At 42.0% G+C, this 130122-nt stretch overlaps 4 protein-coding genes and 1 long non-coding RNA gene across 7 annotated transcripts; 2 read left to right on the top strand and 3 right to left on the bottom strand.

Annotated features, from left to right (window-relative positions):
- Positions 1 to 5450: 5450 nt before the first annotated feature.
- On the bottom strand, positions 5451 to 6071 carry LOC116600588. Its single transcript, XR_004289720.1, has 3 exons — positions 5974 to 6071; positions 5681 to 5808; positions 5451 to 5534 (listed from the first exon to the last, which is right to left on the bottom strand). It is a non-coding gene; the product is annotated as an uncharacterized LOC116600588 (long non-coding RNA).
- Positions 6072 to 10449: 4378 nt separating this feature from the next.
- On the top strand, positions 10450 to 63299 carry CHIA (chitinase acidic). The gene is given in 15 exon segments (XM_032302463.1): positions 10450 to 10608; positions 10976 to 11080; positions 48238 to 48289; positions 51227 to 51262; positions 54728 to 54757; positions 55296 to 55497; positions 57264 to 57344; positions 57996 to 58161; positions 60481 to 60605; positions 60787 to 60910; positions 61199 to 61336; positions 61338 to 61385; positions 61863 to 61982; positions 62070 to 62211; positions 62980 to 63299. Coding segments are annotated over 15 exon segments (1776 nt in total). The 3' UTR covers positions 63228 to 63299.
- A 3513-nt stretch (positions 63300 to 66812) lies between these two features.
- PIFO (primary cilia formation) lies at positions 66813 to 80178 on the top strand. 3 transcript variants are annotated; one of them, XM_032303452.1, is made up of 6 exons: positions 66813 to 67027; positions 74551 to 74693; positions 75337 to 75435; positions 76593 to 76723; positions 78585 to 78702; positions 79946 to 80178. In XM_032303452.1, exons 1-6 carry the CDS (start codon positions 66853 to 66855, stop codon positions 80012 to 80014), a joined length of 735 nt encoding a protein of 244 aa, XP_032159343.1. In that variant the 5' UTR covers positions 66813 to 66852; the 3' UTR covers positions 80015 to 80178. The 3 variants fall into 3 exon arrangements, with proteins under 3 accessions (XP_032159343.1, XP_032159344.1, XP_032159345.1); XM_032303454.1 differs by lacking the exon at positions 66813 to 67027 and adding an exon at positions 74259 to 74323; XM_032303453.1 differs by lacking the exon at positions 75337 to 75435.
- A 5217-nt stretch (positions 80179 to 85395) lies between these two features.
- LOC116600625 (pepsin B) lies at positions 85396 to 93180 on the bottom strand. The gene is made up of 9 exons (XM_032360755.1): positions 93015 to 93180; positions 92434 to 92590; positions 91192 to 91309; positions 90575 to 90693; positions 89698 to 89897; positions 89130 to 89252; positions 86930 to 87077; positions 85922 to 86020; positions 85396 to 85693 (listed from the first exon to the last, which is right to left on the bottom strand). Exons 1-9 carry the CDS (start codon positions 93068 to 93070, stop codon positions 85541 to 85543), a joined length of 1173 nt encoding a protein of 390 aa, XP_032216646.1. The 5' UTR covers positions 93071 to 93180; the 3' UTR covers positions 85396 to 85540.
- Positions 93181 to 120770: 27590 nt separating this feature from the next.
- On the bottom strand, positions 120771 to 129009 carry LOC116600624 (pepsin B-like). The gene is made up of 9 exons (XM_032360754.1): positions 127816 to 129009; positions 127255 to 127411; positions 125984 to 126101; positions 125367 to 125485; positions 124495 to 124694; positions 123091 to 123213; positions 122247 to 122394; positions 121296 to 121394; positions 120771 to 121068 (listed from the first exon to the last, which is right to left on the bottom strand). Exons 1-9 carry the CDS (start codon positions 127869 to 127871, stop codon positions 120916 to 120918), a joined length of 1173 nt encoding a protein of 390 aa, XP_032216645.1. The 5' UTR covers positions 127872 to 129009; the 3' UTR covers positions 120771 to 120915.
- Positions 129010 to 130122: the final 1113 nt, after the last annotated feature.

The following is a 130122-nucleotide window of genomic DNA, read 5'->3' as shown; positions in this document are numbered from 1 at the left end:
GCTTTAAGTTGGGATAGGCAATGCAACAATCGAGCAGAAGACCTTACTCGGGACAGAGTCCATAACTTGAACCTCGAATGCAAACCGTTGTCATGATCTTGAAGGTAACACAATGCTGGCCAGGCTGGGAGGTGGGCAGAGAGCTGGGCAGAGCGGGACACGGCAGCCTGGGGGAGACCACCTTCACATATTTGGGCTGATCCAGTCTTAGTTCCTTCGCAACCATCTGCTTTGTTTTCTTATTGATTACTCTGGTTTGGGTGTTTCCCATAGACCTTTAAAATAATAACTGTAATAATTTTGACTACCATTTATTGAGTGCAGTCTGAATTAAGGGCTTTTTTTTTTTTACTTTTTAAATTTATTTTTTAATTATTTTTTATAAACATATAATATATTTTTATCCCCAGGGGTACAGGTCTGTGAATTGCCAGGTTTACACACTTCACAGCACTCACCATAGCACATGTTAAGGGCTTTTATTCACACGTATAGTAGGGTAAGCATGGAGTCTGCCACAATCCTTCATGACAAAAAGCATCACTTCTAATTTTCTAAATCAGAATAAATCTGATCCTATCCCCTTAACTTGCTGGACTGATGAGAAATACAACCTCAATTATTAGTAACACTCATTCCCCCCACCAACAACTGATCGGACTTTAGCCCACATATTCAGGAGTTCCCACCATCATTGTTGCTATGCTCCTGCCCAAGCCTACCGATTGTCCTCGAGGCAGGTGCTTTGGCTGACCCTGTCGTCCCTGAATCGTGGGTATCCCATGGCCTCTTGGGCAGATAGGAGCTGTTGATGACTCACCAGTCAGGCCAAGATGGTCAGAGTGGAGGAGCAAAGAGCTGGGGCTCCCTGCAGACAGATACCTGGAGAGGACTGGCCATGCTATCCTGGAGTAGGGCCCAGAGCAGTTTGGAATCTTCTAGACTAGGCTCCTGGGCAGCCACCTTCCAGGTTTGAGCATCTATGTTTTAGTTACCAGTTCAGGCCTCAGGTTACTAATAACTTGGGCTTTGAAATATTTGTTTGTTTGTTTCCAAGCTTAACTTACATCAGAGCTAGCGAGGTGACTTCACTGTGTGCTTCCTCTCCAGGAATTCTTGTGTGGGATTCCCGGAGGCTATATGAGGCCTTCCAAATCTCCCCCTCCGGGCCTTCCCTTAACTTCCTCTCAGACTTTGGACTTGGCTTTGTTCTCCAGCAGCTGCTGACTTGTTCCCTGAGGCATGTGAGCTCACACACAAATCATTTTGCTCCAGCAAGTGTGGCCTCATTTGTGCAATCTTGACTCTGTGGTGTAAAGCTGTCCCATTTCTACTATTTGTGGGACCCAGTGCAAGGGTACAAGTAGAGGTCTGCATTTTGTATGTTTAAATATTTCAAAGAGCTAACTGTTAAAATATGATTTATACTTCTGTGTTAACAACAGTATTTCACAACAACCGAGAAGATCAGGTTTGAATTTAGCATTTTCAGACTCCTGGGAATTCTGTTGGAGCCTGTGTTCGGCACTCAGCCCCCGGGCAGCCCCCTCTTCTCCCTTGCAGCTTCTCACCAAGCTGGGGCTTCTCTCTCTCTCTCTCTCTCTCTCTCTCTCTCTCTCACACACACACACACACACACACACACACACACACACACACACGACCCTTTGGGACAAGCATGGGCACACCAGGTCCACACTCAGGATGACGGGACCAAGGCAAAGTCCTGTTCAGTCCTGACAGTGGGCACCAGGCTGTTTGGACAGGAATCCTGAGATATGGTTTAGAAGAGGAGAGATGTGAGTTGCAGGTGGCTATGCCCTTAGCCCTGGAGTCTCATCTCACAACGACGGTGCAGCTGGAGGAGGACCAGAGCAGAACCACCAAAAGCAGGGGGCAGCCAACTATGGCCCATAGGTCAAATCCAGCCCATTGCCTATTTTTGTAATACAATTTTTTGGGGGAACACAGCTATGCCCAGTTTTTTGCCTATGGCTGCTTTCTCTCTACAGTTGCAGGGTTGGGAAGTAACAACAGATACAGTATGGCCTGGAAAGACTACACTATTCCTTGATAAAGATAAGTTTGCAATTCTTCCTCCAAAGCATGGTACCCTGAGCAGTCACTAAGGCTAGTAGGGTGTAAGGCTGTTCCTGGGTCCAGACACCTTCATTTCACCATCAATTCTCCTGATTCTCCCACTTCTCTTCCCTTCCTTTTCCTTCTAGAAAAAAATGATTTTTTTTTTTAACCTACACTTTGAACCCCACTTTCATGAGTCTATTTAATCCTCACAGGTTATGAAGGCGGTCACACAGGCCCGATTGGGAGTTGAGCTGAGTGGGGCTCAGGGAACATCAGGCCCAGAATTTCACAGAGGAGCCGCAGGGGGTGGCTATGCGATCCTAAGGGGAGTGAGAGCCAGGCGCTCAGGGATTTACTTCCGAGGGGCTTAGAATATTCCCTCACAACTGAGAAAACACCAGATGTATGCACCATAGAATAGGGTGGCCAGCGGTGGTGGAGCAGGGGAACTCAGTCCTCAGACCCCGCTAACACTGCCTCAGTGCTCACATTTTCTTATGATAAGGTAGGCATTCCCCAGCACACCTGTCTGATCATCTAACTGATTTAGTGGTTTCCTCGGGTCATTGTGTTCCCAAGAGGCAGAAAGGCAGAATAATCAAGAGCACAAGTGGGAGTCAGACTGCCTGGATTCACGTCATGTCTTTGTCGCTAGCTTTCTGGCTGTGCAGCCTTGGGCCAGTTGTTTACCTTCTCTGTGCCCCAGTTTTCTCACCAGTCAAATGGGGGTAATAAGAGGACTTACCTCCCAGAACAGCCGAGCTCTCGGCTCTCGGGACAGGCAGTTGCTGTCATTTTTCTGGATGACAGCCGTGTGCCAAGCATTACGTGGGATGCTTTTCATTTATTATTTATATAACCCTCACAACAAATAGCACGAAGCAGGAATATTAAAGTTTAAAAAAAAAAAAAAACATTTTTAAAGTTGGGGAAACAGGCGCCTGGTGGCTCAGTTGGTTGAGCATCTGCCTTTGGCTCAGGTCATGATCTCAAGATCCTGGGATCGAGCCCTGAGTCAGGCTCCCTGCGCAGTGGGGAGCCTGCTTCTTCCTCTCTTCCCTGCTCCTGCTCTATCTTGCTATCTCTCTCTGTCTTTCTTCAATAAATAAATCTTAAAAAAGAAAATAAAGTTGAGGAAACTGAACCACAGAGAGGCTAAAAGCTTTCCCTAGACCACAGATGGTGAGAGGCAGAATCCAGGAATGCCTGATCAGATAGGTTAATGACACTTTTGTCCAGGTGGGAATCCAGTGAGCAGGTTGTAAGGTCAAGCTCTCAGGACCTGGGTGTGTGCTGGACGACATCACGGACAACAGAAATTTGGTCCTCTTCCTGACTCTGCCACCTTACTAGTTAGGTCATCTTAGACAAATGGCTTAACTTCTTTGAATATCACTTCAAAGTCAAATGACATTGTGGTTTCCTGCCAGTGACCTCTTCACTGTGCCCTGGACTAGAAGCAAAGCAGTGGGGCTGGGGTGAAAATGGAACCATGAACTCTTATTTCCAGCAAGGATAGGTGTGGTGCGGAGAAAAGAAAGGGAGGGACAAGGGAAAGATGGCCTGAGCAGAGCAGGGCACATCTGAGTCAAGACTGTTCCTCTGGCACCTACCCCAGGTCTGCTCCTTCCTCCTTAAAGGAGCCACCAAGGTGTGGAACAACCGCTAAAGATACCCTATGTCTAGAAGTGGGACCGGTGGACTGTGTATGTCCACCTTAAGAGTGTCACCCTCAAGGCAAGGCCCTCCACAAGGCTCCTTTGGCTCAGCTGGGAGAGCTAGAACGCCCCCACCAGGGCATTTGGTGAATTACAATCCCAGAAACAACTGAGAGAGATAAGGCAAGGTGAGGCAAGACCCAAGGAGGCCCTAAGTTTCTTTCTTTTTTAAAAAAAAATATATATATTTTATTTATTTATTTGAGAGGGAGAGAGACACAATGAAAGAGAGAACATGAGAGGAGAGAGGTCAGCAGGAGAATCAAACTCCCTGCTGAGCAGGGAGCCCTGTGTGGGACTTGATCCTGGGACTCCAGGATCATGACCTGAGCTGAAGGCAGTCGCTTAACCAACTGAGCCACCCAGGTGCCCAGGCCCTAAGTTTCAAGGAGAACTGATGACCCAGCTGCAAAGTCTGGCAGTTGGAGGAGCCCCTCTGGGCTTCCTTCCTTCCCACAGCTCCTGCACCTTCCCGTCCCCTCAACTCCTGGACACTCCCTTTTGGTCTCCTCTCCTGCTCTGCTCTGGTCCTGATCCAGCTCAAGGACCAGTGCCGATCAGAGTTTCTTCCCCTTCCTTGCTCCTATCCTGCTTATGACAAATATATACAGGAGGCGAGAGATCTTTGAGGCCATTAGGCTTCTGCCCCTGGTCTTTGCATGCTCAGGTGTGGGTGGTAACTGCTGACCAACATGGGGTCTTTCTCCCCATACCTCCCCATCTGGAGCCCTATCTCTTTGCCCAGACACCTGCTGTGTGAAGGGCCCTAAGTCTCTTATGACACAATAACCCACCCAAGCTCCAACTTAGACAAGCCTTCTCAGAAGATGGTTGGTAGTAACAGAAGGCAGGGGGAAAGGGATGCTTGGAGTCCAGGACTCATTCTTTCTGACTTGGCAGTCCTAAAATCTTTCCTTGGAAACAAACATGCCCGTGATTCCCTCCAAGTCACTGTGAGAAAGCCACTCTCCCATTCCCTCTTCCCCATGATTAGATCATCCCCCTCCCACTATCCTCCTGGATTCATATTCATAATAATAATTCTAAGAAAGAGTGTTATTATCCCATCATTAAATGGAGGAACTGAGGCACAGAGAAGTTAGGGATTTGTTCATGGTCACACAGCTCAAGGCAGAGCTGGGCTGTGAACTTGGGTAGCAGATTCTGGCCCAGAACACTTAGTCTCTGGTTCTGGTAGGATGTTCCCTCATTGAGTGGAACCTCCAGTGACCTTATGGACATGACACTCATCCTGGGAAAGGAGTCCACCTCTGAACTCACAGGGGCCACTTCCTTTCTCTTCAGGTTGCCGAGCACCCATCTCTACCAGGTACCAGCTCAGCCCCATCACCACTGTGGCTCCTGGGGTTAGAGTGTGGGCGATGGAGGATTCTGTGCCAGGAGGTCCAAGAGTCTCTGTCCCAGCACCCCCATCACGTCTACGTGAATGGGCACACCTATGAGGTGGCTTGTCAGACAGGCCTGGTCTTTGAGCCAGCTGCTCCTGCTGTCATTTGTCTTAAGCCACTTACCTGTTGGGTCCACTGGGGACTATAGGATGGAAGGATAATTAGATGGCAGTTTTGCTTCAGAATGCCAGCTGTGTCTTTGGATTTATAAATCTGCCCATTTCTACCCTGCAGAAGCCCACCTACCTGCTCTCCAGAGGTTGGGGCTGGAAGGAAGGCAGAGCAGTGGCTGGGACCTCTCTGAGCGTCTCTGTGGCCCATCCTGAGGACAAGGGGAAAGGAAATGGGAGGCTCTGGGTGACAAGAGAGATCAAGTCCTGCTTCCTTCCCACAAATATGCCTCCTAAGGGTCTTACAGAAGGACCGAGAAGAGTAGCTGGACTCAGGACACTTAATTTACTGCCTCACCTCCTTCCAGAACTCTTCCTTTCCCAAGTTTTTATCTCCCAACTCCAGGGCTCAAACCCCATGCAGCCGTACTGGTAGACTGAGGACAGAACATGATGTCGGGGAATCCGAGCACTCCACTTCCACACCTGTAAGGTTAGGAGCAAAGATTCTCAGCACTGATTCCAAAATTACTTTTAAATCACCTCCTTATCATCTTTATTGCCACACCACACCCATATGTACCTTTCAGTTCCCTCAGGGAAGGCACCAAGAAAATAAGAAGAGCAGGGGTGGGGGGGTCTCCTTCCTACTGTGTTCAGGACAGCTTGGCTTCTGCCCATCCGCAGACCAGTGCCCAAGCTGAAGAAGCTGAGGAAGAATGCTGCTCACCAAGCAAGAAGGTGCTCCCACACTAACCAGTCCCCCAGGGGCAGAAGTGGAGGGTCCTGCTGCTTATGCTCGCTAGACAAAAGCAAACAGTAGGGGGAGTTTTTCTCTCCCCTCTCCTCAGCTGGGGTACAAGTAGGATGCCCAGCCATCTTGGTTTGCTGAGGGTGGTCCCGGCTGGTCACTGTGGTTCCAGCCCCCCATTCACTTAGCGATTTGGCTGGTTTTTCAATTGTATTATAAGAATGTTTTTGTTACTAGTTGGATCAAAATGATCTGGAATGGATTCAATAGACTTCCACTTACTACTTTCACTTTCTGCAGTGTTTCATACACAGAGCTCTTCCTTTAACATGGGGCTGCATCTAAATGTTCCCGAAGGATAACCAATTTTCCCTTTCCTGGCCCTTTTGGACAAACCTAAATTATAGTGTCTTTCAGTGACCGCTGGCAGGGGGCTTGCTGATCAACGGACATTTGCTCAAGTGGAGGTGACTGGGGACAGCTATCTGTCTTCTATCCAGGACTGGCTAGAGAGGTTCTGGTGACCAGTTCACCTGTGCCAAGGCCCCAACCATGCATAGGCTTCGAGGTGCACAGAGACCTCCTGCCATCAGTGATGGGATCCATGGGAAATGTGGGAAATTACAGGTTGGGGGGATGTGGATGACAAACAGGGACACAGGCCAAATTAATGTTTCCTTTTTTTCATTCTTGTTGTGTATGCGTTTGTACAGGTATAAAAGTGAAGCTCAATTTACAGAAAAGATTCACTAGGTTTTAAGTAATACCTCATTTATATCCAAATCGTCAGATGCTTCAAATAGAAAAGCAGATAAATCCATTGTAACAAGGGGTGAAATTTTTTCACCCAGTTCATGAAGTTAAAGGAAGGCTTTTGGTGGTTCATTTTGTCAGCCGTTATTATAAATGCTATTGTAAAGTCAGTGAAAAAAAAAAGTTGAAAATATTTTTGGTGATAATAATAAAGTCAAATATTTGGGGTGCCTGGGTGGCTCAGTGGGTCAAGCCTCTGCCTTTGGCTCAGGTCAAGGTCTCAGAGTCCTGGGATCAAGACTGGCATTGGGCTCTCTGCTCAGCAGGGAGCCTGCCTCCTCCTTCTCTCTCTGTTTGCTGCTCTGCCTACCTGGGATCTCTCTCTCTGTTAAATAAATAAATAAAATCTTAAAAAAAAGTCAAATATTAGTGGAGTATAACATGTGAAAACAATATTTTTTTCTAAATTAAAAAAACACACAAAGGAGAAATGCCCAGGGGATTGGGTGGAGGCCACAAATCACTCACTGATGTGTCCAAAACAAACTGTGATATTCTATTGTGCAAAATAAAAATTGTCAAATTTTCAAATACTTTTAGATACACTGAGTAACTGATTGATAGCTTTAAAGAGGTAATTGATAAAATGAGGTCATTAGGGTTGGCCCTAGTCCAGGATGACTGGTGTCCTTACAAGAAGAGGAGATTAGGACCAAGACACACACACACAGGGGACCATGTGAAGACACAGGGAGAAGATGGTCATCTACAAGCCAAGGAGAGAGGCCTCAGAAGATCACCTCAGAAGATCAATCCAGCAGACACCTTGATCTCGGACTTTTAGCCTCCACAACTGTGAGACAATAAAATTCTGTTGTTTAAGCTGCCCAGTCCATGGTATTTTGTTATGATGCCTGGTGAACGAACATAGAAGGTATCAGCATTTTCAAAATAATTAAGTATGAAGAGCGACTTTGAAGATTTCAAGAAATACTATGAAAAAAATTAAAAATAATAAAACCATATTGAAAAATCCTTCAGAAAATGCCAGTGATACTGAACTAGGAATATGGATAAGAAACTGATCAGTTTGTCATTATACAGCAAGAATAATTACTCAGATTTTTGTTGTTGTTGCTTTAATCATTTTATTTTATTTTCATCATAAGTGTACTTTTTAATTCCCCATCTCCTACGCTACCCATCTCCCTAGGGCCCCCCACACCACCCGCCACAACCTTCAGTTTGTTCTGTATAGTTAAGAGTCCATTTCTTGGTTTGTCTATGTCTCTCTTTTCCTTTGCTCATCTGTTACGTTTCTGAAATTCCATATATGAATGAAATCATACGGTATTTGTCTTTCTCTGATTGACTTATTTCACTTAGCATTATACACTCTAGCTCCATCCATGTTCTTGAAAATGGCAAGATTTCATTCTCTTTTACAGCTGAATAATATTCTGTTGGATATATACATCACATCTTCTTTATCCACTCATCAATTCATGGACACTTGAACTGCTTCCATATTTGGGCGATTGAAAATAATGTTATAAATACAGGGGTGATAAATAAATAAAATCTTAAAAAGGGGGGGCCTGAAAATTTAAATATAAATAAATAAATAAATACAGGGGTGCCTGTACCCCATTTGAATTAGTGTTTTTGTATTTTGGGGGGTACATGCCGAGTAGTGTGATTACTGTTTTGTAGGGTAGTTTGTATTAAAAATTTTTAAAGATTTTATTTATTTATGTGTGAGAGAGAGTGAGAGCATGAGAGGGGAGAAGGTCAGAGGCAGAAGCAGACTGCCCATGGAACTGGAAGCCCAATGTAGGACTTGGTCCTGGGACTCTAGGATCATAATCTGAGCCCAAGGTAGTCACTTATCCAACTGAGCCACCCACGTGCCCTATTTTTAAGGGTTTTTAAAAATTTATTTTTTATTTTTTTATTTTTAAGTTTTTGAGGAACTGCCATACTGTTTTCCACAGTGGCTGCAATATATAACAAGAATAATTACTCAGATTTTAAAATTTTGATTTATTATGCAGATATGTATTATTTTTTAGAAAAAACATTTTTTTGAAAATAGTTTTAATGGAAATATTTGATAAGTTTATTTGTATAACAACACAATCAAAATTAACTCTTTCAAAAATGACAAAATTCTAATGTCCCTTTCACTCTCTAATGTGTCTGGCTTTGGGTGATGGATTATGTGATGGGATTCAAAATGTTGGTCAGACATTCCATTAGACACTGAATGTTCTCTTACTTCCGCAGAATAGAAGACACCAGATTTGCGCCAAGTGCTGACCCAGCCATTTTGTAAGTGAATTACAAAAGGAAAACTTGAACATATCGTGAGGCCCAGGATCTTTGGCTCAGGGTTTCCCCAGATGCCCCCGTGATCGTGTGATCGCTGTGGTTTGCCCTTTAGCCATCTGTACAGGCGTCTGTATTGCTGTCTTCCTGCTGAGGGTCCACGCACCAGGATGGCTCCTTATCTCATTGCCCGGCTCTGCAGGCAGGAAGTCACCCTTGGTAATCCCCAGCCCTTGGCTCCAAGGCCCTTCCTGCTGCCTTATTTAACCAACACTTACAGAGCGCCCTATACGCAGGCCCTGTGCTCTGCACTCAAGAAACATTAACTTCTTGGGCACCTGGGTGGCTCAGTCGTTAAGCGTCTGCCTGACTCGGGTCATGATCCTGGGGTTCTAGGATCAAGCCCCACATCAGGGTCCCTGCTCAGTGGGAAGCCTGCTTTTCCTCTCCCACTCCCCCTGCTTGTGTTCCCTCTCTCGCTGTCTCTGTCTCTCTCTCTCTGTATCAAAAATATATAAAATCTTTTAAAAAGAAAGAAAGAAAAAGAAAAGAAAAGAAACATCAACTTCTTGAATCTTCACAAGGACCCCCTGAGTTAGTCATGGTGATTATTTCCACTTTACAGAGAGGAAACTTAGCCCAGGAAGGCCGAAAGCCTTGCCTAAAGTCATACAGCGGGAAAATGCCTGTCAAAGCCGGCAGTGTGGCTCGGGTGTGCATGACCTTGCCCCACACTGTGCTTTCCTTTGGCCCAAGTACACTCCGAAACCCACCCTCACTCCCAGCCCCGACTCCTGTCTCTGAATCTTACTCAGAACGAGGGAGAAAGCAGAGAGGAGCAGGTCAGGGGGCGCCATTCAGTATTTTAGGAGCCCACCTTGTCCTCTGACTTCAGTACACCCCACCCAGATCCTGGAGCCCCAGGGCTGACCGCCTGTCTGGTCGGCCTCCTCGTGAGGCATGGACCCTGCAGGCGGCGCGGGGACAATCGAGCATCGCTCGCGAGTGACGAGCCCCTCGCGGTGCCATCCCGCTGGGATCCAGCCCTATGCTCCCGCCCCGCCTGTGCTCGGTGACCCGCTCGGAGCTGGGCCGCTATGGCGATGGTCCCCAACCCCAACATCCTTTCTCCTCCCGGCCGGGGCCCAGCCAGAGCGACCCCTAGCGGCGTTCCGGGAGAGTGCAGTTGCTGGGATTCCGCGCGGCCTCCTCTCCCCTCCTTGCCGCATTCACCCTTCAACCCCGCAGGTGGCGGGGTCCCTCCACCCCACATCCCCTTGAGCTGAGCGGAAGGGATGGCCGCGGCGCCGAAATCTCTGCTTACAGAGATGGAAATGGCCGCAGGAAGCTGCCCTGCTGGCAAGGCGGGATGGCATAGAACGCGACAGGGTTGGGGTGTGCCCGACGAGGAGATCCCCACCGCTGTTCCCGAAGGGGGCGATTCAGGATTAACGGTAAAGTGACACTCAGCGCATTGAAGGTGTCGGTGATCAACGCCTCTTGCACCTCTTAGTTCTCGCAGCTACCTGCGCCCTTCACCCACACATTGGCTGGGTGATCTATTGCTGGGTGATCTATTGCCAAAGGTTGTCAGGAGTTTTTCAAATCCTCTGTAGGAGCATCCAGCATCCCTGAGGCGGCTTGAGCCTTCGAGCAAGACAGATGTTGGCCAGAATCCAAGGGAAATACTGCGCTTCCAGCCGGCTGGTTGGAGCATCAGGTCCTGCTCAGGAAACTCACCAGGGAAGTGCGGGCCCTCGTTTGCACCCACTGCCTGCCGTCTGCGGTTCTAAGGACTCTTCGTGGGCCACCACGGTGTAGCCAGGGGCCGTCACCACCATCCCCAGCAACATGGGGCAAGTGGGCGATGCCCTGTATTTTAAAAACCTCCTGGTGCAAAGTTCCACGTGCCCAGATCCGAGGCAGGTAAGTATGTGGGACTAGGTGCCCAGATTTTGTGCCACTTTTCCACCTCACTGATACTTGCTTCACTTTAGCTTCTCACTCCTTCACTCCTTTCTTCTTCTTCTTCTTCTTCTTCTTCTTCTTTAACCGAGTTATTTGGATCTGACATGTGGCTAGTCCGTCAGCTGAGGCATTTCACAAAACGGGTTCTAAATAATACTAGGGTTTTGCAAGCTGGTAATAGACTAAACACATTTGGGGAAATGCTATCCTGTTTTCTTGCTATGTGTGGGCCACAAATTTGATTCTGTATTTCTCGTAGCTAATAAAAGATAGGGAATGAGTTACACAATTTATAATGTCCAGAAAGAAAAACAAACAACAACAACAAAAACAAAAAACAAAAAACAACCAATAAGACAATTTAAAAAAAACAGCTATTTTAGATTCTAGGAGAACAAATATACCCCCCCCCACAGGGTTTGTAAAGAGAATGCTGTATAATGTTAGGATGAGCACTCTTAAAATAAACACGAGGCCTATTTTATATATGGATGGTCCCTATGGCTTCTCTCAGAAGAAAGAGAGGGCCTTAGTTGAAACTGTAACCAATTACAGCAAACCTATGGGAAGGCTGTAACAGAAAAGCCATGTCTCTGCTGGGCTCTCTAGAGCAGGGCTGTCCAATCCCATAGCCACTAGTCACGGATGGTTACTGAACACTTGAAATTTGTCTAGTCTAAACTGAAATGTGCATTTATATAAGTATGAAATACACTCCAAATTTTGAAGACTCACTAAGGGGAAAACAAAAGTAAAACATCTCAATGACTTACATATAAATTACATAAATGAGTAGAGCAGTCCCATGAAGAAATGATAATAATATAGATAAGTTAGATTGAATAGAACATATTAAATTAATTCCACTAGTTTCTTTTTGCTTTTCTAAAGATGGCTATTAAAAAATTTAGAGTTACATATATGGCTCCCAGTGTATTTCTATGAAACAGAGCTGCAACGTTTCTTAAACCACATATGCTAAGATATCAATAAATATGCATGACCAAAGGATGCCATAGTTTAACAATTTGGGAAACACTGTCTAAAGTTAGCCTTTTCTTGGTGTGTTCTGTATGATGATAATGTAACAAACTTGAAAAAAATTCCATAAATTAACACACTTGGGAAATGCCAAAATAAGCATAGAGGCCTTCTTGGGACTCTTTATAATGATAATAGGGATTTTCCAAGAACAGCTTCTCCTATGTAGCATTTCTTCAAGGTAATCAAAGACCCTTTTTCATCATGAACACAACACCCATTGATGGCATTCTGAAGGGCAGTTGAGGGAACGCTGGCCAGGAGGATAAAACTCAGGGGCCTTACCGTGGTCCCTCAGACTCCCTGTATGGCTTGTGGTTTGGCTCTGAAGTCCTTCCTTGCTTTTTACTCCAACTGACATCTAAACTGATATTTTCACCTGATTTCAAGTCCTTACCCCAGACTTAAGGAATCCTATTCTTTGAGACCATACTTTTTATCTTAACTTCGGCTGCATGATAAGCCACCCCAAAATACAGTGCATTGAAACAGCCACAATTTCACATGCTATGACATGGGTGAACTTTGAGGATCTTATGCTGACTGAAATAAGCCAGTTGCAATAATACAAGTACTGTATGATTCCACTTACATGAGATATCTAGAGTAGCCAAAAGCAGGGGCACAGAGAGTAGAATGATGGTTGCCAAGGGCTGTGGGGAGAGGGGCTGGGTAGTCATCAAATGGGTAACAGAGAGTTTCAGTTTGGCAAGATGAAAAACTTCTAGACCTCTGTGCCATGATAATGCTTGATTATAACAAATGCTACTGATCAGTGCACTTAAAAATGGTTAAGAGGGTGAATTTCGTATGTTTTTTTACCACAATTTAAAAAAACAAAATTTAAATTAAAAAAAAAAGCCAGCAGCAATTAATTTCATTCACAATTCCGTGGGTCAGCAGTTTGGGCTAGGTTGAGCTGGGTCCTTTTTCTACTGGTCTTGGCTGGGCTCCCTTACCCATCTATGGTCAGCTGCAGTCAAGGAGATTGTTTCTGGGAGTTTCTGGGAATTGCCGAGCTCGGGGCTGAGGCGGAGAGCATGACTGGCCACATGCTTCTCATCTTCCCTCAGGCTGGCCCCACTCACGTGACAGTCTTGGCATTCTGAGACCGTGAGAGCCAAAGCCTCATGGCCTGTTCATGATTGGGCTCAGAACTCGCCAGTGTCACACCAGCTGCATTCCATCAATTGAAGCAAATCACAAGGCCAGCTCAGATTCAAAGGGTGGGGTGAGCATCTCTATTGCCTGGTGAAAAGAGCTCAAAAGCTCTGTGGCCGTTTTTACAATGCTCCTTGCTTGTCCCATAACTCCATCTTCCAGAAAAATCCATCATTATCTGTCTCTTGTGTTTCCTACATACAGAAGCATCCCCCTTTGTACCTTTCCTTCACTATCTTAAACCCTTCTCCATCTTACCAGTACCATAGAATTACTCTATGCTTTTTGGTGGTGAATTTTCACATTGTCACTTTGCAAGGCTTCCTGTGCCCTCATCTCTCCACGTCTTTACTATATCTTTACGTATCCAAATATATATCCAATATATATCCATATATATATCTAAATGCTGGATATCCTAAAAAAATATTCTCCAAAAATGTTCTCTTGATTCTCCCCGCTTACCTGTGTCTTGCTTTTTTTTTTTAATGAATCTTTAAATCCAGATGCATTGTTGCCCACTCCTCAAGCCAGACTCCTTTTTTTTAATTTTTTATTTTTTATAAACATACATTTTTATCCCCAGGGGTACAGGTTTGTGAATCACCAGGTTTACACACTTCACAGCACTCACCAAAGCACATACTCTCTCCAATGTCCATAATCCCACCCCCTTCTCCCAAACCCCCTCCCCCCAGCGACCCTCAGTTTGTTTTGTGAGATTAAGAGTCACTTATGGTTTGTCTCCCTCCCAATCCCATCTTGTTTCATTTATTCTTCTCCTACCCACTTAAGCCCCCATGTTGCATCACCACTTCCTCATATCAGGGAGATCATATGATAGTTGTCTTTCTCTGCTTGACTTATTTCGCTAAGCATGATACGCTCTAGTTCCATCCATGTTGTCGCAAATGGCAAGATTTCATTTCTTTTGATGGCTACATAGTATTCCATTGTGTATATATACCACATCTTCTTGATCCATTCATCTGTTGATGGACATTTAGGTTCTTTCCATAGTTTGGCTATTGTGGACATTGCTGCTATAAACATTCGGGTGCTCGTGCCCCTTTGGATCACTACGTTTGTATCTTTAGCGTAAATACCCAGTAGTGCAATTGCTGGGTCATAGGGCAGTTCTATTTTCAATATTTTGAGGAACCTCCATGCTGTTTTCCAGAGTGGCTGCACCAGCTTGCATTCCCACCAACAGTGGAGGAGGGTTCCCCTTTCTCCGCATCCTCGCCAGCATCTGTCATTTCCTGACTTGTTGATTTTAGCCATTCTGACTGGTGTGAGGTGATATCTCATTGTGGTTTTGATTTGTATTTCCCTGATGCCGAGTGATATGGAGCACTTTTTCATGTGTCTGTTGGCCATCTGGATGTCTTCTTTGCAGAAATGTCTGTTCATGTCCTCTGCCCATTTCTTGATTGGATTATTTGTTCTTTGGGTGTTGAGTTTGCTAAGTTCTTTATAGATTCTGGACACTAGTCCTTTATCTGATATGTCGTTTGCAAATATCTTCTCCCATTCTTTCAGTTGTCTTTTGATTTTGTTAACTGTTTCCTTTGCTGTGCAAAAGCTTTTGATCTTGATGAAATCCCAATAGTTCATTTTTGCCCTTGCTTCCCTTGCCTTTGGCGTTGTTCCTAGGAAGATGTTGCTGCGGCTGAGGTCGAAGAGGTTGCTGCCTGTGTTCTCCTCAAGGATTTTGATGGATTCCTTTTGCACATTGAGGTCCTTCATCCATTTTGAGTCTATTTTTGTGTGTGGTGTAAGGAAATGGTCCAATTTCATTTTTCTGCATGTGGCTGTCCAATTTTCCCAGCACCATTTATTGAAGAGGCTGTCTTTTTTCCATTGGACATTCTTTCCTGCTTTGTCAAAGATCAGTTGACCATAGAGTTGAGGGTCTATTTCTGGGCTCTCTATTCTGTTCCATTGATCTATGTGTCTGTTTTTGTGCCAGTACCATGCTGTCTTGATGATGACAGCTTTGTAATAGAACTTGAAGTCCGGAATTGTGATGCCACCAACGTTGGCTTTCTTTTTCAATATCCCTTTGGCTATTCGAGGTCTTTTCTGGTTCCATATAAATTTTAGAATTCTTTGTTCCATTTCTTTGAAAAAGATGGATGGTACTTTGATAGGAATTGCATTAAATGTGTAGATTGCTTTAGGTAGCATAGACATTTTCACAATCTTTATTCTTCCAATCCAGGAGCATGGAACATTTTTCCATTTCTTTGTGTCTTCCTCAATTTCTTTCATGAGTACTTTATAGTTTTCTGAGTATAGATTCTGTGCCTCTTTGGTTAGGTTTATTCCTAGGTATCTTATGGTTTTGGGTGCAATTGTTACATGTATTATTTTTACAAAAACAAAAAGTTATATTAAAAAACAGATAAAATATGATAATTGAAAAAAGTAATGTGTGTCCTCATATTGAAAGTTAGCATTCAGGGAGGAGAAAGATGGTGGAGGAGTAGGAGACCTAAATTTCATCAGGTCTCAGGCATTCATCTAGATATTTATCAAGCCATTCTGAACACCTACAAACCCAACAGGAGATCCAAGAGAAGAAAAGCAACAATTCTAGGAACAGAAAAGCAACCACTTTCTGGAAGGTAGGATGTGTGGAGAAGTAAATCCAGGGCGGGAGGATAGACTGCAGTGGGGGTGGAGCTGGCTCCCAGCAAGCAGTGGAGCAGCAGAGCACAAAATCCGAACTTACGGAAGTCTGCTCCACTGAGGGAGGTCACTCCAGAGGCTAATTAAGGGATGGAGCCCTTGTGGGGACAGTGTAGTCTCAGGACCCACAGGGTCACAAAAAGACCAGGGGTGTCTGAGGGTGGTAGAGCTCCCAGGTACTGGAACAGGGAAGCAGGCTCCAGAGGTGGGGCCAAGGAGTTGGTTCTCAGCTCGAGCTCACCTTAAACTATGATCCCAGACACAGTCAGGCCACTGTTCTTCAAGCAGGGTCCCCACAAGTGGCGAATCCAGGGAGACCCCCTCCTTCCTCTTCCAGGAGGAGTGGCACAGAAGAGTGTGGCAGGAGTCTGCTGGATTTGGAGACTCCAGGCAGGGCTGTGTGCCCGAGATAGAGATGCTTGGTCACAGACTGGGTGAGCTCAGAGTGTAGCCAGAGACCAGGGAGATGGGAGGGATTGACTGCTTTTCTCTGAGGGCACACTGAAGAGTGGGGCCCCAAGCTCTTGGCTCCTATGGGGCCAGAGATTGGGAGGCCACCATTTTCATTCCTATCCTCTAAAGCTGTATGGAAAGAGTTCAGGGAACAAAAGCTCCCGACACCAAAAACCATGCAGATTACTTAGCCTGGCCCCCAGCAAAGGTGGTGCAATTCTGCCTCAGGCAAAGACATTTGAGAATCACGGCAAAATGTCCCTTCCCCAGAAGATCAGCAAAAACATCTGGCCAAGACCAAGTTCACCAATCAATGAGAACTGTGGAACTCCAGAACTAGGGGAATGCAACACATGGAATTCCAGGCTTTTTCTCCATGATTCCTTAGTTGTTCAAAGTTAAATTTTTTAAATGTTATTTTTTTCTTATTCTACTTTTAAAATTTTTCCTCTTTCTTATTTTAACCCTTTAAACAATTTTATCTTATCAATACCTTTAAAAAAATCTTTTAAAATTTTCATTGTTATAGTCATGTTGTATCCCTTCATTGTATTTAATTTTATTTTTTGTATACATATAGATTTTACTTTCTTTAAAATTTTGGGATACAGATTCCCCTAACAGATCAAAATATACCCTAAATCTAATGTGTGGCTTGTTCTAGTCTCCAGCCTGATCACATTCTTTACTCTTTTTTTTTTTCTTTTTTCAACCAACTTCTTTTTTTTTTTTAAGATTTTTATTTATTTATTTGACAGAGATCACAAGTAGGCAGAGAGGCAGGCAGAGAGAGAGGAGGAAGCAGGCTGCCTCCAAGCAGAGAGCCTGATGCAGGGCTTGATCCCAGGACCCTGGGACCATGAATTGAGCCGAAGGCAGAGGCTTTAACAAACTGAGCCACCCAGGTGCCCCTCAACCAACTTATTATCTTACAAATTCCTTTTTAAGAATCTTTTTTAAAATTTTTATCTTTATAGCCATGGTCCATCCCTTCATCATGTTTACTCTTATTTTTGTATATATACAATTTTTCTTTCTTTTAAAATTTTGATATATATACTATATATATAGTTATATATATATATATATATATATATATATATACTATATATAGTACTTTTTATATATATATAGTTCTCTCTCTCTCTCTCTATATATATATATATAGTTTTTTCCCTCTCCTTTCTTCTTTTCCCAGTTTCAGGGCTCTTCTGGTTTGGTTAGTGTTTATTTTTCTGGGATTGTTGCTACCATTTTGGTGTTTTGTTCTCTCATCTGGATAAAATGACATGCCAGAAAACTAACCCAAAAAAAAAAAAAAAAGAATAAGAGGCAGTACCAATGGCTAGGGACCTATTCAATATAGAAATTAGCAAGATGTCAGAACTAGAGTTCAGAATGATAATTATCAAGGTGGTAGCTGGGCTCACAAATAAGCATGGAAATTACTAGAGAATCCCTCTCTGGAGAAATAAAAGAACTAAACTAAAAAAATATATATATATATATATATTTATTTATTTATTTATTTTACTTCTTTTATATAAAAGAACTAAAATATAACCAAGCTGAAATCATAAAAGCTATTAATGAGGTGCAATAAAAAATAGAGGCTCTTATTGCTAGGATACATGAGGCAGAAGAGAGAATTATTGATATAGAAGACCAAATGATGGAGAATAAAGAAGCTGAGAAAAAGAGAGATAAACAACTGGACCACGAGGGGAGAATTCAAGAGATAAGTGATACCATAAGACAAAACAATATTAGAATAATTGTTATCCCAGAAGAAGAAGAAAGAGAGAGGGGGCAGAAGGTATATGGGAGCAAATTATAGCAGAGAATTTCCCTAATATGGCAAAGGAAACAAACATCAAAATCCAGGGGGCACAGAGAACCCCCCTCAAAATCAATAAAAAATAGGTTCACAACCCATCATCTAATAGTAAAACTTAAAAGTCTTAGTGACAAAGAGAAAATCCTGAAAGCAGCTCGGGACAAGTGTTCTATAACATACAATGGTAGAAATATTATATTGGCAGCACACCTCTCACAGAGACCTGGCAGGCCAGAAAGGACTGGCATGATATATTCAGAGCAATAAATGAGAAAAACATGCATCCAAGAGTACTATATCCTGCTAGGCTGTCATTGAAAATAGAGGGAGAGATAAAAACAAACAAACAAACAAAACAAAAAACTTCCAGGGCAAACAAAAACTAAAAAAATTTGAAAACATCAAACCAGCTCTCCAGGAAATATTGAAAGGGATCTTCTAAGCAAAGAGAGAGCCTAAAAGTAACAGACCAGAAAGGAATAGAGAGAATATACAGTAGAAGTCACCTTACAGGCAATCCAATGGCACTAAATTCATATACTTCAATGTTGACCTGAATATAAATGGGCTAAATGCCCCAATCAAAAGACACAGGGGATCAGAATGGATAAAAAAAAAAAAAAACAAACCAAGACCCATCAATATGTTGTATACAAGAAATTCATTTTAGACCCAAAGACACCTCCAGTTTAAAAGTGAGGGAGGGAACACAATTTACTATGCTAATGGACATCAAAAGAAAACTGGGGTGGCAATCCTTATGTCAAATTAGATTTTAAGTAAAAGACTATAATGAGAGATGAGGAAGGACACTCTATCATATGTAAGGGGTCTGTCCAACAAGAAGATCTAACAGTTTTAAATATCTATGGCCCTAACATGGGAGCAGCCTACTATATAAAAATTAATAACAAAATCAAAGAAACACATTAACAATAATATAATAATAGTAGGGGACTTTAACAACCCCTCACTGAAATGGACAGATCATCCAAGCAAAAGGTCAACAAGGAAATAAAGGCTTTAAATGACACACTGGACCATCACAGAACATTCCACCCCAAAGCGACAGAATACACATTCTTCTTGAGGGCACATAGAACATTCTCCAGAATAGATCACATCCTGGGTCACAAATCATGTCTCAACTGGTACCAAAAGACAGGGATCATTCCTTGCATATTTTCAGACCACAATACTCTGAAGATAGAACTCAATCACAAGAGGAAAGTTGGAAAGAACTCAAATACATGGAGGCTAAAGAGCATTTTACTAAAGAATGAACAGGCCAATTAGGAAATTAAAGAAGAATTTTTAAAATTCATGGAAACAAATGAAAATGAAAACACAACTGTTCAAAACCTTTGGGACATAGCAAAGGTGGTTCTGAGAGGAAAGTATATAGCAATACAAGCCTTTCTCAAGAAAGGTCTAAAGTACACAGCCTAGCCCTACACCTAAAGGAGCTGGAGAACAAACAGAAAAGAAATCCTAAACCCAGCAGGAGAAGAGAAATAATAAAGATTAGAGCAGAAATCAATGAAATAGAAACCAAAAGAACAGTAGAACAAATCAACAAAACTAGGAGCTGGTTCTTTGAAAGAATTAATAAGATTGATAAACCCCTAGCCAGACTTATCAAAAAGAAAAGAGAAAGGACCCAAATTAATGAAATCATGAATGAAAGAGAAGAGATCACAACCAACACCAAATACAAATGATTATAAAAACACATTATGAGCAACTATACACCAGCAAATTTGACAATCTGGAAGAAATGGATACATTCCTAGAGACATATAAACTACCACAACTGAACCCGGAAGAAATAGAAAACCTGAACAGCCCCATAACCAGTAAGGAGATTGAAGCAGTCATCAAAAATCTCCCAAGAAACAAGAGCTTAGGGCCAGATGGCTACCCATGAGAATTCTACCAAACATTTAAAGAAGAATTAATACCTATTCTCCTGAAACTGTTCCAAAAAATAGAAATGGAAGGAAAACTTCCAAACTCATTTTATGAGGCCAACATTACCTTGATCCCAAAACCAGACAAAGACCCCATCAAGGGGTGCCTGGGTGGCTCAGTGGGTTAAAGCCTCTGCTTTCAGCTCAGGTCATGATCCCAGAGTCCTGGGATCGAGCCCCACATCGGGCTCTCTGCTCAGCAGGGAGCCTGCTTCCCCCCCCCCCGCCTGCCTCTCTGCCTACTTGTGATCTCTCTCTGTCAAATAAATAAATAAAATTTTTTTAAAAAGACCCCATCAAAAAGGAGAATTACAGACCAATATCCTTGATGAACACAGATGCAAAAATTCTCACCTAAATACTAGCCAATAGGATCCAACAGTACATTAAAAGGATTATTCACCAGAAACAAGTGGGATTTATTCCTGGGCTGCAAGGTTGGTTCAACATCTGCAAATCAATCAGTGTGATACAAAGCATTAATAAAAGAAAGAATAAGAACCATATGGTAATCTCAGTAGAGAATTTGACAAAGTACAGCATCCTTTCTTAATTAAAACTCTTCACACTGTATGGATAGAGGGCACATATCTCAATATCATCAAAGCCATCCAAGAAAAACCCACAGTGAATATCATTCTCAATGGGGAAAAACTGAGAGCTTTTTTCCTAAGGTCAGAAACATAGCAGGGTGGTCCACTATCACCACTGCTATTCAACATAGTACTAGAACTCCTGGCCTCAGCAATCAGACAACAAAAAGAAATTAAAGGCATCCAAATTGGCAAAGAAAAAGTCAAACTCTCACTCTTTGTAGATGATATGATACTTTATGTGGAAAACCCAAAAGACTCTACTTCAAAACTGCTAGAACTCATACCGGAATTCAAGTGTCAGGATATAAAATCAATACATAGAAATCAGTTGCATTTCTATACAACAACAATGTGACAGAAGAAAAAGTAATTAAGGAGTTGATCCCATTTACAACTGCACCAAAAACCATAAAATACCTAGGAATAAACCTAACCAAAGAGGCAAAAAATCTGTACTCAGAAAACTCATGAAAAGTAAAGTACTTATGAAAGAAATTGAGGAAGACACAAAGAAATGGAAAAGCATTCCATGCCCATGGATTGGAAGAAAAAAAATTTTGTGAAAATGTCTATGCTACCTAAAGCAATATACACATTTAATGCAATCCCTATCAAAATACCATCAATTTTTTTCAAGGAAATGGAACAAATAATCCTAAAATTTATATGGAACCAGAAAGGACCCCGAATAGCCAGAGGAATGTTGAAAAAGAAAGCCAAAGTTTGTGGCATCACAATTCCAGACTTCAAACTTTATTACAAAGCTGTCATCATCAAGACAGTATGGTACACAAATAGATACATAGATCAGTGGAACAGAACACAGAGCCCAGAAATGGACCCTTAACTCTATGGTAAATTAATCTTTGACAAAGCAGGAAAGAATGTCTAATGGAAAAAAACAGTCTTTTCAACAAATGGTGTTGGGAAAATTTTACAGCCACATGCAGAAAAATGAAAATGGACCATTTCCTTACACCACGCAGAAAAATAGTCTCAAATAGACAAACAATAGAGACTCTTAATCTCATAAAACAAACTGATGTTTGCTGGGGGGTGGAGTGGTAGGGATAGGGTGGCTGGGTGATGGACATTGGGGAGGGTATGTGCTGTGGTGAGTGCTGTGAAATGTGTAAGCCTGATGATTCACAGATCTGCACCCCTGGGGCAAATAATACATTATATGTTAATAAAAGAAAAGAAAGAAAGGGAAAATGGTAATTATGATTAAATTGACTTAGACTTCAATGAATTCTCTTATCTTCAAAACCACTAATGTAAAGCTCTTTGGAGAAAGCAGAACATTCTTCATTATTAGAGATGTGGTTTGGGTGGTAAGCATGGGCAAAATTAGAAAAGCAGCCTTCCTCTATGATTCTGTCCTATTGATTTGTATTCCAGTCTGGGATGCTTATTTATGTAAAACTTTGTAAGTGCTGAGGGATGTCTGTCTAGCCAGGTCTGCATCTTCCCAGTTGCTCTCCCTAATGAGTTATACTATCAAGACAGAATTTTCTTGACTTCTGCTAGAATAAAAAAGTGTGATGTTTATCTGTAATATGCCTGCTAACTAACTTCAATCCTTTTATTTCTGGAGTTGGTATTTCTCATTTTTTGTCACCCAATATCTTTGTACACTATATCTACTATTTGATAATTTCTTCCTTACAAATCCCACTTTTCCAAGTGGAAGTCAGAAACTCCCATTTCCTGTCTCACTCAGTGCTAGTGAACAGGCCTGTGACCTAGAATCTACCAATCAGTGTGAGTCTTGGACTTCAACATGAGAGGTGGCCATATGTGAGAGAATCTACCTTCTAAGAAGTGCAGTGATGGATGTGACTTCTTCCTGGGGAGCAATGGTAACCTGCTGGCATAGTCTTGAGTGTTACTGGTTGTAGACAATTGGACACTGTGCTATCTCAACTAAAGCCATTTCCACAGGAGACAGGCACTGTCTCCATCTCTTTCAGTCTTCCAGAGATTCTGTGTACCAAAACATACTTTAATAAGTTCAATTATTGCTTAGATTAATCAGAGTACAATTTGTTACTAAAAACTAAGAACTCTGGCCACGTATAAAAAAATCTATGGCTAGGGAGCCTGCATGGCTCAGTTGGTTAAGCATCTACCTTGGTCTTAGGTCATGATCCCAGGGTTCTGGGATCAAGTCCTGCATCAGACTCCCTGTTCATTGGGTATTCTGTTTCTCCCTCTGCCCCTCACCTTGCTCATGCGCACTCTCTCTTGCACATGCTCTCTCTCTCTCAAATAAATTAATAAAATCTTAAAAAAAAAACAACAACCCTGTAGCTAACATCATACTCAATGGTGAAAAGCTGAAAGCTTTCCCTGTAAATCAGGAATAAGGCAAGGATTCTTCCTTTTGCCACTTCTATTCAGCATAGAACTGGAAGTCCTAGCTAGAGATTTTAGGCAAGACAAAAAGTGAAATTCTTCACAGAAGAAAAACAAAAGTCACTAGAATGAAAAGGCAGCCTATGGAATGAGAAAAAAAAAATTGCAAACCATAAATTTGGGTTAATATCCAATATATATAAAGAAGAATTCCTATAACTCAATAACAAAAAAATCCAAACAATCTTAACTAAAAATAGGCAAAACTGTTCAAAGATAACATCTAAAGGGCCAAAAGGAACATCAAAAGATGCTCAACATCACTAATCATCAGGGAAATGCAAATCAAAACTGTAATGAGAAATCACCTCAAACCTGTTAGAATGGCTATCATCAAGAAGATAAAAGATAGCAAGTGTTGGCAAGGATCAGAAGAAAAGGAAACCCTTGTGCACTGTTGGTGGGAATGTAAATTGGCTCAGCCACAATAGAAAACAATAAGGGGATTCCTCAAAGAATTAAAATTAGAACCACTAGCAATACCACTTCTGGGTCTGTATCCAAAGTAAATTAAAATGAGATATTGAAAAGATATCTGCACTCCCATGTTATTGCAGCATTATTCACAATAGCCAAGATAAGGGAAACAACCTAAGTGTCTATTAACAGATGAATGGATGAAGATTTTTATATGTATGTACACAAATACACACACACACATACACACACAAAGTGGAAAATTATTCAGCTACGAGAAAGAAGGAAATCCTGCCATTTGTGACAACATGGATGGAGCTTGAGGACATTATGCTAAGTGAAATAAGTCACAAAACAAATACTGCATGATTTCACTTAAACAAGGTACCTAAAGTAGTCAAACTCTTTGAAACAGAAATTAGAATGGTGCTTGCCAGGGGTTGGGGGTGAGGGAAAATGGGTAGTGGATGTTCAATGAGTATAGACTTCTAGTCATTCAAGATGAAAGTTCTAGAGATCTGTTGCACAATTATGTGATTATAGTGCTGAACTGAACTATATACTGAACTATACACTTAAAAATGGTTAAGATGGTAAATTTTATGTTATATGCTTTTTAAAAATTAAGAATGGATTCCCTGAGGAATTCTATCAAACTTTCAAAGAAGAAATAACACCTATTCTCCTAAAGCTGTTTCAAAAAATTGAAGCAGAAGGAAAACTTCCAGACTCTTTCTATGAAGCCAGCATTACCCTGATCCCCAAACCAGGCAAAGACCCTACCAAAAAGGAGAATTTCAGACCAATATCACTGATGAATATGGATGCTAAGATTCTCAACAAGATCCTAGCAAACAGGATCCAACAGCACATTAAAAAGATTATCCACCATGACCAGGTGGGATTCATCCCTGGGCTACAAGGATGGTTCAACATTCGCAAATCAAACAATGTGATAGAACAAATTAATAAGAGAAGAGGGAAGAACCACATGGTCCTCTCAATTGATGCAGAAATAGCATTTGACAAAATCCTGATTAAAACGCTTCAACGTATAGGGGTAGAGAGAACATTCCTGAACTTCATAAAATCTATCTATGAAAGACCCACAGCAAATATCATCCTCAATGGGAAAAAGCTTGCAGCCTTCCCGTTGAGATCAGGAACACGACAAGGATGCCCACTCTTACCACCCTTGTTCAACATAGTATTAAAAGTCCTAGCAACAGCAATCAGGCAACAAAGAGAAATAAAAGGTATCCAAATTAACAAGGAAGAAGTCAAACTTTCTCTCTTCTTTAGAAGTTATTTAAGTTCGTATTTCAACTTTATTTTGGATAGTAAACTTTATTTGTTTGGGTTCAGTTCAAGAAAGCCTTCTAAACAAGTCCTCTGAAAAGTAGGCAGACTAAAGATGAGTGTCTCTTGAACAAGTGACACATAGAGGAGATGGGGACAAGTCTTCATTCACCGGAACAGCTGGGAGATCTCATAGCCAGACTAGATGTTGGAGATGCCAACAATTACTATGACCAAAGCAATGAGCCTGGGCTTATTGATCTACTTGGCCTCCTGTTTGTAAGCTTCACATATTTCCTATACACAAGTAGAAGAAAGTCTATGAATATCAACTTGGAGTTGACTTCCATGACAACTCTTTGAATTAAATTAATCTTTCCCATTTTTCATTCTCCAGCATTCTCACTGGAATAGGGTCCTTCATCTCCAACTGAGGTCATAAGGAGCTAGGTTTTCTGCATACCTCAGTGATTTTTCACAGGAGACATGTTGTAGGCTTTCCAGTCAAAATGATATGGAACATGGCTCGGGTGCCCCAGGATCCTGGAGAAATGCTTATCCTGAGGAAGACTCCCACAAGGACAACTGTATTCCCAGTCAAAGTCCAGCCCGTTAAACTCAGACCAAAGCAGGAATTTGATGATTAAGGCAGTGAAGGTCTGGTGGCTCTCAGTAGTGGAAACCATGGCAGTGAAGCTGAGGGAGACCCAAGGAAGGCGGGGTGAGGGGAATCCTTGGTTTGCCGAAAACCTTGTCGTAAAATCAGTGAGGGAAGTCATCTCAAAAAAGAGTTCTAAAATTCTAGCCACCAAAAGCCAGAAGAGTTTGCAGCTGACTGTTTTGAGGGGGAAAAAAAAAGCAAAGATTTGTTAGTACAAATGGAAAGACCATTCATTTCAACTTTAGCTGTTATCGGGATTGAGAAGCCGGGAGAAGTCTGATGCAGCCTCTCATACTAGTTTTCTTCATTCTCAACCTTATTCCTAAATTGTGAGAGCGGTTGGAGTAGGTGGCCTGAGGTTGATATGTTTCAATGTCTCTACAGTTCTAATTACACCCCTTGGAGTGGAGCCCCTGACTGAGGACACTGAGTGCATCATCAGTGTCAGCTTTTGTTGGATTCCAAGTGGAAGATTGTTTTCATCTGAGTCCACAAGTACTTGGACTTTGCTAAATTTCCTTGGCAACTGAGCTGGACTTTAATCGACAACCACGTCTTGTGAGCCAGCCTTTCCTCTTAATGTTAGAGTCACCACTGCACTGGAAATAATAAGAAAGCTTGGAACGTAACTTGCGCTGCTTGCTGGCTTATTTAGGATGGCTGCCTAGAGCCTGCTCTGGAAGGTTTTGCTCAAACTGTGCTTGAAGGTTAAAAGATTTTGATCCTTGGTCTTTTTACTATTTACTCGTTTTCAGGTCATTGAAAGCTAGGTAGGGTCACACACTGCATTCACAGCTAGTGATCTCATCCTGCATCTCAGCAAAGGCTTAGATCAGGGGAGTACAGGAACAGGGGTTGATACCCTCAGGTGAAGGGGTATGCTTGAAGTGGGCCAACTTGAAGTGGCCCAGACCTGGCTGGTACTGGGCCCAGTTGGTAAAGTAGTGTCAGCTGTTAGGCAGAATCTATTATCTGAGGGGTGAGAAACTATCGCATAAAAGCTCCCCGGAGAGTCATAGGTATCTTCAGAAACTACAGATTCCCAGATAAGTTTCCTGTTAACTCTCAGATGGAAGCAGAAATTCTGCATGAGAACCTTGTGTATTGCGACAAACCCATAATTAGCAGGCAGTTCAAGAAGATATCTCTTAAAGGTAGTGCTGTCCCTCCAAGAGAGAATTAAAGAACCTTAGAAATCAGTGCCTTAAGCCTGGAATGAAATCTTACAGCTAGTAAGCTTTGAGTTAGATGTATTCCAGCCTCTTCTACATGTTAATAATAGCAATTATTAATGCTGACTTGGCACTTGTTATATACCAAGAATTGTTCTGAGTAATTTACTTAAATTCATTCATTAATCCTCACCAAAACCCTATGAGGTGGGTCCTATTATTACTTCCATCTTATTTATTTGGAAACTAAAACACAGAAAGAATAAAGGTAGAAGTCTATTTAGCACTTAAAGCTGTCTCCTGAGGGCGCCTGGGTGGCTCAGTTGGTTAAGGGATGGCCTTCAGCTCAGGTCATGATCCGGGAGTCCCAGGATTGAGTCCCACATCGGGCTCCCTTACTAGTCTTACTAGAAGCTCACTAGTCTGCTTCTCCCTCTGACCTTCTTCCCTTTCATGCTCTCTCTCTCTTTCAAATAAATAAAGGAAATCTTAAAAAAAAAAAAAAAAAAAAAGCTGTCTCTCTGAGTAATAATTTCACCCAGAGGGAAATGAACCATCTGCTAGTAGTAAAGAATCCTGGCTCCTGGTTTGGATTCTGCAATGAACTCTTTATATTTCTTAGGACAAGTCATACAACTCACCTCTGTCTTAGTTAACTGGTCTGTGAGATAGGGTATGAATGCTTTTCCTGTTACCCTCTCAGAGAAGAGCTGTTTCAAAGATCCAGTAAGATGAAGATTTGAAAATGCTTTAACAGAGCCAAGGACACCATGTGCATGATTTATCCATATTATTTTTTATTGTTAACATTAATTTTCAAGACCAGTGTCAGTTCATTTCAGCTTTGGGATTTTTAGGTCCATGATCCCAATCCTTCAAATTTGGTTAAAGAATTTCAAACTCCCTAAAATATTTTTTCTTCTGGGGGCACCTGGGTGGCTAGGTTGGTTGGGCAACTGCCTTTGGCTCAGGTCATGATTCCAGAGTGTCAGGATCCTGTCCGACATTGGGCTCCCAAGTTCCCATGACTTCTCCCTTTTCATGTTCTCTCACTCTCTCTCTCTTAAATAAATAAATAAAATATTTTTAAAAACTTAATGTTCGAAGTAGAAAGAAAAAGGGCCATGCTGAATTTCCAAATTATGAAGACAGAAACAAACAATATGGTAACCCATCCAAAGAATGCATACCTATGCCAGCAGTAAGCACAAGAAGCAGATCCTGAAACAACAGAGAGAATAATGAGCTAGAGGAAGAGCAGCATTTGTAAACTCGGGCTTCACTTGTAAGAAACTTTTCCTATTTTTTCTCTTTGAGTCTCTTTATTTTAATATTTTATTTTTATTAACATAAAATGTATTATTTGTTTTGGGGTAGAGGTCTGTGAATCATCAGTCTTACACCACAGCACTCACCATAGCACATACCTTTCCCAATATCCATGACCCAGCCACCCTATCCCTCCAACCCCCCTCCCCTCCTGCAACCCTCAGTTTGTTTCCTAAGATTAAGAGCTCTTTGACTATTTTTTAAAAGATTTATTTATTTATTTATTCATGAGAGATAGATAGAGAGAGAGAGAGAGAGAGACAGAGGGAGAAGCAGACTCCCCACTGAGCAAGGAGACTGATACGGGGCTTGATCTCAGGACTTGGGATCATGACCTGAGCTGAAGGCAGACGCTTAACCAACTGAGCCACCCAGGAGCCCCTCTTTGAGTCTTTTTAATATTCTCTGTAGACTCCCAACCTACTGAGGCTGATAAACTTCAGGGTTTCTCCTGAAAGTCCACTCCTCTCTGCTCCTACTCACAAGACCATTAAGATGCCATAGCCTGAGGCTTGTGAAGGGAGGGAGACTGCAGGGTTGACCCTATCACTGGGGATGGGACTATGTCCCTGTACTTTTGCCAAAGGTGACCATCTCAGGAAATTTGTTTGAAAGTTTTAAAGGGGCAAAAAAACAAGAGGGAGAGAGTGGCTCACAGGCACAGAGAGTTGTGGTAGTTCTTCCCAGTGAGGATGGTGAGGTTGGCCATCTTGCCTCAGTGGTATAGACTACCTCATCCAACTTGCCTTTTAGAGCCTTCTTCTCCTCTCTTATGACTTACGAGATTCTTCTTTATCGTGATTGCCTCTAAAGTAAATGTTGATCTTGATAGTGCTTACAAAACTCAAACCCATTTAAGAACCCGTTATTGTCCAGGAAACCATGCTATCAAGATTGAGCTTGAGCCCAGGAACCACACCTATAAGCTCCATTATGGAGTAGCTTACATAATTCAAAATGATTTGTGTAGTGGGCTATAATCTGTTTGGACAGTGAAGCAACTAATGGATGATTTCACGCTTTCTTTGACAGACAGAAGAATTGACTAAATTTGTATTCATTTATTATAAGAAAAGGGGCCCTCCTTAAGCAAAGGCATAGAGGGGTGTAGCCTACTCTGTCTTTTTGCCCCCAAATCCACTACCTACTTTCCTCCTATTTATTTGCCTGTTTCTATTCTTCCCACGTTGTCTAAGACTTCTATCACTGAAGCAGCCCTAGTTTGGCTCCTCTCTGCTCAGGCTCCATCCTACAGTCTTGGTTACCCCCAGCAGAGCATACCTGGCCACCAGACCCTGAGCCCAACAGGTAACGCTTCCCAGGTGGTTATCTTTTTGAGTCCATCACTCTTCCCATCAATCGATAAAGAGGTTAGCAAACTCAACACCCAAAGAACAAATAATCCAATTAAGAAATGGGCAAAGGACATGAACAGACATTTCTGCAAAGAAGACACCCAGATGAGCAACAGACACATGAAAAAGTGTTCCACATCACTCGGCATCAGGGAGATAATTTTAATTATATAATACTGTATATGTTCTTATCCCCCTCTTCTTAAGAACACTAATAAAACCATTGTTGATTCTCATGTCACACTGAAATTCTATTTCCTGTGCAAAATAGCGCCCCAAATAAACATTGGACAGCAAATGAATTAATTTTAATAGAAGTAACTATTGTGAATATTTTATATAGAAGAATAGGCTAGTACAAGGGCATTTTTTGGGGCAGGGATATTCTGATCTCTTTCAAGTCACAACTTGTAGAAAACTGTCTCGATATACTGTCTGCCTTAGTGGAAGCACTAGGAATTTCAAGATGAATTTGTCTTGAGTTTTGCAGTCTGAGAAGGAGTTGCCGTGAAACTTGAAGCCATAAAAGTGAGGCATGGAGGCAATGCATATATCAGGTACACCTGGAAGAAAAGCAAGTGTGTTTTCTCCCATATTGTACTCCAGCTCTCCTAGCTCAGCATTACTCTGTCCTGTGTTTCTCTAGCTGTATTTTAGAACATTCAAACTGTTCCTCTCCCTTAAAAGTAAAATGGGTGAGTTAGGGACCACTAACAGTATAGCATATGGAGAGCTTTGCTGGTGCCTGGGGGTCTGGACTCAGTCCTACCTCTGACTTATTTTGGGTTCCCAATCTGTTGAATGGCATTGTGATCCTGGCCCTTCCAGATCTTATGGCTCTCAAGTGAGTTCAAGAAAGTTCACAATCATTTGTGTTAGTTCAGTAGTGGAGCTGCTTCCTTTGAAAGTCTTCCCATCCTTTTGTGGGCTCCTGGAAAACCCTAGAGGGCTATACTATTCCCTTGTATGACCTCTCTATCAATGGTAAGAGCAGAACCCAGCCTATAATTCCAGGGCAGTGCTGTTCAAACCCTTCAAAGAACTCTAAGAACCAGGATCACAGCAGTATTAGGGGTACGGTGACAGAGGAGAGGAAATGAGAGAGAGAGGCAGTCAGGAAATGTCTAGTGTGATTGCTGCCATTAACATGCTGAAGGCCTTGACGGGGATGTCACATAATCTCTCTGGCTTCCAATCTCATGTAGTTGGAGCGAATGATTTCATTGCTCCCTTCCAGTAACAGATTAGCATAGTCTCATTCTGTATCTCTCTCCCTTTCCCTTTACCGGACGATAGAATATCTAACCCTTTTGAATAGGATAAATGCCCAGATTCTCAAATTCCGGATGTACTATTTGCTAGAAATTATTTGCCTGAAAACTAGTCTTCAATCTGAAGATTTTCCTTACTTGCTTTCCTTTTCCGAATTGTTATCCCCTCCAAAGAGGAGAGAAAACAGAATGTAAAACATGTGGGTCAAAAATATTGTAGGTTTTAGCTCTTTCTCTCCAGTGAGGCAGTCAGTCAGCAGATCTTTGTGAGACCTTGATGCACAAGACCACACCCTTAAGGCTGATCCCAGTGACATCATCAAGAATTTCAAAGCCAAAATTCAAGACAGGGAGGGCACCCCACTTGGCCAGTGGCATCTGATTTTTGTGACTAAACAGCTGGAGAATAGCCATAATTGGGCTACACTATCCAGAAAAATCCACCCTGACCTTGGTGTTCTGCCTCTCAGATGGCATTATTGAGCCTGTCCAGAAATACAACTTGGACAGGATGGTCTGTCCTAAGTGTTTTCCTTGCCTGTACTCCCACGCTGTCAAATGTAATAAGCCACACCAAAAACCCGTCAATACAAAGGTGGTCTCCTGCTCAAGCTCCATGGCCCTGGGGTCTTTAAAAAAAAAAAGGATTATAGATTTAAACCTAAATATACCAGTAATTGAATTAAATGTAAATAGGTTAAATATCATAGGTATAAATCAAAGATTCCCAATCTGTTTTCTTGTTTAAAAATACTTATAATTTGAATCTCCCTGATGGCTAGTGATAATAAGCATTTTTTCATGTGTGTGATAGCCATTTGTATGTCTTCATTGGAGAAGTGTCTGTTCATATCTTCTGCCCATTTTTTGATATGCTTGTCTGTTTTGTGCGTGTTGATTTTGAGGAGTTCTTTATAGATCCTGGATATCAACCTTTTGTCTGTACTGTCATTTGCAAATATCTTCTCCCATTCTGTGGGTTGCCTCTTTGTTTTTTTGACTGTTTCCTTTGCTGTGCAGAAGCTTTTGATCTTGATGAAGTCCCAAAAATTCATCTTCGCTTTTGTTTCCTTTGTCTTTGGAGACATATCTTGAAAGAAGTTGCTGTGGCTGATATCGAAGAGGTTACTGCCTATGTTCTCCTCTAGGATTCTGATGGATTCCTGTCTCACGTTGAGATCTTTTATCCATTTTGAGTTTATCTTTGTGTACAGTGTAAGAGAATGGTCGTTTCATTCTTCTGCATATAGCTGTCCAGTTTTCCCAGCATGATTTATTGAAAAAATGTTCATCATCACTAGCCATCAGGGAGATTCAAATTAAAACCACATTGAGATACCACCTTACACCAGTTAGAATGGCCAAAATTAGCAAGACAGGAAACAACATGTGTTGGAGAGGATGTGGAGAAAGGGGAACCCTCTAACACTGTTGGTGGGAATGCAAGTTGGTGCAGCCTCTTTGGAGAACAGTGTGGAGATTCCTCAAGAAACTAAAAATAGAGCTTCTCTATGACCCTGCAATTGCACTACTGGGTATTTACCCCAAAGATACAGATGTAGTGAAAAGAAGGGCCATCTGTATCCCAATGTTTATAGCAGCAATGGCCACGGTCGCCAAACTGTGGAAAGAACCAAGATGCCCTTCAACAGACAAATGGATAAGGAAGATGTGGTCCATATACACTATGGAGTATTATGCCTCCATCAGAAAGGATAAATACCCAACTTTTATAGCAACATGGACGGGACTGGAAGAGATTATGCTGAGTGAAATAAGTCAAGCAGAGAAAGTCAATTATCATATGGTTTCACTTATTTGTAGAGCATAACAAATAGCATGGAGGATAAGGGGAGATGGAGAGGAGAAGGGAGTTGAGGGAAATTGGAAGGGGATGTGAACCATGAGAGACTATGGACTCTGAAAAACAATCTGAGGGTTTTGAAGAGGTGGGGGGTGGGAAGTTGGGGGGTCCAGATGGTGGGTATTGGAGAGGGCATGGATTGCATGGAGCACTGGGTGTGGTGCAAAAATAATGAATACTGTTACACTGAAAAAATAAAATATTAAAAAAATACTTATAAAATTAAAAAAACTTAAAAAATACTCTTAAGATACATACCAAAAAGATAGAGTCAATCAAAGTAGAAGGAGGGAAAAAGTGTACCATGCAAACGTTAACCAAAGAAAGTTGGTATAGCATACTGCTATCAGACAAAGCAGACTTTAAGATAAGAAGCATCCCTAGAAATAAAGAAGGGCATTTGATAATAATAAGTTGATCCAATAAAAAGATATAGAAATGTGTAATCTTCACAATGTAAAATTGACAGAACTGAAAGTTCACTACTATAGTAGGAAAGTTTAAAGAACCTCTCACAGCAATAGAACAAAGAAAATGGTGTCTAGATCAAAGCACATGATTAATTTTAACTGACATCCATAAAACACTGTATCTATCCATAGCTGCACAATCACATTCTTTTCAAGTGCACATGATGAAGTTAAAGGGGTCGGGGATGTTGTTTCCAGAGAGCTCTCTTCCTGAAAGCACATACGAAGAAGAAATAATCTATTGAAGAGACACATTCTGGCAGGTGGCACCCTTAAGTGTGTGCACAGAAGGCTGAGAGCATTACCATAGAAATTCACATATGGGAAACCAGGTAGGAGGTATTAAAAGAAGGCATTCTTCCAATAAAAGGTGAGTCATAAATTGAAAGGAGGAAATGGAGAAGGAGCAGTTCCCATCTTCTATAACCTTTTGGTTACATACTGTACTTGCAGTAAATACCATGGGAATGCACCTGTATTACACTATTCATTCAATAATGTTCATTCATGTATTTGATAATGATTTAATGGCTGCCTACCCTGTGGCAGGTACTGCTGCTTCCCCACGGTGCACGCAAGAAGAATGAGGCACAAAAGAGTCAGCAGCAAGAGAACGGGAGCAGGGTGCCACAATAGAAAACACAAAAGACCATCGCCCCAAACAAGTCCTCACTCGCCTATTTATTGGAAAGTAGGTAACAACCAACAAAGAAGCCAGAGTAAGTTACACATTGACCACGCTGTGGAGAGCCATGCAGCAGGAGCAAGGAGTCACGTACTAAGCAAGGCATGAGGGGCCAGGGCTGTAGATAGTTTGCCTAAGGAATGCGAGCAGATGCAGGGAGTCACGTACTAAGCGAGGTCTGAGGAGTGGGAGGAGTGAGAGATTAACCCAAGGACTGTGAGTGCATTCGCGGGTGACGTTTGATAGATACCAGGAGTCAAGGGAAAGGCGCATGATCTGTAGAACAAAGAAAACCTATGGAGTCACGTACGTGCTCACGAGCACGATGCATGCACATAGATAGTCCTTCTGATTGGTAGTTTTGTTAGTCGTGGTATACTCTGATTGGATATAGTTCGCACTTGGTGGATATATACTTGGGGGTCTTAGACTGGATGAGGGGTCCCCGGCTGAAGATTGTGAATAAAGAAGTTTGCCACTCACCTCGCCTACGGGTCGTTCTTGCGGGTCGAGAGCGACACCACAGGTCTTGTAGATAAGTAAGAAGAGAGGCAAAATGTCTGATCACGTAGTATGTGACCTACAGTGAGCAAGCCCAAACACGGGGCTTCAAGCTAGGGCAACAAGCTAGGGCATCCTTAGCTGCTTGGCTTCATGGACGTCTATTGTCCTCTCCCCCCAGAGGCCTGTTGGCAGTACATGTTTTTCTCAAGGCTATATCTAAGCATGCTTGATGGCTAGTATAATTTATCATGGCTTATAGTTTAAGCAGTACGTTGTTCTGAGGGACCATTACAAGGTACCACGTGGGTGCTGAGCTATATGAGTAAACAAGACACAGGGCTCACCATCATCAGTGCAGGCAGATACGTAAGTGGAAAATTATGACCTGGTGAATTAAGTGCTACAGGACAAGTGAGAACGGAGTAACTATTAGAGCCAAATAAAAAGGAGTCTGGTGGTTACCATTGAAGATGGCGGAGAAGTAGCAGGCTGAGACTACTTCAGCTGGCTGGAGATCAGCTAGATAGCTTATCTAAAGATTGCAAACACCTGAAAATCCATCGGCAGATCGAAGAGAAGAAGAACAGCAATTCTGGAAACAGAAAAACAACCACTTTCTGAAAGGTAGGACCGGCGGAGAAGTGAATCCAAAGCGACGGGAAGATAGACACCGGGGGGAGGGGCCGGCTCCCGGCAAGCGGCGGAGCAACGGCGCACAAAATCGGGACTTTTAAAAGTCTGTTCCGCTGAGGGACATCGCTCCAGAGGCTAAACCGGAGCGAAGCCCACGCGGGGTCAGCGTGGCCTCAGGTCCCGCAGGGTCACAGAAGGATCGGGGGTGTCTGAGTGTCGCAGAGCTTGCGGGTATTGGAACGGGAAAGCCGGCTACAGAGACAGCCGACAGTAAGCTCACAGCTCGGTGTTAGCTTGAACCGGTCGCAGGCTCGGTGAGCTCGGAGCGCGGCCGGAGGTCAGGCAGACGGGAGTAACTGGCGCTGTTCTCTGAGGGCGCGCTGAGGAGTGGGGCCCTGGGCTCTCGGCTCCTCCGGGCCGGAGACCAGGAGGCCGTCATTTGTATTCCCGTCCGTCCTCCGGAACTCTACGGAAATCGCTCAGGGAACAAAAGCTCCTGAAAGCAAACCGGAGCGGATTACTCACCCCGGCCCCTGCTAAAAGCGGTGCAATTCCGCCTGGGGCGAAGACACTTGAGAATCACTACAACAGGCCCCTCCCCCAGAAGATCAACAAGAAATCCAGCCAGGACCAAGTTCACCTACCAAGGAGTGCGGTTTCAATACCAAGGAGAGCAGCAGAATTCCAGAGGAGGAGAAAGCAAAGCACGGAACTCAAGGCTTTTTCCCAGTGATTTTTTTTTTAGTCTTGCAGTTAATTTAATTTTTTTCTTTTTCATTTTTTGTTTTTTTTTCTCGCCTTCTGGTAAAATTTTTTTTTAACTTTTACCTTTTTCTTTTTTAACGTTTTTTTAACCAGTTTATCTAATATATATTTTTCTTTTTTATATTTTTCTTATTTGTTTTCTTTTTTTAAAAATTTTTTTCTTTTTTTTCTTTTTTCTTTTTTTTTCTTTCTTCCTTTTTGAACCTCTTTTTATCCCCTTTCTCCCCCCCTCACGATTTGGGATCTCTTCTAATTTGGTTAAAGCATATTTTCCTGGGGTTGTTGCCACCCTTTTAGTATTTTACTTGCTCCTTCATATACTCTTATCTGGACAAAATGACAAGAAGGAAAAATTCAACACAAAAAAAAGAACAAGAGGCAGTACCGAAGGCTAGGGACCTAATCAATACAGACATTGGTAATATGTCAGATCTAGAGTTCAGAATGACAATTCTCAAGGTTTTAGCCGGGCTCGAAAAAGGCATGGAAGATATTAGAGAAACCCTCTCGAGAGATATAAAAGCCCTTTCTGGAGAAGTAAAAGAACTAAAATCTAACCAACTTGAAATAAAAAAAGCTATTAATGAGGTGCAATCAAAAATGGAGGCTCTCACTGCTAGGATAAATGAGGCAGAAGAAAGAATTAGTGATATAGAAGACCAAATGACAGAGAATAAAGAAGCTGAGCAAAAGAGGGACAAACAGCTACTGGACCACGAGGGGAGAATTCGAGAGATAAGTGACACCATAAGACGAAACAACATTAGAATAATTGGGATTCCAGAAGAAGAAGAAAGAGAGAGGGGAGTAGAAGGTATACTGGAGAGAATTATTGGGGAGAATTTCCCCAATATGGCAAAGGGAACAAGCATCAAAATTCAGGAGGTTCAGAGAACGCCCCTCAAAATCAATAATAATAGGCCCACACCCCGTCACCTAATAGTAAAATTTACAAGTCTCAGTGACAAAGAGAAAATCCTGAAAGCAGCCCGGGAAAAGAAGTCTGTAACATACAATGGTAAAAATATTAGATTGGCAGCTGACTTACCCACAGAGACCTGGCAGGCCAGAAAGAGCTGGCATGATATTTTCAGAGCACTAAACGAGAAAATCATGCAGCCAAGAATACTATATCCAGCTAGGCTATCATTGAAAATAGAAGGAGAGATTAAAAGCTTCCAGGACAAACAAAAACTGAAAGAATTTGCAAACACCAAACCAGCTCTATAGGAAATATTGAAAGGGGTCCTCTAAGCAAAGAGAGAGCCTACAAGTGGCAGATCAGAAAGGAACAGAGACCATATACGGTAACAGTCACCTTACAGGCAATACAATGGCACTAAATTCATATCTCTCAATAGTTACCCTGAATGTTAATGGGCTAAATGCCCCTGTCAAAAGACACAGGGTATCAGAATGGATAAAAAAACAAAACCCATCTATATGTTGCCTCCAAGAAACTCATTTTAAGCCCGAAGACACCTCCAGATTTAAAGTGAGGGGGTGGAAAAGAATTTACCATGCTAATGGACATCAGAAGAAAGCAGGAGTGGCAATCCTTATATCAGATCAATTAGATTTTAAGCCAAAGACTATAATAAGAGATGAGGAAGGACACTATATCATACTCAAAGGGTCTGTCCAACAAGAAGATCTAACAATTTTAAATATCTATGCCCCCAACGTGGGAGCAGCCAACTATATAAACCAATTAATAACAAAATCAAAGAAACACATAAACAATAATACAATAATAGTAGGGGACTTTAACACTCCCCTCACTGAAATGGACAGATCATCCAAACAAAAGATCAGTAAGGAAATAAAGGCCTTAAACGACACACTGGACCAGATGGACATCACAGATATATTCAGAACATTTCATCACAAAGCAACAGAATACACATTCTTCTCTAGTGCACATGGAACATTCTCCAGAATAGATCACATCCTCGGTCCTAAATCAGGACTCAACCGGTATCAAAAGATTGGGATCATTCCCTGCATATTTTCAGACCACAATGCTCTAAAGCTAGAACTCAACCACAAAAGGAAGTTTGAAAAGAACCCAAATACATGGAGACTAAACAGCATCCTTCTAAAGAATGAATGGGTCAACCGGGAAATTAAAGAAGAATTGAAAAAAATCATGGAAACAAATGATAATGAAAATACAATGGTTCAAAATCTATGGAACACAACAAAGGCAGTCCTGAGAGGAAAATATATAGCGGTTCAAGCCTTTCTCAAGAAACAAGAAAGGTCTCAGGTACACAACCTAACCCTACACCTAAAGGAGCTGGAGAAAGAACAAGAAAGAAACCCTAAGCCCAGTAGGAGAAGAGAAATCATAAAGATCAAAGCAGAAATCAATGAAATAGAAACCAAAAAAACAATAGAACAAATCAACGAAACTAGGAGCTGGTTCTTTGAAAGAATTAATAAAATTGATAAACCCCTGGCCCGACTTATCAAAAAGAAAAGAGAAAGGACCCAAATAAATAAAATCATGAACGAAAGAGGAGAGATCACAACTAACACCAAAGAAATACAAACTATTATAAGAACATACTATGAGCAACTCTACGCCAATAAATTTGACAATCTGGAAGAAATGGATGCATTCCTAGAAACATATAAACTACCACAACTGAACCAGGAAGAAATAGAGAGCCTGAACAGACCCATAACCAGTAAGGAGATTGAAACAGTCATTAAAAATCTCCAAACAAACAAAAGCCCAGGGCCAGACGGCTTCCCGGGGGAATTCTACCAAACATTTAAAGAAGAACTAATTCCTATTCTCCTGAAACTGTTCCAAAAAATAGAAATAGAGGAAAACTTCCAAACTCATTTTATGAGGCCAGCATCACCTTGATCCCCAAACCAGACAAGGATCCCATCAAAAAAGAGAGCTATAGACCAATATCCTTGATGAACACAGATGTGAAAATACTCAACAAAATACTAGCCAATAGGATTCAACAGTACATTAAAAGGATTATTCACCACGACCAAGTGGGATTTATTCCAGGGCTGCAAGGTTGGTTCAACATCCGCAAATCAGTCAATGTGATACAACACATCAATAAAAGAAAGAACAAGAACCATATGATACTCTCAATAGATGCTGAAAAAGCATTTGACAAAGTACAGCATCCCTTCCTGATCAAAACTCTTCAAAGTGTAGGGATAGAGGGCACATACCTCAATATCATCAAAGCCATCTATGAAAAACCCACCGCAAATATCATTCTCAATGGAGAAAAACTGAAAGCTTTTCCGCTAAGGTCAGGAACACGGCAGGGATGTCCATTATCACCACTGCTATTCAACATAGTACTAGAGGTCCTAGCCTCAGCAATCAGACAACAAAAGGAAATTAAAGGCATCCAAATCAGCAAAGAAGAAGTCAAATTATCACTCTTCGCAGATGATATGATACTATATGTGGAAAACCCAAAAGACTCCACTCCAAAACTGCTAGAACTTATACAGGAATTCAGTAAAGTGTCAGGATATAAAATCAATGCACAGAAATCAGTTGCATTTCTCTACACCAACAGCAAGACAGAAGAAAGAGAAATTAAGGAGTCAATCCCATTTACAATTGCACACAAAACCATAAGATACCTAGGAATAAACCTAACCAAAGAGGCACAGAATCTATACTCAGAAAACTATAAAGTACTCATGAAAGAAATTGAGGAAGACACAAAGAAATGGAAAAATGTTCCATGCTCCTGGATTGGAAGAATAAAGATTGTGAAAATGTCTATGCTACCTAAAGCAATCTACACATTTAATGCAATTCCTATCAAAGTACCATCCATCTTTTTCAAAGAAATGGAACAAAGAATTCTAAAATTTATATGGAACCAGAAAAGACCTCGAATAGCCAAAGGGATATTGAAAAAGAAAGCCAACGTTGGTGGCATCACAATTCCGGACTTCAAGTTCTATTACAAAGCTGTCATCATCAAGACAGCATGGTACTGGCACAAAAACAGACACATAGATCAATGGAACAGAATAGAGAGCCCAGAAATAGACCCTCAACTCTATGGTCAACTGATCTTTGACAAAGCAGGAAAGAATGTCCAATGGAAAAAAGACAGCCTCTTCAATAAATGGTGCTGGGAAAATTGGACAGCCACATGCAGAAAAATGAAATTGGACCATTTCCTTACACCACACACAAAAATAGACTCAAAATGGATGAAGGACCTCAATGTGCAAAAGGAATCCATCAAAATCCTTGAGGAGAACACAGGCAGCAACCTCTTCGACCTCAGCCGCAGCAACATCTTCCTAGGAACAACGCCAAAGGCAAGGGAAGCAAGGGCAAAAATGAACTATTGGGATTTCATCAAGATCAAAAGCTTTTGCACAGCAAAGGAAACAGTTAACAAAATCAAAAGACAACTGAAAGAATGGGAGAAGATATTTGCAAACGACATATCAGATAAAGGACTAGTGTCCAGAATCTATAAAGAACTTAGCAAACTCAACACCCAAAGAACAAATAATCCAATCAAGAAATGGGCAGAGGACATGAACAGACATTTCTGCAAAGAAGACATCCAGATGGCCAACAGACACATGAAAAAGTGCTCCATATCACTCGGCATCAGGGAAATACAAATCAAAACCACAATGAGATATCACCTCACACCAGTCAGAATGGCTAAAATCAACAAGTCAGGAAATGACAGATGCTGGCGAGGATGCGGAGAAAGGGGAACCCTCCTCCACTGTTGGTGGGAATGCAAGCTGGTGCAGCCACTCTGGAAAACAGCATGGAGGTTCCTCAAAATATTGAAAATAGAACTGCCCTATGACCCAGCAATTGCACTACTGGGTATTTACGCTAAAGATACAAACGTAGTGATCCAAAGGGACACGTGCACCCAAATGTTTATAGCAGCAATGTCCACAATAGCCAAACTATGGAAAGAACCTAGATGTCCATCAACAGATGAATGGATCAAGAAGATGTGGTATATATACACAATGGAATACTATGCAGCCATCAAAAGAAATGAAATCTTGCCATTTGCGACAACATGGATGGAACTAGAGCGTATCATGCTTAGCGAAATAAGTCAAGCAGAGAAAGACAACTATCATATGATCTCCCTGATATGAGGAAGTGGTGATGCAACATGGGGGCTTAAGTGGGTAGGAGAAGAATAAATGAAACAAGATGGGATTGGGAGGGAGACAAACCATAAGTGACTCTTAATCTCACAAAACAAACTGAGGGTTGCTGGGGGGAGGGGGTTTGGGAGAAGGGGGTGGGGTTATGGACATTGGGGAGGGTATGTGCTTTGGTGAGTGCTGTGAAGTGTGTAAACGTGGTGATTCACAGACCTGTACCCCGGGGATAAAAATACATGTTTATAAAAAAAAATTAAAAAAATAATAATAATACATGTACATGAATCAGTCAAAAATACCACACTATTACATAATAAAAATAGCAGTTCCCTAGAAGGTTAATTCTATCCACTATACTTCTTAGTATCTATTTATATTATGTACCCAGTAGTCATTATTTGCACATGTGAGAGAAGAGATGGCCAGACAGGAATAATTTTGTAAATCATAGGCAGAAATGTTCTTTTTAATAAAATAGTGTATTTTATTTTATTTGAGTTTAAAATAAGAATAAAATAAGAACAGGATAATTGCTGAATTTCATACAATTTTTCAATAAAATTTATTATGCTTACTTACTGAGTACCTACTATAGTCCTGTCACAATTCTATGCATTGAATACGTAAATGAAGGAAAGGGAGAAAGATTCCTGTCTGTATATAGCTTGTGTTTTAGCCAGGAAGACAGATATTAAATAATAAATATAATAAATACATAAACTGTAGAGTATGTTGGATGCTAAAGCATGTTATAAAGAATGGAGAGGAGAGGAGCTGGAGGCTTCCAGGGGAGGGGTGGCTGTTTGAAATGGGGTGTTAAGCCAGTTTCTTAGGCATATGAACTATGTGCTTGCTTTAATGCTCTGTTGTTAACATGTTGGATTCTTAATCATTTTTTAACATGGTGTCTTCTGTTTCTAATTATATGGGGCTCACAAATCACCTGAACAAGTATGTAAAGGAATGAAGATGTTAGTCTTGTGGCTAACTTGGGGACAGTGTTGTGGAGGGAAAGATCGGTACAAAGTCCCTAAAGAAAAATTCCTGACATATTAAATGAAGGAGACATATTAAATGAAGAAAAGGGAGCAAAGACAGAGAGTTGTGGGGGAAGTTGTAAGAGATGTGGTCAGGAGAGAGCAGATTGTTTGAAGCAGCAGTTGGCAAACTTTTTCTGTAAAGGGCCAGTTAGTAAATATTTTAGGCTTTGTCGGCCATATGGTCTCACTGCAACCTCTCAACCCTGCTGTTGTAGTAGTGGTGAAAGCAGCCAGAGATAATGCATAAATGAATATGCATGGCTGTATTCCAATAAAATGTTTTTTATGGAGGCTGAAATTTGAATTTTGTATAATTTTCATGTGTCACTAAATGTCCTTTTGGGGTTTTTTTTCACCCATTTAAAATTGTAAAAATCATTCTTAGTGCCCAGGCTACTGTACAGAAATAAGCAATAGGTCATATTTGGCCCTTAGACAATAGCTTTCAGACCCATTTAAGTCTTTATAGAGCATTATAAAGTCTTCTGCCTTTACTCTGAAGCAAAGAGGATCTTTGAAGGCTTTTAAATGGACAAATCATTTGACTTCTATTTTTAAATAATTTGGCTGCTTTGCTGAGAATGTAGTTTGGAGGCTACTGCAGTGATCCAGGAGAGAGATAATGGCTCAGAACAGGGTAGCAGCAGTAGAGGGTGGTCAGAAGTGATTGAATTTAGGCTGTTTTTTAAAGCTTTTTTTTTTTTTTTTTTAGCTAAACAGTTTTTTTTAAAGATTTTTCTTTTTTATTTGACAGACAGAGGTCACAAGTAGGCAGAGAGGCAAGCAGAAAGAGAAGAGGAAATAGGCTCCATCCCAAGACCCTGGGATCTTGATCTGAGCCAAAGCCAGAGATTTTAACCCACTTAGCCACCCAGGTGCCCCTAAACAGATTTCTTTATGGATTATATGTAGAGTATGGCTGGGGGAGGAAAGGTTTCAAGGATGATCCCTGCATTTTGACCTGAGAAACTGCAAATATGGAGCTGCCATTGACGGGAATGAGAAAGGCTGAAGTTAGAGAGAGCTCTGGAAGAAGGTCATGAATTCAGTTTTGGACTTGTTGAATTAAGATTCCTATTGGATTTCTAGTGGGAAATGTTGAGAAGGCAGTTGGACATGAAAGTTTTGGAGGTTGGAATATAGTTGGTACTTAAAGTCAATAGATTTGGTGAAATCTTTAAGGGAATGAATACGAAAAGAGAAAGGAGTCCAAGGACTAAACCCTGGCCATTCCAATATCCAAAAGCTGCAATGAGTAGTCCAGAGAGTACTAGCAATGGGTAATGAAGACCAAAGAAAGAGGGATGCATCAAGGGAGAACACCAAGAGAGTCAAGAGTATGAAAAGAGGAGAAAGTGATCAACTGTGTCCGATACTGTGTCCAATAGGTCAAGTAAGGTGTGGTCTATGAGCTGACCATTAGGTTCAACAACATGTGGGTCATCACCAGGGGCATAGGTGGAACTCCACTTCATGACAAAAGCCTGAGTGGACAGGGTTTAAGAAAGAATGGAAGGAAAAGAATTGAGGACAGAATACACAAACCTATCTGATATGCCTCAAAGGAAAGCAAAGAAATAGGTTAAGAACAAAAAATGATGGAAACTAGGAGCTGGCTTTGTATGTTTAAACTTGTGCTTCAATGCTAGAGGTATGAAAAACATTTAACACTCTTCCAGTACTTGCCACCTCCAGATTTTATGTTATTAAAATTTTCATTTACTCAAAAATTTTAATATCACTTCATTTTATAATAGAACTAAACTCTTATATTTAAATTAATGCAATGTTCATGACCTGTGCTCCTACTACAGCTTCTCTAATACTGGATTCTCCAGGTCATTTCCTCCTTTGTTTTGTTTTTGTTTGACAGGAGGGGCCTGAAGTTGTGCTCTTCCATGTTCTCACAGTCATGAAAATGCCTGACTGTTGCCTTTATACTTGATTAATAGCTTGTTAAACATAAAATTCTTGGCTCTTTCTTTTTCTCAAAATTTCATATTAGTCCTTTTTTTCTGGCATTGCGTATTGAGCTACTTCTGTTGCTGTGGCTTTTCATTTACTTTTTGTTATTGCTGTCGTTGGCTGATTTTGCAGCTGAACAGTTTTTTAAAGTAGTGCTGTGGCTGCTGCAGACCTTGAGTCCCTTCACAAGTGAGAATGTCTGCCTGTTCCTTTGATACTTGCAAAATTCCTTGGTGGAGTATTATATAACAGGCTAATATATTGTTTTCATCAGAACTCTATAAGTGCAGACAAAACCTCTTAGCACCATTTCAAATTCTCACTGCCTTAACTTTTTTTTTAATTTTTAATTTTTTAAATTTCTTTTCAGTGTACCAGAATTCATTGTTTATGCACCACACCCAGTGCTCCATGCAATATGTGCCCTCCATAATACCACCACCATGCTCGCCCAACCTCCCACCCTCTGCCCCTCAGATTGTTTTTTAGAGTCCATAGTCTCTCATGGTTTGTCTCCCCTTCCAATTTCCCCCAACTTCCTTTTCCTCTCCAACTCCCCATGTCTTCCATGTTATTTGTTATGCTCCACAAATAAGTGAAACCATATGATAATTTACTTTCTCTGCTTGACTTATTTCACTCAGCATAATCTCTTCCAGTCCCATCCATGTTGATACAAAAGTTGGGTATTCATCCTTTCTGATGGAGGCATAATATTCCATAGTGTATATGGACCACATCTTCCTTATCCATTTGTCCGTTGAAGGTCATGTTGGCCTTAACTTTTAACTTCAGCCACAACTGCAGCAACCAGCTCTGCATAAGTTTCAGCCACCTTCATGGAGTTGTTGTCCTTTGTTCAGACATGTGTCCTACACTTCTGGCTTCTCATGTGAGGCTCCTTAGATTGAGGCTTCCACTAAAGCATGGACAACCTACTCACGTAGAGGAGTTAATGTCATCCCTGGGAGGTCAAGAGACCATGTTCTTTCCACTTTTCTTCTCTGGATGGTCTAGAAACACTTTTCAGAAGACTTCTAAGATAGTCCAAAGGGACTGGGCATCCAGTTGCCTCTAACAAAAACCAACTTAATAATATATTTTTGTATTGATCTTCCCTTTTTCCCATTTCATTTTTTTATCTTTTATTCCTGCTTCCCAGATTCTTTTTTATTTTTAATTTTCCCCTGAATGTGTTTACTTACAGAATGGAGGGGGTGGATAGATCGAGTGACTGGGTGATGCGTAGTAAGGAGGGCATGTGTTGGGATGAGTACTGGGTGTTACATGCAACTAATGAATTGCTGAACACTACAACAAAAACTTATGATGTACTGTATGTTGGCTAACTGAACATAATGTGGAAAAAATGAACCCCTCTCACCATTGTAACATCAAGCTGCCAAATGTTTGAACTCTCTGAATATCTGTGCTTTATCTCCATTTACATTCAGCACTTGTTAGAAATATGTTTTTCTTTCTTTTATTTATTTTCAGCATAACAGTATTCATTATTTTTGCACCACACCCAGTGCTCCATGCAATCCGTGCCCTCTCTAATACCCACAACCTGGTTCCCCCAACCTCCCACCTCCTGCCACTTCAAACCCCTCAGATTGTTGAAGGGAGTTGGGGGAAATTGGAAGGGGAGGTGAACCATGAGAGACTATGGACTCTGAAAAACAATCTGCTTCCCAGATTCTACTCCCAAATGAAATACTTTCACATGAACTACTTCCAGGATAGAACTACTAACCTTAGATAGTAGACGCTTCATTTTGCTCCGGCACTGAATATTGTTGTGGGGATATTTGAGGCCATTGGGTACCCACTATCCCTTCATCAATCTATACATTTCAAGTTATTTCATAATTTTTTTCCTGGTGCCTGAAGAACTCAATAACTTAACTAAGCTATGTCTTGGCTTTGATAGTTCTTTATCAATTTTTCATGGAAGAGAGCTAGAGGTGATGATTAACTTAACTGATGCCTTGTAGGCTGGCCTCCTAGAGAGGAAGTCAGCTCACTGCCTCTGGACACCAGTGATAGCCACCTAGGGTTTAATGCAATCCATCTGGCAGAGAGCTGACATGTGGATCAGGACCTCAGCCAAGTTCCCATCTAGTAGTAGTGCTGTAATCACAAGGGTTAAGACCACACCTGGGGAAAGCCAAGAGTTCTCCCAGTTGATGAATGCTGAGATAGTAGGTAGAACTGAAAGCCAGGGTTCTGCTGTTAGAGCTTATGTCCTAATTTCACTAGGAAAGGTTTGGTTCTTTAATAATTAAGAAGTTTAAAGACCCCAACATCTAAGGTCCAGGATCTCTCTCTCAGACCTAGATTCACTGTCTGCTAGATTGTTGTAGACTTCCTGAGAATAAGATGGTCATGAAAGGATCATTCACATGTACTAGAGATATTATGCCTTTGAGGAGGTAATTAAAGTTAAATGAGGTTGCAAGGATGGAGCCCTGATCCAATGAAACTGCGCCCTTATAAAAAAGAGACACTAGATCTTTCTCTGTCTCTGTCTCTCTCTCCTATGTGAGAATATAGACAGAAGGTGACTGTCTGCAAGCCAGGAAGAGAGCTCTCACCAGAGACTGAATCTTGTCAGAACCTTGATCTTGGACTTTCCAACCTCCAGAACTATAAGAAAATAAATATCTGTTGTTTAAGTTACCCAGTCTATGGCATTTTGTTATGGCAGCCAGAGCAAGCTAAGACAATGTCCAAACCTAATCTGATGGCTATTTCTCTTATTACCCACAGAGGATGAAAGCAGGAGAATACACAAAGACAATGCACCCAAACTGGTATGCTAACTGGATTGCTTGCCCAATGCTATAAATATCCCAAACAGAGCCATTCCCAGCAACAGTCCATCTGTTCTTAGCCATCTGTTACAAACCCAGGATTCTGAGGACAGGAAGTTTTCTGGTGAGGAACAACTGTGATTTGGGAACCCAATCCAGATATCCCTTCCCAAACCTTTTTCTTTTTATTCCCCCAACCTTGTCTGAGCAACTGTGAAATCAGGACTGCTGCACTAAGGGATGGGTGGAGAACACTATGGGTCACTGCTGTCTCTACCTGGTTGTTGATGGTTTCCCCAATTGCAGCTTTGCCTGTTACCTTTGACTGAACACCTGCTATGGTCCCAATACTCTGCCATGTGGGCACTGAGAAGCCATTCTTGTTCTGGTGCTGTTGCAAATGAAGTGGTCCAACTACTGCATGACCAGAAGAATGGGAAAACATTGGTGCAGGATTCCCACTAAGGTGATGGTCCCAGGTATGGGTAAAATGCCATGGATATTTATGGAAGTAGAAGAAGTACCTTGCTAGGTAGGAAGGAAACCTCTGAAATCACAGGATATGGGATAGTGATGCATTCTGACTGCCCTGCATTTGATCCTCCTAGGAGAACTCTCAATCAGGTTGTCCCAAGTTCTTTGATGCAACTCTCACAGGTAGTGGACTCTTCTGTTAATCTTCATGCTAGTGATTCCATTTCTTCCCCCAAGTTTTTATTTAAATCCCAGTTAGCATACAGTATAATATTAGTTTCAAGTGTAGAATTTAGTGACTCAACCCTTACATATAACACCTTCTGCTCATCGCAACAAGTGCCCTCCTTAATACCCATCACCTATTTCACTCATCCCCTCACCCACCTCCCCTCTGGTAACCATCAATTTGTTCTCTATGGTCAAGAGTCTGCTTCTTGATTTGCCTCTTCCTTCCGACCCCATGTTCATTTGATTTTTAAAATCCACATATGAGTGAAATCATATGGTATTTGTCTTTCTGATTAAATCTATATCCAGAACTAGGTGCAGCTAGGGAGAGACAAGAGGTCATTTTGGTGTCTTGTAATGTCATTGCCCTTTTAGAATATTCTATTGAGTTATACCACCCAGTATCTCCCAGTATAACTCACTGTCAATGAAAGATTGTGGGTAAAAAAAAAAAAAAAAGATTGTGGGTCCTAGGCCTAGTAGTCCATGCAGGAGAGATTTCCTTCCCTCTGGGATGTTACTGGCTTCATAGCCATTTGAACTGACTTGGGACCAATGTTGTAGTCATTACTCAGTTACATCTTGACCTTTGTTTTGCATCTCCCAATAAGGGCCTTGTTCAACTCCACAGAATGCTTATGTTCATCAGTAAGGAGAACAATCAATGACTGGTTGACTCTGGTTATACATGATACTTTCTGGTCTGTATATTGTGCCCAAGAGGGGGTCTTCTCCTTTATGAATGAGCATCTCCCTTGGTCAGCCTCAAGCAAATAAGATCTGCACCCTGCAGGTTCATCCCACCATTTTTAGCTTTCTGGTATTCCCTTCCAGGACTATGTGCCCATCATTTATTCTGGATACAAAGAAGTCATCTTGCTGTGGAGTAGGAGTCATAGCACTCCTCAACTTCATTGTAGTCTCATCTTTGAAATGCCAAGAACTATCCAATTCACTAGAGATTTGAAGATGCATAAAAAATAGTACCTGCCTCCAAAGAGCTAACTTATTAGTAGGAGACATGGACTGTAAACAAGTGACATAAAACACAATGGTGTATATAATGAAAATATGCATAAGGTTATAAAAAATCAATTCTCAAGCACATGTGATGAGTGAGAGTTGAGTCTATTTCATGTAAGAAACTCCATATGAAGCAACAACATCATAAAGTTGTTGTAAGAGATAAGGCGATCTTAGGCTTCATTAGTGGAAATATAGAATTCATCAAAAAGAAAGATAAACACTGGACTAGGAGTCAGCAGCTCTGTATTTCAGTTCAGGCTATACATCTGGCTGTGTAATTTCATGAAATTCTTGTTCTCCATTTCCTCATCTGTATATATGAACGATAAAGTCTAGCTTGCCTCCCTCTTTGGGGACAAGTAAGAATCAAATGGGTTAGAAGAGTCTATTTTTATATATAATTTTTTATTATGTTAGTCACTATATAGTACATCATCAGTTTTTGATGTAGTGTTCCATGATTGCATATAACACCCAGTGCTCCATGCAATATGTGCCCTCCTTAATAACCATCACTGGGATCATCCATCTCCCTAGCCTCAAAACCCTCATTTTGATTCCTGGAGTCCACAGTCTCTCATGGTTCTTCTCCCCCTCTGATTGCCCCCCTTCATTTTGCCCTTCCTTCTCCTAATGTTATTAGTTAATTAATGCTATTCCTTATGTTCCACAAATAAATCAAACCATATGATAGTTATCTTTCTCTGTTTGACTTATTTCACTTAGCATAATCTCCTCCAGTTACATCCATGTTGATGCAAATGTTGGGTTTTCATCCTTTCTGATGGCTGAATAATATTCCATTGTGTATATGGACCACATCTTCTTTATCCATCATCTCTTGAAGGACATCTTCGCTCCTTCCACAGTTTGGCTTTTGTGGATATTGCTGCTATGAACGTTGGGGTGCATGTACCCCTTCTTTTTACTACATCTGAATCTTTGGGGTAAATACCCAGTAGTTGCAATTGCTGGGTCATAAGGTAGCTCTATTTTTAACTTTTTGAGAAACCTCCACACGGTTTTCTGAAGTGACTGTACCAACTTGCATTCTCACCAACAGTGTAAGAGGGTTCCCCTTTTTCTACAACCTCTCCAATTCTTGTTTCTTGCCTTGTCAATTTTTGCCATTCTAACTGATGTAAGTTGGTATCTCATTGTGGTTTTAATTTGAATTTCCCTGATGGCTCATAAAGTTGAACACTTTTTCATGTATCTGTTAGCTATTTGTATATCTTCTTTGGAGAAGTGTCTGTTCATGTCTTCTGACCATTTTTTGACTTGATTATTTGTTTTTCAGGTGTTGAGTTTGAGAAATTCTTTATAGATCTTAGATTAACAGCCCTTTATCTGTAGTGTCAAATATCTTCTCCCATTCTGTGAGTTGTCTCTTTGTTTTGTTGACTGTTTCCTTTGCTGTGCAGAAGCATTTTATTTTGGTGAAGTCCCAAATGTTCATTTTTGCTTTTATTTCCCTTGCCTTTGGAGACATGTTAAGAAATGCTTATAACAGCATATAAGGGAAAAAGCTGGAAACAACCCACTTGTTGCTCTATGTAGAAAGGATAAGTAAATTGTAGCATACTCATATAATAGAATACCATACAGATATGAAAATGAGTGAACAGGAGCACGTGGGTGGCTTAGTCATTTAGGTGTCTGCCTTCAGCTCAGGTAATGATTCCAGGGTCCTGAGCTACCTGCTCAGTGGGGAGTTTGCTTCTCCCTCTCCCTCTGCCCGTCCCACCTAACTCTTGTTTTCTCGCTCTCAAATAAATAAATAAATAAATAAATAAATAAATAAATAAATAAAATCTTCTTTTAAAAAAAAGAAAATAGGTGAACAGTTGCTACCTGTAACAATTTGGATGAATCCAGAGTGAATCCAAAGACTTAATGCTGAGCTAAAAAATGAAGAAAGAAGAATACATTTGACATTATTTCACTTAAAGTTAAAATTAAGGAACATAATAAAACTGATAAAGATATTCTTATTATAATAAACAATTATAAAACTAACGAATATATTATTTAGGGATACAGGCATATGTGATAAAATTATAAATAAAGCAAAGAAGTGATTACCACAAAATTCATGTAGCTGCTTATTCCAGGGGAATGAGAAACAACAAGCTGGGTAGAGACACACAGAATAATACTCAAAGAAAGTATTATCATGTTTAAGCTGGGTGGTAGAACATGGGTTTTCATTTTAAAATTTTTCTTTAAATGCATATCTAAACTCATGTGTGTAGTACATTGTACCATAAATTTGAGAATTCAAAAATAATGAGGGCTTATTGAAAAAAATCTAGCAATATTAAAGGATACACAATGCCACACTTATAAATCTTTATTATTCTATAAAGCTTATGCTGATAATTCTTTTCAATACTTAGGTGCTCAGATGGGAGGCAGGCTTGATAGGGACACACCCGGAGCCCTTAAGGAACCATTAAGAAAGGATAGTTTACCCGCAGGTCATTCATATAGGGTAAGAGGCACCAAATTCAAGAGAAAATATCTTACTAAATCTAAACAGCAACTAGACCTAATAGTGCCAAAGAGGATAACCCTGAGACTTTGCTATTTTTGCAAATCCTTGACTTAACCTTGATTTGACACAGTTCTGGCTCTTTGTCCCAACCATATTCTCCTGTGTGCCTCAGGAAAATGCTTTTCCCAGTTCAACCTGGACCACCAGCTAAACATAAGGAGGCAGTGCTGTGTAAAGATTAAGAGAAGTCCATTCTGGAGGCAGCTGTCCTGGCACTGAATCCTGGATCTGGTGCTTAAGATTTGTTTGATCAAGTTTCTCATCTGCAAAATTGGGGTAAGAGTAATAATGGTTTTCATAGGTTAAATGAAATAATTAATAGACCCTCAGATGAACATTCATTGTTTTTCAGTCACTCAGTATTCGCCCTCCACTCTCCTGGAATTTCATTTTGTGATCAGTCCTGATGGAAATTTGAATCCAAGTGCTCTGGTTTTGTCACTAATCAAGTGTCTGATGAAATCTCAGACTATTTCTCCTGTGGTTTTGATTCTTATGTGGAATGAAGCATGGTTAAAAAAACAAAATTAAGGTTTATTCTAAGACCTCATCCCACTGCACTACCTCCTAAAATGCTTGATTTCTGTCTTATCACAGACAGTACTATCTTATCTTTGATTCTGTGAACGTCCTCATATTTTTCCAAAATGCCAATCTGCGCTTGTTATAGTTGGTATTAGTCACTTGCAAAAATAAGTTCTTTTGTGATATAAAACACCAAGAACAATCTCTGGCACATAGTGTTTGTTGATATTACTGCTTTCACAACTGAAATCCTCCCTGACAGCACTTCTACCAGACTCTCTGGTCCTGCAAGTGAGAACTAAACACTCAGGACCTAATTATCAGGGGGTGAATGGATATAATTTAGTTTCTAAATGTAATACAGAAGTCAGTCTGCATCTATAGAAGTTGGAAAAGGTGCTGATGTCCCACAAGGGGTGCGCATCTACCCACCAACTACCTTTTAGGTATTGTACAGGAGTAACAGATAAGCAATACGGACCATAGGTACTAGAGTATATAAGGTATTTCAGAGGAAGAAGAGATCAGCAAGCTTCATAGAGAGGGTCTAAGCTGTGCTTTGAAGAACTGTAACATTGGCAGTGAGGAGAAAGCAAATAAGGACTGAGGAGAAGAAGATGTTACAGGCAAAGGGTGGAAAGATAGTGTAAGCAAAGGCATGAAGTACATGTTTGGGGACAACAAATGGACCATTTGGCCAAAGCAGAAATTTATTATAGGATAATGGTAGTAGATAATGTTTAGAAAGGTAGATTGGAATTAATTTTAAATATAAAAATCTAGACATAGTCAAGTTGCAAATATTTCTATTAAAAGAGACTCCTTTCAGTATCATCACCATCATCTCTACCCAGCAGCAACACAAAAGTATCAACTGAATGTAATTTGGAACTATGGGACACTAGAGAGTTCTTGATGACCTTCAGAGAGGACATTTTTGAAACCATACTTTCTTAGAAAAAATTATCATATAACCATGACTTAAGGTCATTCCAAAGAGCAGGTATGGGTAAAATGTTCAGAAAGTAGCACCTAAAGACGGAAAGTTTGTACTGATTGTACAAATTAAACATGAAGAATTCCATAAAGAAAAAGGGTTTAAAAACAGCAGATAAGGGACGCCTGGGTGGCTCAGTTGGTTAAAGCCACTGCCTTCAGCTCAGGTCATGACCCGGAGTCCTGGGATCGAGCCCCACATCGGGCTCTCTGCTCAGGAGGGAGCCTGCTTCCTCCTCTCTCTCTCTCTGCCTGCCTCTCTGCCTACTTGTAATCTCTGCCTATCAAATAAAGTAAATTTAAAAAAAAATCTAAATAAATAAATAAAAGAGTCGGATGCTTAACCAACAGCCATCCATTAAAAAAAAAAAAAACCAGCTAATAACTTCTAAGGGTTTTTATTATTTGCTTTCCAATAAAGATATGCTTTGATGTCAGGGACAAAATGTCCACAACATAAAAACCTAACCAGAATGTTTAAACAGATGCTTATCAACCCTGGGAACTGCCATAAAAGCTATTAAGCTAGTGATTTCCATTGTGATAGTCTCTACCACCTTGTTAGGGGTCATAGCATTGCTTTGTTCTATAGGTTGTAGGTCTAAGGTGAGGTGTTTGTAGGGGAGCAGATCTGTTGATTTATTGATTAGCTACATGCACATCTGAATTCATTGTTCTCCACTTGGAAGCCCTTACAATAACCTGGGATTCAGATGGTATAAAAAGCAAATCCAGGGGTGCCTGGGTGGCTCAGTGGGTTAAGCCTCTGCCTTTGGCTCAGGTCATGATCTCAGGGTCCTAGGATGGAGCCCCGCATTGGGCTCTCTGCTCAGCAGGGAGCCTGCTTTCCCCCCCCCCCAACAACCCCCTGCCTGCCTCTCTGCCTACTTGTGATCTCTGTCTGTCCAATAAATAAATAAAATCTTTAAAAAAAAAAAAAAAAAAAAAGCAAATCCAGGCTCTGCTAGACCAGTACCAATGACAGCCATGGAAGAGCTTACTCTCCTTGCAGGTGAGTCTGCAGACAGAGACAGAGCCTTACTCTCACCTGACTCCTTTTTCTCTCTGGATCTGAGAGCCATGAAGCAGTCTTCACATTATACCTCCTGGCTCTTCCACTTTTCTCCCATCATATCAAATTTCCAAGAGAATCTGACGTATATGATCAGTCTGTCTCTTATTCCTATACTCTCAGCCTCACTCTAATAACATTTCTACCTTCATTGATCCCATGGGCATGGTGCTAAAAGAAAGGACTTATTTTCTTCCAATGCTTGTCTTATTCTCCAATCCCTTAACAATTGTTTCTTGTTCTGCATTCATCTTCCTGCACCACCTTATTTTAATCGGTATCATTTTTATTTACATGCTTGAATCCTTGGTTTAGCTTTTCCAGGGATGAAAATCAGTAGGAACTGAGAGAGAATGATGTGAGTTATCTTGGTTCTACTGTTTTCAGCATTACTCCTTTTTTTATCTCCTTCTATCCTACAGAGTTGCTGATGTATCATAAGGATCTCAGCTAGAAATTAATAATTTAAAGGGGTTAAGTCAGTAAATTATTTATAACCAAGCTATATCCTCAGTTTATTAGTTGTTCTAGAGCTGTTGTTTACAAAGTTTTTATAGTTTCAGAACATTTTCTAAATGAAACCTCTAGCTCAATTTATAAAACACTCAAGTCAGATGTGCTCTGGTAGAACAAGGGAGAGACATCTGAAGTCTTGCCTCACAGCTCCTGGTATTTCTCTTCTACTGTAAGAGCTCCAAAACAGTGGCTCCAAGAAAATTCTCAGGCTCCAGGAGATATTGAATTCACTGTTTTTGGAGGATGCCTTGTCTGTGGAAGGCTCTACTCATCCCGGTTCAGGGAGGTGAAGCACTGATGGATGTGTACTCATTTGGTAGAGTCCATTCTGGGTAATTTCAGTAGAAATTCAGTAGATCTTCCAAAATAGTAGCCTGTGAACTCTGCATTCAGTAACATTTATTACTGACATGAAAGTGGAAGAAGAGAGTGCCATGGCCATTTTTTAATAAGAGGAGGAAAGTGTAGATCTCTTGGGGCCTTCACTGGCAAGCCTACTCTTGGGCATAATCCCTACATGCCACTGGGCTGGAACAACATATGACAAATAGGATGGTGCTCAAGGCCTCAGAATCAAATTGCACAGGGTATAGACAATTAATTCAGGATACATGTGTTTTCTTTCCCTCTAGGTCTGGCCCTTCTGCTGAATGCTCATCTAGGTAAGTCATGAGCTCTGTCTTTTATCTTTGATGCAATCTTTTCCTACCATAAACCACTAATCTCTATAAATTATTCATCATGCAATTGTCTGATTAGTGTATTTTTTAAAAAAATATAGCAAGAGATAAGCCATCTGAGGGAAAGAGAGCTACTGTCTACTTCACAGACAGGTTTGATATTAAGAGAACCTATTATTTTGGATTGGCTGTCACTACTAACTTCTTTAGCATGACCACTGGGATTTATAAATTGGTATTCACTGGGCTTCACAGGACTACTGGACATCTTTTCTTAAGTGGTTATTAGTCTTAACATCACAAATAAGTCTGCTGGAGCCAAAAATAACTAACTCCAAGTCAGTGCCTAGTTCCCAAGTTAGATCTTTGAACTTATCTGCAAGAATATTTATATTAAACATCCCCACACAGAGATCAGGCATTGAGGCAAAGAGAGGGAAACAGAGACAGAGCCAAAACCCACAGCACATTTCGGTGGCACCTTAATCAAGTCATTATTCTCACTTCTTACTGCTCTCAGGTTCCGCTTACCAGCTGACATGCTACTTCACTAACTGGGCCCAGTACTGGCCAGGCCTGGGGCACTTCATGCCTAATGACATTGACCCCTGCCTATGTACTCACCTGATCTATGCCTTTGCTGGGATGAGGAACAATGAGATCACCACCATTGAATGGGATGATGTGGTTTTCTACCAAGCTTTCAATGGCCTGAAAAACAAGTAAGATGGTGGAGATATCTCATTTGGTATCTCTTAGGGTGGTGCTCTCCAAATGTTAATGTGCAAACAGATCACCTGGGATCTTCTTAAAATGAGTTCAGGTTCAGTGAGTCTGAGGTGAGGATGAAGATTCTACATTTCCAAAAAGCTCCCCTCTGATGTTGATGCTTCTGGTCCAGGAAGCTATACTTTAAGTAGCAACGATATGGACAACATAGCACATTGTCTGCTCTAGCAAGTATTCAAAATATATCAGCTCTATTTCTCCTTTTCCCTGTCAATTTCTTTTTTTTTTATGACCCAAGAAACTGCAAGCCATTTTAGCCGCTAACATCAGAGAGCAGGAGGTGGAAGATAATGAAGATTAGACAGCACTGAGCCCCCCAAATCAGAAATGTCTGCTGTATTTTAAGAGTAACAATGAAGCATAACAAAGAAACAACAACCTTGGTATCTTTTAATTTCTGATTTACTCAATAAATAAATAAATTTATTTACTTTTATTTAGAAATAGCTTGATTTACTCAGTCAAGCTATTTCTAGGAGAAATAAGGCTACAGACCATCGCTACCATCAGTAGGGGTACTATCCTGAATGTAGCTATCAGAATTTAAGTTATGATACATAGAGGAAGTAAACACCTGCAGAGTGGTATTTCTTGAAGTGTGACCCACTGACTATGCGTCAAAACCACATGGAGGCACCTGATAAAAATGTCATTCCTTCCCACAGCCCAGCCAAATCAGAATTTCTGAGAAAGGGGCTATAAACCCAGAATTTTAATGTTTTGCCACTCTGTTGCACTCCATTCTTGAGAACCACTATTTAAGAAAAATGTGCATAATTTTAAGCAATTGATTTCTATTCATTATCTTGGAGCCTGAGAAAGTAATTATTCTCAAGCAACATTTATTATTTCATCTGATTATAGCAGAATATGATTTAATTATGTTTTTAAGTTTTATATATCTTATTGCCAATATACAGCTATTTTTGCAAAATCTGGTCCCATAATTTGGATTTCCTCAAAGAACTTCGAGTGCCTTTATGATAACAACACAATTTTTTGTTGTTGTTGAAGTATAATTAACATAAAACATTATATTAGTTTCAGGTGTACAATATAATGATTCAACAATTCTATACATTACTCAGTGTTCATCATGATAAGTGTACTGTTAATCTCCTTCATCTCAATAAATCACCTCATCCCCCCACCTACCTCCTCTCTGACAACTACCAGTTTGTTCTCTATATTTAAGAGTCTTGTTTTTTGTTTGTCTTTTTTCTTTGTTTGTTTATTAAATTCCACATCTGATTGAAGTCATATGGCATTTGTCTTTCTCGGACTGACTTATTTTACTTAGTATTATACTAAGTATTGGCTAACAACACAATTTTTATAAAGAAAGTCTTCAGAGGCACCTGGGTGGCTCAGTCATTAGGTGTCTGCCTTCGACTCAGTCATGATCCCAGGGGATCAAGCTCTGCACTGGGCTCTCTGCTCAGCTGGAAGCCTGCTTCTCCATCTCCCACTCCCCCTGCTTGTGTTCCTTCTCTCACTGTGTCTCTCTCTGTCAAATAAATAAAATCTTTAAAAAAAAAAAAAAAAGAAAGTCTTCAGTAGTGAAGGAAAAATATCCTACAGAATGTCTTATCAAGGCAACATCAAAGTATATGACCAGGCTCAATACCACAGCAATGTTATTTTTAATAAAAGGACTCATGGATTTTGAAGTTTCTCTTTTCTATTCTTTGCTTTATAGGAACAGCCAGCTTAAAATTCTCCTGGCCATTGGAGGCTGGAAATTTGGTACTGCCCCATAAATCCTCTGTGGGAGAGCCTGGTGTTCATTTGCAACTGAAAACAAGTTATGTTCCTTTACACTTCACAATCTAAGACAGGTTGTGAAGGATGCACATTAAAAAATAGAGAACTGGAATAAATTACTCGATCAAGACCTCAATATTAAAGCAGAACACAATTTGTTTTACATGTTTGCATTTAGATGGATATTCTGGGATTCCATTCACAGAGGTTTAGTTACTGAGATTGCAAAACAACCTCTTCTTAAAGTATTTCACAAGCACAGTCCCTGTGAGAGTGCTACATAGCACTTCTTTATACCTTCTGGGGGAAGAGAAGAGAAAGTCATGCAAATAAACAAGAGGACTTCTTTAAGGGCATATGAACTTTGGGGGCTATTTGGAGAGAGAACTGTGAGGTGGGGTAGTGTTCAAAGCAACAAGTGCAACCTAGGGGGGAAAAAAATCAGAGCTGGGTGAATAACAAATAAAGGGAACACTGAAATCCCATGGCTGGCTGAGTACTTACTGATTACAAAGTAAGGACTAGAGAAAACCGGAACCATACTTATTTCTGGGTTGTGGGTCCCCATGAAGAGCTCTGAGGCAGAAATATAAAAGTTTGATTTTACCACAGGGTGTTGGGACCACCAAGGTGTTCCCTCACATTGCCTTCTTTGGGTCTCCTTTAGCTTCACTGCCATGGTTTCCACTCTTGAAAACCACCAGACTTTCATTGCCTTGGTCATCAAATTCCTGCACCAGTATGAGTTTGATGGGCTGGACTTTGAGTGGGAGTACACTGGCTCTTATGGAATCCCTCCTCAGGACAAGCATCTCTTCACTGTCCTACTGCAGGTGAGGGAGGATGTGGCAATCTCTAACCCAAGAAAATCCAAAGCCTATTCTTTCTAAGGAGAATCTGGTGTTTCCCAAGCCCAACTAAAATGGAATTTAGAATTATGGAATCTTCCCATCACAAAGATTCATGCCTTCATTCAACAGCATTTCATAACAGAACAACAAGAACACATGTGCTCTATGTGCCAGGCACTATTCTACCTTATTCTACTATTGTATTTTAAAACTGTAACTCATTTCACCTGTACACCTATTCTATGATCTAGGTACTATACAAATCATAATCTTTATTTTACAGAAGAAAGTAAGGTTTAAGTATCTTGCTTAATGTTACACAACTAGTAGATGTCAGAACTACCCATGCAGTCTGGCTAAAGAGCCCACTGCTTCTAACCATTACACAAGGCCTATTATTACTGAACACTTACTCTGTCCCAGTCACTGGGTTAGGTGTCAGGTTGAAGATAAGAATAAGATAATCCTTGGCTCTAGGGAATACAATATGAGGTGGCAGGTTGAAAAATAACTGACATTTAAAATATGCTTTGAGCATGCTGTAGTGGGTACAGAGGGTAACTAATTCTACTCTGGGGAAGGATCTAGAAGAGTTTTCTAGAGAAAGTGACACTTGAGCTCAGTCTTGAAAGCAACTGGTGTTAGCAATGAAGATAGGAACCACACAAATGAAGCCATGTGGATGACTGTGAGTCTGCATACGTGGCAAAAATCAGATCATGTGGGACTTGTAGATGATGTTAAGGAATTTGGATTTTTCCTCTCAAGGTTATGGGTAGCTTTCAAAGTAATGGAGAGATATGACAAAACTTGCGCATTAGAAAGATAACTCTGGATTAACCATAAAGGATAAATTAGAAGGAGGTAGGAAGGCAGGGATAAAGAGCTGATGGCCCAAACAAATGTCCTAACAGTGAGGACAGAAAGGGCAAGTAAGCAAGGGACATTAGGGGAATACAATCAATAGGATTTGGACACCAAATGGAAGTGAAAACTACAGGACTTCCAGTTTTCTGACTTTGAGAACTGGTTTGGTAGTGGTCCTATAACTAAAATATATATACAAGAAGAAGAGTAGATTTGAAATAAGAAGGACTCATTAATGTGCCTTTGAATATCAAGAGTGAGAGGAATCTGTAGGACCTCCTATAGGAATGGCCAGTAGTCCCTGAATGAGTACCAGTCTAGAGTTCAAGACATATTGAAGTCATCAACAAAGGCTGATAATTAAGAGATTACCAAGGAAAAGTGAATGGAGTAAGAAAAGCCAAGAATGGTTTTTAGATTTACCCTCTCCCAAGACAGAGACTCTTTCTCCACCATCCCATATACCAGATCATCAGCCAGCCTCCGAATGGTTTTAATATTAAATAACTAATCAGTTGAAAGTCAATTTACTTACTGAACAGCTCTAGAGATCAGAAAGAACATCTTGTATTGCATGGAGCACTGGGTGTGGTGCATAAACAATGAATTCTGGAACACTGAAAAGAAATTAAAAATAAATAAAAATTAAAAAAAAAAAAGAAAGAACATCTCTGTCCTTAGCTGAAACATACCTCCAGTCATAATTTATAACTTCCGGTCATGGGGACTAGCTCTGCTCACCAAAATAACAAAGGACAAAACACCTTTTGTAATCTATTATTCAATATTTGCAGACTGTTATAACATCCTGCCTATAATTCCTCTTCTTCCATTAAACACCCTAGTTAGTTTGGCCAGTGTCACGTGACAATTTTCAGACCCTTCACTGGAACACACCCCAGCACACCCTGAACCCTGAATCCAGTCCTCCAAATGGGATTAGAGTCACCCAGAATAAAGGTGCCAGGGCTGAATGGGAACCCATCCCCCGGCTGTAACCACTTCCCTTATTGACCAAATCAGCATTTCATTTGATGAGATGTCAGTCCTGTAAAGTAATTCACTTACTGGATGTAGGGAAGCAACATATATATTGTCAAAACCTGAGTATAGATTACTACAGCAACTCTAAGTTCAGAGTATAGGGATATAACTGGAGCTCTGACAGGTCATCTGGGACCTGCATTCTGGGCATGACCTGGCTATTAATTTGCTGTGGGACTTTGGTGAAATTGTCTAGCTTCTGTTCATATTAGATAGCTAGAACATTGACTGATACCATCAGTCCTATCTACTTTATAGTGATATTGAGAGACTGAAGTAAGATGAAATATATGAAAGCATTTTGAAAAAGAAAAGGATAATACAAACCTACTTATTTAAGGAGCTGAAATCAGAGGCACAGATGGCCTACAGTACTTGATTATTCTATAGGAAATGCATGAAACTTTTGAGCAAGAGGCCGAGGAGATCAACAAGCCCAGGCTGATGATCACTGCTGCAGTAGTGGCTGGCATCTCCAACATCCAGTCCAGCTATGAGATCCCCCAGCTGGCCCAGTAAGTGATTCACCCTATCCTCAAATTCCTATAGTTATCGCTTTTGCAAGGTAGACTTGTCCTCAGTCTGTCTTGCTATTCAGGGACCACCTTTAGGAGGCTTTGGAAGTGGTACCTTTCACCTACATAGGTATGGGAAATGACTATCACAAATCTTTTTAAATTCCTTACCCCAGCTCAGGTACCTGGACAACATCCATGTCATGACCTATGACCTTCACGGCTCCTGGAAAGGCTACCCTAGAGAGAACATCCCCCTGTACAAATACCCAACTGAAATGGGCAGCAATGCCGACCTCAATGTGGTGAGTCCCTGGACACATGCAGATGCAGAGCAGAGATAAGGCTATACATCACATGGAAATTCACGGACAAAATGAATGAAAATTCTGCAAATGTCTCATGTGGATAACTACCTTTTCTAGCGGCTGGGCCTATCTCATTAACTATAATTTCGCCAAAATGCTTTGAAAAACTACTTTCTATCTGTCATTAACATTATACAATTGTGTCTGTTAGAACAGTGGACTAACACAACTAAGTACGGGGTCATCAGCGAGGTGGAGCCCCTAGCTAACAGGCAGCCCTTGCAGGATTACGTCATGAACTACTGGAAGGACAATGGGGCCCCAGCTGAGAAGCTCATCGCTGGCTTCCCCACCTATGGCCACACCTTCATCCTGAGTGATTCCTCCAACACTGGCATCGTTGTCCCCACCTCTGGCGCTGGTCCCTTCTGGGCCCTACACAAGGCAGGCTGGGTTCTGGGCCTACTATGAGGTAGGGAGATGAGGCTGGACAAATCTGTGAATTCCATGTCTTGTGCTGAACAGAATGAATGCCCATCCTGTCCACTAATCATCTATTTAAAATACAGCTATCGTTCTAAATGTTTCAAGAGTTGAAGTAACCTATTCATTTACCTAATCCAGTAGGAAGGCCACCTATAATGTGTCATATCCCTTCAAGCAACAGACTACATATTTAAGGTGATTTATATGAGTGTGTAAGGAAATAAAAGAATGAAATCTCTCGAATTAATGTAGTCTCCCAAAATCGAGCATTAAGGATAAGGATAACAGGAATATTTCAAAAGCAACTTCGTATTATTTACTTCAAATAACAACCCATAATTAGAAAACAGGAAAATCCCAATTGGAGACATAAAAGAAAAAAAAAAAATAAAAGAGGCAAGTGTTTGTTTCTCCTTTCATGGGAATCTTATTTACAAGATTTGTATCTCTTGGCTTTTTAAAGATCTGTACCTTCTTGAACAATGGAACTACTGAGGTATGGGATGCCCCTCAGGCGGTGCCCTAGGCCTATGAGGGCAATGAGTGGGTTGGCTATGATGACATCAAGAGCCTCAGTGTCAAGGTAAGGTCAGCCCCTCTGACCTGCTGCAGGCCCAGCCATGAGTCTGGGGAAGTAAAATGACCTCTGGTGTCCTCTATCTTTGAACAGGCTCAGTGGCTTAAGGAGAACAATTTTGGAGGTGCCATGGTCTGTGCCATGGACCTGGATGACTTCGCAGACACATTCTGTAACTAGGGCAAGCTCCCCCTTGTCAACACCCTGAAGAAAGCACTTGGGCTGCAGAGCGCAGGTAAGTGAAAGAGGATGCCAGGGGTATACAATTGTTGCTTCTCCAGCTTAAAAGGCAGATCTAATATCTGTTCACCCCCACTGGCCAGGGAGTCACTTCCCATTTCACCTCCCTGCTCTTGCCCAGCTGAGACACATGGGCTCCATTCTTCCTCTACCCTTGAACTTTCAGGTCAGGCATGTTGTGAGTTTATGAGAAACCATGCCTACCTGGGTGAGTTTTCCATGTGAGCTATGTCTCAAAGTCTGTGGAAAAGCCCCAAGAAATTCAGTTGACCTTCAATATATAAGCATGTACTTTTCTATGGACTCCTCCCTCATTAAAAGTCTTTTCTGGCCCACCTGGAGACTGAACAAGAAACCCTCAGAACTGCTCACATGTTTCCAATATGTAATTTAGGGGAAATACCACATCCCTAATTTTTTTCCAGACTTTTCTCTGGAATAATCTCTAAGCTTATTGGCTTGCCACTTATACCCAGATCCTCGGCAAGTATTATGCACATACCAGTGCTCAGTAATTTTTTTCTAATGATGCTAACATCTGAAGGGAAGAAAGAACTTTTCAGATTTAAAACTAGAATGGCTTGAAATTGTAACTTTTCCTGAATATGAAGTAATCTTGTATGCCCTCACTTGTAGGGACCAGTGCTAACAGCACCCCACCTCCAGATGTTCTCTTCAGGGCCACTAGTCTCCTTGCCTCTGGGCGACGGTGGGAACCTCTTCCAGGTCCACGAGTCTGTTCTGCTGTTCTGTGCTGTTTCAGGTTGCACTGCTCCTGCTCAGCCCGAGGAGCCCATAACTCCTCCCAGGAGCGAAAGTGGGAGCAGGAGCAGCAGCTCTGGGGGCAGTTCTGGGGGCAGTGGATTCTGTGCAGGAAAGGCCAACGGCCTCTACCCTATGGCGAATAACAAAAATGCCTTCCGGCACTGCCTGAATGGAGTCACGTACCAGCAGAATTTTGAGGCCGGGCTTATCTTTGACACCAGCTGTGATTGCTGCAACTGGGGGTGAACCTGACCTGTCTCCATTCCCGAGTCTCCTCACTTAGTACATCTTGCTCCTACCTACAGTTCTACAATAAAAGCAGTCAGTCTAAACATGAGTCTTTTTGGTTGTAAGTGATTGCAGGGGTTGAGGGGGAAAGCTTTCTAGATGTGAAAATACAAGTTGCTCAGGGGCAGAGGGTGGCCAAAGGGAGTGTGTGAGGAAGTGGGGGAGCCAGCAAGCCTGCCATCTTCTGTTTGCCTAGGTTGCATCCATTTGCCTTCTGCATGAGGGATGGAGGCTGTCAGGAGGAGATGCTTGAATGTTTGGTGCTGGGATGGGATGAAGACATGAAGAAGATAGGTCTGTAGCCTGGTGACTGTCCTCAGGAAAGTTTCTGTTTAGGTCACTACTATGGCAAATAACACTGAGGAGGGGACATGAGGATGCGGGGAACTGGACTTGGTGAAGGCCATCAAAGAGGCCATTGACTCTGAGGAAAAGCATCTTTGAACAACACAGTGGCCAGCTTCTGAATCAAAGAGTGATTCCATGGCACGCGTGGCTACAGGCCTGTGTGGCTTCCTCAAAAAGAAACAGCCCAGGGCATTCTGTCCCTATCTGCTGAGATGCCAAAGCTGGTCCGGCGCCTCCTAGACCAGGTGCTGTGAAGATCTGTGCCGTGGACCCCTTTTGGGGATGTCTGCCCAGCCTGTGGACCAGCAGTGTTCCTCTATCAGGAGATTGCCCTCTTCTTTGAAGCAAGGCTGTGGTCCCTGGCTGCTGCCGTGCTTTACTGCATCTTCTCCTCCCCTGGCTTGGCTGATTGACTAGGATGAACGTCAGACGCAAGAGCGCTAATCAGATCATCAAGCCATGAAATCTGCAACAGACAACACGGAGTGGCTGTCATGCCCCCAGAGTGGCTTGCCCTGGGATATTTAAACTCAAGAGCTGAAGTGAGACTGTGGGGAAGGGCAGTTGCTCTGGATCCAGAGCAAGAAGACCAAAGGGGAGCTACAGAGAAAAGCCACCACAAGAGACGGAGGACACTTACTGACAGCTGTCCGTAAGATTAGATTTCAGCTCCTTCCTGAGACCCAGATGCAATTATGCATTTGGGCTCTGTGAAACACACCTATACCTATACAATACATTCCTCTTTGCTGCTTCAGCTGGCTTAAATTTGCTTTTATTGCAACTAGCAGAATCCTAACTAATATAATGGCTCCTAAAAACTGGCAGGCTTAGTGTATGTCAAACTCTGTTCTAGGTGTTTTACATGTATTTTATTATTTAATTCTCCCTGAAACCTTGTAAGGAAGATAACATTGATTCCAGGAAACTGAGGCACAGAGGAATTAGGTCACCTGCCCAAGATCACCCAGCTAATAAGTGGCAGAGCCAGATCCTAAGCCAGGTAGGCTGGCTCCAGAGTTCACAGTCCTAACTACGATGTTTCGTCACCTCCCTTGATACAGACATCCGTGTTCACACAGCAGATGGCCACTTGGGGATAATGATAAGACACAGGCCGCTTTCTGGGTAATGGTGACATATTCATGAATTCACAGCACTTAGTGATTATTATGTGCCAGATAATATTCTTGGTACTAAAGGCATAGTGGTAGATAAGATAAAGACTCCACCCTTCTGGTGGTTATATTTTGATGGTGAGAGTGTTAGGCAAACAAAGAAATAAAAAAAAGAATAACAGCAATAGCAAGTGACAAGGACATGGATGTACTTTAGCTTGGGCAGCCCAGGAAGGCCTCTGTGCAGTTGGACGAGTATCTGACTCTAGGTTCTGGCTCAGGTCGTGAGATCAAGCCCTGTTTCAGGCTTGGAGCCTGCTTGAGATCCTCTCAACCTCTCCCCCTGCCCCTCCTTGGCCACCCCACCCCCGCAAATAAATAATTTTTTTAAAAAAAGGAAATCCTCTGTGGGGAGGTCCCAAATGAGATGAGCCTTGACATTCGAGAAGAACCAGTCATTTTGAGATTTGGGAAGAGGGCATTTCGGGCACAGGTGCAGCAACTACAGAGTCCTTGAGCTGGAAATGAATATGGCAGATTAGAACATAGAAGAGCAAGGCTGCACTGAGGTAGTGGACACAGGAAAGAAATAGGCAGGGGTCAGATGATGCAAGGTGTTGAAACATGGTTACAAGTTTGTATTTTATTGCAACTGAGCTATGGAGCCATTAGAAGTTTATAGCAGGGATGGAGAGGTGGTGACATTTACCATGGAGAAGACAGGGCTGGAACAGAGTTACAGAATATGGGAAAATTGCACACATGATTGTAGCTGATGTACTGACTTTTGAGAGCTCACATGACATATCTTGGAGATCAAAAACAGATATGGGAGTGTCCTCAATAAGCAGGTAAAAGCAAAAGTCTTTAAAATTCAGTATTATTATTAATACAATTACATTTCTAACCAAAGAACAAGAAAGCCTAGAGTAAGAAGAGCATAGAAATTTGGGCTTACTCTTTGGAAGAAGTTTCTGTTTAGGTCACTACTATGGCAAATAACACTGAGGAGGGGACATGAGGATGCGGGGAACTGGACTTGGTGAAGGCCATCAAAGAGGCCATTGACTCTGAGGAAAAGCATCTTTGAACAACACAGTGGCCAGCTTCTGAATCAAAGTGGTTTCCCAGACTAACACCTTCTTCTGTTATCATTATTTTCTCATAAAAATTGATTCTGTCACCATTTCTAGAATACAGAAATTATTGTAGCCTAAAAAAATGGTATCCCTCATTTTTCCAGCCACTTTTCCATATTAATGAGCCAATCAAATGAATGTTTACTACACATCTACTACATGCAAGAAGTGAACAGGCACCACCCAGCTCTAGATCCATGAAGGCTCTCTTGTCACCTCCTTTGACTCTTCTCACTCCCTCCACTTCAACTATGTTAGCCTCTTTTCTGTTTTTCAAATAGTTCAGGCATGTTACTGCCTCAGGGCCTTTGTACAAGCTACAACAAACACTCTCCTCAGATTTCCATTTGACTTTTGACCTCACTTTCTTCAGGTCCTTCCTCAAAGCTAACTTTCTGGCTGCACAGCCTAAAATTGAAACCTTATTCTTTCTGCCCTTCCTGTGCTTCTTTTCTCTTGGTACCTGCCATATTATGCAATTTACATATTTACCATTTTTATTGTCTGCCTCCTTCAGTAGAATTAACCTCTGTGAGGATAAGGATTTCCGTTTACTGCTATGTTCCCTTTGCCTAGATTGGTGCCTGGCATATTACAAGAGTTTCATACGTACTTGTTGAATAAATAAATCAGTGAGCTCAGGAAGGGAGACAGGAACTAACAAGGAGAGTATTCCAAGCATGAAACTAGGTATTTTATATAGGCTATCTCCTGTGTGGTGACTATTGTCCCCACATTATAGGTGAGGGAATTGAGATCTTTTGAGAAAACGTTGCCCTAAATTATGCAGTCGATAATTAGAACTGATTTTCAAAGAGGGAGCTTTCTGGCTTCCTTCTCACCCTAATGCTGCCCTTCAGAGAGCAATGTCACAATGACCTGGAGGACTTTAAGGGTGGGGCTACTGCTTAGCAGCCAGTCTGAGTTACACCCTTCATCTTCTTGGTTACTCACTTCATCTTACGAGAGTGGTGACTCATGGAGCCATTGTTAAATGAGGGCAACAGCTCGGTTCAAAGGCCCTCCAATGGGGACATTGGGTACAAAGCTTCTTGGAGATCTTCAAAGTCCAAGCCATCTGATCCATTTGAGTACATGAATGACAAAATCCTGCCATGGATCACCCATCCAGATCTTTGGAAGCTTGTTGAAGGTAATCATGTTCTTAAACTCTAGTACATCTATGAAAACGCATTCCTTCGGCATGGGAGTCTAACTGGAAAGAGAGGGGGTATGCTCAGGATTTCATAAAAGCCCTGATCCAGGCAGGGCAGGGGGAAGTGCTCTTCTTACCAAATCCTGAGCCTTGATAAGATGTGGCACAGCACCCATACAGATGAAAGGGCAATTTTTTTTTTTTTTTTCATAGAGGTGCTCTGGGATTTACCCGTGGCTCTGGGCATGGAGGTGGTAGACCAGAAGTGCATTAACTTTTGTTAAATGCCAATGTAGGCTCGTCATTTGCTGTGTAAGATTTGTCTGGTGTTACCTCTTTCAATTCCCATGGCAGCCCTAAGGAGGCAGGAAATAATTAGTGCCTTTCTATAGATGAATCAAGGCTAAGTAGCTTCCACAAAGTCATGTAGCTAGTAAATGACACACCAGTACCTGTTGGAAACCAGTCCTGAGGGCCTTCAAAGGCTGTGTTCATTCCTCTACGACCAGGTGAGAGAGGCTGGTACTTAAGTCTGGAAAGTGGGATTTAGAAAGTCTATGTTCCTCTCCTTCTTCCACATTCTGAAGACACACCCATTCTCCAGCAGAACCCCTATTCTCTAGATCAGAGATTCTGAATCCTAAAATAATCCCAAACCAAGTCCTACTTTGAGTAACACATTATTTGGTAATGTCCCTTTTATTATCCTAATTAAATTCATGGATAACATACCCTGTCATGCATAATTTCATAAATAATGCCATAATTGTAAAGGAGAAAAGTAATTTCTAATAAAAAAAACATGCATTTCAACATATAAATACCCAGATGTGACTACTTTATAAGACAAGGAAATAGTCAGGCTTTTGCACCATATAATAAACAATGAATAAGCCTAGCATTAAGAAGGCTAAATGTCATCTCATACAAGTGGTTTAGGAAAATAAAAAAAGCAGACTTATAAGTGGACATCAGAACCAAGACCAGTTTCAGAAAATTAATAACACTCCAGACTTACTGTTTCCTGATAACAAAAAGAGGTGAATAGTTTTAGGTAAAGTAGGGATAATACACAACTAATTATAAACCAGTGAAGTAAAAAAAAAAAAAAAAAAAGGAAAAGTTGTATGCCTATGTTATTTTTCAAATGTTAATGTTCTTCCTCTAGGATTGTCAGATTTTTTAAAATATTTTATTGGTCTATCATGCATACCAAAAAAGGCCCAAATCATAACTGAACAGATTAAGGAAATATGCAAAGCGAACTCCTCAGGGTAAGCAGTATACCCAGTCCAAGAAATGGAACACCACTGTCTCTCCAAAAGTTCTTCTCCTGTCCCTTCCCTTTTACTGTTTCCACCCTCCTTAAAAAGTATCCCCATTCAACTTCTAATACATAAATTAGTTTTGCCCATTTTTGGATATATGTAAATGTACTCATGCAGTATGTAAATGTCTAAATTATTTCATTCAACACTGTGAGATTGAGCTAAATTGTTACATGTGCAGGATTTTTTCCTATTCATTGCTATATAATATTCCTTCATATGAGTATTCCACAACTTGTTTTTCCATTCTACCATTAATGGGCATCTAGTTGTTCCAGTTTGGGACAGTTATGGATCACATTGTATTTAATGTTCTTATATATGCCTTTTTGTGCACAGTTGTATGCATTCCTGCTGACTAAATACCAAGGAGCTGGAATTATTAGATCCTAGGGATGTCTACTTCAGCTTTGGTAAATACTGCAAAACAGTTTTCTGAGGTGAATCCATCAGTTTCCATTTACACTAGGAGTTTATTCAAGATTTCCTGCTGTTTCATATCCTAGCAGCCCCAAGTGTTAACTGTCTTTATTATTTTAACCATCTTGTGGGTAGCTCGTTGTGGTTTAAATTTCTAACTCTTTTATAACTACTGAAGTTCATCACTTGTTATACACTTACTGGTTATTTGTATATTCTTCTTTTTGAGTTTCCCTTTCAAGTATTTTACCATTTTTTTATTAAGTTGTTTTTTCTTATTGATCTGTAATTGTTGCTTTATATAGCCTTGATCAACACTATCCAATAGCAATATAATGTGAGCAATGTGTTTAATTTTAAATTTCTAATAACCACATTAAAAAGGTAAAAAGAAACATGCAAAGTTAATTTTACTACTGTTTTATTTAACCTGATATATCCAAAATATTATCATTTCAACATGAAACCAATATAAAATTTATTAATGCAATATTTTGTACTCTTTTTTTCATTCTAAGTCTTTAAATTCTGATGTGTACTTTACATTCATTCAAATCTCAATTTAAATTAACCACATTTCTGGGTCCCTGGGTGGCTCAGTAGATTAAGCGTCTGCCTTCAATTCAGGGAATGATCCCAGGCCCCTGGGATGGAGTCCAACATCAGGCTCCCTGCTCACTGGGGAGCCTGCTTTTCCCTCTGACTACTGCTGCCCTTGCTTGTGATCTCTCCCTCTCTGTCAAATAAATAAATAAATAAATAAATAAATAAATAAATAAATAAAAGATTAACCACATTTCAAGTGCCCAAGAGTTAATATGGGTAGTGACTTACGCATTGGATGGACACTGCAAGTCTTGATGCTTTTGTGCTTATGTCTTCCTCAACATCTTGGCTTACTTTCTCACTTTTCTAATGGTATCTATTTTTATAATTATTACTTTGAAATATTTTCAAACCTAAAGAAAAGTTGTAAAGACAGTACGAAGAATTCTCTTACCTATTTACCCTAATTCTTTGTTAGATGTTACTTCTCTCTCTGTCCTCTCTCTCTCCACACACATACACACACACACACATCCAGCTGAACTTTGAACACTGAAGTTAAGAGTGATTACTCCCTGTGTGGTTAAAAATCTACCTATAACTTTTGATTCCCCCAAAGCTTAATAGTGTACTATTGATAAGAAGCCCTGCAAATAACCGAAAGTGCTGATTAACATGTATTTTGTATGTTATATGTATTATACAATGTATTCTTACCATAAGATAAGCTAGAGAAAATAAAATGTTATTAAGAAAATCATAAGAGAAAATATATTTACAATGCTGTACTATAAAAAATCTGCACGTAATTAGAACTTTTCATTGTTTCTCATCTGTCTCTCATGCTTTTTACCCTGTATTCTCTTTTTGCATCTCCAAGATTCAAGTCTGAATATTTTCTTCTGATTCAATTCCCAATTCCTTCTCTTTTTTTCAGATTTTACAACCTGCTGGCAAACTCATACCTTGCGTTCTTACTTTCAGAGATGGCACTTTTTATTTGCACAATTTTTATTTGGTTCCTTTTTATTGTTTCTAAAGTTTTCCAACTTATAATTTAATTTCTTGACTTACCAGCATTGTCCCCTTTGCTGAAATGATTTATTACTTAATTCAATAAATTTTTAAATGAGACAAAAATCTATATAAAACTTGATGTCAAAAATAAAATCTGTTTATCCCATTCCATTAGACCGCTACAACAGAGAGGGTGGTTTTCCAGAATAATTCTTTTTATTTTTTATAAGATTTTATTTATTTATTGGAGAGGGAGCATGAGGAAGAGAGCACAAGACAGGTGGGAGGGGGTTTGTACAGAGGGAGAGGGAGAAGCAGACTCCCCACTGAACAGGGAGCCAGACCCTGGGATCTCGACCTGAGCCAAAGACAGACACTTAACCAACTGATCCACCCAGGAGACCCCAGAAGAATAATTCTTATAATGGGCCCATATGTAGTCAAATGAGGAGAGCTGATAAACTGTCTCATAAAACTAAAATAATCTCCATAAATATCAGGCATCCTTCTGATGTTACAACTATGGTTAGAAATGTACATGATGGGAACTGCAAAATTCTTCAAGTCTTCACCAATAGTGGCCCCAATATAAAACTTGGTCTAAACATTCTCTGGTACTAGACCATCACCTGCATAGTTTCCTTTGTGTGTGAGCATCATTCAGACATTGAATCCTTGATAATCCTTAGAGCTGCCTAAGGTTCTGCCTTAACTCTTCAATTTCACCATTACACAATGCTTATACAAGAGATACATGTAGCATATGGACAGTCCATCTTTGTAGTATGTTTGGTTTGGCTTTAGTGAGAAGTTTATAATTTGTATCAATTGGGATGTTGGTGGACCCAGTGGTGTGTTATATTAGTAACATGAACAGGAAGACTGATGGGGAAATTTTCTCTTTCTTTAATACACTGGGACCTTTATTGATTTTGTCTTTAGGGTGTGATTACCTTTTCTTTTAGCCTCTTACCTCAGAAGCCAAGTATTTGCTTGATGGCCACAAATTCCTTGCTTTCTCTTGCTTCCCATGTTTACCCTGCAGTCTGGAAGCTTCCTCCAAAATTGGAGCCTAGTACAGTTACTTTAAAGTTCATGTTTATTAACTCTAATCTCTAGATTTCCTTTGGGTTTATTTCCATTCTTTTTTTTTTTTTTTTTTTGGTGTGAGTGCTGTTTTATCTGTTTTATATTAAATGCCAAACATTTTTTTTTAAAGATTTTATTTATTTGACAGAGAACGCAAGTAGAGGCAGGCAGAGAGAGAGAGAAGGAAGCAGGCCCCCTGCTGAGCAGGGAGCCCGATGTGGGGCTCGATCCCAGGATCCTGAGATCATGACCCGAGCTGAAGGCAGCGGCTTAACCCACTGAGCCACCCAGGCGCCCCTTAAATGCCAAACATTTTTCATGAAAAACTGTAAAAATTAGTTGAAGCTTTAGATGATGTTATATTCAGAGACTATTTACTTTTTTTTTTCTGGTGTATAGTAAGGGTAGAAGCAGATCACCTTAATACAGTTGGAGACTATGTAGATACAAAGGTGGATTTCAGGATTTTTTTTTTCTTTTTTGAGAGTCAGTTTATTTCTTATTTACTCTTATTCCTAGAGTTTATCCCTTTAGGGCCCCAATTAAAAACCCAGGGTGTTTTCCAATCTCCCATCCTCCATGGCCAACCTAATTTTTGGTCCCCAGATTTCAGCGACACACATGTCCAAAGTTCCACGCAAATTCTCTACTTCTCAGCCACTCTTTGATTAGATGTTCAAAGAGAACAGGAGCACCCACTGTGGCTCACAATTTTGGGCTTCCCCTCTCTCTGCATTCTTGGCCCTGTCTATTCTTTCTTCCGTGGTAAATCTCTGATGTCTCCAAACATACGTATTTTATTTTGTCCAGCTTTTCTAGCTCTTCTCAGTTGGAGGATTAGTCTGAAGCAATCTAGCCCATCAATGGAGGAAATTAGGTGCCATGATATCAAAGTATTTTGCAAGATGTGTTTCATGTCAATGATAATGTAAACAGTAATTTCAAAATGCACAGTGGGTATCTAGAAATATTACTATTACCTGAAATATTAATGAAAGAGGAAATTGTCAAATCAATACCAGTATTTTAATATTTTCTTTATCATCAGTTTTACTGCAATTATATTTTGAGTATTTTGAGTAGACAGAATGCTTAGAGCAAATTATACAATACTTTTGAGACCGTATCCTTATTCTATTTATAAGCTTTGTTTCTCACACAATCTTCTCCTATGTTACTAGGCTTTATGCATTATTTCTTGTAAAAAAAATTTTTCTCGGTGTCATTACCTATAAGTCAGGTACAACGAATTATTTTTGTAAAGTCCAGCAGGACATCTGAATGTTATGTAGGACACGTGACAGTGCACTGTGTGATGGGACAATGAGCTGCAGGTGTCTGGCCTCCCTGGCGCAGTCACCAGGAGCATTCCCTTGGTAATTTTTAAAAAGATTTTATGTATTTATTTGACAAACAGAGATCACAAGTAGGCGGGGGAGGGCAGGCTTCCTGCTGAGCAGAGAGCCGGATGTGGGGCTCAATCCCAGGACCCCAAGATCATGACCTAAACCGAAGGCAGAGAGGCTTAACCCACTGAACCACCCAGGCATCCCCCACTTAGTAATTTCCAACAAGCAAAAGGCTTCCTCAAGTTTCCAAAATATCCTGTAGGACTCAGTATCACCTTTTTTGGAAACCCTACATTAAATGTATGAAATCATCCCTGTGGACAGTTCTAAGCCAGGGTGTGTGTGGATCCCAAGGTCATCTTTAGAGCCCAAAGGGTAACATGGACCAGTCACACTGTAGGTCTGCTGTCTCCCACCTCTGATAACTCCTAAAGCCATCCAAAACTCAAGAGAAAACAGATTGGTGTTAATATCCAGGACAGGTAAATGTAAAGAAGGTAAAGAAGTCAACATACACCATGACCTTTCTTCTTGTGTTAGGATGGGAGTGCTCCTGAGGAGGCTGAGTACCATCTTAATAATAACTACTTGCCTTCTGGGGCTAATAATACATTATATGTTAATAAAAAAAATTTTAAATATAGACCAATAAAAAACCATGTAGACACACACACACACACACACAAAGTTGGAATTGTCACCTTCCTGATTGCTCTCATCATGTTCTCTCAATCCTGCTCTTACCCAATAAAGAGGAATTATTCCCAATTTGGAGATAAGGAAACTGGGACTTAAACATTTAGGTGACGACCCAAGATTTTTACATCTATTAAGCACTTTTGTGATTCCTCTGCAGTCCCTGCTCTACTCAAGGCTTCCAACTCTTTTAAATAAGCCTGGGGTGCCTGGGTGGCTAAGTCCTTAGGTGTTGGCTCAGGTCATGATCTCAGTCCTGGGATTGAGCCCCCCATCGGGCTCCTCGATGGGCCTGCTTCTCCCTCTCTCTGCTGCTCCCCCCGCTTTTGCCCTCCGCGTCAGTATAATATTAAAAATAAATAAAAGCCTCGTGCGTGCCACGTTTAGAGGTAGAAGGGGGCAACCTGCGGAAAAATTGGCCTAAGAGGGGCCTTTATAAGGGAATTGTCTGGGCTAAGCTCCACTTAGTCCCCATTTCCCCTGCTGCAGGCGTTGTCCTGGGAGCCCACCCCACCCGCCACCACTGCAGGGGCTCTGTTTTCCTAGGTCCCTGATACTGGCATCCAGATTTCGGGGCATTCTGAACCCAGTGTCCCGCTTCAGCAGCGCATTCCCGGTGGCCCAGCTTCCAAAGCCCTTCTGCTCAATCTCTGAGGTCCAGCAAACCCTCCACCTGCGCCCAGCCACAGGGCACATTGCTCTCCGCCGCGCACTCAGCGGGGCCGGAGACCCCTCCCACTGCGCAGGCGCGCGCGGAGCCCCTCCCCTTAGGTTCCCCTGCGTTCCCTTAGCAACGCGGTACACAATCGCTAGCCCGGCCACGCGCGCGATGTGTTTCGGCAAAGCCGGTGCGCGGGGCTGGGGTGGAGGAATCAAGGGTAGAGGGCAGGAAGAAGAGTGGGGAGGCTGGAGGGCGGGGGCGCGCAGTCGTACCTTCCGCCGGCTTCGGTCCGGTTTTTGTTCTCGATCGCGCCCAGTCCTGTCTCCGCCTCCCCACAACCTACGTGCCCCCAGGGCACTCACTTAGACGAAGGGGCCTTCCTCACGTGGAGTTTCTGCTCTTTTTGATCCTCAGAGACGCTGGTTAGCTACCCCTTTGGTACACGTCAACAGAGGAAGCTCTTTCCTCACTACCACCCCCAAAACTTGTTGGGGAACAAGTTTCTCCCTCTTCGAGGAGCGCCCCACAGAGGGCCTGGGTGTTACATAGCAGAAGATGTGAGTATACACCTTCCCTTGGGTGGGTCTCAGCGTCCTGTCTGCGAATACCCAGGTTCCGTGGAAGAAAATTTCGATGGGATTTGTGATCTTTGGGCTGGCAACATGAGAAGGTGCCCTGGTCCTCTGCAGCCAGCTGTCAGGGCCAATGTAGGAAATTAAAAGACCCTTGCTCCTCACTTCCAACACCCTCCAAACGCAAGCCTTTCTAGCCTTTCTTCATATAGTCCTCTATATAGTCCCCACTCCATCCTCACCTTCCGAAGCCTCCGAACCAATGCCTTGCATTAGTCCAAACTGGGAATGTTGCTGTGCTGCTAGATCAGTTTGTGAAAGGCCATCAGACTGAGGGTGGGATTATGGCAAATTCAGCTCTGTGGGGCTTACAGGACGGGATTCACTGGCATGCAAAGGAATGTCATTTACTCTGCCTAGGCAGCCACATTTCTTTGCAGACTGGTGTACCGGTCTTCCTCATAGAATTGTTGCTATGGTCTTCACTCAGAGGAGTCAAAAAAGAAAGAGCAACTTCTGCAAAGAGTCAGATAAGAACATTTGGGGTTCATTCTGTTGTGATGATTGTAATATTCTCTGTGTGTTTCCTTTCTTTCTTTCTCTCTTCTTTTTAATATACTACCTGAAGGTATATGGATTGGCATACAACCTCTCTAAGATCCCGACCAGTAAAAAAGGATATACTTTTGGTGCCAGAACAGCTGAGAGGTTTAAGGCGATCAACAAGGTTAGAAATGGCTTGAATGTGCTTAGATTTTCGTGTGATCCATGTTGCTACATGTATTTGTATTGGGAAGCAAAGCGGGGAGAGTGGGAAGTTACCAAAAAATGTGCCCTGAAATTCAAGAAAAATATTTAGACGAACACTATGAAGAAATCTATCTGGAACGTTTAGGGGTTAGCATCTCAAACGTGTATGAGAGTCCTGGGCGCATGGAAAACAATTCTTTTTTTTTTTTTAAAGATTTCCAGATTTTTATTTCTGGAACTGTACACCAGGTATTAAAGTACAACAAATACAAAATAATGCTCAAAAAAATCAGTGTTTATGTACAAATATTAAATCAATGCAACAATAGCAACTTCCTCTTGAACATCTGTTACTAAAACTTGTTGTGATTGTCACTAATTAATCTCATACTCACAGGGTACTTATTTCAAGCTGGGACATTTGGAATCACTGGTCATCTAAGAGGAATTTTAATATCTACCTAACAATAAAACTAATAGTTTCCTCCTTTTAGTGAAAAAATAAAGAACTTTTTTAAAAACATAGTAATGTCAATATTTTTATAAATTATTTCAATTTCCATTTGTAGACAATGTGCTTTGAAACTCTGGGCAAACAATCTCCTTGGTGGTCAGGTTTATTCATTAGTTTACATTCTTGAAATAAATGGTCTTGGTACTTAAGCTGACACAGCTTAAGTTTAAGTACCAAAGCTTTGTTTCTATATATCCTTTTATCTTGCCACCTAAAAAACAAATTGCTACTTTTGAACCCTTTGGTTCTCAAGTCTAAAAGTCTTCAGTACAGGATCCTAATCAGTTGTTGGATATTTTTCTGACACTGGAGCTCCAAGAGAGGGGTACTGGCTCTAAAGAGTCTCCCAGTGGGATGGTGGGGGCAGCAGGTGCAACAAGTCACTTTGGTCCTTTACCTCCTGCTGATCTCTTTCTACAGCCTCAGCGTATGTGTGTTTCAGTAGCTGAATCCCATGTTTATCTTGGTTTTCTCCCTACTGTAGCCTTATATCTATAGCTGGGGTGGTAAAACTATAGCTGATACATGAACAGAAAGAGGATGAGTCGGTTTTCTTTAATTAGAGTCTTTATAAGTATATATCTCACCCTCTAACATGTTTATCTTTTTCTGACAAACAGGACACGATGCTTTACCCAGGCATGTACCAGGCTTCAAATCCTCAGGAGCAAATACACAAACAAAATTTTGCTCCATTCAATGCCTTGTTGCCTCGATTTAAGACATACTCAAAGGACAATTCTTATCCTGGGTATGTCTTCTCTCTTCTGGAGCATTTCATCAAATAGCAATAGGAAAGGATGCACAAAGGAGGGGTTTCATCCAAACCATGCCTCTGAATAAGAAACCAGCCACCCATCTTTAAAGAGCCAACCTCTGACCTTCCAGATCTCTGGCATCATAGAATTCTAAATCCTAGTGGTTCAGTCAATCAATAGTTACCGATGTGCCAGGCACTTCCAAGGAATCCAGAGGTTTTGTATTAAACCCATCGCACAAGGCTCCTCATTCCTTGCAAATTACACTGCCAAATCTGGACAGATGAGAAGCAAGTACACTTTTTTAAAAAAAATCAGTGGTAATAAGGACAGTTACCATATAATTTAGCAGTCAGACAGTGACCCTTCTGAAAGTGTGCTTACTAATTATGGCAAGACATTAGCCATGAGCTAGGACTGTCACAGGCATACTGGGCAGTGTGGTGACCCAGTGATGCACTGTGAGGACAGTGAACAAGGTGGTGGTGATGGGATGGATGGCGCCACTTTGGCAAGGATGTCCAGAAAGGTCTTTAGGGGAAATGACACTTGACCTGAAGTCTGAATGAGGAGACTGAGCCAGCCTGTGAAGATCTGGGCCAGGGCTTCCTAGGAAGGAGGAGCTACAAGTGCAAAGGCTGTAAGCTGGGGAGGAATGGGTGGGAGGAATAAGGGGGGAGGCTGGTGTGGCTAGAGTGTGGTGAGCAGAGAGGAACTGAAGACAGAGCAGGAGGGCAGGGGCTGAGCACGTGGCCCTTGTAGACCCAGTGTTTCAGGAAGCCACTCAGCATGGGTGGAACTTCGGGGCAAAGAGTCAAGGTCTTTTTTGGTTCATGAGAAATGCAGGGATCAGTGAATGAGTGTAACTTTCACCAAGCTGCATGAAGGAAGTGGAAGTGTTGAATCTTGGCCCCCGTGTTGATTCTAAGTACAATTTCTTTCTTTCTTTCTTTTAAAGATTTATTTATTTATTTATTTATTTATTGACAGAGAGAGAGAGAGCAAGAGACACAAGCAGGCAGTGCAGCAGAGGGAGAGGGAGAAGCAGGCTCCCCACTGAGCAGGGAGCCCGATGCGGGGCTGGATCCCAGGACCCTGGGATCATGACCTGAGCTGAAGCCAGTCGCTTAACCCACTGAGCCACCCAGGTGCCCCTAAGTACTATTTCTAACACAGCAAAAAGTCTACACCAAAGACCAAGTGTTATGAACAATGGCAATTATAATATAATGCCACCTCAGTCAAACTTTAACTGGTTCTTCCTCCTTATCCTGAAATTGCTGATTGAATAATCATCACTCTCTTACTCCCAATTTCAAATCATGGGCAGTACTTACTCACGATGGTGGTAGACTCTTTTCTCACCCACCCCTCCTGGGATCTCAGCCAAGGATACTGGGTTGCAGAAATATTTTTCAAACCAGAATCGATTTTAATCTTAACTGGGATGTCAAGACTAAATATATATTTTTTAAATTTTATTTATTTGAGAGAGATAAATAAGGGGAGGGAAGAGGGAGAGGGAGAATGGGAGAGGGGGAGGAGAAGCAGGTTCCTCTCTGAGCAAGGAACCCAGTGTGGAGCTCAGTTCCAGGACCCTGGGATCATGACGTGAGCCAAAGGCAGAGCTTAAGTGACTGAGCCACCCAGACGTCCCAAGACTATCTGTAATACAGCTAATCAGAAATACATTAACAGGCAAGGAAACCCCACAGTTGCCCCACATTAGAAAGCTAATTGGCCTGTTGACTTTTCTCAAAGAATTAGGCCAAGTTCAGGGATAGCTGTGGTACTGATGGAGTTCGTATATGGTCACTAAGTCATTACACATGATGCTTAAATTTTTATTTCTAGCCCTGGCACATACAACCCGGAGATGAAGCCACCCCCCAAAATCACTTGGCCAATGAAATTTGGATCTCCAGACTGGGCTCAGGTTCCATGTCTACAGAAAAGAACCCTAAAAGCTGAGGTAAGAAGACTTGAATTTATGTAGAGCCCTCTCTCTGGTACTTTCATATGTATCAGGAATTCTTATCCAGAAAGAGCTGCAGGAAGTCCTTGCTCCCCTGACAGTATATGTTTGTGCGGTTTTGTGCAGATATGCATATGAGAACCCTTTAGGAGAGTTGCCCAGTTTCGTTAGATTTTTATAGGTGGCTATGACTGACGAAAGTCGCATTTTCTTTAATCCTCAAATAATGTTCTGGTACAGGAACAGGACAATTCTATCTTGGTGACAGAGGAGGGAAATCAGACTCTTATAGATTAAGTGACCTGTGCAAGCTGACAACTTGAATCTAGATCTTGTGACTCCTAAGCCAGTGCTCTTTCCATATACCACTAGAGTATCAGATCATGAGGGGGCTGTAGAGCATTCTGGTAAGAAGATGGATTCAGGGGACAGATTGCCTGGGTTCAAATACTAGCTCCCATATTGCTGGCTGGGTGATCTCAGGCAAGTTTTCTAAGCCACAGTTTTTCTTCTTTAAAAGCAGAGAGAGGCAATTATCATATGGTTTCACTTATTTGTGGAGCATAACAAATAGCATGGAGGACATGGGGAGTTAGAGAGGAGAAGGGAGTTGGGGGAAATTAGAAGGGGAGGTGAACCATGAGAAAATATGGACTCTGAAAAACAATCAGGGTTTTGAAGGGGTGGGGGGTGGGAGGTCGGGGTACCAGGTGGTGGGTATTAGAGAGGGCACGGATTGCATGGAGCACTGGGTGTGGTGCAAAATGAATACTGTTATGCTGAAAATAAAAAATTAAAAAATGGATATTATAATAGAATCAATTTGATAAGGTTTTAAAGATCAAGCTAATGTAGAAAAGCATTTAACATAGTACTTATAATGTAATAAATGTTCAACCCACATGAGCCATCATAATTCCAGAGGTGCTGTTTTTTAAGAGGAAATTTGAGTTAATTCCACAACTATTTGTTAAATGCCTAACGTATCAACATCATCACGCTAGACCTCTGAGTAACATTCAGGAATCAAATGCATAATCTTTGTTTTTGAGAAGCTTACCAGGAATTCTTGGAGACAGGGAGATGACAGAGAGCAGCTGTACATTGACAGAATCCTAAGACTTGGTTCCTATGGGGTGGGCTTCAGCTGTGATGTGCACTTCTATTTTGCAAGTCAGGAAGACCAGAGGCAGAGGGTTCGCATCAGAATATTGACCCAAACAATATTCCTTCATTGCAGTTGTCCACCGACAAGGACTTCAGAAAGCACCGGAACCGTGTGGCCTACCTAAGCCTGTTTTACAATTGAGGTGCTGTGACTACCTTCACGCGCCCCTCCTGACCACAGATCTAGGACTGAGGACAGGACTGCTCTTCCCCCCTGCACTGCTGTGCTCGCTTGTCTGCCAGCATGGGACCAAGGGAGGGAAGGGACTCCTAACTCCTATGTGAGAACAGAAAGACTACATCAGAGTGTTCTGTGTCCATGTGCTGGTTTGTCATGTACATATGTAGATGGGCCTGGGGGTCCTGCCCAATGTTCAGTACGGTGGCTCCATTTTACTGAAATACTCATGGGTCTTTGTCTTCACGCTCTAATTCCCAGTCTTATGTGTTCTACCATGAGACCTGGGGATAGGGACTGTTGGCCTCACCATTGATTGGATGGTCAATTTGGATTGGATTGGATGGCCACCTTGGACTTATTCATGGGCTTGCTACACTCAGAGGGTACTGACAGGCAGGGTAAACATTTATTTTTAAGAAAACTTTATTTTTAAGAAAACTGTCCAGATTTCCGAGTTTCTGAGTTTCTGGCATGCAATGGGAAGGTCAAGAATTTGTTCCCTTTCCCAGACTCACTGGATCAGAAACTCCCCACTTCCCAATTGCCTCATCTATGTCATTTGTCAGTCATCATGTTAATTGAGTTCCTACCATCTGTCAGGAAGAGTGGCAAGGACTGGGAATATAGCAGGAATTAAAATAACCTCATCTCCTGGTCTGGAAGCCACAGAAGCAATGTCCTGCTGTAGACATATTCCGGGACTGTCTGACTTGCTGGAACACACCCTCTAGGCCCTGGAAATGCTCTATGTCCTTTAGCACTTTCAAGCAACCCACAGGGAGCCTCAGTTTTATATTCTGGACCTTGAGCACATGGAAAAAGGAGAGAAAGCAACAGTGTGAAAAACCAGAGGTCTAAAGGCCTGTGTGGGGGAGGGGAGGTGTCGCAGGACAAGCCAGGACAAGAGAGAAATGGCATGGAAAAATCCAAACTGAGCCTTGGCCCATTAAAGCTGGGGGCTGGATCTCTGCTCCCTGCTCCTTGCTGGAGAGACAAAACAGCTAGGGTCTGTGTGACTTAGCAGCTCAAAGCAGCACCATCCCATCTCGGCTGCCGTCCAGCACAAAGCCTGGGGCCCCAGGCCCTCTACATAAGGTCTGAGCCTAGAGGGGCCTTAGTGTCTCTGTGAAAGGGGAAGAGCTGCAGAAGGCAGAGTACCAGAAATCCAGCCTAAAGCCTGCTTCCGGGTCTACATTTGTCCATTCCTGAGCCCCACCCCCCACTAACCTCCCAGCCTATTTTCTTGGCAGAGCCCCCACTTGCTGTGGCCAACTTCAGAGAACTCATGACACATCAAATCTTCTCAACAAGATAGTATTCTTCTGCACATGGCTTTGATGGCGAATGACACATGGAAGCAGGCCTCAATCAAAACTCCTACCATCATGGCCAAAAAGCAGATTTTGAGATTTCTGGTGACATTTGCATAGTAAGAGCTGGCTCAAAGTGGAACTAAGAAAAGGGGAAGCCAAGACCTCACCACTACTGGTTGGCTCTAAATTCTGGATTTAGGGGTGAGATACAAAGGGGTCTTTCATTCTGTTTAGGTCTTTCAGCCATGACTATGAGCCCAGGAGAATGGACAGAGTTCTAGAGCAGAAGCTCTACCAGGAACAAAGGATATGCCTCCAGGAACAAAGGAAATTGAGTCTCCACGGAAGCTAGAATGTGGGGGACCCCAGTTGAAGGCTAGGGAACAGCAGAGGAGCCTGCCAGCAGAGCCCTCTTCCTCAAATATCTGATCATCGGTCTCTCCTCCACAACAACCAATATGCGTCCCCTTGACAGAAGAATCAAGTCCGGACATTTCACAAGGTCCTGTCCATCTGACCGCAGCCCACCTTGGTTGCTTCCTCTCCTGCTATCCCCTCCAGGTACCTTGTGTCCACCTGCTGGCATTTCCTGCTGCTCTACAATTACACAAACTCTCTCCAGCCTCTCTGCTTGTCCTTAGGCCAGTTTCTGCATGAGATCCCTTTTCTAACTTTCTCTACCCAGTGAGTTCCTACACATGCTTCGGGGTGAAATCTAACAGGGTTTCCTTTGTGATACCTTCCTCTTGCCTGCTGCTCTCTGGCACCTTTCCCTGTAACAGTCACTGTCACTTGTATTACTGTGAATTTGGTTGTATAGCAGACATTGCTAAGGACTTGTTATCACAAGACATGTCAGATCTGGGGACTTAAAGAGAAAAATGAACAATCTCTTCCTCTTGATCATAATGAGTTGGGAAGAGAGACATGCCATGGTTACAATACAGTGTGATGTGTAGTGAAACGTCAGACGTAGAAGGTGCTGTGGGGGGAGGGAAGGAGGAGTAATGACCTCTCATAGTGGGTGGGAGGGTAGGCAGAGGACACACAGAAAGATTCAGGGATCAGGGAAGATTTTAGTTACACAAAGAGATTTCAATAAATACTTTATGAGTAAATTAACAATATTTCATCAGTGATAATGGCACAAGTAGTAAATGGAAAGAAAACTCAGAACGTGCTTTACAAGTAGAACCCAAATATAGACTGGGTTCCATGTGACCACTTTCTGCATGAATTCATGTTTAAAAACCATGTTACAGCTGCCCAAAACAAAGAGAAACTCCAATCTTTATATCTCTTACAGAACATTAAAAAGTCTCTGACTTGTAAGCATAGGCAACATTTCTCAAAATCTTCATCCTACGTTCCCCTCCAAGACGTTGCTGTGGAACATTTCCCCCAATAAACTCCAAATTCCAAATCTCTGTTTTCACCTCTCCCATCCATAGTTCTTCCCCTTCTCTCTTCCCTGTTACCTTCCAACTTTTTAAAATCTCATTTGCTCCTTGTTCCTTTTACATTTTTTGACCCACTAGCATCATCTTCCTCTCTCTCTCTCTTTCTATTTCTCTGTATGTTTTTCTGTCCACAGACCTTCAGTTTCTACCACATAATATACAAGAATCAGACAGGCAAGATCTTTACTAGTGTGGTGGGGACAGAGTAACATATTGCAAGATGGGGAACACTCCCATATTAATAAATCTTGTCCCTGTCCTACAGTGATAGACAAGGCAGAACAGACCATAAGCTGTGGACAGCTTCTGTTGGGTGTTATTTTCTAGAATCCAGGAGCAGACGGAATTGCTAGCTCTGGCCTTACCAATACCATATGTTGTTCCCATGGCTGCATTTAGTCCCTGCTGATGAATTTTAGGTCACTCACGATAACCCGAATTTGGTGTATCTCGGTGCTGAGAACTTTTTAGCAATTATATCTCTATCTCAAGATAGAGATATAATTGAGGCCAACCACCACCAGAGCATGAATAGAGGTGATATCGAGGCAGGAAGGGTGGCTGAAGGGGAGGGGATGAGGATGCAGGCGAATTGGGGCTGAGCTGAGCTCCCTTACCTTTGACAGAAAAGGCTGTGCTTCCCATGAGAGAAACACAACAGAAAGAGAAAGGAATGGCCAGAGTTCAGACATTACCCAACTCCATAAGATCAATTCCATTGTGTGTTGGTGGAGGGGAATGATGCAATGATGTAGGAAAATGAACACCTCTATTCACCACTATCACTCCCACACATCTAGATGGAGAATTCTTTGCATCTTTCTTCCCAGGTACATCCTTCTAATTACATTTCTTGCAAGAATTTTGGGTCCCAGAGCAGTACCCGTTTTTACCTCCTTAAAGGTGGCATTACTGCACTGCCGATGATTGTTCATAACCTACTGTGGATTGCCAGTTCAGGCACTGGGCTTGCTTCAGACAGGAAACATGCTCACAAGCAATGGGCTGATAGAAAATTCCTAGTGAGCCAGCGCCATGTCTTATTTGTCATCACGTGTCTCTGTGCCATTCACAGAGCAGACTTTATCATATAGAAACACGATAAAAAAAATACATTGATCTGGATCTGGTTTTAACACTAACTGTGTGATTGCCCATCCACACCTCACTTTCTTCCACTGTAAAATGAGATTGGGTTTCAAAACTCAAAAGCTTTCAGGCCAGGCAGATGAAGTCATATGTGAGCAGGCTGAGAGCACCCATAGTGAGTAGGGAGGAAAAGGGTCTATAAAAATACCCCATTTAATGAAAAAAAATTCATTCAAACTGTGATGCTGTCTCAAGAAGAACCACCATTTTGTCATCTGAGCTGGCCTCAGACCACCAGTTTGAAATGTTCTCTAAGATTTCTCTTTCTTCTCTAACTTTCAAGAATGGAGAGAAGAATGTGTTAGAAGGGAGAGTTCTGGGAGGGCTGGTCACCTCCACCAGAAAGTAGGTGCTACTGTGTCCTTAATCTCTGCACTGTGGGTCCTCACTCAGGGAGCTCTGCCCTGTATTCTCACCCATTGGTCAATTCACAGATCCCCCAAAGAATTGTTGCTAACTTTCAGTTTAGAATAAACCTTTTTTTAATGTCCATTTAGCCACATCATTCGTTTTTATGTAGTGTTCAATGATTAATTAGTTGCATATAACACCCAGTGCTCATCACAATACGTGCCCTCCTTAATGCCCATCACCCGGCCACCCCATCCTTTCACCCCCACCTCTGAAACCATCAGTTTGTTTCCTCCAGTGCATAGTCTCATAGTTTGTCTCCCTCTCTGATTTATCTCCCTTCAGTTTTCCCTCCCTTTCCCTATGATCCTCCATGATATTATATTCCACATATAAGTGAAACCATATGATAATTGTCTTTTTCTGGTTGATGTATTTCCCTTAGTATAATCCCCTCCAGATCCATCCACACTGATGCAAGTGGTGGGTATTCATCCTTTCTGATGGCTGAGGAATATTCCATTGTATATATGAGCCATATTGTCTTTATCCATTCATCTGTTGAAGGGCACCTCGGCTCCTTCCACAGTTTGGCTATAGTGGACATTTGCTGTATGAATGTTGGGGTGCATGTGCCCCTTCTTTTTACTACATCTGTATCTTTGGGGTAAATACCCAGTAGTTCAACTGCTGGGTCATAGGGTAGCTCTATTTTTTAACGTCTTGAGGAACCTCCACACTGTTTTCCAGAGTGGCTACACCAGCTTGCTTTCCCACCAATGGTGTACAAGGGTTCCCCTTTCTCCACATCCTCACCAACATTTGTTGTGTCTTGTTAATTTTTGCCATTCTATCTAACTGGTGTAAGGTGATATCTCATTGTGGTTTTGATTTGTATTTCCCTGGTGGTTAGTGATGTTGAAGTTTTTTCAGGTGTCTGTTATCCCTTTGTATGTCTTCTTTGGAGAAGTGTCAGCTCATGTCTTCTGCCCATTCTTTGACTGGATTATTTAATACAAGCAGAATACAAAGAAGACATTCTAGAAGGATCAGTAAGGATGTTTAGAGATTCTTCATTTATTACTTGAGGGAGTATGATTCTAGTGCACAGAGGGATCAAACTAGTCTAATAAAATGCTGCTGTCAGTCCAGAGAAACAATAGAGCAATCCCAGAGTCTTGCTGGAAGGGAGGAAACAGTTGCCTCTTGCTAATCTACTTAGAAAGGGCAAAACCCACCCTGTTGACAGCCAAGTCGAAGACAGTATAATATTCCCTAAGGAAGACATCTCCCAGAATCCACAGGGGCTGCCCAGTGGAGGAGGGCATGTAAGTGACTTCAATCCCAAGGGTGCAGTAGCCATTGTTCTGCAGAGACAAAGGACATAAGGATATAACCAGGTGCATGGAGAGGCCTTTCCCCACAGGTACATCCCACCCTATATTCCACAACACCTGTGGGGTCCCTGGCTTCTTGTTCACCCTCAGCCCTGCCACTGGTGACTCCCCATAGGTGCTCAGATGTGAGCTGGGACATGGAACAGCTGTTTGGACCCATCCAATCCCATTTCCCTGGAGCCTGGGGTGCATACGCACGTTGAGGACATAAGTAGAAGGAGGCAGAGGTAATGGGGTCCCGCTGATGACGAAGGTGATGGTGGGCAAGCTCTGTATGGAGTTGCAGTTGACCACAAACTGAGAGAGAGGAAAAGCAGAGCTGTAGAGTGCCAGGGGCCTGGGGGCCCAGACAAAGGGCCCGAATCTCCCATTCCCTGTGAGACTCTCTTCCTGACCTTCCAGCAGAGGTTGGTTGAGAGCATGGAAGGCAAAGCCTGATTCCCAGGTACAACACTAACCAGAAGCTTTTGCTTTCCTGGGCCTCATTGGACACATCTCAGCTCTGAGATTTTGGTTGTACTGATATGGCCATAAGGAGTCAGGCTCATTCCAGAACACAGATTTCTATTGCCAGGAAGTCCCATTTACGGAGAAGAAGCCTGGGGACATTCAGTGTGAAACATGCTTTCACACAATTCATATCCACAGAAGTGTGCACCTATCTGTGTACTCAAATCACACACACACACACACACACACACACACACACACACCCTGAGGACCAAGATTTAGTCTGACTAGACTCTTGCATGCACGAGGAGCAAACTACAGAAGCACATTTAAGGAGAACAGGTTTGGGTACAGTAGGCTGCTCAGAGTAAAAGCCAATGGAGTATTCCTAGGGAAGAAGGAAACCCAAGAGGACTGGAGAAATACAATATGCTTGAGTCTGTTGTGTACAGTCAAATGACAGTGGCCACGCCAAGGTGAGATGTGTTCCTAGGGCCTGCAATGGAACAGCCACCCCTCCTGACAACCATTCAGCCCATTCTCACAGTTGGAGTTGGTGTTATTCCTTCCCCTTATGCCTCTTTGAATTCAAGGTTCATGCCTAAAAGGCCATGATGTGTCCCCACCTGTTCTGTCCCACTAGGAGCTCAGTTCTCCACCAATCCCTTCTTCTGTCTCTCATGAACTCATTGCACTCAGGCTCCTGTGCTGAGGCTGCCTGGATGTGCAGAGGAGCCCTGGCTTCTGGTTACTCACAGCACCATTCTGATCTTGCTGGGCTCCTGTTGCCTTCACAAAGGATTCTAAGTACTGCTGGGGAACAGTCAGTGGGAAGGTTCCTGTGTCCACGATCCCCTGGCAGCCCTGGGAGCACAAGCCGGTGGCCTGGTTACCGATGAGAAACCTGAGGGGAACACCAATACAGAGAGAGTCAGGCATTTCTTGGGGTAGCTGGGTGGCCCAGTCAGTTGAGTTTCTGAGTCTTGCTTTTAGTTTGATTCATGATCTCATGGTTGTGAGACCAAGCCCTGCATTGGGCTCCACACTCAGCTTGGAGTCTGCTTGGGATTCTCTCTCCCTCTGACTCCCTCCCTCCCTGTTCTCTCTCTCTCCCTCTCTTTCTTTCTTTCAAATAAATAAATAAATCTTTAAAGAGAGAGAAAGAGAGAGTCAGACATATTTGCCATAAATAAGCGCCACATCCACCCTAATCTCCCAACCCCACAGCTCTGAAAATACTCTTCCAAAAAGCCAGGGCATACCTTGACACTGCAATCCATGTAATAATGTAATGAAAATTAATAATAATAGTAATTACTATTGGAGTAGTATCCTCAGTCTTGGTCTGGTGACTACTCCAGCTCAGCTCTGGGGAGTAGGTACTATGTCTTATCCTCTTTAATCTGCCTACGTGAGGCCCAGCACATAGTGCCAAACAGCTAGAGCTGGTAGTCACATTGTAAATACACATTCGACACTTACCATGTAGAACACACTCTTACACTCTTACAAAAATTATGGTGATATAAAGAGGACTAAATTGTATTTGCTATTTTTAAACAGCCCATTCTAATAGACATGAGACAACACCATAAGCCAATAGCTGCCAATCTCCATAATGTAGTCCTATGTGATTCAGTCCCCGATCGCTCATCCAGCTTTTTCTGCAGCTCTACTCTTCCTCTTAAGTCCCTTTGTATTTTGGGTATAGTTGGTGAATCAAGCTACTTGAACGTAATGGTAAACAAGACAGACACCACATACATAACAGAAACACATAAATGGTGTTTAATTGCATCTCTGGTGAGTGCCATGAAAGAAATGCAATAGGCCAGAGAGGAGGGGACTTGATCTACTCTGGTAGTGAGAGTGAGTCAGTCAGACAAGAGTTTTTCTGAGAAGAGATGCTTAAGGGGTGAGTGCAATCAGTCCAAGTGAAAAGACCCCTCTATTGCAGGCACAAAAAACTACTTGTCAGACATTCAACTGCTTACCTCTCTCTCTACTCATGCATATTGGGCTTATTACCCTGTGTCTACCTGAAGATGGGGAGCTAGATGTTGGGACACAAGCCAGTAATACTAGGGGACTGGAAGAGAGATTGGGCTCCTGAGAGGCCTTTGGAGAGGCCTCTCCTCCAAAGAGGAGGAGCTAGGAAGTAGGAGCTAATCTGGGCCCCAAAGGATGCACACAGGACATGAGGCACTTCAGGTGATATAGTCAAAAGAGAAGCAAGAAAGTCATGGCAAGGTGCAAGGACATGTTGAAGTCCTCACTATGCGTCAGGAAGTGGTAAGAAGGCCATACTGACAAATAGTGCCCAGCTGTTGTATGGTCTTGAGTAAAGGTCAAAGAAATGCATCTTGAATTGGTAGTGATGGAGATTTCCTGAAGGCCTGGAGTATAGAAGTAACTGATTCATGGTCCTGAGCTCTGGGAGAAGATATGCTTGTGCTCAAATTTTGAAATTTGTGAAATGTGTGAAATTTGGATAAGTTACTGAACCTCTGAGCCTTGATTCCTTTATCTACGCAATGAAATATACTACTGAGCACTTTATAGTGTTTAGCGGAATATACAAATACAATAATACATATAAAATATTTAGCACAGTATCTGGCACATAGAAAACATCAAAGACAGCTGTTACTTTCACTGATGAAGAACTTGGTAAAGATTGTGCTACCTGGGATAATGAAGCTTCCAGGAACAAAGACATGGATTCACAGAATCCTAGGAATGACCAACCTGCTGACATGACAAGGTTCAGTGACCAAGTCAGAAAGTTCATTCAAGAGCTAGATGCCAGAGTATACTGAGCTCCAGGAACAATCAGCTTGAGGGTTTGCTGATTCTTTCAGAAGTGTGTGCCAATGCAAGAACAGGAAATAATGTCACATTGGAGGAACATCCTAGGGGTGTCCATGATCCATAGGAATTTTCCTCTAGTACTTACTCATCGATAGCAATCTGCCAGTACAATTCTCGGGTGACGGGAGTCCAGATGATCTCACCAGAATAAAATTGGGGGTTTGAACCTCCCAGGATGAGTTCCCCACCATACTCATAGGTTGGTTGGCTATGGAAGAAAGGAGAAGAGCATGAATTCCCACAATACACATGATCAGACATCTCCTTCCTCCCCTCTCACCATCCTTCTCTTTTCAGACATAGAGGAACCAGAGGACGAGGGGTCTTGTGCTTTGATCTGCTCTTCAGACTCAACCAGAGGACCTGTTTCTTCCTCCCCCTCTCCCTTGCTCATGCTCTGTCTCTGTCTCTCTGTCTGTCTGTCTGCCTCAAATAAATAAATAAAATCTTTAAAAAAAAAATACTTCCAGTGCATTTAAAATAAAATTCTCTCCAAAATGAAATAATAAATTTTCAGAGATGGATGAATTGCATTTAGCTAGTTAAACTCATTGTATCAGGAAATTTTAAGACCTTGGCCCTGTCTTGTGTTGACTTGCTGAAAGCCCCCATAGCCTCATTTGCTGAGATCTACCCATGGCAGGGGTGCTCACCGAGAGAAGTAGAAGCTGAATATGGGCTGGGTGAGCTGGCCCTGCTGCATCATGTTCTGAAGAACTGTTGGGCTATTGCCCGCAGCCAGGTCAGAGTAGGCCATTCCCAAGATACCATCAAAGTATGAATAGTAGAAGGGGTAGTTGGGCTCACTCTCACTCAAGCCAAAGAGCTGGTTGTTGATGACGATGTTCTGAACCTGGGACAAGCAGAAAGAAAAGATTAACAACTCAGGTGGACAAAGTTTTCCCAGACTTAGGTGCCCAGGGAATTGAATCTAGACCCTTTTGCGGAGAGAGGAAGTTGGGTTATTTCATGCTTAGCTCAATCATGGGTGGGGTCTGGAAGATGAAGGGATTCAGCATCACCCAACCGTACATGTCTTAGAAAGAAGAGTGTGGGAGTTGGGGAAGCAGAGGCCATTGTATTCTGGAGTTAGAGTTTCTACTTCCATGGACAGTGAAAGGACAGTGGCTGATTTTATTTTGAACAATCCATGTGCACAAATGACATAGAAGCTGTGGGTGCTTGATATAAAGAAAAGAAAATAGTGAAAGGAAGGTCTTTGATATCTACAGTAAAACCATGTGGAGAAGGAAGCAGATGTGATCCATGTGGCTATGGAGGGCAGCATAAGACCAGGGAGCAAAGTCAGGGGAGGCACAATAAAAAGAGCTCCCTGCAGTCAGGACTGCTGGGGAAGCAATTCCTGTCTTGGGAGAAATGTTTAATTAAATCATCTTCAGCATACTTTCCAAACATCAGTTTCCAGGAATTTGTACCTATTTAGTAATCGTGGGTCTCTCTGAGAGCATTAAGCTCCAAAGAAGGGGATCCAAAGAGCAGACCCACAGAAGGATTGAGAACAGCACTTACAGCCACAGTGTCATATCCCAGGAGCACAGTCAGGCTGCCAAAACCATAGGCCAGGGTATAGGTTTGCTCAGTGCTTCTGTAGGTAGAGGAACTGCTGGGGTTGAACTTGTTATGATTAGCTGCAGATAGACAGAAGGAAATATTAGCAGAATTCATGGCTCTCCAACATACTTGGAGGACACGTATCCTTGATGGCCTGAGATGATCAGACCAAGCCTGGGATTGGGCCTCAGTCTCAGATCCTTTGTGCTGAAGACAATCTGTAGCCCCAGAAAAGTCTGTCCCCTTAGGAAAAAGATGCTGCCCCTTCCCTCCATTTCCTGAGGGATGGCTCAACTCAAAGTGCGAGGAATTGGGGCCCATAGGAGAAAACTGAGGAAAGGGAACAATGTAGAAAAGAATGGAAGCCTCGGTCTATTTCTGCTGTCTCTCTCCAGAACTGTAGCACCGGCGAAAGTAGACCAAGGTCAAGATTTCTAGATGATCTGAATTTAAGGAGGATGAGATCATGGGTATGCACCAAGAACTCGAATTGGGTGATGAGATTGTGCCCAGTCCTGACTCTGCCCTGCTCTCTGCTCCTCTCCATGGGTGGGTGATAATGGTGGTATACTCACAGCAGGCCTGGCTCTGGCAGTAGGTAGAGGGCACCCACAGGTTGGAGGAGCCTGTGTCAAAGAGGATCAGGAAATTTTGTGGTGGTGTCCCAATGCTGATCTCTCCAAAGTAGTAGTTCTGCAAAGAAAAGTTTTTCACTCTCTTCAAGCAGCCAAGTTTTGTCCTAAGGATGGGGAAAAAGTTGACTCACTAGAAACCACATCTTGCCAAAATCATTTCCCTGGGGAGTTAAGTACCTTCTCCCTCAAAAAGTTCTTCTTCTCATCTGCAGCCAGTTTCCTCTCAATATTCCCCATTTTTGTCCCTAATTACAAGACTGTGACTAGCTGAATCTGGCAAGACAATCTCATCTTCCAAAGCATTTTGACTTTTTATCAGGTGATATCTCTATGGATTTACCATTCTATGCTAGAACATGCAAAGTTGGAGAAGTTATCACTTTTTCTCCATTTCCAGTGTCCATCCCCTCTCTCCACTTCACACACACACACACACACACACACTTCTTTCTCTTCCAGTGTTAAATATTTCTCCACCATTCTCCTCACTCTGGTCACACAGTAGCTAAGGCACCAGAAAGTCTAGAATGAGAGGTAGCATGGAAAGCAAGAAAAGAACTTCACTGAGACAAGGTTTAAGTTCTAAGTGAATGCAGGCCAGTCACGTCACTTACCTGCCTCTTCTTACACCACCTATAGAAAGTGAAAGTCAAAATAGGAGATACCTAGGGTTGCTTCTAGAGCTGACACTCATGTGACATCACTAAGGGTGGTCCATAGGACACCAGTGTGTTGAGATGCCCTGAGCAGACACTCAGCCTTGAAGAACACTCAAATACTTGCTCTAAGGTCTACCAGTGTATTTTTCCAAATGGGAAGATATATGGCATCTGGAGCCACTGGAGATTTGCCTGGCAGCTTTGCATGTGCTTTCCTTCTTTCCCCTGCAGCCCATCACTGGGACTTCCTTTGACTCTCTCAATTGACTTCAGTATGGTCACTGTGAATCTCATAATCGTATAAAGGGAGCTTTAGAGAGTGAGCCAATAATGGGAAGAAAGAAGGAAGGAAAGGGAATACTGTAGTGTTAAGGGGTTCCAACTCATTATTTATCCAGACACATAGGAAGGTGAGACTTAGGTTTAGTAAGAAGTCCAAAATCAGAGCTAATGAGAAGTCTAAATAAATATCCAAGAATGGTTTGTGGCCAAGGGTTATGGACACCACCTCCCCTTCACTTACATCCAGGTAATTGGTGAAGGGCTCATAAGCAACAGCATCATTATTGTAAAGATACTTGGCACCTGGGTCGACCTTTGGGTGGTTCTTCAGGAATGTGTCTAGTACACCCCGCTCTTTCATCACCTGGCGCATGGACTTGCCTTTCTTCAGAATGATTCTGCAGAGATTAGGACAAACAAAAGGAGTGATCTTCACATTCTCCATTAAAGCAATTCCTTCAATGATCTGGTCTGGAGTTTTCAAATCTCCTTAGTACTCTGAAAATCCACTGCAACATATATTTGGGTTTTTCTACTTACATATTGTTTTCACAGAATAAATTTCTGTTTATCTGAAGTCCCTCCTATAAACTTGGGACACGAATCCTGTTTCCCTCTTTCTTAGCCAACACAACACCAATCCACCCTTACACACACACACACACACACACACACACACACACACACACCCCACATTCATCTATACATACATACATACATACATACATTTTAAGTCATGGTTCCCTGGGTTTTCAGTTAATGGTACCAAGACACAATATGATTGCCTTTCCAAAAGATCTGCAGCTGAATCCTCATACATACCTTTCCACACCCTCTGAGAGGTGTAGACAAATCAAGACCAAGACCAGGATCTTCATGATGCTGATTTTGGTGGCCCCCACACACACAACAAGACACAGCAGCACACCCAATGTGTAGGACACACAGAGTGAGACTGGGTCTCTCTTTTATACTCTGATCTCCCTGCACTTTTCAGCTGTAGGCACGTGATCTTCTTAGCCTTGTACCAACCTGTGCCCCTACACATCTATGGATTCTGTTTGTTTTTCCTCCTGGCAAGAATTATGGCCGTTAATATACACTCTGTAGTCAATGTAAGAAGTGATTAGTGACTTTGCTGATGGAATCCAAAGATTAGGATGTGATAGCAAATGGGAAATGCACTGGAGACAAAGGATCCTGGTGCCCACATCTACTGGAAAATGGGTGCTGGCTCCTTCTGCCAGAACAATGGAATAATTTGTTCTTTGGCTCCAAAGTCCATGTACTTTTGGAGATTTGCAGAAGACTCTCCAGTTCTTCTTCTCCTTTTCCTTCCTGTTCCTCTCATCAGACTCCTCTGTAGTCTTCTAATGTGATTCTCATGGTCCATGACACTCCGATCTTCATTTTCAATTTCTTAGTTCACAATTAGCCAACATATATGGATTGTCTACTCTGCACTTACCACTGCACTAAGCTCTGGGAGTACAAAGAAAATTCAGAAATGTTCCTCCTATGCAAAGTCAGCATCCTGCCTAATGACTGACACAGAATCTGATTATGAGATGATGTGATCACTCTAGCATCCAAATGTGTGTTGAATGAATGAGAATGGTAAGAACAGTATTCATAAAGCAAGCAGAGGCAGGAAGTGACAGCTCCTTTGGAGGCATGGAAAAGCCTTCAGAGAAGAGGTAACTTGAGTTAGGATCTTCCTGGTTGGTAGATGAGAAAGTAAGGAAAGTGGAAAAGCCACTGGAGGCAGAAGCAAAGCCTGAGCAATAGCACCCAGAAGTGCAGTTGGTGTCATGGAACACTGTGACTAGTGTGGCCACAAGAGCACTTCTCAACATGGCTCTTCACAAGCCAAGACCCATCCAAAGGACCTGCATTGGGTCTGCACAGTCCTCATCATGCCACTTAGCTCTGGAAATTATTTTCTACTCAGGCTTCCATTGCAAAGGAAAGGACTATAATGCTAAAATAGGAATACTCTTGATTCTACAAAAGTATATTAAAGCAGCATGCGCTCAGTATCCACAGTATTTAACTTCTGTTCCATCAAACTATTTACTGTTAAGCCTCATACTGATGAAGCACAAAATGGAGCATTTGGATCAAACTCTTGGAGCACAATGTTAAGTATCTACACTGGCATGACTTGATGGTGAGGTGGACCTCGTATGCCATGTTAAGTAACATGGACTTTATTCCTTAAGCAATAAGGAGCCATTAATTTGTTTTAATCAAGGAAATGAAACACTTAATGCTTTTTATATATCCTTTACTAATTTCTAGATTGTAGCCTTCTAGAAGCATGTGGTGAAAGAAGCCAGTTTACAAAATGACTCCCTACATAAAGTTGTAGCGGGCACGAGAGAAGTTACTGGAACTTTGTCATGAATCTACCTTGAAGCCTTTGAGCTATGCACAAACCCAAAGAGTTTCCAATTTCACATGCATGCTCTAATATTTCTTTATAGAAAGAAATTATTCGAGGGAAACTAGAAGATCTACAGAAGATATGCTTATATCCACAACTCCCACATATCGACCTTGGACCAGACACATATTTCATTTAACCATTGTAACAACCCAAGGAGCTGATTTAACTTCCCCGTGATCACATAGTGAACCAAAGGCAGATCTGGGACTTCAAGTCCCATTTGCCTCAACTCAACCTGTATCTCAGCATAGCCTCCTCCTCTAAGCCTGGGGTCCTTGTGTTCTCTCTGCCTCAATGTGCACAAAAATATCAGCTTTAACGATAATGACAGAGATTTACATGCGACTTAGTTTTCTGTAGAAAGGGATTCTAACACATTCTTCCACTCCTAGTTGTCCACTGCCTGCCTAGACAATGTAACCCTGCATGCTGCTGCCTCCTGGTGGCAACATTCCTAACTTCACAGAAGCAGAAACAGAAACCTTTCATGGCACTCTTCAAAAGTCTAATGAGAAAGTGATGAAAGCTCCTAACATCAAGTCCACAGCTCACTTTCCTGTGTGGAGATGACTGGTACCTGCTCATTAGCTGCGCCCACTGAGCCTGTGTCCTGCCCCCTTGTCCACCCACCTACAATCTGCCAACCATTCCTGGGACTTGTCCAGCACACATCTGCGTCTCTGACCTCTTGGCAATCCCTTAACACTGCAGGCTCTCTTACTGCACTTACCAAGTCTTCTCTGCAGCAAGACATTAGTACATAAGCTCTCTGAGTCGGCTTCCTCAGCATGAGATGCCATGCCTGTGAAGCATAGAGCAACCACTCGTTTCTATCAGAAACAAATCGTGGACTACTTGTCTTGTAGACAAGTTTTGTAGAAGTTTTGTAGAAGCCTGGGTTCTGAAATCTCACCCACTGTGCTAAGCACAGTGCCTTCCACCCAGAATCATCACTCAGAATTATCTACCAGGAGAGTGGGAAATAATTCTCAAAAGAAATGGTACCAAGGCAGGATTCAGGACTGACAAAACTAACGTTAAGTACTGATGCTTTATTTATATGCATCCTATCATCTTGTCACTTAAAAACTAATTCCTGACGCGCCTGGGTTAAGCTTCTGTCTTTGGCTCAGGTCACGGTCTCAGGGTCCTGGGATAGAGCCCCGCATTGGGCTCCCTGCTCAGTAGGGAGCCTGCTTCCCCCTTTCTCTCTTCCTGCTGCTCTGCCTACTTGTGATCTCTCTCTGTCAAATAAATAAATAAAATCTTTTAAGAAAAAAATTCCTGCCTTTTCCCCATTTTGTGTGATTGGATTTGGGTCTGAAAGTCTTCAGTATAGGATCCTAATCTCTTGTTGGACATTTTCTGACACTTGAGCTCAAAGACAGGGATACTGGCTATAAAATATCCCTGGGTGGAATTATGGGGGCAGTAGGTGCAATAAGTCCCCTTGGTTCTTTATCTCCTGTAGGTCTCTTTATACAACCTCAGCAAATGTGTCTTGAGATAGCTGAACTCCACTCTCATCCTGGTTTTCTCCTTACAATAGGCTTATATCTATAGCTGGCGTAGTGAAACCATAGCTGATACAGGAACAGTGTGGGGGCAAAGGGCATGTTGTCCCCGAATGTGCCACTTTGACATGTTGATTATTTTAAATAAAAGTTACTTAAGAAATGGCTGGTACAAGGACACTCAGACCCTCCTCCGTCCCCCTAAATGCAAGAAACCAATCTCCCATATGAAAATGATCTCTCTGTACTAGGAAGTTAAAAAAAAAATCCTTATCACCAAAGATAGAGACTTGAAAGCTGTGAAAACAAACCTTGTTATGTTTTCTAATCTACTACCTCAGCCTAAATTCTATTTAGAACTCCCTAATTCAGGCTTCTGAACACCTTTTTTCTTTACCCAATCAATTCCTCACAAATTTATTTTCTCATTGTCTGAACAGTGCCTGCCTTGATCATTTCTTTAGGTCTTCATCTTATTTTGGGGCCTCCCTGCAACTTAATAAAATGTTGGGTATTTTATTCCTGTTAATTCGTTTCATGTAAATTTAATTCTTAGTCCAGATGGGAGACTTTGAATGGTAGAGAAAAAATTGTCCCTTCCCAACAGCCCAAAGAGGATGATTCTGTTTTTTCTACCTGGAACTTTTTAATTAAGATTTTATTTATTTATTTGACAGAGATCACAAGTAGTCAGAGAGTCAAGAGGAGGGGGGTTGGGGGAAGCAGGCTCCCTGTTGAACAGAGATTCGGGGCTCTATCCCAGGACCCTGAGATCATGACCTGAGTCGAAGGCAGATGCTTAACCCACTGAGCCACCCAGGCGCCCCTCTACTTAGAATATATACATATATACGTGTGTGTGTGTGTGTGTGTGTGTGTGTGTGTGTGTGTGTAAAATCACCCTCTAACTTATTTGTTGACTTATTTCATGGAAATAGGTCATGATGCTTTACCCAGGCATGTACTAGGCTGCAAATCCTCAGGAGCAAATACACAAATAAAACTTTGCTCCATTCAATGCCTTGTTGCCTCTGATTTGAGACATAGTCAAAGGACAATTCTTATCCTGGGTATGTCTCCTCTCTTCTGGAGCATTTCATCAAACAGCGATAGGAAAGGATGCACAAAGGAGGGGTTCCATCCAAACCATGCCTCTGAATAAGAAACCACCCACCCATCTTTAAAGAGCCAACCTCTGACCTTCCAGATCTCTAGCATTATAGAATTCTAAATCCTAGTAGTTCAGTCAATCAATAGTTATCAATGTGCCAGGCACTTCCAAGGGGTCGAGAGATTTTGTATGAAACCCATCACACAAGGCTTCTCATTCCTTGCAAATTATACTGCCAAGTCTGGACAGATGAGAAGAAAATACACTCAAAAAAAAATCAGTGGTAATAAGGACAGTTACCATATAATTTAGCAGTCAGACAGTGACCCTTCTGAGAGAGAGCTTACTAATTATGGTGAGACAGTAGCCATGAGCTAGGACTGTCACAGTGTGGTGACCCGGTGATACACCGTGAAGAAAGTGAACAAGGTGGTGGTGATGGGATGGATGGCGCCACTTTGGCAAGAATGTCCAGAAAGGTCTTTAGGGAAATGAGACTTGAAGTCTGAATGACAAGACTGAGCCACCCTGTGAAGATCTGGTCCAGGGCTTTCCAGGCAGTCTGCTTCTGTCTCTCTGTCTTCCTCTGCCCTGCTCATTCTGTCTCTCTCATGGTGTCTGACTCATGCTGTCTGTCTCATGTGCTCTTGCTTTCTCTCTCTCTGAAGCAAATAAATAAAATCTTGAAAAAAAAAGTTCTTCTAAGTGCCTGAGGTCCTGGTGTGCAGTGGGAAGGAAGGTCCTGATTTCTTCGCCTTTCCCAGATTAATATAAAATTCACAGAACCCAAAATTCCCAATTTCCCATTATATAATCTGTTTCATTTGTCAATCGTCATATAAACTGAGTTCCTATCATTTGTCAGGAAGAGTGGCAAGGGCTGGGGATATAGCCAGAATCAAAATTAGCTCCTTCAATTTGCTCCTTAGACTGGCCTGAAGTATGCGGATTTCTCCCCAGAAGGCTAATGGAGTGGATCTGATCTCCAATCTGAATGGTCCCCAGAAGCCTTTCAAAGGTATAAAGGTCAGAATGCACAGAAGCCACCTTCAAAGTACTTATCAGACACCCTGGCCTGAGAGGTAGGCCCTTTCCTTCCAACACTAACTGAAATAATTCTTTCAGAATGGTCACTAAGTGTGGTCTATCTTATCTTTTAATTGGAAGGTCTTTTGTGCCCACTCAGTCATTAGCAGAAAGGTGGCAAGTCTGTATATATCTCAATACCAAAGACTGAGAAGCTGCCAGTGACTACAGAAAAGCGTTAATATTAGTATTAGAATACTCTCTGGATTGATGGCACAGAATCTGAGTGAACACATTCAATTTAGGTTGGAAGGAAAATCAAATCATTTGCCATTCCTGGGGTAGAATACTGAAATCCTTCTCTAGTTATTTACATGGATGCAATAAGAATTTAGTATTTGCTTTGGGGTTGTGGGAAAGATGATGGTCACACACATCAAAATCCAAAAAAGGAAATTCAGATTGATTTTTGTTTTTTGTTTTTATTTTTTAGTGAAAAGTGTTCCACAACTATTTTTCCCAGGCTGCTTGTGTTCAGAGCCACAAGAAGCCAGGATATGGGATCTCAAGAGAAGGGTAGCAAGATGACTTAAGAGAATGACAGAATTTTCCTCAATGTATTTTAAGCCTCCATTAGCCATGCCAGTTACGCCAGAGTAAGCCTAGAAGCTAGTTTCCCATATGTAAGGACCAGAAACTGGGACACAGAGTGAGGATTAGAAGTGCTGTGCCAGAAATTCCACCCACAGAGAACACTATGATGAGCTTCTCTGCAGGGAACCCATAGTTTCTCCTGTACTTTAGACATATTCCTGAAGGAGGCAACACAGGCATTATTTCCTTGCCAGTCATTGTCCCTTTTAATTAACAAAATCCCCCAAAGAGAAAGCCTCTTTCCCCACCATAGCTCTCCCCAGTCCCCTCCCTATAGCCCCTCTGCATACAGTTTGAGCCTTTTCTTTGTTACACAGTTCAAATAATGCATGCTACTTTGATCCTCGGATCCTACATACAGAGGAATGTTATGTCTTGGACATCTGTCCCAGCTATCGTGAAAGTCATAGGTCATCACACTGATTAAATTAAGGAGTCTGGAACAAGATGTTTTGAGCCATCAGGATCAAGCAGCATTTTCTTATAGACAATTCAGGAGCAGGAAATGGTAGCAGTGGAAAGCTCATGATGTCAAGCAGAAATCCAAATGGCCCCACCATTGTGATTTCCTGAGAACCTCCAGGGAACATATCTTCTGTGACCCCCATAGAGCTAAACAGGATGTTTCCTCTACCTGCTTGAAAGAAACAGAGCAAACCCAAAGCAGAAGGTTAGGAAATGTGGTGTTAGGACATGTGTCTCAGAAACATGTCTCTAGGGCCATGGGCATCACAGGTAAGTCACTCTCCTATTGCTTTGTTGATCATTGCTTTCTTGATTATACAGCATTTTCCGAAAGAAATTACTAATGAAGATTGCTAGTATGAGGATTTGCCATGGTCTTGAGTCTTGTTCCTCTTCTCCCCGAAGTCCACCACATTGACAATTTAAAAGGGCCACTGCCGTATTTCAGAGTCACTAAGTTCCCAAACCTCTTTGGCAACTAAAGGTACAAACCTTCTTCAGATCATGTTGTTGACCAAGAAAGAATTCACTGACAATTTAAGCAAACAGGCATTTATTTGGGCAATTAGAATTGTAATTTGGGAGACACAGATTCAAGTAGAAACTTGACTTCGAAGGAAGCCAAAGAGGAGGCAGACCTGTAAAGATGAAAGTTTTTGAGAGCAGATCTCATTTAAGTCCTCCATGCAAAACAGGGATTGAATCTAGGTTAACTGGGATTGGTTGCGTTAGTGTGTAAATGAGGGATTGAAATTCTTAAACTGTATTGGCTCCCGTCCAAGGGAAGAATGTGACCCATTCAAGTGTCATGGTGAAGAGGAAGTTGAGTCCAAGTGGAGGGCTTGTAGCTGGCAAGAAGATCGTGGTTCCTCTAATGAGGGCTTGCATAAATTCCTCCTCCCTTATGGCCTCCCAGCCCAATTTTCAAAGAGACTCTCTTAGCTAGGCTTGCTTGCTCCATTTTGAAATCTCCTTTTACAACGTTTACATGATCACGTGGGGTACTATCCATCAAAAAGCTTAGGACTCTCTTCTCCAGGATTTGGGGGCCCTGAGAGACCCAGTGCACTCACTTCCCAATATCTGTAATTTCATATCCTGTATCAATGGTCCCTTTACCAGCAGATACAGCTGCTGTGATAAGCAGTCTGGGTATCCTGTTTTTTTTTTCTTTTTTCTTTTTTTTTTTTTTAAGATTTTATTTATTCATTTGACAGACAGAGATCACAAGTAGGCAGAGGGAGAGAGAAGCAGGCTCCCTGCTGAGCAGAGAGCCCGATGCAGGGCTCAATCCCAGGACCCTGAGATCATGACCTGCACTGAAGGCAGAGGCTTAACCCACTGAGCCACTCAGGTGCCCCTAGATATCCTGTTTCTTTAGCTTCATCTTCTAAAGCCTCTGGGATTTCCACGGTACAGAAGAGAAGGGGATTTTGGTGGCTACTTTCATTTTCTATTTTCTATTCTAAGTGCCTCATGGACTACTCCCCAGTTCATAGCAACTCCCCAGTTTTGGAAATAACTCCTAAAATACAGAAGTAGGTTCTAGTGTGGTATAATTTGAAAGAAAGAGAAACAGACTCTAAAATCCTTGAATCTGAGTTACATTTAATGACAATTCCAGAGAGAAGGCCCAGGAACTCCTGGTAGAGGGTCCAGGAGCTCTCGTGCCTGCTGTGACTTTACCCTTTCTTTTAAAGTTCTCATCTCCCTGTTTTGTGTGGCCTGCTAAGCTCTTTACCATCTCAAGGCCTTTGCTGATGCTGTTGCCAGGTTGCCAGTTCCTGAGGAAATTCTTCCTCTCCTTTGTATTCCTGATTCCATTTAATTCTTCACAACTCAAAGGTAGGTGACTTCCTCTGAGAGGACTCCCTTGACCACCCTATTTCTTTTTCTTTTTTTTTTTTTTCTTTTCTATTTCTTTTCTTTTCTTTCTTTTGCTCTAATTCCTCCACTACATTGTAAGCCCCACAAGAGCTGGATCGTATTTGTCTTGTTCACTGCTCTATCTCCAAAGAGATGCATAGTGCATGGATTACAGGTGTTTGATAAAACACTTACTGATGAAAGATATAAGAAATTGTTCTACTCTCTCAACTCAAGAGTTTCTTCTTTGGGTTCTTGCAGAAACTTAAATCCTTCCAATAAATTCTTTTTTTGGCTTATGCTAACCAAAGAGTGTTTCTGTTGCTTGCAATCCCGAATACCTTAATCAGTGTACTGAAGACAGCACCCTTTGCTATCCCCAGGAAATCAACCCTTATAGAAAATCCATGAAGTCGCCATCCCTTCTACAAGAAGACACAGAAGGAGTGCTCCATTCTTACCTTAATAAAGATGGTAGATTGTGTTGAATATTCAGTCAATGCCATCAAATTCATTGTGACAAAGGAAGTCAGTGACAGAACAGATGAATATTTTGTGGTTCATGGTTGTGGATGGTGGTGAATCTAGGCAGAGAGCTGGTCTGTATTAACAACAGCAGACCCTAGAAATCCTCCCACAACATCTCTGATACCAGCTTTTATTATGCACTTCGTAATAACCCCTATTGGATTTTTGCAGTTAAGATGACCTAAAAAATAGAAATTTACTCAATGGATAAGTGTTTTTAACATAAACTTTTTTTCTTCAGTATACCCATTGAAGAGTGTTTTTGTATTTGTATAATCAAAGATACACATATATTTTCTTTATTAGGGACAATGGTGCTGATACTGTATGTCTTTGATTCTAAGATGTTCATTGTTTTATATTAACTGTTTCCAAAATTAAGATGTAATTTACAACCTGTGAATACATTTAATGACGCCCTTTTAATGTACTATTAAATATATTCGGAGTCCTCTATTTGAAGGTGCTTGTAATATCTTGGGATATTTCATTCCTCTGCCATATTCAGCAAGTTGATAGCCTATTAACACGTGTTTAAACACCAGGTTTGTTTCTGATTATACTAAGCCTGTGATGAACCCATTGTAAACTTGATCACAACCTCCCTAATTTATCTATTTTTTTCTAGTTCAGGTATTTAATATCTAGAAAGTTTTTTTTTTTAATGAAAGTAAACTAGTACAAATCGGGTAACTTAAGAGAGGGTGGTGGGGAGAGATGTTGAAGTTTGGGGAGATTAAGCTACCAGAATTTGAGTGATTTATGGACAAAATAAGGAAAACTGCCAGAAAGTTTACTTAGGTGTTAGATCAAGAAGAAAAGCAGTCACTGCAATTCATTCCAACGCTGCAGTTTCAGAATGGATGTCTCTGGAGAACCCAGGAAGAGAAAAAGAGACAGGGGCAAGTTACCACTTATGTCAAATAATTTTGTGCCGCCTAATTTTTAAAATAATTGTGGGAATGCACCATTTTCATAATTAAACAGTGATTTACCACAGACTTGGGCAACTCTGTACATGCAAGTCAGATCTAATCTCACAATCTCCCTTGTCCAACTTCAAGCTTAAATGCCTGTGAGACTCCTAATCCTTTCTGATTGCTTATGAGAAGACAAGCCCAGGGCTCTGCATTCTCATTGGCCAGGGTGCTTCTCCATATGCAAGCCCCTTCTCACTCATTGGTTGTTTTCCACAATCCTTTGAGTGTTTGAAGGCCCACTCTCCATTTACCATTGCCCTTTCTCCACATCTGCTGCCACCAGTACTTCCCACCAGCAGATGTCAGTTTCTCCCAGACACCAGCCTCTTTCCCCTCTGCAATATCCATTTCCAGCTCCCCTCTGGCACCATTGTTTCCCACCCCAGTCCTATGAACTTTTTCTCTTGTCTTCGCCCTCATCCCCTAGCCATTCAAGGACTCTTACTTCGAAGTGCCAAAGTTCCAGCTGTCAATGGCCAGCAAGTCAACCAGATGTCCATGGCTGCAGAAAGAAACAAAGGGCCACTTTCAAGTGACATCTCTGTGAGTCTGCAGGATACAGACATTGGGGAAAGTGACCGAATATTCTTCCCTCATTCTTCACTGGAAATGGGCAGCTCCCAGGTACGATCTCTAAAGTCCCACATGACAAGTTCTCTTCCCTGTCCGCCCACATTAACGTTTATACCATAGCTTACCATGTGTGTCAGACATCTATGGCTCCTTTTCAGGAAGAAACTATCTGCAAAGGGCTTTGTCTGCCAGAATCTTATGATATTTGAGAATGAATTAGGGACCGAACTTGGGATCTCCATTCTACTTCTGTCTCCCATTCACTATGGATTCAGTTTCCCAGGCCATTCGTTCAGGTCTCAGAACTGAGGACACAGGATATCACCATCATTACATTCATAGGGAGAAGTCTTGTCATTTATGCCAGTGAGGGCATATCTCGGGGGTGTGCACAGATGTGAATCTGCATCTGTAGGGAAGAACTTGGCTGGTTCCAGTGGATACTGGGGCCAGTCAACAAAGTAGCACACTGGCTAATAGGCTGGGCCTGAAAGAAGAAAGCAGCTGCCTGTAGTGTAAGTCTCTGTTGTCAGTATTACTTGCTGATGACCTCTGCAAGGGGAAGGGCTACCTCAGAGTTAGCTTGGCATGATCCCAGGAGTTACTACTATGTTCCTATCCCACGCCAATAGGACAACTTGTTAAACAGTCATGATACTTTTTTTTTTTTTTCAACAGAATCTGAGCAAGGTCTAAGCATCTTTTATGATTCAAAGAGCTTTAAAAATCAACGAGAAAAACACATAGAATAAAATCAATTTGCTGTCACAGAAGTAAGTAGCCAGGATATTTATGTATAAATAACTTGTATAAATAACTTCACAGACTGTTCAAGTTCATTATCAATAAAAACTTTTGTAGATGGCATATGATGGCATTGGTGCTTTGTGTAAAGGCTTGACACACATTGTTTTGCATAAATTTTAATTCCTACGATGGTTCTATGAGGGAAATATTATCTCATTTTTATATGAGGCTTGGAAAAACCTATCAAAACTGAAAAATTGAAATTTAATACCATTTACTCATCCCCAAATATTTACTGTGCATGTACTATTCCCAGGCACTCTTACTCCAAAGCTCATGCACTCCTCACTCTCCTCTCCTGAGTCCCCCAGTCTGGACCTTAGTCTTGTCCCATACCCATAGACCAACACCTAGGTATCATGAAGAAGGTGAGGTTTGAGGGGAGAAAAGACAACACCAAAACAAGTATAGACTGCTAGTGATAGAAATTGCACCAGTGTTGACATCAGAACATATGGGTAAGTCCTGATACTGAGTAATGAAGGACAAGTTGCTTTCCCTCTCTGTGTCTTAGTTTTTTCATCTATCAGTTAGGCATTTTGGATTTGATGGGCTTTGTTCTCTGCCAGCTCTGATATTCTGGAATCCAGAAAAATGGCTGGTGGCTTGTGGTTCTAGTCCTGACTTCATCATGGAAGGAAAAGGGAGTGCAGCTGAGTTGGAAGAAAGGGAAGGAAAAAGGAGTAAGTTTCAGGAAGATTGATGTTATTCCTGACCCAGGTGCCCCTGCTGCAGAACAGTCATACCTGAAAAAACAGAAACAAGAGGAGGAGCAAGATGGCAGAGGAGTAGGAGGCTTAAATTTCAACAGATCCCAGGAGTTCAGCTAGGTAGGTATCAAACCATTCTGAACAGCTACAAACTGAATAGGAGATCAAAGGGAAGAAGAGCAGCAATTCCAGGAACAGAAAAGTGACCACTTTCCAGAAGGTGGGACATGCAGAGAAGTGAATCCAAGGCAATATACTAGAAGAGAGACCGCAGGGGAAGGGGCTGGCCCTTGGCAAGTGATAGAGCAAAGGAGCACAGAATCGGATCTTTTAGAAGTCAGCTCCATGGAGGGTTGTCGCTCTAGAGGCTAAGCAGTGGGTGGAGCCCTCATGGGGACAGTGTGCTTGGGCCACTGCTCTTCCAGCAGGAACCCCATAAGTGGCAGATCTGGGGAGACTCACCTTCCTCCTCTGGGAGAAGCAGCAAGGTAGGAATCTGCTGGTTTTGGAGACCCCAAATGGGGCCATGCACCAGAGATAGAAATGCTTGGTCACAGGCTGGGTGAGTTCTGGGCATGGTTGGAGACCAGGGAGTCAGGAGGGATTGACTGCTTTTCTCTGAGGTTACACTGAGGAGTGGGGCCCTGACCACTCTGCTCCTTCAGGCAGGAGACTGGGAGGCCGCCATTTTCATTCCCCTCCTCTGAAGCTATGGAAAGCATTCAGGAAACAAAACCTCCTGAGACCAAAACTGCAAAGATTACTTAGCCTGGCCCCTGCCAAGGGAGGTGCAATTCTACCTCTGACAAAGGCATTTAAGAATCACTGCAGCAGGCCCCTCTTCCAGAATATTAGCAAGAATATCCAGCCAAGACAAAGTTTACAGATCAATGAGAACTGCAGAACTCCAGAGCCAGGGGAAAGTAACACAGAATTCCTGCATTTTTCCCCATGATTCTTAGTCATTCAAAGTTAAATTTTTTTTTTAATTTTTTTGAAGATTTTATATATTTATTTAACAGACAGAGATCACAAGTAGGCAGAGAGGCAGGCAGAGAGAGAGGAGGGGAAACAGGCTCCCTGCTGAACAGAGAGCCCAACACGGGGCTCGATTCCAGGACCCTGGGATCATGACCTTGGCTGAAGGCAGAGGCTTAACCCACTGAGCCACCCAGGTGCCCCCAAAGTTAAATTTTTTAAGGTTATTTTTTTCTTATTCTATTATTTCAATTTTTCCTCTTTCCTATTTTAACCTTTTTAAACTATTTTATCTTATCAATATTTTTTTTAAAAATCTTTTTAAATTTTCATTGTTATAGTCATGTTCCATCCTTTCATTGTATTTAGCCTAATTTTCTGTATACATATAGGTTTTTCTTTCTTTGAAATTTTGGGATACAGGTTCTTCTAACAGATCAAAATATACCCTAAATCTAGTGCATGGCTTTGTTCTAGTCTCCAGCCTGATCACATTCTTTCCCCCTTTTTATTTTCTTTTTTTCAACCAACTTCTTATCTTATCAATTCCTTTTTTAGAACCTTTTTGAATTTTCATCTTTACAGCCATATTCCATCTCCTCATCATGTTTACCCTTTTTTAAAAGATTTTATTTATTTATTTATTTATTTATTTGTCAGGGAGAGAGAGAGAGATGGAGAGAGAAAGCACACGAATGGGCAAATTGGCAGGCAGAAGCAGAGAGAGAAGTCTCCCCACCAAGCAAGGAACCCAATGTGGGACTTGATCCTAGGACCCTGGGATCATGACCTGAGCCAAAGGCAGTGGCTTAACTCACTGAGCCACTGAGGCATCCCTATCCTTATTTTTATATATAAATAAGTTATTCTTTCTTTTTTTTTTAATTTAATTTAATTTTTTTGTGTGTGTGTGTGTTCCAAAGTTATTCTTTCTTTAAAATTTTGGGAGGTAGTTTCTTCTAACAGACCAAATATACCCAAAATCAAGTGTCTGGCTCTGTTCTATTCACCAGTCTAGTAAATATTTTCTTTCCTCTTTTCTTCTCCCCCCAGCTTCAGATCTCTTCGAATTTGGTTAGTGTTTATTTTTCTGTGATTATTGCTATGCTTTTAGTATTTTGTTCTCTCATTCATGATTTCTTATCTGGATAAAATGACAAGGTGGAAAAACTCAAGATAAAAAAAAAAAAGAATAAGAGGTAGTACTGACAGCTAGGGACCTAATCAATACAGACATTTGTAAAATGTCAGAACTAGAGTTCAGAATGATGATTATCAAGGTGCTAGCTGGGCTCAAAAAGGCATGGAAGATACTAGAAAATCCCTTTCTGGAGAAATAAAATCCCTTTCTGGAGAAATAAAAGAACTAAAATATAACCAAGTTGAAATCATAAGAGCTATTAATGAGGCGCAATAAAAAAATGAATGTTCTTACTGCTATGATAAATGAAGCAGAAGAGAGATTTAGTGATATATAAGACCAAATGATGGAGAATAAAGAAGCTGAGAAAAAGGGAGATAAACAGCTAACTACTGGACCATGAGGGGAGAATTTGAGAGCTAAGTGATACCATAAGACAAAACAATATTAGAATAATAAGCTCTATTACAAAGCTATTATCAACAAGACAGTATGATACTGGCACACAAACAGACACATAGATCAATAGAAGAGAAAAGAGCCCAGAAATGGACCCTCAACTTTATGGTCAAATAATCTTCAACAAAGCAGGAAAGAACGTCCAATGGAAAAAAGACACTCTCTTCAACAATTGTGTTGGGAAAGTTGGACAGCCACATGCAGAAGAGTGAAACTGGATCATTTCCCTCCACCACGCAGAAAAACAGACTCAAAGTGGATGAAAGACCTCAATGTGAGACAGGAATCCACCAAAATCCTTGAGGAGAACACAAGCAGCAACCTCTTCAGCCTCACCCACGGCAGCTTCTTTCTAGAAACATCATCAAATGCAGGGGAAGCAAGGGCAAAAATGAACTATTGGGACTTCATCAAGATCAAAAGCTTTTGCACAGCAAAGGAAGCAGTCAACAAAACCAAAAGACAACTGTCAGGATGGGAGAAGATATTTGCAAATGACATATCAGATAAAAGACCAGTATCCAAAATCTATAAAGAAATTCTCAAACTCAGGGTGCCTGGGTGGCTCAGTGGGTTAAAGCCTCTGCCTTCAGGTCAGGTCATGATCCCAGGGTCCTGGGATTGAGCCCCGCATTGGGCTCTCTGCTCAGCGGGGAGCCTGCTTCCTCCTCTCTATCTGCCTGCTTCTCTGCCTACTTGTGATCCAAAGGGGCATGCACACCCAGGTGTTTATAGAAGCATGTCCACAATATCCAAACTGTGGAAAGAACCTAGATGTCCATCAACAGATGAATGAATAAAGAAGATGTGATATATATATATATATAACGAATACTATGCAGCCATCAAAAAAACTGAGATCTTGCCATTTGCAATGATGTGGATGGAACAAGAGGGTATTATTCTGAGCAAAATAAGTCAATCAGAGAAGGACAATTTATCATATGGTCTATCTGATATGAGGAATTTGAAAGGCAGGGTGGGGGGCTCATGGTGGGTAGGGATGGAAATGGGATTGGGAGGGTCACAAACCATAAGAGACTCTTAATCTCATGAAACAAACTGAGGGCTACTGGGGTGTGAGGGAAGGGATAGGATGACTGTGTGATGGATATTGGGGAGGGTATGTGCTATGGTAAGTGCTGTGAATTGTGTAAGACTGAAGATTCACAGACCTGTACTCCTGAAGCAAATAATATATTATGTATTAATGAAAAAATTAAACAAAAACAGGAAGTCATCAAACAGACTTCCAGCTGGGACTTGTTGCTCCCAACAGACTTCCAGGGTATCAAGGGCTCAACTGGGGCTTGTTACCCCCAACAGACTTCCAGGGTATCAAGGGCTCAAGGGCCTTTGGATTTATTGGTGGCCTTTCCCAGGGCTCCATTTTATCATTCCCAAATCTAGAATTCTAGTTCCTCAGCTCAGAGCCCAGGGCACCAGATGGGAGAGACTCCATGTTACAGCCTCATGGACACAAATGCCCATGCTCTACCCCATTTCTAGGGAACTACCCCTCCCCATCTGTGGGAAGGAAGAAGTTTGAAAAGACTAGAAGACTCAGAGCCCCAGAGCAGCATCCTCAGCATCATGCTTCCACACCTGCTCCCTTGGTCACTGTCAGCCTCCGTGCTCAGGTCTATAGAAGAGAAGACCCCTTTATCACTGTGGGAGCGGCATAGCTGCCACCTCATGACCACGTTCATATATCCACCCTTCCCAGATTCAGGAGAACAGGCACTGACCCACAGTGCGGAGAGAAATCCAGCAGAACCCCCTCACCAGCAGGCCTGACACAACTGCTTACGATGGGAAGTATTAACTCAGCACTAAGGTCAAGTCCCCCTAGGCCTGTGGAAGCCCAAAGACAGAATGAAGGGCACTGTGCTAGGAATCATGGTCCCAAGCCCAGGGACCAGGCCCCAAGACCAGGAAAGCACATAAAGGACTGAGTTGAGATACTGAAGCATTTAATTGAGGAATGTAGTTTTCCTTCTGCAGAACTGGACCCTACACTCAAGGCCAGTAGCAAAGGTCCTGGAAGGGATCCAGTTCAGGGAAAAGGGCACAGTTAGCCCTGCTCATCTTCTTCACTTTCCCCCTTGTGCTTCTGTTGCCACAGCTCTGGAGGGGAAAGACAGGACAGCCATAGGATGCTGCAGCTGCTGAGTCTCTTCCCTTATTCCAGCCCAGGGCAAGGAGAAGGAGAGGGCAGTTGCTACCAGAGAAACATGGACCTTGTACCTATGCACACTTCTGTATTGGCAGTAGGGTATGAGGAACATTGTGACCTACTTTTGGTAGAGTCTCACTTCCTGGGAAAAACAGATCAGGGGAGGGTGAAGTGTGCTGGGAGAGTGCTACCCAGGTGTCAGGGCTTGTCTTTCCTCACCTTGATGCCCCCAAGACCATAGATTTGCCGCTGGCAGCAGTTGTACTCCCTGAGAACTGGTACTAAGCTAGGCCAGCAGATAAGAGTGGGCACAGGTGTAGGGGCCACTGCCAGCTTGGCCTGAAAGCAGATCCTCAGGCTAATCCAAGAACTTGGCTAAGTGCATCTCGCTGCTTTCTCTGGAAGGAGCTGATTCATATGCCTAGAGTGCAATTCCTCTATTTGGATCCCTAGAACTTGACACAAACTAGGCACTTGATAGAAGTTGCTTGGTTTTATCCCAAAGCTTAGCTCTTGATATGGTAAGAAATATTTATTATTTCATATAGCTTCTGCAATTTAGGAGCAGCTTAGCTGAGTGTTTCTGGATTAGATTCTGTCCTAAAAACTGCAGGTTTCAGTCAAGATATTGGCTGGAACAGTCATTGAAAGCTTGACTGAGTCCAGAGGATCCGTTTTGAAGATGAGTCACTGACATGGCTGGCAAGCTGGTGCTGGCTGTTGGCAGGAGGTCTCAGTACTTCTCTGTGGACCTCTCATTAGAGCTCTGAGAGTGGCAGCTATTTCTCTCAGAGTAAGTGATCCAAGGAAGAGCATGATGGAAGTCCCACTCCAGCATATCCACAACATACTAGTAGTTACAGAGGCCAGTCTTACTCAGTTGTGGGAGGGAACGGGCAGACAAGAATCATTCATTCTTCTTTGATAGGTAAAGAGATGCGCTAGTGTACAAAAGTGCAGATAGCCCAGCCCAAGATCTTTCTGGGAAATTAAGAAAGTCTTACAACTCTACAAAAATTAATCCTCAGCATTCCCCTAAATTCTCATACCTTACAATTTGTCTAACATCTAAGACATGTTTTATTACCTTGAGAGAAAACCTTTTTTTTCTTTTTTCCATCTTAGAGTATACTGAAAATTGGCCCAGAAATCTTTCTGATCCCCTAGGGGAGAAACATCAGCTTACCATCCACTTCCTACTTCCATCACTGCCTGAAGATCCCCATGTACAGGTACTGAATCATGAACACCCACTGACATATAGGAAAAGAAAAAATAGTGCATCATTTAAGGGAAACCATTAGCTTGAAGAAAAAAAAATAGATTCCAATAAATACAAAAGTATTTCTGAACTTCCTATTATTTTCTACTAATATGAAAATCCTTTATATAACATTTTTGATATCTCATACAATGTGTCTTCATTACTTTTCCTTTCTTAAGAAATAGTTTCTTGATCACTTTCACTGATATATTTTTCTTAATGGAACTTATAATCAATTTCTCAAATAAACACACATATGCTCTTTGGGACTTTAAAACATTTAGAGACTGATATGTGAAAATTGATATTATAATATTGAGTTTTCCCATCTAGGACATGATTTCTGTCTTTTTTTTATTTATTTTTTATTTATTTTCAGCATAACAGTATTCATTATTTTTTCACCACACCCAGTGCTCCATGCAATCCGTGCCCTCTATAATACCCACCACCTGGTACCCCAACCTCCCACCCCCACCCCGCCACTTCAAACCACTCAGATTGTTTTTTAGAGTCCATAGTCTCTCATGATTCACCTCCCCTTCCAATTTCCCCCAACTCCCTTCTCCTCTCTAACTCCCCATGTCCTCCATGCTATTTGTTATGCTCCACAAATAAGGGAAACCATATGATAATCGACTCTCTTTGCTTGACTTATTTCACTCCACATAATCTCTTCCAGTCCCGTCCATGTTGCTACAAAAGTTGGGTATTCATCCTTTCTGATGGAGGCATAATATTCCATAGTGTATATGGACCACATTTTCCTTATCCATTTGTCCGTTGAAGGGCATCTTGGTTCTTTCCATAGTTTGGTGACCGTGGCCATTGCTGCTATAAACATTGGGGTACAGATGGCCCTTCTTTTCACTACATCTGTATCTTTGGGGTAAATACCCAGAAGTGCAATTGAACGGTCATAGGGAAGTTCTATTTTTAATTTCTTGAGGAATCTCCACATTGTTCTCCGAAGTGGCTGCACCAACTTGCATTCCCACCAATAGTGTAAGAGGGTTCCCCTTTCTCCACATCCCCTCCAACACATGTTGTTTCCTGTCTTGTTAATTTTGACCATTCTAACTGGTGTAAGGTGATGTCTCAATGTGGTTTTAATTTGAATCTCCCTGATAGCTAGTGATGATGAACATTTTTTCATGTGTCTGATAGCCATTTGTATGTCTTCATTGGAGAAGTGTCTGTTCATATCTTCTGCCCATTTTTTGATGTGATTGTTTTGTGTGTGTTGAGTTTGAGGAGCTCATTATAATTCCTGGATATCAACCTTTTGTCTGCACTGTCATTTGCAAATATCTTCTCCCATTCCGTGTGTTGCCTCTTTGTTTTGTTGACTTTGCTGTGCAGAAGCTTTTGATTTTGATGAAGTCCCAAAAGTTTATTTTCGCTTTTGTTTTTTGTTTTTTGTGGGTTTTTTTGCCTTTGGAGACATATCTTGAAAGAAGTTGCTGTGGCTGATTTATTTCTGAGGGATTATGAGAGCCACAAAGAAGAAATTTATATATTTTATTTCCTCTGATCCTCAGGGCCCAGCAGATTGCCTGGGATGTAATAGAAAGGCATAGTCCTTGTTGACACTCAAATGCCATCACCTTTCCCCTTCCTTCTTTCTCCAAGCCCAAGAAATATCAGAGGAACCATCAGCAGTCCAAAATCCCTGTCCTTAAAACTACCTTCATCTCTAGCATCTACTCTCTCTAGTCTAATACCATAAAAATCCTCTTGTAGAGCCCAGAGAACAACAAAACTGGACTGGTATTTAGTGCTTGCAGATGAACCATCCTTTAGTTATTTTAGGATTTTCTTGCAATCACTCATCAGTCACATTCCATGCCCTCTCCTCAACTTCCAAATCCCTTCAAGAATGGCATGACAATTCATCGACAAGGAAAGAAATATGGTATCTCCTCCACTCCCAAAATGTTTATTAATTCTTCTCTCCCTCTTTCTCTTTTCCTATTTTTAGGATCTGGTTTTCCTGCTATTTGATTGTTCAAAGTTACACCAAACACTCTACAGTCTCACACTTCTATGTCTTTGCTCATACAGGTCCCTTCTCTTACAATGTCCCTCCAGAAAATGGCAGAATTTACCATTACTTTGTCACCATTGTGCATGCTCTATCATTGTAGTATTCAGTTGGGTGTGGAAATGTTTGTCTCTCCACTAGACATGAAGCTTCCTGGGACTCTCTTGTTTTATCTTTTTTTTTTTTCTTACAGTGTCTTGAAAGGTATTTTATGCTACTTAATAAATATTTATTATCCTTGAAGTATCTCAATGATATCTAATATCCTTCACAAATATCCCCCATCCTTCTTCTTTGCTTTAGTTAAAACAGGAGGAGACATGATATTGTTAAGAGCTCCACTTCTATAGTTCCTTCATCCTTGTACATCTCAGATCCATATCTTCAGTGTCTGCCATTGTACTTAGCACATAATGCATTTACTGAAATAAACTGAAGCATTGCAAATAGACACTGAGCATACACTATGTGTAGGTCACAGATTCCTTCCATAGAGTAACCCTTCATCTTGGTACTCTACCTCTAGCTCTTTGCCTTTCTTCAACCTATGATCCAAGGGATAAAAAAAATATAATAAAATAATAAAAACCTTAAAATGACTCCATTCAGCCCCTATTTTAAGATAAATAAATTTCTCATTTCCCAATTCTAGCTCTTTCCCTGTCTTGGAAAATCTCCTGCAATACACCTCTGGGATCTTTCATGCCACCTTCAATCACCTTTTTCTTCACCTTCAAACTGGCTTCAGCCTTATCTTTCCAAGATCAGCCCCTAAGCAAACTCCCCATAGAAAGAAGAGGTTTTTATTTCTGGGTGGGGAAGTTCCACATGTTAATCACCAGAAGCATAACCTGGTTTTCATTTTCCTAATGAGGAAGCATGAGAAATGACAGAGTGAAGTCCATTTTAGCCAGGCATGAGGAAACTGCCACCAGAGCCAGGTACTCATCTCTTGGGATCCTTTTCCTGCCTCTCCAAGGATCAGTTTTATGTCAATCAGTCAGGTTAGAGAACCTGGTTAACAAGCCACCCCTCATCCTTTCTGGAGCAGAGGGACAGAGACCAGACTGAATGGAAGAGAGCCTTCCTCTTATAAAACAGCATGTGTATGGGATCTTGTAAAGAACTTTGCTCTCTGACTGGAGGGAACAGTGAACATTTACCCAAAGACACCCATGAGACTCTGGAGGCTGTCTCCTCCCCCTTCAGCCCCCAAAATTGTCAATTGCACCACCTATTTGAAAACAGAAAACGGTATCTTCCAAATATGGTTGACTTCTCCCATTCTGATCTCAGGAGAAAGGTAATCCTTCTAGAAAGTTTTCTAACTGAGGTGAATTTCAGTCCATTTCCAAATTACTTTCCTATTAGGTCCCTCTGGTAATTCTGGACTTTCTCTTGCTCACTGCCCTTGGCTAAGGAGCTTCAGAAGGACACAGACCAGAGCATGACAGGGACTTCCAGTGTAAAAGTAAGAGTAGAGAAAGAGAAATAGAGGATTAGAACAACAACAACCAAAAAAAAAAAAAAAAAAAAAAAAAAAATTTTCCTAGTAGATAAATTTATTGCTGAAGAGAAGGAACTCGTTTTTTATTTTATTTTATTTTATTTTATTTTACTTTATTTTATTTTATTTTATTTCCTCTCCTCCAAGAGTCACCCTTTCAATACTGTGTACTTTAGCCCTGAGTGGGGAAATGGTCCCCAATACTACCGTTGGATTTCAAGTTCACCCAGAGTGTCTGTCCTGTGACTCTCCCAGATATTCCAGAACAAAGTATTGACTACTGTTTGAGGTCCTGGAACCAGGGTACAAGAATCACCACTTCACTACAGGGCATGATCTTGTGGTTGACTAAGCAGTTAGGGCATAGATAAGGTCTGTACACAAGCACAGTTTCATGTTCTCCAGCATGTATTTGGCAGCATCTGGATGGACCTGGGGCCAACTGATAAAGTAATACACAAGCTTTGTGGCTACACCTGGATGTGAAGACCAGGACTAGGAGTTGAAAGTCTTGAAACCTGGTATCCCTATGCCCTGGTCTCTTTCATGGACTCCCAGAGGAGGAGCCCCAGAAACACTGTGAAGATGCTATTTCTCCCTCTGGATTTAGGGCTGGGGATGTGAGGAAGGCATAAGGTGAGCCATCTTGGTGAAGCCAGGCTGCAAGCCAAGTCCCCTTCGCAAGGACCTGGGAATGGAATGAGAACAAATAGAGGATAAATATGACCACAAGAGTCCCTGAAGATTTTTAATTTCTCAGAAGTAATGATGGATCCTCTTGAAATTAGCCCATTCTACTTCTACCTTAATCCTACAGCCTGACAAGGGTCGTCCTGATCCTCAGTAGCCCTCATTCCCATCTCCTATTCAAAGGAATAAAGATGTGCAGACTGGGGAGAGTGAGACAGAAGAAGTTCTCCCTTTCTCTCTCTCTCTCTCATTTTCTTTCTTCCTTCTTTAATTTTTAGTAATAATTTTGAATGTCTTATATGATAGGGGAAGTCCAAGTACTCAGATTTTCAAATATCAAAGTCAGCTGATGGTGGAAACACCTTTATCAGAAAGACACTCATGGCGCATTTCAGCTGCAGCTGCATAAAAAGATCTGTAAAAACACTAGGAATGAGCCCCATGACCTAGCTGGGGGCATCCCAGGGAAGCTACAGGCCAGTGGCTCTGCTGGGTAACTATCAAAAACAATCAGCACACAGTGATCCCTGCAAAAGATTTTCCTCTCCACAGGTTGCACCTAAACCACACCTGGTGAGGAGGAGATCCTGGCCTATGTTCTCCCCCACCAAGTAAGTGGTGAACTGGAAAGAGCATGGGCTTCAAGCAGACACTGTTATACCTGAAGCCTGGCTCTTCCACTTCTAGCTTCAGGGTGCTGGGTACCTTATCACACATCTTCTACCTCTGTTCACTTACTGACAAAAATGGAGGGAGTAAAACCTATTTCAAAATTGTGTTGCAAGGATGGGGTGAGGTAACAGAAGGGACATGCCCTCAGAACTGAATAAATATCTCTTCATTAAACTATTGGACCATCCACCTGGACTAGGGAGCAAGGCTCCAAACGAATGCATACTTACCTCTTGTCAATTACCTTGAGCTGAGTTCCAGCCCATCTACTCTTGTCTTAATTCAACTGCACATTCAGTAAGGGCAACAGCCATCACTCGCTGAGGCCCAGAATGCTTCAGAGCCTGTAGGCCAGCCACTCACACCTGGAGTTCAGCATCCTCAGCCCACTTGGGAACCACAGCCTTCCAAGCCTGTTCTAGATGGTGTGGTGGCAGGGAGTGGATCTGAGCACAGAGAGCAACATCTGTTCTCTCTCTAGAGAAGCTGGCACTCAGAAAGACATGGGTGATGAGGAAGGGGAGAGAAAAGGAAAGACGGAGTTGTGGCAATGTTACTATTAGTTAAAATATGGCGGACAGAAGCAGTGGGACTTAGAGTGGAAACTACAGAAGCAATGTCCTGCTGTAGACATATTCCGGGACTGTCTGACTTGCTGGAACACACCCTCTAGGCCCTGGAAATGCTCTATGTGGTTCCTTTAGCACTTTCTAGCAATCCTCAGGGAGCCTCACTTTTATATTCTGCACCTTGAGCACATGGAAAAGGGAGAGAAAGCAACAGTGTGAAAAACCAGAGTTCTAAAGGCCTGTGTGGGGGAGGGGAGGTGTCGCGGGACAAGCCAGGACAAGAGAGAAATGGCATGGAAAAATCCAAACTGAGCCTTGGTCCATTAAAGCTGGGGGCTGGATCTCTGCTCCCTGCTCCTTGCTGGAGAGACAAAACAGCTAGGGTCTGTGTGACTTAGCAGCTCAAAGCAGCACCATTCCATCTCGGCTGCCGTCCAGCACAAAGCCTGGGGCCCCAGGCCCTCTACATAAGGTCTGAGCCTAGAGGGGCCTTAGTGTCTCTGTGAAAGGGGAAGAGCTGCAGAAGGCAGAGTACCAGAAATCCAGCCTAAAGCCTGCTTCCGGGTCTACATTTGTCCATTCCTGAGCCCCACCCCCCACTAACCTCCCAGCCTATTTTCTTGGCAGAGCCCCCACTTGCTGTGGCCAACTTCACAGAACTCATGACACATCAAATCTTCTCAACAAGATAGTATTCTTCTGCACATGGCTTTGATGGCGAATGACACATGGAAGCAGGCCTCAATCAAATCTCCTACCATCATGGCCAAAAAGCAGATTTTGAGATTTCTGGTGACATTTGCATAGTAAGAGTTGGGTCAAAGTGGAACTAAGAAAAGGGGAAGCCAAGACCTCACCACTACTGGTTGGCTCTAAATTCTGGATTTAGGGGTGAGATACAAAGGGGTCTTTCATTCTGTTTAGGTCTTTCAGCCATGACTATGAGCCCAGGAGAATGGACAGAGTTCTAGAGCAGAAGCTCTACCAGGAACAAAGGATATGCCTCTATCCGAAGTTGAGTCTCCACAGAAGCTACCCCAGCTGAAGGCTAGGGAACAGCAGAGGAGCCTGCCAGCAGATCACTCTTCCTCAAACATCTGATCATCGGTCTCTCCTCTGCAAAAACCAATATGGGTCCCCTTGACAGAAGAATCAAGTCCGGATATTTCGCAAGGTCCTACCCATCTGACCTTTGGCTGCCTCCTCTCCTGCTATCCCCTCCAGGTACCTTGTGTCCACCTGCTGGCATTTCCTGCTGCTCTACAATTGCACAAACTCTCTCCAGCCTCTCTGCTTGTCCTTAGACCAGTTTCTGCATGAGATCCCTTTTCTAACTCTCTCTACCTAGTGAGTTCCTACACATGCTTCAGGGTGAAATCTAACAGGGTTTCCTCTGTGATACCTTCCTCTTGCCTGCTGCTCTCAGGCACCTTTCTCTGTAACAGTCACTATGTCACTTGTATTACTGTGAATTTTTATAGCAGGCATTGCTAAGGACTTGTTATCACAAGACATGTCAGATCTGGGGACGTAAAGAGAAAAATGAACAACCTCTTTTTTTTAATTTAAACTTTATTTTATTCTTTTTCAGTGTTCCAAGATTCATTTTTTATGCATCACACCCAGTGCTCCTTGCCATACGTTCCCTCCTTAATACCCACCACCAGGCTCACCCAACCTGTCACCCCTCTCCCCTCCAAAACTTCAATTTGTTTCTCAGAGTCTACAGTCTCTCATGGTTCGTCTGCCCCTCCAATTTCCCCCAACTCCTTTCTCCTCTCCTTCTCCCAATGTCCTCCATATTATTTCTTATGCTCCACAAGTAAATGAGACCATATGATAATTGACTCTCTCTGTTTGACTTATTTCACTCAGCATGATCTCCTCCAGTCCCGTCCATGTTGATACAAAAATTGGATATTCATCCTGTCTGATGGAGGCTTAATATTCCATTGTATATATGGGCCATACCTTATTTATCCATTCTTCTGTTGAAGGGTATCTCGGCTTTTTCCACAGTTTGGTGACTGGGGCCATGGCTGCTATGAACATTGGAGTACAGATGGCCCTTCTTTTCACTACATCTGTATCTTTGGGGTAAATACCCAATAGTGCAATTACAGGGTCATAGGGTAGCTCTATTTTTAACAATCTCTTTTCTCTTGATCATAACTGAGTTGGAGAGACAGATGTGCCATGGAAACAATACTGTGGGATGTGTAGTGAACTGTCAGAGGTACAAAATGCTGTGGGGGGAGGGAAGGAGGAGTAATGACTTCTCATATGGGGTGGGAGGGTAGGCAGAGGACACGCAGAAAGATTCAGGGATCAGGGAAGATTTTACTAATTAACGATATTTCATTAGTGATGGTGGCACAAGTAGTAAATGGAAAGAAATCTCAGAACGTGCTTTACAAGTAGAACCCAAATATAGACGGTTCCATGTGACCACTTTCTGCATGAATTCATGTTTAAAAACCATGTTACAGCTGTCCAAAACAAAGAGAAATTCTAATCTTTATGTCTCTTACAGAACATTAAAAAGTCTCTGATTTGTAAGCATAGGCAATATTTCTCAAAATCTTTATCTTACATTCCCCTCCAAGATGTTGCTGTGGAACATTTCCCCCAAGAAACTCCAAATTCCAAATCTCTGTTTTCACCTCTCCCATCCATAGTTCTTCCCCTTCTCTCTTCCCTGTTACCTTCCAACTTTTTAAAATCTCATTTGCTCCTTGTTCCTTTTACATTTTTTGACCCACTAGCATCTTCTTCATTTATCGCTCTCTCTCTCTCTGTCTGTTTTTTTGTCCACAGACCTTCAGTTTCTACCACATAATATACAAGAATCAGACATGCAAGATCTTTATTAGTGGGGTAGGTACAGAGTAACATATTGCAAGGTGGGGAACACTCCCATATTAATAAATCTTGTCCCCATCCTACAGTGATAGACAAGGCAGAACAGACCATAAGCTGTGGACAGCTTCTGTTGGGTGTTATTTTCTAGAATCCAGGAGCAGACGGAATTGCTAGCTCTGGCCTTACCAATACCATATGTTGTTCCCATGGCTGCATTTAGTCCCTGCTGATGAATTTCAGGTCACTCATGATAACCTGAATTTGGTGTATCTCGGTGCTGAGAACTTTCTAGCAATTATATCTCTATCTCAAGATCTTTGCTCTGTATAATTGAGGCCTACCACCACCAGAGCATGAATAGAGGTGATATCGAGGCAGGAAGGGTGGCTGAAGGGGAGGGGATGAGGATGCAGGCGAATTGGGGCTGAGCTGAGCTCCCTTACCTTTGACAGAAAAGGCTGTGCTTCCCATGAGAGAAACACAACAGAAAGAGAAAGGAATGGCCAGAGTTCAGACATTACCCAACTCCATAAGATCAATTCCATTGTGTGTTGGTGGAGGGGAATGATGCAATGATGTAGGAAAATGTACACCTCTATTCACCACTATCACTCCCACACATCTAGATGGAGAATTCTTTGCATCTTTCTTCCCAGGTACATCCTTCTAATTATATTTCTTGCAAGAATTTTGGGTCCCAGAGCAGTACCCGTTTTTACCTCCTTAAAGGTGGCATTACTGCATTGCCGATGATTGTTCATAACCTACTGTGGATTGCCAGTTCAGGCACTGGGCTTGCTTCAGACAGGAAACATACTCACAAGCAATAGGCTGATAGAAAATTCCTAGTGAGCCAACATCACGTCTCATTTGTGATCACTTACCTTCGTGGCTTACAGAGCAGACTATCATATAGCAACATGATAAAAATACATAATAGATCAATCTGGATCTGATTTTAACAGTAACTGTATGATTACCCATCCACACCTCACTTTCTTCCACTATAAAATGAGATTGGGTTTCAAAACTCAAAAGCTTTCAGGCCCAGGCAGATAAAGTTATACGTGAGCAGGCTGAGAGCACCCATAGTGAGTAGGGAGGAATGGGTCTGTGAAAACATAAGATAATCCCAACATGCATTAAAATTGTTTTGCTAACCTACAAAACTAGAAACAAAACAATGTCCAAAAAACCCACTGTGTTGTCTGATCAGACCTGGCCTCTGAGCACCCGTTTGGAATATTCTCGAAGGTTTCTTTTTCTTCTCTAACTTTTAAGAATGGAGAGAAGAATGTGTTAGAAGAGAACGTGCTGGGAGGACTGGTCACCTCCACCAGAATACCTCATGTAGGTGCTACTGTGTCCTTAAACTCTGTGCTGTGGGTCTTCACTCAGAGACCTCAGCTCTGTGTTTTTGCCCATTGGTCAATTCACAGATCCCCCAAAGAATTGTTGCTAATGAACTTAGAATAAACTACTCAAGCAGAACACAAGGAAGACATTTAGAAGAAACAGCAAAGACTATTTGGAGATTCTTGATTTATTAGTTGCAGGAAGTAAGATTCTAGTACACAGAGGGATCAGACTAGTCTAAAATGCTGCTGTCAGCCCAGAGAACCAACAGGGCAATCCCAGAGTCTTGCTGGGAAGGAGGAGACAGCTGCCTCTTGCTGTTCTACTTAGAGAGGGCAAAACCCATCCTGTTGTTCTCCATGTCGTAGATAGTGTAATATTCCTTGAGGAAGACATCTCCCAGAGTCCACAGGGGCTGCCCAGTGGGGGAGGGCAGATAAGTGGCCTCAATCCCAAGGGTGCAGTAGCCATTGTTCTGCAGAGACAAAGGACATGAGGATATAATCAGGTGCATGAGGAGCCTTTTCCCACAGGTACGTCCCACCCTATATTCCACAACACCTGTGGGGTCTCTGGCTTCTTGTTCACCCTCAGCCCTGCCACTGGTGGATCCCCATAGGTGCTCAGATGTGAGCTGGGACATGGAACAGCTGTTTGGACCCATCCAGTCCCATTTCCCTGGAGCCTGGGGTGCATACGTACGTTGAGGACATAGGCAGAGGGAGGCAGAGGTAATGGAGACCCGCTGATGACGAAGGTAATGGTGGGGAATTTCTGTATGGAGTTGCAGTCGACCACAAACTGAGAGAGAGGGGAAGCAGAGCTGTAGAGTGCCAGGGGGCTGGGGGCCCAGACAAAGGGCCCGAGTCTCCCATTCCCTGTGAGACTCTCTTCCTGACCTTCCAGCAGAGGTCTATTGAGAGCGTGGAAGGCAAAGCCTGATTCCCAGGTACAACACTGACCAGAAGCTTTTGCTTTCCTGGGCCTCCTTGGACACATCTCAGCTCTGAGATTTTGGTTGTATTGATATGGCCATAAGGAGTCAGGCTCATTTCAGAACACAGATTTCTATTGCCAGGAAGTCCCACTTACAGAGAAGAAGCCTGGGCACATTCAGTGTGAAACACGCTCTCACACAATTCATATCCACACTAGTGTGCACCTATCCATGTGCTCAAATCACACACACACATACACACACCCCGAGGACCAAGATTTTGTCTGATTAGCTAGACTCTTGCATGCAGGAGGAGCAAACTACAGAAGCACATTTAAGGGAACAGGTTTGGGCACAGGAGGCTGCTCAGAGTAAAAGCCAAAGGAGTATTCCTAGGGAAGAAGGAAACCCAAGTGGACTGGAGAAGTACAATATGCCTGACTCTGTTGTGTACAGTCAAATGACAGTGGCCACACCAAGGTGAGATGTGTTCCTAGGGCTTGCAATGGAACAGCCACCCCTCCTGACAACCATTCAGCCCATACTCATAGCTGGGGTTGGTATTTCCCCCCTCCCTTACCCCTCCTTGACTGAAAGGTCATGCTGTGTCCCCACCTGATCTGACCCACCAGGGCTCAGTTCCCCCCACAAAACACCTCCTCTTGTGCTGAGGCTGTGTGGATGTACAGAGAAACCCTTGGCTTCTGGTTACTCACATCACCATTCTGAGCCTCCTGAGCTCCAGTTTCCTTCAGGAAGGAGCCTATGAACTGCTGGGGAACAGCTAGCACATAGGTCCCTGTGTCCACAATGGCCTGGCAGCCCTGGGAGCACAAGCCAGTGGCTTGGTTACCAACGAGAAACCTGAGGAAAACACCAGTAGAAGAGAATCAAGTTCCTCTGCCACAATCATGGGCAATGTCAACTGATAAGTGGTCATATGGTCTTGAATAAAGGCCAAAGAAGTATATCTTTAATTGGTGGTGATGGAGATTTCCTGAAGGCTTGGAGTGTAAAAGTAACTGGTTCATGGCCCTGAGCTCTGGGAGAAGATATGCTTAGACTAGAATTTAGAAATTTGTGAAATGTGTGACTTTGGTATAGTTACTGAATCTCTGAGCCTTGATTTCTTTATCTACACAATGAAATACACTACTGAGCACTTTACAGTGTTTAGTGGAATATACATACAATAATACATATAAAATATTTAGCACAGTATCTGGCACATAGAAAACATCAGTGATAGCTGTTACTTTTACTGATGAAGGATTTGTTAAAGATTGAGCTATTTGGGACAATGAAGCTTCCAGGAACAAAGACATGGATTCACAGAAGCCAACGAATAACCAACCTGCTGACATGATAAGGCTCAGTGATAAGTCAGAAAACTCATTCAAGAGCTAGATGCCAGAGTCTACGGAGCTTCAGAAACAATCAGCCTGAGGGTTTGCTGATTCTTTCAGAAGTGTGTACTAATGCAAGAACAGGAAATATTCCCACACTGGAGGAACATCCTAGAGGTATACATAATCCATAGGAATTTTCCCCTGTACTTACTCATCAATGGCAACCTGCCAGTACATTTCCCGAGTGACTGGAGCCCAGACGATCTCACCAGAATAAAATTGGGAGTTTGAACCTCCCAGGATGAGCTCTCCACCATACTCATAGGTTGGTTGGCTATGGAGAAAGGGAGAGAAGCATGAATTCCCACAATACACATCATCAGGCATCTCCTTCCTCCCCTCTCAACATCCCTCTCTTCGGACCCACAGGAACCACAGGTCGAGGGGTCTTGTCTTCTAGTCTGCTCTTTAGACTCCACTAGGTTCAAGGCACAAGGGAGAGGAGACTTCTCAGAGGAAAACTCAAGAGCAGAGAATTGGAAACACAGACCATGTCCATAAAAGAGGAGACAGAATTGAAACCATGCCTCTGAAAAGAGACTACAAAGTCATCCCAGGGAAACCCTCCTAGAGACAAAGTCAGAACAAGAAGAAACACCTCAGGGGGTACCTAGAATGGTCTGACAGAATGAGATCTCCCGTGTTCAGGGAAGGGGATGCTTTTGTCATGCTCAAGTTGGTAACTACACAGTGTTAGGGGATTTGGGCCTCCTCTGTTCCCTACCCTGGCCCAGTAAGTAAACTTATCCATGAAAGTTCAAAGCCAGTAGAGTAGGAAAGGTACTGGATCTGTGACCAAGATACTTGTGATTGAGTCATGGCTTCATGCCTATCAAACCTTGCTCAGTATTGACCACCTGTTTAAGCCTACGTTTCCTCCATGAAAAAATTGGGCTAATGAAAAGATTTTTGAGATGTCATGTGAAGTAATAACTGCAGGTACTCTCTGTAGAGCCAAAGATGTTATTACAAATATTATTTATTATAATTATCTTTATTATAAATTTGATTTTACTATATTAGTAAGTAATCATGTGGCTTGTTCTAAAGCTCTACAGATACACAAATCTAAACAACAATGTCCACATTTACTAATTATATCTTAGGGGACTGTAGTTCATTTAAGGAAAGGGTCATCCTATAGCTGTGACCTAAATTAATATTCTTCTAGTGCAGGGGCACCTGGGTGGCTCAGTGGGTTAGGTGTGTATCTTTGGCTCAGGTCATGATCTCAGGTCATGAGGTCCAGCCCTGCATCGGGCTTCCCTGCTCAGTAGGGATCTGCTTCTCCCTCTCCCTCTGTTCTTCCTCCCTGCTCATACCTTCTCTCTGTCTCACTGTCTCGCTCTCAAATAAATAAACAAATTCTTAAGGAAAAAAACTCCTCTAGTGCATTAAAATAAAATTCCCACAAAAATGTAATTATGAATTTTCAGAAATGCATAAACATCTTGTGTCAAAATGTGTTAAAATCTTGGCCTTGTCTGATATTAACTTGCTGAAAGCTCCTACATTGCCTCATTTTCTGAGACCTACCCAGGGCAAGGGTGCTCACCGAGAGAAGTAGAAGCTGAAGATGGGCTGGGTGAGCTGGCCTTGCTGAAGCATGCTCTCCATGACTGTTGGGCTACTCCCCACTGCCAGGTTGGGGTAGGCCATTCCAAGGATACCATCAAAGTTTGCATAATAGAAAGGGTTGCTGGGTTCAACCTCACTCAGACCAAATAGCTGGTTCTTGATGACGATGTTCTGAACCTGGGACAAGCAGAAAGAAAAAATTAACAACTCGGGTGGACAAAGTCTTCCCAGACTTGGGTGCCCAGGGAATAGAATGTACACTTTTCTAGGGAAGTTGGCCTCTTTCATGCTTAGTTCAACCATGGGTGGGGTCTGGAAGATGAAGGGATTCAACATCACCCAACCATATATGTCTTGGAAAGAAGAGTGTGGGTATTGGGGAAGCAGAGGTCATTGTGTTCTGGAGTTAGAGTTTGCACTTCCATGGACAGTGAAAAGACAGTGGCTGATTTTATTTTGAACAATCCATGTGCACAAATGACATAGGAACTATGGGTGCTTGATGTAAAGAAAAGAAAATAGTGAAAGGAAGGTCTTCAAATACCTACAGTAAAATCATGTGGAGAAGGAAGCAGATGTGATCCATGTGGCTGCAGAGGGCAGCTTAAGACCAGGGAGCAAAGTCAGGGGAGGCACAATGTAAAGAGCTCCCTGCAGTAAGGACTGCTGTGGAAGCAATTCCTGTCTTGGGAGAAATGTTTTGATTAAATGGCCTTTAACATCCTTTCCAAACATCAGTTTCCAGGAATTTGTACCTATTTAGTAATCATGGGTCTCTCTGAGAGCTTTATGCTCTGAAAAAGGGGAGCCAAAGAGCAGACCCACAGAAGAACTGAGAATAGCACTTACATTCACAGTGTCATATCCCAGGAGCACAGTCAGGCTGCCACTTCCATAACACAGTGTATAAATTTGCCCATTGTTTCTGTAGGTAGAGGAACTGCTAGGATCGAACGTGTTGTGATTGGCTATGCAAGGATAGAATGGAATGTTAAGGTCAATACATTTTCCAAAATACTTGGAGGACACTTATCCTTGATGGCCTGAGACCATCAGACCAAGGCTGGGATTGGGCTTCAGTCTCAGATCCTTTTGCTAAAGATAATCTGTAGCCACAGAAAAGTCTGTCCCCTTAGGAAACAGATGTCATCCCTTCCTTCTTTTTCCTGAGGGATGGATCAAGTCAAAGTGCCAGGAATTGGGGCCTACAGGAGAAAGCTGAGGAAAGGGAACAATGTAGAAAAAAATGGAAGCCTCGGTCTATTTCTGCTGTCTCTCTCCAGAACTGTAGCACCGGTGAAATATAGACCAAGGTCAAGATTTCCAGATGGTCTGAATTTAAGGAGGATGAGATCATGGGTATGCACCAAGAACTCTGGACTTGGGTGCTGAGATTATGCCCAGTCCTGACTCTGCCCTGCCCTCTGCTCCTCTCCATGGGTGGGTGATAATGGTGGTATACTCACAGCAGGCCTGGCTCTTGCAGTAGGTAGAGGGCACCCACAAGTTGGAGGAGCCTGTGTCAAAGAGGACCAGGAAATTTTGTGGTGGTGTCCCAATGCTGATCTCTCCAAAGTAATAAGACTGCAAAGAAAAGTTTTTCATTCTCATTAAGCAAACAAATTTTGTCCTAAGAATGGGGAAGAAGCTGACTCACTAGAAACCACATTTTGGCAAAATTATTTTCTTGGGGGTATAAGTAGCTTCTCCTCCAATGGGCTCTTTTTCCCATCTAGAGCCATATTTCTCTCAATATTCCCCCATTTTCATCCCCAAATTCAAGACTTTGACTGGATGAGAATTAGTCTGGCAAGCCAATCTCTTCTTCCAAAACCATTTTCTACCTTGTATCACATGATAACTCCATGGATTTACCATTCTATGCCAGAACATGCAAAGTTGGAGAACTAATCACTTTTTCTCCATTTCCAGTGTCCATCCTCCCTCCCCACATCACACACACACACACACACACACACACACACACACACATGCTTCTTTCTTGCCCAGTGTTAGATATTTCTCCACCATTCTCCTCACTCTGGTCACACAGGAGCTAAGACACCAGGAAGTCTAGAATGAGAGGTAGCATGGAAAGCAAGAAGAGAACTTCACTGAGACACAGTTTAAGTTTTAAGAGAATTCAGGCCAGTTATGTAACATACCTGCCTCTTCTTCCACCAGCTACAGAAAGTGAAAGTCGAAATAGGAGATACTTAGGGTGGCTTCTAGATTTGACACTCATGTAACATCTCACTAAGCACAGGCCATAGGACACCAGTGTGTTGAGATGCCCTGAGCAGACACTGCAGCCTTGAGAACACTCAAGCACTTGCTTTGAGTACCAGTATATGTTTCCAAATGGGAAGATATATGGCATCTGGAGCCACTGGAGATTTGCCTGGCAGCTTTGCATGTGCTTTCCTTCTTTCCCTTGCAGCCCATTACTAGGACGTCCTTTGGCTCTCTCAATTGACTTCAGTATGGTCACTGTGAATCTCATAACCATATAAATGGAGCTTTAGAGAGTGAGCCAATAATGCGAGGAATGAAGGAAGGAAAGGGAATACTGCAGTGTTAAGGGGTACCAACTCATAACTTACCCAGATACTTTCCATAGAAGGTGAGACTTAGGTTTAGTAAAAAGTCCAAAATCAGAGCTAATGAGAAGTCTAAATAAGTATCCAAGAATGGTTCTTGGCCAAGGGTTATGGACACCACCTCCCCCTTCACTTACATTCAGGTAATTGGTGAAGGGCTCATAAGCAACAGCATCATTATTGTAAAGATACTTGGCACCTGGGTCGACCTTTGGGTGGTTCTTCAGGAATGTGTCTAGTACACCCCGCTCTTTCATCACCTGGCGCATGGACTTGCCTTTCTTCAGAATGATTCTGCAGAGATTAGGACAAACAAAAGGTGTGACCTTCACATTCTCCATTAAAGCAATTCCTTCAATGATCTGGTCTGGAGTTTTCAAATCTCCTTAGTACTCTGAAAATCCACTGCAACATATATTTGGGTTTTTCTACTTACATATTGTTTCCACAGAATAAATTTTTGTTTATCTGAAGTCCCTCCTATAAACGTGGGACACGAATCCTGTTTCCCTCTTTCTTGGCCAACACAAAACCAATCCACCCTTACACACACACACACACACACACACACACACCACATTCATCTATCCATCCATCCATCCATTTTAAGTCATGGTTCCCTGGGTTTTCAGTTAATGGTACCAAGACAAAATATGATTGCCTTTCCAAAAGATCTGCAGCTGAATCCTCATACATACCTTTCCACACCCTCTGAGAGGTGTAGACAAATCAAGACCAAGACCAGGATCTTCATGGTGCTGATTTTGGTGGCCCACACACACACAACAAGACACAGCGGCAAACCCAATGTGTAGGACACACAGAGTGAGACTGGGTCTCTCTTTTATACTCTGATCTCCCTGCACTTTTCACCTGTAGGCACGTGGTCTTCTTAGCCTTGTACCAACCTGTGCCCCTACACATCTATGGATTCTGTTTGTTTTTCCTCCTGGCAAGAATTATGGCCTTTAATATCCACTCTGTAGTCAACTCAAGAAGTGATTAGTGACTTTGCTGATGGAATCCACAGATTAGGATGTGATAGCAAATGGGAAATGCACTGGAGACAAAGGATCCTGGTGCCCACATCTACTGGAAAATGGGTGCTGGCACCTTCTGCCAGAACAATGGAACAATTTGTTCTTTGACTCCAAAGTCCATGTGCTTTTGGAGATTTACAGTAGATTTACATTTCTTCTTCTCCTTTTCCTTCCTGTTCCTCTCATCAGAATCCTCTGTAGTCTTCTAATGTGATTCTCATGGTCCATGACACTCTGATCTTCATTTTCAATTTCTTAGTTCACAATTAGCCAACATATATGGATTGTCTACTCTGCACTTATCTCTGCACTAAGCTCTGGGAGTACAAAGAAAATTCAGAAATGTTCTTCCTATGCAAGGTCAGCATCCTGCCTAATGACTGACACAGAATCTGATTATGAGATGATGTGATCACTCTAGCATCCAAATGTATGTTGAATGAATGAGAATGGTAAGAACAGTATTCATAAAGCAAGCAGAGGCAGGAAGTGACAGCTCCTTTGGAGGCATGGAAAAGCCTTCAGAGAAGAGGTAACTTGAGTTAGGATCTTCCTGGTTGGTAGATGAGAAAGTAAGGAAAGTGGAAAAGCCACTGGAGGCAGAAGCAAAGCCTGAGCAATAGCACCCAGAAGTGCAGTTGGTGTCATGGAACACTGTGACTAGTGTGGCCACAAGAGCACTTCTCAACATGGCTCTTCACAAGCCAAGATCCATCCAAAGGACCTGCACTGGGTCTGCACAGTCCTCATCATGCCACTTAGCTCTGGAAATTATTTTCTACTCAGGCTTCCGTTGCAAAGGAAAGAACTATAATGCTAAAAATAGGAATACTCTTGATTCTGCAAAACTACATTAAAGCAGCATGTGTTTAGTATACACAATATTTTAACTTCTTATTCCTATTATTTTTTTATTATGTTATGTTAGTCATGTGTTCCAAGTTTCATTGTTTGCATATAACACCTAGTTGCCCATGAAATACGTGCCCTTCTTGATACCTGTCACAGGGCCAACCCATCTCTACCCCCTTCCCTTAAAACCTTCAGTTTGTTTCTCGGAGTCCAGCCTTTCATGGATTAGCTATACCTCCGATTTCCCCCCCCCTTCATTTTTACCTTCCTTATTCTATTCCTATTTTTACCTTCCTTCCACACTATTCCTGATGTTCCACAAGTAAGTGAAACCATATGATAATTGGCTTTCTCTGCTTGACTTACTTCACTCAGCATAATCTCCTCCAGTCTCATCCGTGTTAATGCAAAAATTGGTTATTCATCGTTTCTGATGGCTGAGTAGTATTCCGTTGTGTATATGGACCACATCTGCCTTATCCATTTGTCTATTGAAGGACATCTCTGCTCTTTCCACAGTTTAGCTATTGTGGACATTGCTGCTATGAATATTGGGGTGTTTATGTCCCTTCTTTTCACAACATCTGTATCTTTGTGGTAAATACCCAGTAGTGCAATTGTTGGGTCATAGAGTTGCTCTATTTTTAATTTTTTGAGGAACCTCCACACTGTTTTCCAAAGTGGCTGCACCAACTTACATTCCCACCAACACTGTACGAGGGTTCCCATTTCTCCACATCCTCTCCAACATTTGTTGTTTCTTGCCTTGTCAGTTTTTGCCATTCTAACTGGTGTAAGGTGGTATCTCACTGGTTTTGATCTGACCTCTTTGGTTAGGTTTATTCTAAGGTAGCTTATGGTTTTTGGTGCTATTATAAATGGAATCAATTCTCTAATTTCTCTTTCTACAGTTTCATTGTTAGTGTATAAGAAAGCAACTGATTTCTGTGCATTGATTTTGTATCCTGCCACATTACTGAATTGCTGTATGAGGTCTAATAATTTGGGAGTGGAGTCTTTTGGGTTCTCCACATAAAATATCATGTCATCTGCAAAGAGAGAGAGTTTGACTTCTTTGCCAATTTGAATACATTTTATATCTTTTTGTTGTCT

This window comes from Mustela erminea, chromosome 10 (genome assembly GCF_009829155.1).
Source record: "Mustela erminea isolate mMusErm1 chromosome 10, mMusErm1.Pri, whole genome shotgun sequence".
Classification (NCBI taxonomy): domain Eukaryota; kingdom Metazoa; phylum Chordata; class Mammalia; order Carnivora; family Mustelidae; genus Mustela; species Mustela erminea.
The sequence above is the reverse complement of the archived record's forward strand: the minus strand, read 5'-3'. Positions and strand labels throughout refer to the sequence as shown.

Bases quoted from the DNA above. Each gene is read 5' to 3' on its own strand.
- PIFO (XM_032303452.1), top strand. From the start codon at position 66,853: ATGGAGCCATTGTTAAATGAGGGCAACAGCTCGGTTCAAAGGCCCTCC. The intron at 76,724-78,584 runs GTATGTCTTCTC...TTTTATTTCTAG, and splicing joins AAGGACAATTCTTATCCTGG to CCCTGGCACATACAACCCGG. The intron at 78,703-79,945 runs GTAAGAAGACTT...CCTTCATTGCAG, and splicing joins AAAGAACCCTAAAAGCTGAG to TTGTCCACCGACAAGGACTT.
- LOC116600625 (XM_032360755.1), bottom strand. From the start codon at position 93,070: ATGAAGATCCTGGTCTTGGTCTTGATTTGTCTACACCTCTCAGAGGGT. The intron at 91,310-92,433 runs GTAAGTGAAGGG...TTTTCTTTGCAG, and splicing joins CCTTCACCAATTACCTGGAT to AACTACTACTTTGGAGAGAT. The intron at 90,694-91,191 runs GTGAGTATACCA...GTCTATCTGCAG, and splicing joins CTGCCAGAGCCAGGCCTGCT to CTAATCATAACAAGTTCAAC.
- LOC116600624 (XM_032360754.1), bottom strand. From the start codon at position 127,871: ATGAAGATCCTGGTCTTGGTCTTGATTTGTCTACACCTCTCAGAGGGT. The intron at 124,695-125,366 runs GTAAGTGCTATT...TGCTTGTCCCAG, and splicing joins TGGGATATGACACTGTGAAT to GTTCAGAACATCGTCATCAA. The intron at 121,395-122,246 runs GTGAGTAACCAG...CCTCTCTCTCAG, and splicing joins AGGAGGCTCAGAATGGTGAT to TTTGTGGTCGACTGCAACTC.